The 144179-nt window shown below is 27.0% G+C and overlaps 12 protein-coding genes across 27 annotated transcripts in view; 5 read left to right on the top strand and 7 right to left on the bottom strand.

The window, feature by feature from the left end:
• Bm2577 (Uncharacterized protein) overlaps nt 1-2761 on the top strand; it is a gene marked incomplete at both ends in the record, with an annotated part of 6013 nt that extends 3252 nt beyond the window's left edge. Inside the window, 3 exons of the mRNA XM_043075542.1 lie at nt 131-308; nt 2131-2190; nt 2618-2761. Coding sequence (XP_042931476.1) covers nt 131-308; nt 2131-2190; nt 2618-2761 — 382 coding nt within the window. The remainder of the gene's footprint in view (nt 1-130; nt 309-2130; nt 2191-2617) is intronic.
• A 3982-nt stretch (nt 2762-6743) lies between these two features.
• Bma-dyf-6 (Uncharacterized protein) lies at nt 6744-11093 on the top strand (the record flags this gene model as incomplete). The annotated part of the gene is made up of 9 exons (XM_043075541.1): nt 6744-6753; nt 7079-7138; nt 7476-7522; nt 7769-7820; nt 8508-8636; nt 8977-9149; nt 9881-10075; nt 10245-10361; nt 10854-11093. The coding sequence occupies 9 exons, from the start codon at nt 6744-6746 to the stop codon at nt 11091-11093; spliced, it is 1023 nt and encodes a 340-aa protein (XP_042931475.1).
• A 2257-nt stretch (nt 11094-13350) lies between these two features.
• Nucleotides 13351-17372, top strand: Bm1791 (Uncharacterized protein; the record flags this gene model as incomplete). Of its 2 annotated transcripts, XM_043075539.1 has the most annotated exons (6): nt 13351-13384; nt 13761-14023; nt 14971-15197; nt 15662-15845; nt 16638-16814; nt 17280-17372. In XM_043075539.1, the coding sequence occupies 6 exons, from the start codon at nt 13351-13353 to the stop codon at nt 17370-17372; spliced, it is 978 nt and encodes a 325-aa protein (XP_042931473.1). The 2 variants fall into 2 exon arrangements, with proteins under 2 accessions (XP_042931473.1, XP_042931474.1); XM_043075540.1 differs by lacking the exons at nt 13351-13384; nt 13761-14023.
• A 2294-nt stretch (nt 17373-19666) lies between these two features.
• Bma-ptr-24 (Uncharacterized protein) lies at nt 19667-29409 on the bottom strand (the record flags this gene model as incomplete). 2 transcript variants are annotated; one of them, XM_043075537.1, is made up of 18 exons in its annotated part: nt 19667-19861; nt 20339-20529; nt 20800-20906; nt 21218-21403; nt 21835-21928; nt 22187-22355; nt 22748-22831; nt 23123-23298; nt 24598-24727; nt 24974-25130; nt 25260-25338; nt 26386-26604; nt 26940-27061; nt 27423-27525; nt 28088-28190; nt 28414-28611; nt 29051-29147; nt 29288-29409. In XM_043075537.1, the coding sequence occupies 18 exons, from the start codon at nt 29407-29409 to the stop codon at nt 19667-19669; spliced, it is 2532 nt and encodes an 843-aa protein (XP_042931471.1). The 2 variants fall into 2 exon arrangements, with proteins under 2 accessions (XP_042931471.1, XP_042931472.1); XM_043075538.1 differs by having other exon boundaries at nt 26392-26604.
• Nucleotides 29410-35091: 5682 nt separating this feature from the next.
• On the bottom strand, nt 35092-38524 carry Bma-col-164 (Nematode cuticle collagen N-terminal domain containing protein; the record flags this gene model as incomplete). Its single annotated transcript, XM_001896658.2, has 10 exons — nt 35092-35169; nt 35267-35313; nt 36100-36300; nt 36376-36465; nt 36541-36666; nt 36859-36939; nt 37174-37347; nt 37571-37750; nt 37904-38151; nt 38517-38524. 10 exons carry the CDS (start codon nt 38522-38524, stop codon nt 35092-35094), a joined length of 1233 nt encoding a protein of 410 aa, XP_001896693.2.
• A 2698-nt stretch (nt 38525-41222) lies between these two features.
• On the bottom strand, nt 41223-42776 carry Bm2706 (Uncharacterized protein; the record flags this gene model as incomplete). Of its 2 annotated transcripts, XM_043075535.1 has the most annotated exons (4): nt 41223-41448; nt 41734-41846; nt 42121-42232; nt 42679-42776. In XM_043075535.1, 4 exons carry the CDS (start codon nt 42774-42776, stop codon nt 41223-41225), a joined length of 549 nt encoding a protein of 182 aa, XP_042931469.1. The 2 variants fall into 2 exon arrangements, with proteins under 2 accessions (XP_042931469.1, XP_042931470.1); XM_043075536.1 differs by lacking the exon at nt 42679-42776 and having other exon boundaries at nt 42121-42180.
• A 1542-nt stretch (nt 42777-44318) lies between these two features.
• Nucleotides 44319-56781, bottom strand: Bma-pkn-1 (Hr1 repeat family protein; the record flags this gene model as incomplete). 4 transcript variants are annotated; one of them, XM_043075531.1, is made up of 25 exons in its annotated part: nt 44319-44459; nt 44613-44678; nt 44994-45074; nt 45487-45594; nt 45782-45862; nt 46158-46296; nt 46519-46730; nt 46978-47097; nt 47389-47589; nt 47798-48012; nt 48230-48394; nt 48810-48882; nt 49065-49211; nt 49444-49579; nt 50555-50608; nt 51627-51776; nt 52005-52102; nt 52652-52796; nt 53098-53211; nt 53283-53382; nt 53583-53769; nt 54211-54353; nt 55429-55552; nt 56162-56330; nt 56708-56781. In XM_043075531.1, 25 exons carry the CDS (start codon nt 56779-56781, stop codon nt 44319-44321), a joined length of 3243 nt encoding a protein of 1080 aa, XP_042931465.1. The 4 variants fall into 4 exon arrangements, with proteins under 4 accessions (XP_042931465.1, XP_042931466.1, XP_042931467.1 ...); XM_043075532.1 differs by lacking the exon at nt 56708-56781 and having other exon boundaries at nt 56162-56194; XM_043075533.1 differs by lacking the exons at nt 50555-50608; nt 56708-56781 and having other exon boundaries at nt 56162-56194.
• Nucleotides 56782-66179: 9398 nt separating this feature from the next.
• On the top strand, nt 66180-67469 carry Bm7957 (Uncharacterized protein; the record flags this gene model as incomplete). The annotated part of the gene is made up of 2 exons (XM_001896661.1): nt 66180-66476; nt 67254-67469. The coding sequence occupies 2 exons, from the start codon at nt 66180-66182 to the stop codon at nt 67467-67469; spliced, it is 513 nt and encodes a 170-aa protein (XP_001896696.1).
• Nucleotides 67470-69835: 2366 nt separating this feature from the next.
• On the bottom strand, nt 69836-96197 carry Bm2 (the record flags this gene model as incomplete). 10 transcript variants are annotated; one of them, XM_043075523.1, is made up of 65 exons in its annotated part: nt 69836-69992; nt 70142-70268; nt 70412-70586; nt 70760-70966; nt 71302-71379; nt 71599-71729; nt 72223-72334; nt 72873-72993; nt 73162-73259; nt 73389-73544; nt 73735-73913; nt 74095-74179; nt 74492-74633; nt 74809-74886; nt 75020-75106; nt 75579-75660; nt 75875-76007; nt 76357-76479; nt 76847-76994; nt 77074-77161; nt 77264-77317; nt 77555-77732; nt 77846-77987; nt 78267-78440; nt 78514-78638; nt 78718-78801; nt 79175-79299; nt 79502-79693; nt 79866-79986; nt 80185-80331; nt 80532-80622; nt 80904-81068; nt 81266-81396; nt 81538-81768; nt 82076-82159; nt 82283-82438; nt 82623-82800; nt 82893-83054; nt 83221-83471; nt 83786-83859; nt 84008-84040; nt 84494-84611; nt 84814-84913; nt 85104-85252; nt 85547-85698; nt 85935-86067; nt 86167-86316; nt 86448-86544; nt 87010-87097; nt 87382-87562; nt 87903-87995; nt 88198-88381; nt 88487-88593; nt 88822-88912; nt 89214-89401; nt 89849-90049; nt 90415-90523; nt 91031-91203; nt 91892-92004; nt 92359-92432; nt 92718-92952; nt 93963-94380; nt 95026-95125; nt 95549-95684; nt 96098-96197. In XM_043075523.1, the coding sequence occupies 65 exons, from the start codon at nt 96195-96197 to the stop codon at nt 69836-69838; spliced, it is 8895 nt and encodes a 2964-aa protein (XP_042931457.1). The 10 variants fall into 10 exon arrangements, with proteins under 10 accessions (XP_042931457.1, XP_042931458.1, XP_042931456.1 ...); XM_043075524.1 differs by having other exon boundaries at nt 73735-73907; XM_043075522.1 differs by having other exon boundaries at nt 91073-91203.
• Nucleotides 96198-98266: 2069 nt separating this feature from the next.
• Bm7959 (proteolipid protein M6-1, putative) lies at nt 98267-102647 on the bottom strand (the record flags this gene model as incomplete). Its single annotated transcript, XM_043075520.1, has 6 exons — nt 98267-98366; nt 98657-98811; nt 99144-99301; nt 99599-99712; nt 101585-101705; nt 102525-102647. The coding sequence occupies 6 exons, from the start codon at nt 102645-102647 to the stop codon at nt 98267-98269; spliced, it is 771 nt and encodes a 256-aa protein (XP_042931454.1).
• A 10717-nt stretch (nt 102648-113364) lies between these two features.
• Nucleotides 113365-114761, top strand: Bm1115 (Uncharacterized protein; the record flags this gene model as incomplete). Its single annotated transcript, XM_043075519.1, has 4 exons — nt 113365-113511; nt 113704-113817; nt 114244-114408; nt 114666-114761. The coding sequence occupies 4 exons, from the start codon at nt 113365-113367 to the stop codon at nt 114759-114761; spliced, it is 522 nt and encodes a 173-aa protein (XP_042931453.1).
• A 1433-nt stretch (nt 114762-116194) lies between these two features.
• Bma-sox-4 (HMG box family protein) lies at nt 116195-120213 on the bottom strand (the record flags this gene model as incomplete). The annotated part of the gene is made up of 6 exons (XM_043075518.1): nt 116195-116368; nt 116773-116962; nt 117979-118160; nt 118691-118822; nt 119349-119461; nt 119925-120213. The coding sequence occupies 6 exons, from the start codon at nt 120211-120213 to the stop codon at nt 116195-116197; spliced, it is 1080 nt and encodes a 359-aa protein (XP_042931452.1).
• Between the last annotated feature and the right edge of the window lie 23966 nt (nt 120214-144179).

Genomic DNA, 144179 nt, shown 5'->3' with positions numbered 1-144179 from the left:
ATCAAATAAGTTTGGTTGAAATAGTGAAAAATTTTCAAACTTCTAGAAACAAAATTAAAGAATGAAAAGCATCGTTTACTTAAAATTACTGTTTTAGCAATAATTACATGTTCATCTTGTTTCATTACAGTGTTTACTGTGATATATGCAAAAGTATGGGTGGTGCATTTAAAAATTTTGTACAAATCCTTGAAAAAGATCAAGCGGCAAAGTGTGATGAAGATGGTATAGCGCCTGGTAAATATAAAAATTTGTCATTGCGTGTATGCTTGCCAACCAAAGATGAATTACTTCCATTCTTAGATCAGGTAATTAATAATAATTTATTTTTTAATTTATTATATTAGCTGGTTAATTTACACTCGATATTTTACTATTACTGTGATGTTATATTTATTTTGTTTGTTTAGATTCAAATGATAAACACAAAAGAGAAGTTAAAAGAAAAATTTGTGAAGCGTTATTTAAACTTTAGCGCAGTAATTTTTGCTACATAAAAAAAAACCGGTAGCGTATTTTGCAATAAAATGCCACAACTCTGTGTACATAAACACGGGTCAAACGTAAAAGAACAAAGAGAATACTAGTTCTTGAAGTATTACATCAATATTCAAAAAAGAAAAGCATTATTAGTTATAATTAACGCGACTAATTATTAATAACAACAAATTAGTCTATTATGGCTATACTTCACTTAAGCTTTTATTATTATTAATATTATTATTTATTATTACTGTTGTTATTATTATTAATACTAATTATTTATTATTAGCATTGCTAGTACTAATAATAAATTATTAATTGTTAACATTGTTTTTATTAATGATAATAAGTGCTGTAATGTGCTCTTCGCCAATTTTCAAGACTATATTTTTTAATTAATCTGTCGTGACCGATTTATGGGATGAAAATTTTGAGACAAAATTACGATTGATTTATGTAATTTCGCAGTTTGATGGAAATTTTTCATACTTAAATCAGCGGAAATGAGTCATGAACATTTCTCATAGAAAACTTCGAATTTTGTTATTGAATTTTCTAATCATTTTTGTTTTATATCATTGGTTACCACTAAAAAGAGGGACTGGGTTAATTTTTTTCTTTTCGTCTTTGAGAATTTTGTTTCAATAAGATGAAGAGGAAGATAAAGAGAGATAGAGAGAGCGAATGATTGTGTGATATAGAAAAAAGTATTTTTGTTGAATATTAGTCACTGATAAGTTTAACGAAATATTTCGTCTTGGAAAAATCGCTAATAATAATTCTAATTAAGAGTAAAATAAGGTTAGGTGGATGATGAATAACTGTTAATAATATTTTGCTTTTTCGATAGCATAAAAATCGTAAAAATGTGGAAGCGATAAGAAAGAACAGAGTTGTAGTGTTATAATTGAATTTAATAGGTTTCAAATAAATTAAACCCATACTAGTATTATTACAAGTTCAATGATAAAGCAGAGTTTTCAGTTCTCTTTCCAACTAGTTTAAAAAATTCTTTTTTAAATCATTTTGCTTCTCACTTTATCCTTAATTCACATGATATTAAATTAATAACAGTAAAAAGTTTTTGACCGATTTAAATGTAGGCACATAATAATAGATGTGTTAAATTTAATATCGTGCTAAATCTTGCAGTTCGACATTTTAGTAAATTTATAAGTAATTTGGATTTGCAAATATAATGAAAAATTCATGAATAATCTAATCTTAAATATAATATGAAGACGTACGGTTTTTCACTGATATTTTGACACAAATAACAATATCTCTCGGTGTTAAAAACTCAAAAGATAAAAAAATATGTCAGTTTATGATATTACATATTCTTTGTCACCTCTGTCACAATCTTCTTGCAATCCATCAAATTTTTCTTTTTTTTTTTGAAGTTCACATAAGTATTACTTTCTGCAAGTTGTGTGAAAAGCGAAAGGACAAAATAATTTATGCAGGAAAAAAGTGACTTTCATGGAGTGACTAAAAAGAAAAAGAAATTTCTTTGTTCGATGTTGTGAAGGATAATACTTTTATAAAAAATAGATTTAGCGGAACCATTTTTTTATTTCTTCCCTTTTGCTTAACTTGTTCTTTTCAACCCTTTTTGCTATATTTAATCATTATTTTTGTTTGCAGAATAAAAGCCGTGCGGAACAACTTTGGAACTTGTTTGTAACAAGCCGTGCACGTGCTGGAGTAATGTTTATTCTTTATTTATTATTTATTTACCTTTCACTTTAAAATTCTGCATTATCAAAAAAAAAAATAATAATAATAATTCATTATTATTATTATCTCTGTCTTTTATTATTATCTTACTTTTTCATTGATGTTATAGCTTTTTATCCGCTACTTTTTTCTCTTTATTTTTTCTTTCGAAATACTAAAAATTTTTGTATTTAAAACTTTACAAAAGTTGTGCATCTGAAATACATTAAACAATTTTTGTTAGCGCTAATACATATTAAATGTTCATATTGATATTCAAATGAGCAAATATATTCATATTATAAGATTAACATTAAAACTGAGTTAAAAATATGTGATAATGTTAGATGCCTTTTTTCTTTTGAAATTATTCATACATTTTTCTTAAAAAAAAAGTTATATCACTTATTTTCAGAGAATTCCATTAGTTATAACAGCTCGATTATTCGACCATCCAATTAATAATCTATCAAAAAAGGAACTCATCGAATTGGTTCGTGATACTAAAACGGGTATGATCGCTTGTCATCAAATTTATGCGACAGCATCGCAAAGATAATTTAAAGATAAAAGAGAAAAAAGATCGTCAAATGGCAATGGAATTAATAAAGTTTTTAATAACGATGAATATAGCAGCGTATTATAATAACAAACAGTAAAAACAGCAGCAACAACAACAACAACTGTAACAGAAGAAACAGTAAACAACAACGATAATAACCTGTGCGATTAAAACAAATTATAATACTTGCTAAAGTACACAAAAATTTTAATACGAATATTTTTTTTTTTTTTTTTTTTATGCTGTTGTTTAATAGTAATTGTAATCATCTTTCAACTTGGTTTCTTTCGAAAATTGAAACTGTTCAAAATTTGTTTTCTTGATTTTTTAGGAGAGGAAAACGATTATTAAGCTGTTGCAACAAAATGACTCTTTTTAAAATGAATATTATTTTTTTTTACGATAAAAAATTTTTTTTCTCTTCTATTTATACCTAAAAAAATATCTAAAATTTAATTATGGAAATATTTCACCATCTAAAATATGAATCCATTTTTTTCTTTTCTTGTGGTTAAATAAAGTAAATCTCAAATTTCTGATTGAAATTTGAGATTTAAAATAGTGATTACAAATGGAGTATTTGCATTTCATTATACAATTTTGTTGATAATATAAATAATCAGTACTAATTGTTGTTCATTATAACTTTGTGACAATTATTCTTTCCAAATAAATTTATCATCATAAATAATTTGTTTACATTACGTATAGCATAACAGAATATTCTTTTAAAAAAGACAACCGGTTTCGATCCGGTTACTTCTCCGGTCATTTTTTCAGCACATACTATTTTGATTCAAGGATAATTCCTGTATTATTTCCAATAAATATATCTTACTATTTCATGCTTTTTTACTCTTGTCTGCTTATTCCTTGTATCAAAATATTTCGATCATTTATTTAGCATCAAAAAATCGAATTTTTTTTTTTTTTTATATTTGCAAATCTTTCAGTAATCTGTTCTGTTTGATGATTGTTGAGAATGATGATGTAAATTTAATAATTTAAATATTTCTGCATAGTTCTTTTTAACTGGATAACTGTATTTCAGGAATAGATTAAGCATTTAATATGAGTAATATCTAAAATAGCGCAGTTATATTTTTACATCATTATTATTAAGTTTTGCTTACACTTTCCTTTTTTTTTTTTAATATGTTAAATATTATATCAGCATTAATCAATTTTATGCGAATTTATCTTTGCTATCACTGCCGGAATAATTTTTTGCCGTTGTTGCTGTTCAGTGTGAAAACTGTTCTATTTATAATGTTAATTTCTGTTTCTTTTTTTTTTTTTTTTTTCGCCATTTTTATTTTATTTCTATTACTCAATAATTAGTCATTTACTTTTCTATCAATATTTCTTTCATTTTGAAAGAAAATTACTAATTGATTGCCTTTTTATTTTGATATTACTCATAACGGATTTTCTCATATCAGTTTCAAGCAACATAATTTAAAAGATAAACTAATTTAATCCTAGTTTTTCCATATTTAAAAAAAAGAGATCAGACGCTGTTATGATCAAAAGTTGGTAATCTAATCGATGATTTTACAAGCAAAGGTTGATCATTCAACTGATTATGAATCAAATAAAATCAGCTGATATGTTGAGTTTTCTTGCCGAAAATTAATAGTGTATGCGAAAATTAATAGTACGGTATTAATTTAAAATATTTAAGCCAAATCATTTAAAATATTTAAACCTAATAATCATAATTTCGTAGTTCGTGTTTAGCATAATAGTCAATAACTACAACTATTGGCTTTATTTCATTTTCCATTAACTGACACTATTTATCAATAACTAATTTTAATGAACAAGAATGGATAGTCTTTCGATTCTCTGATTGACATTTTTATTAATCTACTTGGCTTTATTACTATTAGATGAATGTTGGCCAAGAAAAAGTACTTATTGGATAAATATTAGCCAAGAAAAGTACTCTTTAAATGGATTGGTTGTTAATAGCAACGAGGAATAAATACATTATCGAATTATCGGATAACAATTTCAGTTAGACGAATTATTCAGCTTATTTATAGCATTTCTGCAGATTTGTAAATCCGTTCATTCCAAATCATAGTTTTGTGATTTTTCTTTTGTACAACAATTTATTAATTTCAATATTATTTCATTTTTTAATTAATTTCATTATTTCATTTAGGGAATTATTTGGCTTATTTATTGCATTTTTGCAGTTTTATAGACCAATTGATTCCAAAACATTAATTTAATCAATAAATGAATAAAATGAAGCAATAGAAGCGGTTAAAAATCCTTCTTTTTTTACCTGATTCATTTTAAAGATTGCTAAAATAGACACAAATTATTTGATAGTATAACTTTTTTTTGCTTTTATGCACTTGTATTCTCTCTGCTAATATTAAAGGACGAAAATCACTCAAAAAAAAAGGCAAAAAATGGACATTTAAATGCTTTTCGATTTTATTTTCTTTTTTTCTTTTTTTTTTTTTGGAAAGGAGAACAGAACAATTTCTAATTTTCAAATTTCTTATTTTATGCAATATATCTAGTATATTATAAAGGAATTGCCATTACACTTCAATCAATTTCATCATTTCATTTCAAATAACATATTTATCGCATTAATCAATCATACATTGATATGATTCATTCCTTGTATTGTTATCATCTTTACGAAAATTTCCAAACAATAAATTCTTTGTTTATTGTTAAAATTTTGTTGTTTATTTTATTTTATTCCATTGGAAATTTGCTGACATTTTCTGGACAGACATGCCTTCTCTTTCTCTTTCTTTATCTCTTTCTCTTTGTTTTGCCTCCCTGTCTTCCTTTCTTTCTTAACATATCTTTTCCCTCAAATAATCATTGCTTTATCACACCTGATGAGTGCTATGTAAAATTTCAAAACAAATAGGGGGAAAATTAAAATTACAAAGGTGGCAAGGATAAGATTAAAATTTCAAGTTTTATTTGAGTATAAGTTTGAAATAAAATAAATAACCCTAATTATCTCTTTGCCATTATTAATATAGTTAAAGTAGCACTCTCCGAATTATTGGACTTGTAAAATGTGAAAATTGTCATTTCTTCTGCGACATGTAATCAGCGCTGGAAAGCAATTAAAATTAGCAGTCTGATTTTCAGTATTAAATTTATTATTTGCAGGAATTAAATTGAAATATTTGGGGAAAATAATTTCTATATTTATTTCGTTAAGATAACCAAAGTATTGTTTCATTTTATAAAACTAAACAATTAAGGAATGAAAAATGAAAAAAGGCCTGATAATTTCAGTGTCTGGTAAATGGACTGAAGCATGTCCCATTACAAGCAAGCAAAGTGCTAGGACTTGTCTCATCACAGGAAAACAAAACACTAAGGCCTGTCTCACTCATATGCAAGCACAGCAAGCTTATCATCAATGTGTAATACAATAAGGTTTCAGTTTGATTCACCACAAACAGAGTTCCTTTTCGACAAAACGAACAATGACATATTAATTTGATTAGTCACATAAATGATTGATCGATGTGATAAGCCATAAAACAATGAAGTTTGTCACAGAATCTTCTATCAGTTTTCTTTACTTACTTAAATTGCTAATCAATTCAATCAAAATTTCAAGTATTCAATTTCATACAATAGTTCCTGAGTTCACTCTTAACATTTCCACCTATTCATTCATTTATTAAGAAATTGGAAAAGTACCACTTCAAATTCTTTAGCAGCAAAATAATAGTGTATTATTCATAAATCTAATTAATTAAGCTACATTTGCTTAAAGTGCGAACTACAACAAATTCGATGAAAAATGTTGGAGTAAACGACAAATTGTGTTACAAAATTGAATTATTTACAAGAAAAAAAAAGTTTGCCTTCTTTTAAGACGAAATTATATTGTAATTAAGAAATTGTAAGGAAACGGAAAATCGGAAATTGATTGTATACATTTGATTTTTAATAAGCAACGAAAGAAAGAAAGATAACAATGAACAAAAGTAAGTTTAATTTCAATTATTTTCCCATTTGGAAAGGAAAAAAATAATTAGGCGATTTTGTTTCAATTATTGTTAGATATATTGATGGATTCAATTAAGTAAACTTACAAATTTTGAAGATTTCACTGTTCCATCTCATATGAAATGAATGAATTTAGAAATTCTTTTTTTGAGACGATATGATATTTTTAAGATTTAATTAATTCATGTATTAATCATAAATAATTATTTGTCAAGTATGTTGTCTTTCACTTCATATTTTGTAATTTAATTGCATTATCATTTTAAATTATTCCATGTTTTATTACGTGACGAAGTTTTTTAGAAATAGCAGTGAGCGAAGAATCAAAATCAACCGATGAATCTGAAATCGATTTATCATTAAGTAATGTTTGATATGAAAAATAAACTTCTCGATAGACTGGCTGAAAAGTTTAATTTTATGCTCTTTTTAACGCTTTTCTCTCTTTTTTGAACCAAATAATTTTTTTTTTCTTTTTGGTAAAAAGTTTTTCCTTTTAATTTTTAAAAATAATAGCTTATGACAAACAATGGAGATAATTAGCAAACTTTATGCAGTATTTCATATAAGTAATAGGTTCTTCATGATATGAAGATTGTAAAATAATGTCAACTAACTTATGCAACTCGAGAAAAAAAAATATTATTTGGATTGTTTCGCAGAATAATCAAATGTAATTTAATAAATTTTCTATTTCAAGGTGCAAGCCAAAAAGTTTCACATTCAGCACAAAATCAACAAGTTCAGGTATTGTTTGAAATTTAAATAATTGTTTGGCAAACATTAAATTAAAACCATAGTTATTAAATATCTGCTTAAATTACTAGCAATTATGAAGTTTTTCTGGAAGGAAATTACCCATTTTGAATAGTTTTTTTTGTTTGATTTTGAATTTAATGAAATAAAATTTAATAACATAAGTAATTTAATAAAATTTAATAAAATTTAATAATATAAGTTATTCGTCTAGATGTATTAGGTGTATTGTTTCAGTTTGCTAAAGAAAATGCACTTGCATCAGATGGCGAAAGTAATTTTGTCGCAGGTATCACAATTTCCATTCATTATTTTGTAACAAGAAGTAAAAAAGTTATTTTGCAATTCACACTTTGGAATGAAAAATACAAGGAATAACGATTATATATGAATATAAAATGATAACTATATGAATATGATTAAATATAATTATAATTAAACAAATAGGTGTAATTAAATAAATACATTATGTCTAATTGTAATTAAATAAATAATTTATGTGTTTTTTGTGTAAATTTTTGCAAAAATTTCATCTTGTTAATGTACTTTTTGTGTTGAATGAGAGAGAGCTGGAAGAGGGCAAAAAAAATAAATAAATAAATAATGGAAATTTGTTGATCATAAAAATGATTTAATTTTTTGATAAATTCTTAATATTTAATTTTTTTTTTATTTCTTAATTATAATAATTATTAAAGTATTTGAAATTTTTGAAGAAAAAATAAAAAAATAGGTCAATGGAAGATTTGACAGAATCATTGCCAGCTTATCCTATCGATGAAGATAGTTCGAAAAAGAAATTATCATTTTCAAGTGATAAAAAATGAAGTACTTTCAGTTCAGTAAATGTCAAAACATGAAAATATTAGTAAAGTACTATTGAATTAAGGGAAAAAATTATGGTACACTTAAATAGTGTAACGCTCAATTAGGATGTATGTCTATTATAATTGACGGTCATTTTAAAATATTGAAGATACGAGCGCTATTGGTGCAATGATTCATGGTGCCAATGATTTGGCGGCAATGACCACTGTTGCAACTGCAAATGCTACTAGTGATATTACAACACCAGAAAATGATGTTAAGAAATTTCAGTCCTTTTGTGAATGGAAAATTAAACGTCAAAGCTTGTTTTCTAATCATTTTTGAAAAAGGAAAAAAGCCAATAATAAATGCTATCGTAGTAATAAATAAATTTGCGATCAAATCAGTTATGCTAATTTTTTCACACTCAATGTTTTTGATAATTTTTTCATTTTTCATTTTTTTTTTTTCATTAAAAAATTCAAAATGTTTTAATGGAAAAAGGACGAAAAAGTTATCTTACTTTTGATATAAATTTCTTTTAAACTTTTGTTTTTTTTTTTTTTTCTGTATTAAAAAGTTAAATTTTCAATTAAAAAAAAAAATGAATAAAAAAAAAAAAAAACCAATAATTTTAGGTGCAAATTTACTTACATATTTTGGCACTGATGAAGAAGAATTATTGTCATACATCGATTCATATAATGCAAAAATGATACATATTGAGCCAATTTTAAAACCATTTCTTGTGGATTATATACCAGCTGTTGGTGACGTTGATGCATTTATAAAAATACCACGACCAGATGAGGTCAAATTTTCATTTTCTATTTTTTTTTCTTTTTTATTTTCTATTTCATTTTCTTTTTTCTACTTTTCAATTAATTTTTTTTTTTTTTTTTTGTTGACTCATCTCTTGCTTGCTATTTCATAGTTTTAGAAATCGTGAAAAAATTTATATAATTTTTATATAATTAACGGCATTGTTGAATCTTTATTGTTATTTTTAATTCATTTTAACAATAATTATAATTAATTTTCGGTATTATTGGAATTTTAGATACTTTTTACACTTTAATAATTCTGTATTTTTTTTTTTTTTATAATTTAAATTATGAGTGCACCGAATAATAGCTTAAAAATAAGTTATAATTTAATAAGCCCTTTTTAAAAACAATGAATTTATTCTTCCTTTGCAAACTTTATAAATTTTGATAAATTTTTGTAAGTAAACTATTTAATTTTTCTTTATTCAAATCAATACATATTGCAGTAGATTGTTAATTAGCATTGAAAATTTATTCATATGCTATTTAGATGTTTAATTAATAACTTACTTTTGGAATTAGCAACCTCTGTTTGTAAGTTTCATAAACTTTTGCCATTTTTTTTTTTTTTTAATTAAAGTAATTTTTTTCTCTAATGTTAATAGAAATGATAACATAAACTGTAGAATTTACAATCATTTAAATCAGAAATGATGTCCTTGAGAAAAAATTTTCTTAATAAGCTTTTATGATTAGAAGTTGATTTATTGTACAGATGGAAGATGATTTGGGTTTGGTAGTGTTGGATGAGCCAGCACTGGAACAAAGCGATCCCATTATTTTAAATTTGAAAATACGTAACGAATTAAAACATTGTACAAATACACTAGCAAAGGATATACCGGTGAAAAAATTGGAACGAGCTGATGAAAATATTGAAGAAATTGAACATTGGATAAGTAGTATTAAGGTTTTTTAGTACTATAATTTTTTAGTTATAAATGTAATCTTGATTCATTTTTTTTAAAAAATATTTTCAATCAAAGTCTAAATTGAAAGAAAAGGAAAAAAGGAATTAATTTAGATTATTAAACTAAAATTAATAAAATTATAAATTTTTTCTTGCTTTTTCCTTTTAGGAAATACATCGAACTAAACCAGCTGATATTGTAATATATACCAAACCGATGCCAAATGTTGAACATTTAATGCAAGAATGGCCAACTGAAGTGGAGAATTTGCTAAAAAATGAACAGGTGGTTATAACATTTGGTTAATTGTTGTTAGACTATCGGAATGATAATCTGATAAAAGTCATTTGATCTATTGGTAACTGAATAAATAAATGCTTCAGCTCTAAATGGTTAAGAAAATAAGCTCAAATTTAGAAGCTAGACCATATTATTGCTATTATATTCCGAAATAAGCCATATTATTGCCGTTGTTATTGTTTTTGTTGTTTTTGTCCCAGCATTTTTTCTTTTTTGTTTCCTTGTTTACTCATTCTAGCATTGTCACTAAAGATGGATTTTCATTTTCCCTGAAAGTATATCATTTTACTGCTTTTGTTATCCTAACAGATTCTGTAATGTTAACGTTATAACACTTTTATTTTAATTATATAATTTTATTTAATTCATTAGAAATTTTTGGAACTTTTAAATTAATTTTTATTTCGTATGCATAATATTATATAAAATAACAATAAGATGAAATGAATTTAACCAATATTATTTATTATTTTGCAGTTACCAAGCGCAGCATTGGATGTTTCACTGGAAGATTATGTTGATATTTGTTTGGCATTATTAGACATACCTGTGCAAAAATCTCGAATTCAATCACTTCATGTACTTTTTACATTGTTTGCCGAATTCCGCAATTCACAACATTTCCGAAAGTTGACTAAAAATAATTTCATGAATAACAGTAATGATGTATTTAATGGACGTAATAATCATAATGAACCGGAACGGCTTGAACTGTAATCATGCAAATTTTCGGTTTTGTTTTTCCGTATTTGATAAAATAAGCATTTTGTTAATTTAATATTTAAAAATTCACAAAATAAATTGAACAGCAAAATGATGACATTTCATAAATGGTTAAGGACATTTTATTAGAAAAGAAAAAATTTTCTGGTCAATAGGTATGTTCAATGCAGCTATTAACATTATTAATTTCATGGCCAAATCTTTGTTACTCTCTTTTTTAACCAATAAACAAATTTACTTTTTATTCGTCGCAATTTAATCACTTCTGATTTCACATTTTACTTCCACACATTTTAATACACATTCCAATATTGCGAATTCTTTTGCAGTATTTCAGTAATAAAATAAAATATTCAAGTACTAATACAAAATCTATAACTGCTAAATGTGAATCCTTTATTTAAGAAGAGTTGAAAGTTTTGCTATTTGTAAAATTAGTTTTCAAAAGTTAAAAATAATCACTTATATATAAAGTATTCAGCTAAATCATATACCTTCAGTATTCACATTGGAAATGAACGATTCGATTATCAATTCAATTAGTATATTTATTTTATCTTAAATTGTGCCTTTTCAAATCAGTTAAATATTACTTACTACTACTAATCATCGCTCATTATCACTTCGTTTGTACGCTAACTTTTTATTACTTCATTATAAGTCACAGAAAGCAGTTAAGTTTTAAATTAATTAAGTACAAAGTTAATTAAAAAAGTTAATTGATCAAAAATGAATCAAATAATAAATAATTTGATTCATTTTTGATTACCTCCCACCTACGTCTTCCAATATTACAACTTTTTTTCTCCTTTTTTGTTTTAATAAATTTTTCCCTTTTTATTTTTTCATTCATTCTTGAAAATAAAAACGAATGAAAAAGAAAAACAAATGAAAATGGGAAAAACAGTTACTGTAAGCAATAAATGGTTATCAAATTAAAAAGAAAAAATTTTTATTGTTGTTATTTCTGCACATACAAGGAGGATCAATGCTCAATAATAAATTAATAATGAAATGAAAAAGAATAGTATTCGCTTAAATATTCTCATGTATTAAAAAGTGCTACGAAAAGCGCTTCAATTATCACACAAATTAAGGATGAAGTAATTTATTTAGTTACTATTATTGTTATTATTATTATTATCACTATCATTATCATTATTATTCGCTATTATTATTATCAAAATTATTATTTGTTACTATTGCTACTACTATTATTTATTATAACATCCAATGGATATTTGCAAAATAATTATGATATATAGCAATTTTTTTGCCTTATTATGTAGAAAAATTTAACATGATATTGACATTTGATTACTTCAAAATTCCGAATATCTCCTCCTCCTCTTTCTTCTTTCTCCTCTTCCGCCTTTTCATTTTAACTTTTTTTTCCTTTCTTTTTATTCTTTTACCATCTTATTCGTTGCTCTCGCATTATTTGATGGAAAGTCGTTTAATGTACAAGAAATTTTTTGTTATTTGCTTATTTTTGTTTTTCCTATGTTTGTTTATTTTTTTTTATAACTCATTTGTGAGCAGTATTTTATTTTGCATTTTTTTTTTTTTTTGTTTTTGTTTTTGTTTTTGTTTTTTGCATAACTCTTTTAATCACAAGGAATCAAATCATTTTTATATTTGATAAATAATATATTTGTTTTCTGTACATTTTAAGCATATTGAATTTTTTTAAAATAGTAATTGTAGCAATGTTGGTGATGATAATAATGTTAATAATATTATTATTGATATTTATAGTAATAATAATAGTTCTAATAATAATAGATGTAATGATAATAACGATCCACCGTTCCATCCATTTCACTATTTTATTTCATATTTATTCAATTTAGTCCAAACATTTCAACCATTCAGGGATTGAAAATTATTTATATTATGAATCTTTTTCCTAAAAATATGTCCTTTTGTCATTTTATATGTTTTAAATCTTACTAAATTTTTTTAACTGATTTCCTTCCTACTGTTTTGCTAGAATCGTAATTGAGCATAATTATGCTTCAAATATATTTAAACATTTCTCACTGTAGTGAAACAAAAAAAAAAAAAAAAAAAAAAAAGGAAAAAAATCCGTAAGATGCAAAGTATTAACATCACAATGCTGCAATAAATAATTGGTCAATATCTCCAAGTAATACTAATTACTTCTTTGTAATTTACTTTTCTTATCCAACCAATCGTTTGAATTTGTCAAATTTCACTTAAATATTTAGAAAGAAAACATTGGGTAACGATGGAATTGAATTTTGTAACAACTATATCTGCTGGTTTGTTTTTTCTTTTGTTTTTGCTAAATAATGAGTATATATTTTGTATATATTTTTTCTCATTTCAAAATGTTATCTTTAAAATGACACTGCAATCTTGTTGATTGCAAAATGGAAAGGAAAACACAAATTATAAATATAATAAGTAACTTAAACTGTTTCAGATGATGAATGGATGATTGAATGACGCAGAATATTTAGTAATTTAATATTTTAGTCGAAATTTCGCAAAAGATTAATAAATATTTTAATCATAAGCAAGCAAAAGAACAATTTCTAATAGATAAATAATTAGATAAGAATGGAAAATGCCAGAAAATTTGAATTTATTTTGAAACTTGAAAAATTTATAAGTTTATTAATCATTTATTTGTAGTGCTAGCATCAATAACGGCATATGTCAATGAAAATTCAACAATACAACAATGCTGCAATTTGCATTTAACAGGAAATATTCACCAAAATGGTGATTATCTGAAAAGGATTGTTGATAATAATAGTGGTAGTGATAGTAGTGATAACAATGATAATGATAATGATAATAGCAATAACACTAGTAGCATTCGCCGTGGTACAAGTGAGCACGAGTTAACCAAATGTAAGGCTCAATGTGATGCACAATGGAAAAGTGATTTTCATGTTAGTTTTATTTATAAATTATTGCATTGCTGCTCAATTGAAGGCAAAAAAAAAAGAACTCGAATATAAGTTGTGAAGTTGCACAAAAACTTTTTTCAAAAGAAAAAAGACCAAATTTTTTTATTTGATCTAATTTTGGTATAACAAATATATGCAATATTAAATGGAAAAGATCAGAATTAAGAAAATTAAAACTTGAATTTGCGAAGTTTTGTGCTGTAACTGAATTATTTATGGAACATGAAAATTAAATCATTCACTGTTTGTCATCTCATCATATGAGTAATCATTTATGCGCTAAAATGAATTTATTTACTATTTTCACTGTTTTAAATTGAATTTGTTAGAATAAAATGCTTCTGTCCATATCCAAAATATTTAAAAAAAAAAAAAAAAAAAAAAACGAAAAATTTTCCATTTTTTCTTAGCTAAAACTTTAATTTCCTCAAAATGCAATAAGATATGTGGTAAACATTAAAAATGATTAAATTTTTTTCTTAAAAAAAAGCAATTTTTTAGTCAATAATATTAGACCAAGAATGTTGTCTTTTGCAACAAACAATAATTTCCTAATTTATGCCATAAATTTTCTCCTAAATTCTGCTTCAAAAACTTTTGACTTTTTTTATTTGCTCTATCCTCTTATTTTTTTTTTCTTTTAAATCTATTGCTTTTATTTGTAAACCATCACTTGTAATCACTAAGCGCAAAGAAAGCAAATCGATTACTTAGCATTTTAGCCAATCAATCATTTCCATCACTGACCCATTCATTAGATTTGATTTAAAAAAACATAGAACCATTTTTAAATTCTATTTATTTCTTATTACTTTCTATTTGATCTACATTAAACTGTACGGTTCCATTCATTCATCCTTCCACTCCTCATTTTTTTTCCTTCTTTTTTCTTTTTTTTCTCCTAATTTAAATTCAAAGTTTCTTTACAGATGCATTTCCAAAAGAATTATGATGAAGAATTTTATGAATTTCCATTAGATGAATTAATCACCGCATCATTTGATAATTTTTATACATTTTGCAATATAACGGAACACAAATTAGCATGTTGGAATATGCAATGTAAAATGAATCATAAACAAATATCGTGGAGCAGTGATTTACATATTTGCACCTTTAAAAGATTGCAATTTGAAAATGCACTTAATTGTTTGAAGTAAGTTTGTCTCCTTTTTTTCTCACTCTTTCTTATCTAATAAATTTCATCTTATGAAATTTTCAAACATTTTTTTTTAACTTTTTAAAAAATTTATAAAATTTCAAGTAAGAAAAATGCATTCATTTACCTTATAAAATTACCTAAATCTTACACTTATTCACTTCCTTGTTGACCTATTTATAGAAAGGAAAGAAAAAATGGGGAAAAAAAGAAAATTCTTAATATTTTCAATTTGTTTTTCTCCAGAATGCAGTACAAAATGTTAATTTCACAAAATATATTTGATTGTTTCTGAAAATTGCAAATTGTCTATCATTTACGAGAATTTTCTAAATTTAAATATATATTTAATCATTTCGTCGTTTTCTTTCTTTTTCGGTATCTTTTTCCATGCTATTTACTGTTGTTAGAATATTAAAACAACATAATTTTCAAGTGATCAATTTACGAAATCTTTTCAGCTTAACTAGCACAGGTGCACATAACGAGTGTAATGAAATATGTCGTCATATTGCACGACGAAATCCAACAAAAGGGAATGAAAAATCATACCTTTATGAAGTAGCCGCTAATTTAGCTGAAATTTATCAATATTGGCAATTGAATAAACAATGCGCTTTTCAGATCTGTCATTTGGAGTGTCGAGTAAACTTTTTATGTTTCCTTTTTTATTCATTTGAATCCATGATAATAAAAATATAAAAATAATGGAAAATAGAACTGATATCAAAAAATGACATATTATTTTAAGCAACATAATAAAATTGAATAATTAAAATTTGTAAACTTAATGAAAAGTTTTAACCTTTTTATTCTTTTTATCTTTTTATCGATTAAAACGAAAAAGTTAAAAAAAAAAATTAGCACATAACTAATATAATTTCCTTATGTCGATTTTAATTTGCGCTTTGATTGTGCAATGACCATCCAATTTATGCTGCAAATATAAACAAATTATTTTTCATTGGTGTTTATTGATACAGCAAATGATGAAGTATTAGATTAACTGAAATTGCGCATCATTAAGTTTATATATGTTCTTTATTAATGGAACAATAATAGTAGTAACAGTGAAGTAAAAATGGTACTAACAATGATACTGACAATGATAATAGTAATAATAATTGATAATAATTAAATAATAAAATGATATTAGCAATAATAATAATAATTAAATAATTAAAATGTTAATAAATAATAATAATAATTTTGGTAGTGGTAGTGATAACAAACATCGGTAGTGATAATGATAGCATAATAGAATAATACTAAGTAAATCCATGATATTTGTTCATTACTAATCTTATCAAATTATTAAAAAATGTACTTAGATTAAATGTTAAGTTAGGATGATTAAAAAATAAATCGAAACAAAAACAAAAGAATTAAATTTTCTTTTTGAATTACACATGTGCTTGTATAGTTGATCACTTTCAGAAAGAATTAATACGAAATATGTGTGAACAAGATGAAACAATTAATGGATTGGATGTAATACAAAATTACTATCAGTATGATTTGCTTGATCAGTTGCGTTCATTAATTGATAGTTCTACCGAGCATTTATATCCATTGATGTGCCGATTTTATCTTCCAATACAGTATCACTCGGATGTAAATATTCTCATTCTATTACAAAAAATAAATAAATAAATACTGCAATTGGTAGTTTGTATATCATTCTGCATTTAATTCATATATATAAAGCAAAACATCGTAATAAAGTTTTTTCGTTAGCAAAGATACTTAAGTGTGGATCTCACACAGTACTGATTCATTTGTTATTGATATTTGAATATTTGAATCCATGACTTAATTAAAATAATTCTGAACTATATGAAATAAGTAATTATTTCAGTGAAATTTTTAACAAAATATAATTCATTAAGCCATTAAAATTTTTTTTCTCATTTACCTGTGTTTACTTGTTGTTACTTATAAAACTAAAAAACATAATCGTTCACAATATTTATTTCATGCGTCTATTTATTATATCCAGATGTTTTATTGTAATATTTATATTTCTCTGATATGAGACAAAAGTTAATTATGTTAAATTTTGATATTTGAAAATTTTAGCTAACGAACGAAATCAATAACGAAATCAAGGAATCAATCATTGCAATTAAACAAGCGGTAAATGATGTTGTTGAAATGGTCACCAAATTATGATTCTGTGTTTAACATATGAATTTACTGTAGTCAATCTATGAGCACGATTGCAACTACAGTAATCCGCCGTACATATACGGTATTGTCAACAATATTTCGAATCACTGATAACTGCTTAATAGAATATTTCAGTTCAGTTTTCAATTAAAAAACATTTATTTTTTTTTCCTCCCTTACTTGCATGTGCACATACATAGTTGAAATATATTTTTATAATTATTTGTGAAATGAAATGAATTGATTTACCGCATTGGGTAAAAAAAAAAAAGTTTCAGGAGAATTCTGGAAAAATTAGCCAACACCTATGACTTTACTTACCATACTCCACCAGCTTTATAATGAATGTAGCATTTCAGTTAAAATTTTTTTATCATTGCTTCCTTCTTGTTCATTGTTATTATGTTTGAAGAAATACAATAAAGTTTTTGATAGATGTTATAAAAACCGACATTTTATGAAACATTTCCTATTTTTATCCGATTTTTAAGTGAAAAAATGTCATAAAATTTTGTTATATGTTCAATTCATTTTCAAAAAAAATAAAGGTTTTAAGGCACTTTCGTCATGTATACAGCATAGCTAATTTCATTTAATATTAGAAAATTAGTAAATTATTTGAAGACTAATAATCATTGAGTTACTCCTCTTTTTTAATTCATTTCTAATTTAAAATATTCCGAATTTCATTTCAAAATATTTTAAGTTTGATACTAAATCAAATTAATTAGCAAAGGCATAAATTTTATCTAAGTTTCAAATTCAATTTTTTCATTTAGTCCTTAATTCTATTAATTTGATTAATACAGATAAGTTTAATTATTTCTGCTTAAATTCTTATTTTACTAAATTAGCATTATTGATATTTTTACATATTCATTATTTTTTTTAGATAGAATAACACTTTATTATAAAAAAATCAAACATCTGGTAATTCATTTCCTCCGAAAGAATAGGAAAAAATAATGTAACTGTTGAAAAAATTGCAAAAAATATTAGAAAGCAAAATCTTTTTACTCTTTCGGCGTTGAAAAATGTAACATTTGAGGATGCAAATTATTACCGATTTTCTTTCTTTTTTGTATGAACATAAGCAAATAAAGAGATAGACGAAAAGGAATAAAAATTTAGTGAAAATTATATTTGATATTATTTTAGAAAAAAAAAAAAATTAAAAAAAAAAAAAAAGCAAATCATTTATTTCATGAATTGCTATAGCAATGTTAACTTCCAATCTATCTGAATGGTCCAATAATACATGTAAATCACTGAATACACAATCAAAATTAGAATGATTAGAAAAATTGGCTCAGTGTAAAACAGGTTTTAGTCCTTGAATGTAGCAATTCGAATAATTATTTAATTTTTGAGTCAGATATATAAGTTTATGCAATTATTTTTTGCAAGTCTCCTTCATATAAGTTATTAAATAAGAAAGTGTAAAAGAAACGAACAAAATTAAATGCCAAAATTTCCTGAATTCAATCGAATCAATAAGCAAAATCAATAAATCAATAGCGCACATATATGTATACATATTTGAGCAGTGAATAAGTGTCATTTGTCACCAAAAAATGGTGAGATTTATAAAGAAAGCATTTCCATTGTCTTTCAGATATTTAAATGAGATGCAAAATTAAGACATTAAAAACAACGAAAGAAAATATATGGCACATTGGAAAACGATGAGAAAATTATAAAAAAGCAAAAAAAAAAAAAAAAAAAGAGAGGAATGAATAACATATACATTGATAATTAATCAATTAATTAATAACTCCATAATGGATGTTCAAAATATTAGATTATAATGATTGTGCGTTGCAAAGTAAAAAAGAAAGTAATGAATTTTTAAAAGAATAGGAAATAATTTGATATTAATACGAAAACCAAAATTATTGGATTTTTGCAGTTTTTTTTTTCGATAAATCCTATCAGTAAAATAATTGGAAATGCACATAATAACGTCAAGTAAAGTTTAAAATTACACTAAAAATATTGAAAAAGCGGATACGAAGAACAAAAAAAGATAAATCCAATTTACAAAATTGATTTTTGAAGATTTTCAAAAATATTTTTCAATAAAAAAAAGAAACTCTATACAATATTGTAATCAACAAAAATAAAGGAATTCATATTTTTAGTAAAGAAATTAATTATTTTTTTAAAAGAGCGATATTAAATCCCTAGTTTTATCTGTTTTTAAAATAAATGACTAAAATATGATAAATAGAATCCTGCATATTGTCATTATTTATAGGAATGTTTAACAAACATATTGGAAATGAAATGACAAGCAATTAATGTTTGATGCAGCAATTAGGCAAACACTTAGCAAAACAATTAGGCAGGGCAGTAAGCAATACAGGAACAATAAATAAACCATGCAGTAAACCAAATATTACTGTAAGTATGATTGCTTTCGATATTACAGCATAAATTCCTATAGGAGCAAATAATACCGGGAACATGATAAGAAATGTTGATATACCAGCCTGAAATTTCCATTTTTTTTTTTCTTTATTTCTTATTGGAAAAAAATAAAAGTTATTTAAAATTCTATATCTCAACCAAAGTGTTATTAACATGAAAAACAATAGATATAGATTTTATAAAATCAGAAATTAGACATAACCTTAGCAAGTACACTTTAAATGTATAAATAATTTGCTGAGATATTTTTATTCGATCTTTATTAAATTAAACTATAATGATTTTACATAAATAAATTAGTTGCGCAGAACATTAAATGCAATTAATTCGAAATGCATTCGATCATATTTTTTAAAATTATATTACTTTATCCTAATCAAACAATCAATCAGTCAATCAACGTGAAATAAACATGTAATTTTGATCTTTATCAGCTTAAAAATTTTTGAGAAAAAGAAAAAGCCAAATAGAAATATAAAATTAGAAAAAAATTTTAGCGAAAAAAAAGTTAAAATCAAATCATCTTGGCAGTTAATTACTTGTAACATTGATAAGGCACAGGCTTCAAGCGAAGTGTTAATTCGTTGAACATTATCAGTGTAATCATTTATCACATAATGGAAAATGATATGTACGGTATAATCAATACTTAAGCCAGCTGTTATTAATATAGCTACCATTAATATTGGATCCAAAAAGCAATTCCAATATTGCAAGAAACCAATAACACCTTAAAATAAAATGGTAGCATTTACTGAAAAAAACTGAAATCATTCACTTTCAAGTATTTAGTTTATGAATTTGGTGATATATACAATCAATTTGTATTGGAATTGAAATAAGTAAGCAAAGAAAAAAAATTTGTTTATTAAAGATGACAATCTATAATAGGAGATTACAATTTTGGTGCCGACTTAAACGTTTGCAATAGCTTTTTTCTTAATTTGCAACATACAAGAACATGTATATTTGAAAATAACTTTAGTAAAAAATAATTTACCTGTACTGATTGACACAACTGATAAGATAGCAAGAATAGACGCTCCAATATTGAAGGAAAAAATAAAGCATACTACACCTATTGCGCCAAACGTAAAAAATACCGTACTGAAAAAGTTATTTTCATTAAAGTTTAACGATATTAGCAAAAAAAAAAAAAAAAAAAAAAAAAAAAAAAAAAAACTACCCTTCACTAATATTATGTCTTAATAAATGTTTTTATTTAGTATTAATTTTCTTCAGGATAAATTTTTTTAAGTTTTTTTGTTATTTCAGATATTTTTTTTCTTCCCTTTTTGCTTTTAAAGCTTTTTAAATAGCAATTAATTTCATACTATTCGGAATACAATTACAATTAAATGTTTAGTATTTCGTCATATGCACGGATAATAATAAAAGATAAGAAATTAAGAATTTACTTAATAGTAGTTGAAGGTACAGCTAATATAACATCAACTAATTCCGCATCTGTATCAAATGGTATCATATCATATTGCGCATAACGTGTACATATTTCACGGCATGAACGTAATAATTTTGCTTTATCAGATAATGATGATGTACCATTATAACCCATTATCAGTAGCATCGATGTTATCACAATCCTTTAACAGCGAAAAAGACAATTTATCAAATGTTGTTATATGCTTCCATCCTTTTATAAAAAAATAAAAAATTAGAAGTGTTTGTTTAAAAAAAAGAAAGAAAATATTTATTACTTTTTATATCTGTAATAAAAATGATGATAGAAGATTAAGAAATATTACTATCGCTATCATTCCTATCATGATCATGATTTCTTATCATCATTCATTGTATTCATGTTATGCATGCTAATACTAATCAATGATATTAGAAGAAAAGGTAAATGATAATGATTATTGCTAGCTTGAAAATGAAAAAAAAAAAAAAAAAAAAAAAATGAAAAACTCAAAACAGTTTACGTTGCTTATTCGCTTACTGCATTTGATTAAATATGTATTTCAATTTTTAATCGTCAAATTCTATTCGCATTAAACAGTTTTCGAATTCCAACCTATTTTGTGTATCTCTCATGTATCGAGTGCCTAATTTCCATGCTGTGTATGGTTCGGTATTGATGAAAAAATCAAACTGTGACATATCCAAACCTAAAAAACAAAAAAAAAAAATTTTTTTTTTTTCATTTCACTAATAAAATGAAATAAAAAGTCCAACAAATAAATGGATCACTTCGTATGCAAAATGAATTTAATTTTAATTGTTTAATTTGGTGATATAATATTGAACCAGTTAATTAGTTAGCAAGTTAATCAGCAGCTAAATATAATAATATTCTTTAATAAAAGAAACTCAATATCAAAATAAATATATTTCTTTTTTTGATTTAAAAGAAATAAATAATGAACCATTTTCCATATAAGCTGTTCCATTAGCTTCTACACCAGAAATTCCAAAGAAAACGTCAAGTTTGGTAGCATGCGGATTAGCAAGATATCGTAAATAATCTTTTACCCAATGCATTGTTGCAGCTGAACCTAATGAATTTTTTGATTTCTCCATTTCTTTAACCATTAGCTAAAAAATTATTAAAAATTAAACCATCAAAATTTCAAAGAAAAATTAAAATAGTTTTTTTGGTTCAATTTAAGAAAAGTTAGTTTGGAACACTTGAGTCCAGTTTACCTTCTTCATAATTTAATTTCATTCTTTAATTAATCTAATCTTTTCAGTTCAATTCAGTTTTTTTTTTTTTTTTTTTTTTTTAAATTCGCTTCCACTAATCTAAATTCGATACAACATTAGTCAATTTTTAACTGCAGTATAAGTTGTGATTTTCTATTCAATTGCTAAAAACAAAAAATTAAGAAGAATTAAATGTTTTGGAACTAAGTTTAAGTTATTTTATTAAAAAGTTATCCAACACTTTGAATACTTTTCTTCAAAAAAATGTCAAAAAATTTGTTTACCGTAAAGTTGCGAAATTCAGTAGGATTAGAGAAATTTGGTGGATTCCGCATAATATAATTGATACTCAAATAATCTGGCCAAATCTGTAGTACATTTCCTGTTTTTGCATCTTTAAAATTTTAAAAATGATTACATTGAAACTTACAATGAAAGAAAAAATTAAAAATTCATGCATAATTTCGTATCTAATAAAACAATACAATGCAATTTTAATTATCAACTAGCAAGTTAGAAATTATTTTAACGCCACAATTCGATAAAGCAAAGATAAAGCAAGAGAAAATTAGGACAAAAACACAATTAGACAAAAAAGAGATAAGAAATTTCTACGTATATTTCAAATATTTGAATTGCAAAAATTAATTTCAACTAACAATTTCATCCATTATTCGAATTCCATCAACACTCTGCGAATCTGGTGGCAAAAGCATTTTGCCATCAACGTTTGCATCCATTGCCTGCATGCCGGTTATTGCAAAATAATAATATGCAATTAATAATGCAATAGTAATAAATGTTGCCCAAACTGATGCAATGAATTCACTGTAATCTAAATAGTGAAAAGAATAGAATGAAAATTCACTTTTGGGTACAGTAATGAAATTGTCAAGGAATAAAGAAGACTGACAAATAATTAATTACTTCATTAATTGCCTTTTCGTATCGTAAATAATGAGAGAAAAAAAAAATGTGCTAAACAATCTTACAAATAAATGATTGAAGTTTCGTAAAGAGAGATGAAATATAACAGAGAGAAGAGAGAAAGACTGAAATATAAGACTATCACATGGTTTGATTACTTCCACAAATACATTACATATTATATACTATATTACATTATATTATATATTATATTATATTATATTATATTATATTATATTATATTATATTATATTATATTATATTATATTATATTATATTATATTATACTATTGTGTTACATATTATATTGTTATTACATTACAATTATATTGCAATTATGTTATACTCTGTTATATTGTATTGTGTTACAATTATATCGTGTAACATATTAATATTTATTAAACTAATATTTTTCTCACATTATTTTCTTCATAACTTCCCATTCATTTTATATTAAATAATAATACGATTATATCGATAATCTGTAATGAATAAAGAATTGTTCATATATGTCATATATGCTATGTTTATCAAATTCACATTAAACATACTGTTATCATAAGTAAGATTCAAAAACTGTAATAGCATTTGCAATATTTTTTATTAACGATTTCCTTTTTATCATTCGTCTGTTCTTTAATCTATCATTGATCAATTTCATTTCCACTATTCTTTTCTATTTTATCTTATCAATCTTATTTATGAATAATATCTGTAATTCTTCTATTTAGCGTCGATAAATTTTCCAAAATGTTCATTTGAACTTCTCGTTTCTAATTCATGTTGATTCAGTTAATTTCAGATTAATTGATTTTATTACACAGCTGAAATACTTGTCAATTTTATGCTTATGAAGGTAATTAATGTGAGTATATTAAGGTAAATATATTAAAGTTTTATTAAAACGATTAAACTGTTGGATGAATGGATATTGTTCATTAATATTGATATGATATAGCTTTACTTTGATAAAGTTATTAGATTATTTAGCACTTTTTTCCGCATGGATTTTTTCTGCAATACAAATAGGTAAACAAATGTGCAGAATTTATTTCTTTTGTTCAGAAAATTGGCAAATTATTGGTACTTAATGAAAACAGCATAAAATATAAATAAAAAAGAAAATTTGTTGAAAAAATATGAGTGACTTGCAATGAATGGAGAACAAATTACTTTTAGTTGAAAATTTTAAATTAAACTTTCTTACATTTACAAAGCGAAGTAACATTTTGCTTCATTCGTTCAAATAATGTTGGTTGATCTCGCTTAATTTGTTTGTAGACGATTTTAGGTTCATCATGAGATAATATTACTTGAAGCGGCGAATAGAAGAAAAGCTTAAAAGTCATAATCGTAAATTAATAAATCATGAAATTCGAGAAAATTTTTGATGGATCATATTTTTATAATCACTGAAAAAAAAAAAAAAAAAACGAAGTGTTGGAGTTTAATATGTACGTATTTTTTTTTTTTTTTATTCTGCATATTTTGCTGTTGAAATTAAATTTGAAAGCACAATTAATATTTATTTTAGATTTTTTTTCTTATTTCGGAATATTTTTAATTTCAAAAAATCTACTCACTTGGAATAACAAATCAAGAAACATGGAAAGTGATACTGTGGCGCAAAAAATTTGCATTTCAGGTGCTGGTGCTATACAACCCAATGCAAATCCAAGAGAATTTGTTAATGAAGTAACCGTTATGCCTATTCCAACCTTTTCCAAGACTAACTGCAACCTGAAATACTTTTTTGCAGTAGTGCTATTTAAAAAAAGAAATTTTCCTATTAGCCTAAAATTTAATTGAAAAAAAGAGGCTAAAATATTTAGTGTAAAAAATTGAAAATTTTAAATTTCATCAAATCACCTTTCAGCAGTTGTCAGTGCATGCGGCATTGCTGTTGATTTGAGCCATGTATTTGTTAATAGAAATGCATCATCGACACCTTAAAATTAATTCTTGAAATTTAAACTTTAAACGTCCGATAATATATAAATATGTAAAAGGCTTTTTTGTAAATATGTAAAAGCAAAAAAAGAAAAAAGAAAAAAAAAGAAGGCTTTTTATATAACTGTGTAAAAAAAAGGCTTCTTTTGTACACGAATGCAAAAGTTTAGGAAATAAAAAAGAGGGTTTCTATTGAAAAATTGATAATGCTAATATGTTCAAGCATTGGATTGAAATTAGCATAAAATTTGGAGAGGTGAGACATGATAATAAAGCAAAATAATAAGCAATATAGGATTAGTCCCAAAATAAAAACTAAAACAAGCATAAGAATTGGTTAGAAATAAAAAAAAAAAGCAAAGGAGACAAATTGATAGATTAAAAGAATAGTTAAGATAAATTAAATATTACATTACATTTTCCAATTATAAATACCCGGAACATGCAGCAATTAGTTGTAAAACAAACAAACAATTAATTGATTAGTTCAAATTATTGCTGAATACTGAATAATTATTATTAACGTTAATAATTCTGATGAATATAGAACAGAAGTAAAAAATATATTAACATTAATACTATAATAAATATAAAACAGAAATAAAAAATGAAGTACATTTGTTTTAATCTCTGTTAAATCCATGTAAAAAATATGTAAATAAATAAAAAAGAAGACGATTAAAAGAGAGCGATTAAATTTAGGATAGCGAATAAGAAATAATGTTAATACTACTAAGTAAACTAAATAATTTATCGTTAGTACTACTAAATAAACTTAATAATTACAGTTATATATATATATTTCAATAAATAAATCAGTGGAAATTCATTAAATTAATAAAATCTTGCTTGTCTTTCTTGTCACAATATTCAAATTTATGCTTTTAAATGAAAAACAAAAAAAGAGCGAAAAAAAAGTTTTATACAATTTCGTTTGCATTTACTTATAATGCTTATTTTTCTTTTGATCTATAATTTGACTACTAATTGTAAATGACTAAATTTGGCAAAGCATAGGAAAAGCAAAGCGTACAATATGGCTTACCTATACCTGTGGCTAATGTTAGAAATGGTGATATGAGAATAAGCATATTGATATGATAACCAGCTAAAAGTATTAAACCAATGGCTGATATAGCTGCTAGAATTGGTGAAATAATTGCTGCGAATGGTAAAATAAGTTGTAAATGTCGCATTGGAAATGAATGACATAATGATGCCAAAACTAAACTTATAACAACAAATGCGATTAATAATACAGCTCCTGAAAAGATAAGGAAAGATTGTTTTGATAACAAAATCACTCGATAATCTTATTTAAATCACATCTGTCCAGTGATATCACTACCAACTACCTACTTAAAGTGTAATCAAATCATCTAGTGATATCATTATCTATTTGAGTTATAACTGAATTTTTTAATGATATCAATTTCTGTTTAAATTTGATTTATCTAATAGTATCATCATCCAATTCAAATCATTACAGAATTCAATACTTACTTCTTCTTGAAAAAAAAAAAAAAAAAGGTTAATCCTTAAAACCAAATTCTTTTCTCATTATCTATCGGTGAGAAAAGAAAAAAGTTAAAAAAATACCTGTAAAATAATAAGGAAGCACTAATTGTATGCCTCGGCGTATTTCACCGCTTACTGTATGCGCTCCATGTAAGATTAATGTTATTGTACTATTTGGATTGGCATTGTGATTGTATACTTCTCTGAAATATTCATCTTTCCTTTTTTTTTTTTCCAATCCAATTTTATCAGATTTTTGATAGAAGTTCAAATTTTTGCATTTATTGCGATAAATATGTTTACTACTTTCTTATCTTATCACAAACTGAAACGGAGACAAATATTTGCAACTAAAAATTTAACGGAAGTATGAATTGATAATTAAAATTACAACCAGTCATCTGTTGGTTTTTTATGATTTTGATAAATTTAGAATTTTAATTTCGCAAATGATAAACAAAAGTAGAATGTGTAACTAATTTATTTATTCTGTTTTTCATTAGAAAAAAAACAAAAAAAAAACAAATAACTGTAGTTACCACAAAAAGGAAAGAAAAAAAAGACCTTAAAACTTGTTCTTCAAAGACATCCAACTGTTTTTGCTTAATGCTGTCAGTGATAAATGTTGTAAAATATATTGCAACAGTGCCAACACCAATTACAATACCTATAAATGTTAAATTAAATTGAAAAAAAAAAAAAAACAAGAAAAGAAAATAATTAGTAATTATTTTATCTCAAAAATAAACGAATTATTAAATAATTATGCTTAATTAAATTATCAGTTATAAGCGTATTAAAAGTCTACAAATTTTCATTCATCAAAACTGGGCAAAAATATATTCCCATATATTCCCACAATCAGTTTCTTTATATTTTAACTGATGGCATTTATCAGTTAAATGAGATTTTTAAAGTATTTATGTGACAATAAAAAATTAATTGTGAAATGTTGTTAAATATATATAAAAATTTATCACATTATTATTAAATGACAGGACAAAGAAATGAAAGGAAATGAATTCAAGAATTCATTACTTAATACGTATAGATATAGCTTGTTAGCAGTAAATACTGAAAATTGAATGAAACGTTCGATAATTCAATATCAATATTATCGTTAAAAAATCTTTTATAGTTCAAAATTTCATTTATCAGTTCATTTCAATCGCCATTAATTCACTTCAAATTTTAGAAATTTATTGAAAAAAAAAAAAAAAAAAATTAACCTTGTTCGTTAATGGTACGATTAAAGAGATATCTACCAATATTTACTTTATACGGTCCAGCTATTGATAATGGATAAATGATTTTAAAAAATGATTGATAATTCTGCAATAATACTGTAACTTTTAACAAAAAAAAAAAAAAAAAAAAAAGAATCAAATTGCAAACATTTATCCTTAGATTAAAGATCAAAGTGTATTAATTATTTTGTTTTATCTTTCCGTTCTTGCTTCTCTATTCATCAGTTATACAATTGAAATTAAGTAAATAGTAAATAAAATAATTGTTCCTAGTAATAAAAAAAAGAACAGAAAGTAAATTAAAATACCAAAAGATTCCAAAGTTGTGAATTAAAATTACAAAATGGTTCACACAAATCATTTTGATAATGTACGGTTGATTTGTTAACATTCACTGGCATTGTCTGAGTAATATATTTATAAAATGTTGTTAATTCATCAGTTCTCCGTGTTTCTAAGATAGATCCATTAGTTGTTGCAAATAGCGCCATGTACCATGGGTCACCCTATAATTTTAATAAATATTTTAATCAAAATAAAACATCATTTCATTTCACCTGAGTTAAATTGATTGCAGTTTGTGATATTAGATTTGATAAATTCATCTACGAGTAATAAATCAATGTTCTGATCATTGATATCTTTATTTATCATATTTATATATTCGCTTCATTTATCATACTTACATTAATTGTGCTACTATAGTTTGTTAAGTTAAATAGTTTTATTTTTACTTCTTATAGACTTTTTTTTTTGAGATATAATAAAATAATAATAATAAATACTGTTATCTTTACCTGTAATTGCTTTACACTTTTATGATTTTTATTAGTAAAATGAAATATAAATAACTAAAATTGAATTATTCTTTCCATATTTTAAGTCAGTTAATAACTCAATTATAATGCACTATTACTGAAAAAAGTAAAAAAAAAAACAATGTACCGTATTATTGAAAAACTGTTTATGAGCATTAATTTCTTCTACTGAAGCAGTGTTATCACGATTAAAACCTGATTTAATATCCACTCTTATATCCAATCTGTAAAAAAAAAGAAAAAAAAAAGAAAAAAAAACAGTGAGAAAAAGGACAAATAAATTACTTCCGATTTTTCAAAAAAAAAATTATTAGATTAAAAGAAAAAAATTTCTTATTAATATTACTTAATTTTTGCAAAAAACCTCAGCAATGGTCCAAGAAGTGACACAGTGAAAAGTGAGAGTGATAAAACTATAAATAGAATAGGATGTGATCCAATTGTATGTCCAAGTAATCCAAATACATTGTTAATTGTTAATGACATAATCTGTAATTGAATTCTATATTACATAATTGTATATGGATTTTTTTTCAGATTAATTAACAAATTACTCTCCAATAATTGCGAAAATTTTCTTCAAATAATACAATATTAATTAGCTAATTGTTTTCATTTTAGGCAACTTTTCCAAAAATATATAGTTTCGATAAATTTTGTGAAAGAATGGAAAAAAAAAATTAACAGTGCAATTCATTTCTGATACCTATAAAAGAAAAATATGATAAAAAAATGGTGAATTAACCTAAGTACAATTTCAGCTATTGCAAATATTCAAAGTGTTTTTTAATATTAATCAATTGTACATAGATACATTATATTATCACATAAATATATTCAAATAGCCGCAAACTATTTGTCTGTCATATGGAAATAAAGTGCGGAGAGCGCGGGAGTAGGATGAAATAAATATAATTGGAATATAATCGAAATGATATTTCGTAAGGAATCAGTTTTGGGAAAGAGATGACATTTTAGCAATTTAGTGATGATCGATGGAGGCCAAGGTTAACATCGGAGATTATTTACATTTTACAATTGGTCCAAAAGTCAATATGAAATGGAATGTTAGTGCAATTATACATTTAGTGCACTTGAATTATTTGAAATAAATTAATATATTTCAATTAGTTGAAATAAACTCACAAAAGTACATTTTTGATAAAAAAGAATTGTTTTTTGATAGGATAGGAATTTTTATTTGATATAAATGTGTTGTGATACATTAACAATAATAATTTGATATTTATAAGTAATAATCTTTGATCGCAAAATTTGTAAACAATGACAGAAGTAGAAATTGTGTTGAAATTGTGTTGAAAAAGTATTTCCTTCAAACTAGTCGAAATTTTTATGAAATAATGTAAATTGTGACAAATTTCATAATGTAGACCAATGATATATTAAACTGAAATATTAATATGAATTTAATATAAGATAATATGGAATATGTTTTAAATTTATGCAATAGAATATAGAATTCAAAAGTAATATGATATTTGTAACATACCTGAAATTATTTTCATTAATTTAAAAATTTTCAACTTTGTCTTATAGGGGAAGAAACAAAACTATTTGTTTAATAAATATTACATACAATTTACTTCCTAAGACTATTATTAAATTAGAAAGTAAGAAATTGAAGTCAAAAATATTTTAAAGTATTAAAATTATGAATTATAATGACATAAATATTGTTAGTAATTATATGCATACGTTAATTAAGAAACATATTTGTCATTTAAATTGATTGCATACAAACAAGTAAATCATATAATATTAATGATGAGAGCAATATTAAATGATTATTAAAATTAAAAGGTACAAAGATCAGTAGTGCTAAATAGTTGATCAATCAAGTATATCAAATTTTGATAAATTTTAGTGCAAATAATCTTTCAATATAATTTTATTTATATGATAATAACAAGGAAGTGAAATAAATATCAACAATTAATGCGAATAAGAGAGCATGAATAAACATAAAAAAAGAAAAGAGAGATGAAAAAATCATCGGAAACAGTTGTTTCACTTACCTTTCCTCAGACTCTTCAAATTCTCTATCTTTCCTTTCAACCTTTCTCCGACTTCCCGCATCTTTTATCACCTTACCACCTCATTCTTCCGCTTTAACTTTCTTTACATAATAATAAGCACAACAATTTAAACAAAAAAAAAACTGTTGAAGTTTTAAATAATAAATAATAATAAATGAAAACTAGGAACAAAATAAAAAAATCAGATAGCAATAATAAAAAAGTGATGGTAATAATACTGGCGAGAACAATAATGTTGATTTTAGTAATAATATAATAGTAATTATAATTGTAACAACAATAATGATAAGAAATAACAGTAATAATAATAACAATAATTATAACAGTAAAAATATTAATAATTAGTAATTTGGAAGAAAATTTGGTAGCAAAGATGAAAACATTTTTCAGGATTGGTGCAAAAACTTCAATGAAAGTTAGCAAGCTAAAAAAAATTTTTGTGATGCATACACAGCAATTGGATAATTTATGTATTTCAAATGTTAAACTTAAAATTAAAATTCCTTCCTTTTTCTTTCTTATTTTTCTCTTTTCTTTCTATTCAACTCTCTCGCCCCCTTCAACTTTCTTTTTTCAATCTATTTCCTTCCTTATCCTGTTTATTTCATTTGATAGTTCAATAATAGTACTAGAAATTTGCATCAATGACTCATAAAATATTTAAGCTTTAAATCTTAAATTGTCGAAAAAAATTGCTCGTCATTTTGAAATTTACTTTTTCCTTCTTTCTTTTTTTGTTTCTGCCATTTTTTCTTTCGTTGACATTTCGTTTTGCATATTTTCCGGCAAAACGAATAGAATGATAAGAAAGAAAAAACAACAAATTGTTATTGATTAGTTATGGTAGGGTTTACTTAGCTATTAATTAGTTAATTAATTACTTAGTGTAATCATTCCTCATTTTATATTCAACTTCTTTTTTCTGTTCAAATTCAGTAATTTTTTCCCTAACTTTCTTTTCCTTTTTATTTTAACACATAAAGATCATTAAAAAATATATATATATATATATATAAATTACGAATTCCATTTAATTAGACATGAAAGAAAAACCTAAAATGAATATAACTCAATGAAATAATTTGAACTCGGAAATTTGAAAATAACACTACTCGATAAAATCACTATAGAAATGTAGGCCAGAAATTAAGACTGTTTGTGAAGGAACTGAATACCGTTTGGTTGAAAATAACATTTCTCTTTTCTATTAAATTCTGTAAACAAATTAATGCTATAATTACATTCCTTCCACGATGGATAATAATTTCCACTTTTTTCTATCTTTTTAATTCATTTTACTTTTCTTAATCCAAATTATGCAACAAAAAAAAAAAAAAAACAGCAAAATTATTAATTAAAATATCCTTCCTAATTAGAACACAGTTGTTAAATAATTTATTATAGTTAATTAAAATACTTCCATAATATAAATTTCTGGTTTTAGCATATAATAAAATATTACTGTTGCTATTATCACTATTATTATTATTATTAATATCGTTATTATTATTGTTTAGAAAATAATATTTTTTAGAATTTTATTGCATGTAAAACCAAAAAAAAGAAATGAAATAATGGATGAAAGTAGAAAGTAAACATGAAGAAATCTTTAGACAATGAATGATAAATTTCCTTATCAGTCGTGTTATCACTCTTTCAATCCTTTTACTGCTATGATCATCGGTATTACTGTACACATCTGTGTCTTTTATTTTTTAAATACTTTCTTTTTTCATCTCAGTTTTTTCCTTTTTTCTTTTCAGATCACATGCATTTTCTTTTGTGCCATAAATATTATTTTTTAAAAAATTCAATGATTTTTTAACTTCAAAGTCATTGGTTCTTTTTAGCAAAACATTAATTTAATTTTATTAAAAACAAAAAAAAAGAAACGAAATTTATAAATTAAATTAAGTTTAATAGCACCATTATGCGTTTACTGAGATTAATTAGAAAATGAATAACAATTCTGAAAAAATGGAACAAGCTGCTAGTTAGTGGAAAAAAAAAGTGAAATGAGTAAATTTTCTTTGCGAACAGTATTCATAAATGTTCAAATACTTGGAAAAGACGTTCGTAAAATTTCAGTCGATTAAATTAATAAATTAATTAGCTGATTGAAAGAAAATGAAATGAATTAGCATTGCTGAAATTCAAACGTATTAAATAATTAAATCAATAAAGCATTTCTGAACTTCAAATGAATTAATCATGCCGGCAAACCATTTCTGAAATTCAAATGAATCAGCCAATATATATCCTTAAATTTATTTGCAAAAAATATTAGAGATAACAATGAAATAACCAAAATTTGCATTTATGGTTTTTATTTTAGTTTAATATAAATAATTAAACAAATGGAAAGAAAAAAATTCATATATTAATATTTGTCATTATAGTCGATAGATACACTACAATTATGAATCACTGTAGTAGCAAATAACTATGATTTCATAGTTTAAAATGCTTTTGAGAATCAAAGCTTCTGTTTTTCGCAATCATCCATTGATCTGCTGATAATGATGATGGTGATTAAAAATGATGCGAAACTGGGAAAAAGAGGATTGTAAATTAATTTGTCAGTTAAAATATTTTTTTTCTTTACAACACTTATTGTTTATTCATTTTAATTTCATCCAAGTTAATATCGATTTATTTTCATGGCTTTAAACAGAATACTTATTTTTCAGAGAAAAAAAAACGAAAGACCTTTTTTAAAGATAAAAAAAATCGAAAAAAAGAGTGCAAAAAAAATGTATGGTAAACTTTTTTTTATTGTTTACCAATGTCAACAATTTTTTATTTATAACATATATAAAATCATTTCAAAAATTGAAATTTGTTATATGAAATTACATAAAAAAAAATTTTTCTAGGAAAAAATTATCAACAAGTGAAACAATATGCTCTTTCTTGGCATTATTATGATTTAAATATTTTTATTTCAATTATCTACCATTAAATTTGCAAACAATTTCGAAAACTAATTACCAAAATACTTTTTAATCTGACAGATGAGAGAGAAAAGAATTAATTATTTACTTAATTTTACAAAGAGCTTAAAATGCTTCTTTTGATTGTGCCTAAATAGCTGTTTGATAGGATGGACTTTGCACTTCGTGTTTTTATCAAAAAATAAACCAAATGTTCGATAAATGCTGTAAACTTTTCGATTATCAATCATTTATTCAACAATTTGCATATTATAGCAAATCGAATTTGATAAATTGATATTAAGGAAATCAGTTCACCACCATTTTTGCAATTCTTTTTTTTATAATTTTCGGCATAATTAAAATAAGCTTACTGCAGCGTATCTTAATAGTATTCAAAGCATATTTACTAAGATTTGAATCTAATCCTTCTAACTGATAATTGAATAAGACAATTAATGAGAGATATTTCATTACTTACAAATCCTGCTGAATTACTTAATGATCTTCGATAGAATTACCTTCAATAACGAAATTACCTCCAATGATGCAATATTTTGATTGCCTTACAGATGGCATAAAAAATCACGAAGAATACAATTTTTAATTTATGCTTGATTAAATTTATATCAGAAAAGGAAACAAATATTTATTTATAATTTTTTTTTTTTTTGCTTATTTGTTTCAATTGTTTAAGAGCACTTGAAAATTTGCACAAACTTGAAGAAAAAAATTAAAATTTTGCTTCATTTTAAATTTTAGATGTTCGAAAAAGATTGGTTAGAAATTTCAACGAATTTTTTTTGATAATTTTAATATAAATATATATGTACATAATTTCTGATAAATTGTTAATATAGCTATTGATATTATCAAATATTTCGTTTTTTTTTTTTGTTTACTCATGAAAAAGTAGTAAATAAAAATTATGTCGCATTAAATTAGTATTAATGAAGCTTAAAATTTAATTTAATCAAGATACAGCAAAAAATATCAACCATGCTATTTGATTCATATGGCATTAATGTAGAATATTGTGTTCAGTTATACAACATCAGTAAAGTTTATTGAAGTTAAAATATTTTCATATTAAAAATTTCCGTTTCAAACGTTACTTCGACTTTTTTTTCAATACCTAACAAACATTGAAGAGCTTACAAAAAAGAAAAAAAATTTCTTCAATGTCGACGTCGTAAACTTGTTGCCAATGCAAGTTTCTTGTAAGGTTGCATCGTTTGTGCTTCGTCCAATTTTTCCTATAATTATTGAATTTCACATTCCTTACTTTTATTTTTTCTTTAAAAACAAGAGATTTGACACAATTTTTAATGTGCTAACATTTATTAGTCCTACCTTAGTGACAGGAAAAGTGTCGTCTTCCATTGCTTCACCTTCTTCACCTAAAAAACGAAGGCTAATAATTAAGGTGCGAATGAAAAAAAAAAAAAAAAAAAACAAAATTCTACTCTGTCCGAATGTTATAGTAAAAATTACAGTTTAAAACATGAATTCGAAAATAATTTTAACTTGATATTTTTCATTAATCTAAATGAATCCTTCTGAATTTGTTTCTTTGTGAATAATAATTACCAATTGCAAAGTGAAAATTTTTAGTTGAACAACGGTTAAATAATTCTTCTTTTTTAATTTCAAATTTAGCTAACTTTACTGGTTATTCCTTATTTATACGATATTTCATTTCAGCTCTAATAATAAATCAATTTGGATCAAAAAATATAAATTTGTGGAATTTGTAAAAATGAATAAAAAAGTTTGGTAAATAATTTAACAAGAAATTTTACACGTATATCAATGTAGAAAGGTTAATATAAATACTGATAATAATAAACCTTATACTATAAACTTTCAGATAATTAATTCAAGTAACTTGTAAAATTTTTTCAATTAATTTAATTTATTAAAACAAATGATTTTCATTCCGAAAAATATATGATGCATCCGTTATAACTCTTTATGTATTAATGGATATAATTCATGCCTTATTTTGGTTAACCAAATGCTTTAATTAATTAAAATGAATTAGTTAAAATAAAAATCAAAAGAATGTTTAAAGTAATTAAAATTTTTAAAATTTTCTGAAGCATAAAGAGATGAATCTTCATTTATTTATCTCGCAATACAGGAAATTTACAGTTATTCATTGATATATTTGAATAATTATTTACCACTTTGTGGACGTATTGCTGGTGGATTATCGGTAATTTTTGTCAACTCTTGGGAATTTTTTTCTGGCTGAATTTTCCCGTAAATACCTGCCGGTCTTTTACCGTCTTTTTCAACTTTATCCGATGGCTGCTTGAAATCATATCCGGCATCATTTCCCTTACCATTTCGTACCGGACAAGGACAATATTCAGCATCGGCACCTAAGAAATTGCGAGTCAATTGAAAAGAAATACGATATTCATATAGTCACATGATTGAAATCTGAAATAACATACCCATTCTTCCCCGTTCTCCGACTGGCCCAGGAATGCCCATTGGTCCTTCTACTCCTGTTGGTCCAGGACGACCAGGTTCTCCAGCCAATCCTTAATGAAGTGACATTTTTCAAAGTGTTTTTGATCGATTAAAATTCTTCTAAAAATTAACAAATTTATAATTACCTATTTCGCCTTCATCACCTCGTTCGCCAGGTGGACCTTGATCTCCTTCTGGTCCTCTTGGTCCAGCATCGCCTTTTTTTCCAGGTGGGCCGCGAGCATATATATAACCATCTTGCCCGGGTTCACCTGGAACAAAATACGATTTTACTGAATAAGAAAACTGAACAAAAAGTCCGAAATTAATCAAAATTTCATTCCAATAAATTAACCTTTTTCATCAAAAATTCATTAAAATAATTTATAATACGCATATAGAATCAATGTCGAAAAAAACAAGAAATGTAGCATGTAAAAAAATCTGCTCTACTTTCAACTTACCATTTTCACCAGGAGGTCCTTGTGGCCCAGCTTGGCCAACATCACCTTCAGGTCCTTCTTCGCCTGCCTCTCCATCACGTCCTTAAAATTCAAAAATCCAAAATTATTTTTAATAATTTGGCACAAAAATCCTTTTTGGAATCATCAAACTCCTATAAATAGAAATTGCCCGTTACAGTACTCAAAGAAAAACGGTTAGCTACAGTGGTAGAAAGGTAATAGGCTCCTGAAATGGTTCACTATAATAGCTGGAAAAAATAAATCATTCCGTGAAATGAATTTTAGGTTTTTCTAAGAAGTGGAAAATTTGTTTACCAGGCTTTCCAGGCTCTCCTTTTTTGCCAAATGGTCCACGTGGTCCTCTTCTTCCCTTATAGCCTGGTAAACCAGGTCGTCCTGGTGGACACTGTGCACATGGGCCTTCTTTCGGACTTTCATACATGCCTGCAACACCTTCCTTGCCCGGTAAACCGTCCATGCCATTCTCTCCTGAAATGTTGTCGTTAGCTGCTACATAATTATTGATAGATTTTTTGACTTCTTAACAAATTTAATATAATTTTTTTAAGATTTACGCTTCATCTTTTTTTCTTTTTTCTTTTTTTTTTTTTTTTTCAATAACACTTTTTATCTGTTTACCAGTTTTTTCGTCTTAATAACTTACACTTTTATCCGTTTACCAGAAAGGTATAATAATTGGACATTTTATAACCTCTTTCACCCGGTTCACCAGGTGGCCCAGTTGGTCCACGTGGACAGCCATTTTGACCTTTCACACCGTTTGGTATCTTTTTACTCTCAGGTCCATTCCTTCCACCATTTCCTTCCTCTCCATATCCATCTCTGCCTTCTTCTATACCTTTTTTATCACCATTTTCTTCCCCACCACCATCTATAAAAAATTTATAAATTGATCAAAATTCAAAATTAATTTTATTAGGAAAAAGATAGATGGATTTGACTGAATGATTTAATTCGATAATAATAAATCTCAAATTATAATAAGTAAAAGGATGATCAGGAAATTTTGCATTTGTTAACTTACATTGTGATCTATTTCGTCGTACCGAACGAGTTAATCGTAACTGATCACTTTCTTGCATCAAATAATACCAAATTGTATTAGATAAAGTTTGATATTGATCACGATGTAAAGTCAATTCTTCTTCCATTTGTGCTATATCATTCAGGATTACCGGAAATATTATAATCAGAGCAATGAATGCTATTCCGCATACGGAGGCTGCAACAGTAGCAGGACCATGTAAACGATACTGTTGCATTTTTTTTTTCCTGCAAAAATGAAAGAAAATAGAATAGGATAGAAAAATTTGAAAAACTAGTTTAATATATTTAATTTTTCCAATATTTTAATTTAAGATACATTTGAATAAGAAATTTGAAAGCATGTCAGTACAATATGACACTTAAAAATTCTGTTTAAATGACGGTTTAAGAATTGAAGTGTAGAATCTGTAAATTAATATTGAGTTTAAATACTAAATTGGATCAGCAATTGAATCCGGTTACATTATCGTTCTTTTTTTTTAAAAAATCTTTTTACCTCCTCTTTTGCTCTTTGCCCTCGTTCTTTCCTATTTTTCGCAAAAACTGAATTTAAGTACTAAATTAGTTCAATGATTAATGTTTAATGATACATATACATATCACCGGTTTCATCGTTTTTTTTCTTTTTTTCTGGCCTTCTTTTCTATCACTTTTGTTGTTTTAACTTCCTTCATTTTTTCATTTTTTCTGAAATCCAATTTCTCCTGAAATGACACAAAAATAACAATAAACGAGTGAGAAATAATAAATAAATAAATGACATTAAAAATCAAGAAAACGAAATACAAAAGAAAATTTTTGGTTTCAGAAATAATTTTTCCTACAGCAGAAAAAAAAGCGGAAAACAACCAATTAAATTGTCAAATGTTTGATAAAACTGATTGTTAAAGTTGTTGTCAAAATTTAAAAAGGTGAGATAAGGTTTCCATATCTTTCTCTTCTTTCAACTTCACTAAGAAAAAAAGGAAAGACTTAAAAAAAAAAATGAATGGAAAGGGATTTCTCCATTTTGATTTAAATGAGAACCGAAACGAACAACTGTCACTTATTTCCGTTTTCGTTTTCTTTTTCTCTCTTTTCTTTTTTCATTTTTTTTTTTTTCAGTAAGAAATGAAATGGATCTATCCGTATTATTGACAAATTGACAAAAAGGAAACAATAAACAAACGAAAAAATGAAAATATTTTTAAAAAGTACACATTTTTCAAAAAAAAATTCCTAAAATAGGTCAATAGATTCGAATTTCATCCAATTCCGTACCCAAACAAATCGTTTAAGGTTCTTTTCTTTTTTCTTGATACAAAATAAAACGAAATATAAGTGGAAAAAGGAATACGAATACTATGGTATATTTATTCGCTACAATAAGATTACAAAATAACTGTAAAAAACTCATAACAATTATAAATTGATTTCTCTTCGATCTTTTGTTAATTTAAAAGTCTCCAAATTATTTTTTATTAATTTCTAGTTTTTTTTTTTCTCCAAATTTAATTCCTTTTTTTCTATTTCTGTGTTTCATTAATGCATTTCTTCTTTTCATAAAAAATCCTTAAATAAAATTAATAAAGAAATAAAACTACGGGAGTTATTTCATGTCGATGAGCTAATGTAAGGTTTAAAGTTAACAGTGAAGTTACAATCTGATTTCAAACAAGAAAAGAAGTACAAAGAGAGATGCTGAATGGCAAGAAGAGATTCTGAACAATAAAAGGATGGATTCTGGGTACAAAAAAAGATTTTAAATAGCCAAATGAAATATCAGAGAAATTTTTGTTGCTTGAGAACCCACTTCATTCATTTACAATACATACGCGATAAGTGAGGATTTATGATAGTATACCGTCGTACACGTGGAATGGACAATTGCTGTTGCAAAAGAGTCAGAATGATCAGGCGTATTTCAAAAGTTTTGCAGCAATAACGGAAATGTTAATTGGATTTATTGAAACTATTTTTCATTTTGCTACCTTTCAAAAATATCATCACTTATTGAAAATATTAACAAGCACTAGTGTAGATGATAGGAGTCAATACCATATCACTTATTATTATTTAACTAATTTATTTATTCATTTACTTGTTTATTTATTATTATTGTCATTTATTAATAATATTATTTAACATCACTAATTATAATAGTAATAATAATTATTATTATTAATATTGCTAATATTTTATTATTATTACTATTGTTGTTGTTATTATTATTCGTTAGAATTATTATTGATTATTATCATCATAACATAATGTAAAAGTAAAAAATTGTCTATGACATAATTAAAATCCATTTCTGATACAAACGTAAAACTTACAGACGAGTGTTGACCAAGAAAATAATCCATCATTCTTTAAAAATATTATCAATTATTTTATCATTTTCAAAATATTTATCAATCAGTAATTTGGTTTTGTAATGAGAATTAGGCAAAACGGCATTTTGAAAGCAGAAATCGAATATAAAATGCTATTTGGATGAAATTTTTTCAGCTTATAATGAATAATCCTTCCTCATTCAAACGTTCTTATCGTTTAATCTAGTATCGCTCAAGCATAAATCCCAGAAATATTTATTATTTGAGCAAATAATCGCAATTCATAACTCACATTTGAATTCATGACTGATCACAAATCTTACCTGATCTTCGCTTTCAGAATTAAAATAATTGTTAGCGAGCAAAATTGATGGCAAATAAAGTCTGAATAATTTTGCATTGCGCTTTATTACTAATAATGCTTGCAATACTTCATTTGGTCCATAATAACGATTAAAAATATTAGGATGATCAGAATTTTAAAGATAAATTTCGGTAAGCCTAAATCTAGAAATTTTCTAAATGCGTCCTTTGGGTTTGCCCATACAATGAACTATTAGGTAAGATTTTCAACGAGGTAAAATCTATAATCGTCTAACATACTGTTTGTTAGAATTCCTATATACTTAATTTTATTCTGATGGTTTGTTAACAAACACGTTTCGTTTAAAATTTAAGACCTATACATCATGATTATTTGTTCTATGTTAGCTCGTATGTTTTATTCAAAAAATTATTCCCGAAAGAAATTAATTAATAATTAACAAAAGAACAAGAAAACACTGAAACAGTTTGAGCCATAGAATTGTTTCACATAACCATTTTTGTTTAGATAATCTTGATATGGTCAAAATTTTATTCGAAAGAGACTTAGTCTTCACTTTTTAAAAGAATGAAAGATATGACACCATGCAAAAGCGTCAAAAATCAGGCACAAAGATATTATTTTGCGATTACTTCGCAGAAATATTGAAACAACAACTAGCTAGCTTCCTGTTTGTTTTCCGTATCATAATTATAAAATCGTTCGATTTCTTTCCGTAAGGGTTCATAATAATCCCAATCATATTTCGGCCTCCTGGAAATTAATATTTCCGGCAAACCACGTGCTCTGATTCCTTCCGCTTCTTTCCATATTTTATAATCCTTTTCTGTATCCAGGATATTTGTTATAATACAAAATGGAATTGATATCAAACCAGCAAGTCTATAATAATGAATCCTATTTAAATTACTTCACTTACGTCCCATATTCATAATTCCTCCTTTTTTGATCATCTTCATTTTATGAAAAATTTTATATTCTACAGAAATTTTCTTAATATATGTATATAAAATCATTAAAGTACTGCAATGATTAACAGAAGGACGACGCAAAAATTATGACAATTTAGAAAATTTTTGAAGGAATTAAAACTAAGGAATTAAAAATGATTTAAAATAAAACACCAAATTTCCATCTTTTTCTAATATAAAAATGCTCAATGCTTACATGCTAGTACGTGGATTTCCTGTAACACCATAAAAGAACACACTTGACAGGGTAAAGTTAACTGCTGTTGACACAACTGTAAGTGGAAATCCGGGATCAGCTTGAAGTTTTTCCTGGACTATGCAAAAAATAAAAAAGGAAAACTTAAATGCTAATTTAAAAGAGAAGTAAACAAAGGGATGGAAACTTGAGAAGGAAAAATAAATAAGATAGCATTTTAAGGTTGTAGAATACTGGTCACGTAACAAGTTCAACGTAACTATCAAATTGAGATTTGATCGATTCCATTATCATAATTTTTTGTTCCTTTGTCCTACATTACCTGCTATTCCATTGAAATAAATAACTATACATTAAAGTCCCAAAGTTCTTTTAATAACATTTAACCTTTAAACCAATTTTACGTAAAGGCCGAACTTCCTTGATAGATTCATCTTCTGTAGACATCCTTGAAAACACTTCACAAAAAATAACAATCTGAGAAAGAAGCTCGAAAAACCTAAAAATTTAATTTTTTGTATCAATGTAAACAGTAATTGATGCAAAACATATGTATGAGAATTGATAAGCACTGTACTTAGCGCCATATTTAAAGATACTTTTGTTCTCCTTGTCTGAATGGCTGCTAAAAATTTATAGCACAGAATACTTACCACTGAGAAAATAATTGTGGTACTACAAATATTTTATTCTGAATACTTTTGGTGAATGTTTTGCAATTCTGATAAATTAAAATAGTACGTCTCTTGAGATAAAATTGTTATACCTAAATTTTAACTAACGAAAACAAAATACAAAAGTTTTGCTTGCGCAATTATATGTTACAGAAGTTCCCACCTAGTATAACATAAATACTTTATAGTGTAGAAGTCCTTCTCAAATCTTATTGTAATAAAGAACTTATGTACAACGTGTTACACACAAAGCTCACGTACAGTAGCTTACGTATATAACTCTTCCAAAGTGTTGATGAATCGATTCTCAGTTGTGATTGCATCTACAATGTCAGTATACTTTCGTGCTGTTAACGAACAGACAATCATTCTGAACTAATACAAATCTTTTATTTCATTAGTTAATAGAATAGGGAAATACATTAGTCAATTAAAACAAACAATTTATTATTCCCGAATAATAGTAAAACATATCAATATGGTATTTTTCATGAAATACTGCCTTATCCCTCGATTAATTAACTAAAATACTGAAAATTTCTCAATCAAAATCAATGATAAAGGAAAAGGCCAATAGAGGAATGAATATCCTTAACTATTTCACTCATTTTGACATTTTACTATTACTGTAATGTAGAGAAAAAAACGTCAATAGAGGGACAAATTATAATTGTTGAAAAATAATTTGAAATGCAAAATCATTTCCTAGTTTGGCAACCAGCACTGTATAATTCTGAAGAGTGAAACCTATAATGAAGAGAGTTTTGGACGTAACTGACCGGATTAAGACAACAGTTTAGAGTATTTTCAGAATATGAAATAAGTAACCAACACATGTTGCATTATCTCAGTCTCGAAAAGTGTAAAATCACTATTACTTTAAATATGTGAAAGAAAAAGGTACGTTTTCTTTTCTTAATTGTAACCAGAGCTAGTTTTTTGTGATAATTTAAAAACATCATAAAAGAACAGTAAACAGAAAGGCATTGAAGGGAATAGGATTAAGACTTATAATCTTGTCTCTCTTTTCTCCGAAAAAAAGCTATGTTCGGCCAATATATTATCACAGGCCTGGATAACATAGGAAACAAGAATTGCAAGCAACAGGCAACTTAAGCGATTAGAAAACAATCTTTTGAAGTGATACATTATTATATAGAAATAAAACCAGCGGAAAAAAACTAAATCATAATTTTTCCCTCACAATAAGACATAAAGTTTCTATCAACATTTTCGTCCAAGAAAACTTCGTAGAAAAAATATATCAAGAAATAAAACTGAAACATAGTTAACAAGGACAAAATTTCTAAGCCTTTCCTAGAGTATTGGCATCTGAAGACTAAGTTTATGGCAAAAACAATAACTGAAGAAATAATTTAATGATTGAGAAAATTCTAAAACAAGAAACTGCCACTGCACTAAAATCTAAAAGAACAGATAAACAGCAAAAAACGAGTGTAATAACAGTCATTGAATGCAAAAACACATGAAGAAAAATGGTGAAATCAAGCAAAAAACTACTTAAACACAATTTTAAAATATCGCCTTCAAATCACTTCGCGTTTTTTTTTTGGAATTGTTTCGAAAATTTTAGATTTCAGCTTTTAGTAACAGGTCAAATATAGTACTAGCCTGTTATATTAGATAGTTATCCTTAACTCTTGAAATTTTAGTCATCAAATTTATAAGAAAGTATATGCAATAAACTAATCAAAAAAAGAAGTGCTTGATCTTTACAGGAAATGAATCATTATTTTTTTGAAATTACACAACAAACAAATCTTTTTGTTGATTAGATACGCATTCTTTTTTCTTATCATTACAAGAAAAATAAGAAGGATAAAGAAGAAAAGGCACTCTTTGCTAGTTCCTATATAAAAATATGAAACCGAGGAAAAAAAGAATTTCTAATTAACCAATCAAAGAAAAATCAAAATCTCTGAAGAGCATCTGATCGGCATCAGTAATGGGTCGCTTATTCTTTGCTGACGAAAAACGCGGTGTTTCTTTTGTAAATTCTTCATCAAAATTACTCACATCCTCCAGATTTTTCTGAAAATATATTTATTTCTTTTTAAAAAACCACAAAACTGAGTTGATGTTCCTGAGCAACAGAACTGCTCAGACAAGTTAAAAGAAACAAGGTATCCCTCATAAAATGGTTGAAAAAGCTGCAAAAAAAAAGAAGAAAAAAGATCGACGTACGATTTGTGGAATAAATTTCGGTTTGATTTCTTTGTTCAACAACTTATCCCAATCCCAATTCACATGCTAAAAATGGTCAAGATGCAATTTCTTTTAAATTACTTTTGACAGTATTGAAATGTAAAGCACATCCGCAAATTATTAAAGGTAACAAACATAAACAATAAAATTCAAGGTGTGATGGAATAAAGTAAAGTCAGATATCACATAAATGTTTGCTCTATTTAGCGCATAAAAAAGAAAAAGTTACGTTGCACTTTTTTGTGGAAAATAATCATAAAAAAAAGGACTTTTGAAAATTAACTGAAACAAATTTTGGCATTATGCTAAACGTGACGAATTACTATATTCAAAAAAAAAAAAAAAAACTTCAACTGCAACCTTGAAAAATCGTTGTTGCTTTACGTCGAGTGCATCATTCTGCCCAGAACCTAATCGTTTTTCAGGATTCTTTCGCATAAGCTGAAATAAAACAAAACTAAACATTCTATATGAATATGCTGTAAAAAAACTCGTGCTTAAAAAAATCACAGTAGAAAAAAACACTAGTATCTGAACCACATTAAAATTGTACATTTGACACCTTTTTTCTGATACATCGATATGTTTGAAGCAGAGAGTATTAACATCAAGAAACTAACAATAACTTTGTAGTATTCTTATCGATATCCTTATGCTGATGCAAAAAAAATAAAAAGTAAAATATATTTTAAAAAAAATCTTTTTTTTCTAGACATTTAATGATACTTAATATTATATTATTAATCTCTAATGATGTAACTATGAAATACATATATTTTTTTTTGGGATTTTATTCTTTAACACAAACGTACGTATATCAATCATGAAAATTCTAAAAAGATGAAAGACTTACCCTTCTCATGATTGAAATACTTTCAATGGAAAGGAAACGTGGGTAGCGTACATCATCATTTACAATAGAATCAAATATCTCTTCCTCATCTTCACCCGAAAACGGTGGCTATAATTACGTCGTTGTGTGTATTTGTAATGATAAATGATTAACAATAAAACTGCTGAAATTGAAATATAAAGATGTTCATTTTCTTTTTAATTTTAAAACTTCAGAAGTTTCTTATTTTATATATTGCCAATTTGCTGCAATAAATATTTAGAGTTAACGAAAAGAAATCGTAGACCACACTTACCTCGCCCACCAACATTTCAAAAATTAGCACGCCAAGTCCCCACCAATCAATTGCGCGAGTATAGCTATTCTCAGTTAATACCTAAATAATGGTAAAGATTTTTAGATACAGCACATTTTATCTGCATATATATGAATTCATAAAAAAAAAAATCGTTATACATGCATGCAATCCTCACAGTCGGGTGCTACACTAAATGATTACCGTAAATGTACGAAAATGATCAGCATCAACACTATGCAATCGCACATTTACAAAAGATAATTCCATATATGAATTCATTAAAACTTTTCCAGGCTGATCACCTGCGGTTATACGTGCATGTAATCTTGTAAGCCTATAAAAGTCTATAAAGAACTAATGAAAATGAATAAACCTCAGGTGCAAGGAATTCTGGAGTACCACAAAACGTTGAAGTCCTATCGGTTGGTCCCATACCTTCCTTACATAAACCAAAATCAGCTAATTTCACATAACCTTCTCGATCCAGCAACAGATTATCTAGTTTGAGATCCCTAGAAGAAAAGCTCATGCGTTAAGAAATTAGATTAATATTCTTTCCAGAGGACTCATGCTGATTTTGCGCTTGTTATAAATTCACTCAAGATAGCCTTAGCTTTTTATTTTCTTATTCACTTCGCGCCTAGAAGCCTACTTCAATTTATCACCAATAAATGAACTACATTAATCGCAATAAAATTTAAACGAAATATTTTTACCATTTTAAATTTGCTTACCTATAAATGATGTTATTAGCATGCAAAAATTCAAGTCCTAACAAAACACAAGCCGCATAAAAGCAGCTTCGCTCTTCAGTGAAAATATCATCGTGTATGTGTCGCATTAGATCACCACCCATCGAATATTCCATAACAAAGAAAACATGCTCCTTTGATTGTATACAAGCAAAAAGATTCACAAGAAAAGGGTGACGATGAGATGTTGCAATCTGAAATGATGTGACCTATTAAAAGCTCAGAACCTAAATCACAAAAAAAAAAAAAAAAAAAAAAAAAACTATATTTGTAAAATTTTATTAACATTACTTCAAAAACATCTTGTTTCCTTTGATCTAGAATTATAATTTCAATTACAAGTATCAATAAAACTCTGAATCACTTAATGCATAGCGATAAATAGCCGTTACTGAAACAATTAAAACACTAAAAAATTAAACTGCAAGCGGTGATGCAAACCTCAAAAATCCTTTTCTCAACCATCAATGATTCCACTTCATCACGACCAAGTACATCACCTTTTTTAAGCACTTTCAGTGCATAATATTCTCCATTTCCTTTATACTGAGCAAGAATAACCTATATAATTCAAATTTTTTAAATTGAAATGGTTCCTTTAGTATATGTGACATGCAAAAAAAAAAAAAAAAAAAAAAAAAAAAGATATAAAACAAAAGGTAACAAAACTTTAAAGATAACATTAAGTTCTACTTTCTAAGAAACAGTAAACTCGCATCAAGTATTTTTCCCTTCTTGCCGCTATTCAAAACTATCACTGTTTCCTATCTTACCAATGTTTAAATATTAACAGATCATATGCAAATTTTACTACAATTATCATGAAACGAATTTTGTACATTAAAAACAAACTTTTCCAAAGTGTCCTCTTCCTAAAACGGAAATAAGGTGAAATTTGTCGACTGTAAGAGTAGACGCAGGTGAAGTGAATCGTGAAGTTTTTTTATGTGTTAGAGGCGGTGGTTTGGATGTTGGCAGGGGTGGTGGAGATTCGATGTGAGATGCTGCAGTTTGAGTTTTCGGAGATGGTCGAGCTGGTATTGCTGGTGGTATCTAAAAATAGCTCTTTTTTTAGATCAAACGTTCTTTAAATTCCGATCAATTTTGAATTTCGATGATCCTGATTGTTTATTCATTAGATGCATTCCAGAGCGAATACATACAAAGTTTGTTTCTTGAAAGTCCACTGTTTTCTTCAAATTGAAAACTGAGTACTTGATTAAAGCGTATTCCGAATCGATGAGGTAGAAGAAATCAATACCTTTGGTTGTTCATGGATTCGTTGGTTTTGTTTTGGTTTTGATATTTCTGAAATGTCTCCAAAACGTATAGAACTAGGAGCAAGAGGGGGACGTGTTGGACGCATATGACTATTTTCTGGTGGAAACAATCCAGAAGTTGGTGAAATCAGAGCTCGATCTGCAGCCAGACGTGATGGCAATGTGTGAGCAGTTTTTGATATTGGTGGTAAAGAAGCTATAAATAAAAAAATTTTGATATTAACTAAAATGATTATCTTTAGATTATTCCAGAAGTGAAAGTCTATGGTAGTGTAAAGATAACTATCTTCAAGAGAGGCAATATATCGTTTAAGACTATAAGTAGAAATGCTTCTAAACACAGAAATAATGTCCACCTTTGCGAATTAATAAAATCTAAGCTAATAAAATTTGTCCAAAACAACAGCAGTTACCAGTGGTAATAGTATTATTAATAGCAGCAGTATATAAACCACCGTATGTAGGACTTAAAATTGGCTCGATACTTTCATTTGACTGTGAACCACCGAACTGCTTCATTAAGCGGCTCCATGCAGCAACACCAAGCTGCTTCTTCGCACTCGCTATTTCTTTCCTTTCTGAAAGATGAAAAAACAATAAATCATTTTTTAAATATGATGTATTCCTCGTTCTCTACTAAAACCTATTCATCTAAAAGACTTGCAATGAAAAGAAAGACAACAGAATGAATAACGTGAAAATACCGTGAGAATTTTCGAAAAATTTAAGTAAACCAAAAAAGTGCTGTCATTAGTTTGACCATCTAATTTAGCTGCACAAACTACTCGTAAAGATGAAACAAAATGCTTTTAGTATTCTGAGTAAATCGATACGATTGAAAAGTATAATCGCAAAAATTACATATTTTTAGGATTGTACTATAGCAGAAATGTGCTAGATTTTTATTTTAGATGATATACAATTGAAAACACACTTGTATAAGCTTAGTAAAAAGGGACATTTTCAATAAAAATTTAAGAGCTTTTAAAATACCTTTCACTCTAAAAAGGCGCTTTTGTCGCTCAAGCTTAGGCTTTCTACTAACAACTGGATTCAAATATTTGAACTGAAACATCATACGTAAACTGTAATATAAACTGCACAGACTAAATTAAAAATCCTTTTATGCAATGCTTTATTCATTCCGATACCAGTATTATCTAATAAAAAATAAAATAAAATTGGGCTTACAATAGCTAAGGAAAGACTATTTTATAAAACAAAAAAAGAAAACTAATTCGTACAAACCTCAGCAAACAGATCCCCTTGAGGTTCAAGGTTCAGCACCATGCCAGCTCGTTCTGATGGTTCAACTATATCACCTAATTTGACAATAGTAAATGCACAAATTGAGCGCCAGTCACGATATCGAATTTCAATTTCTAGCTCTTTTGACTGAAAATGCATCAACGTGGAAGAGCAAATTATTAGCAAGATAGCTGTGCAATTTTAAAAACATAAAAAAAAAACTATATATTTAATTACAAATCCTATATATTTGACTACGCTCTTAACAAAAACTTCACTCTAATCTCCATTTTTCAGCCTTTGTTTTGAACCTTTTATTTCGAATTTCAGGGTCAAATTTCAAATATTCTAATTCAAGCCATTTCAGAAACCAACAAACCCTATCTAAATCGATACTAAAATGTTGATCCCATGCTTGCTGTGAAACAGGTCGTGAATCGGTGCAAGCTACTTCACGACTATCCAGTAAGAGTGTTGCCGTAACTTCATCATTTGGTGAGAGTTTTGCTGTTGCACTAAAATATAATTTGATCGTTCCATTCGCATAATTTCATTTGCTCGAATATTAAATACAACATATGGAACAATACGACAGACATTGAAGCTCAACAGAATTGTTACAGATATTATACGAAATGAACAGACGAATCATTAAATAAATATGCAACATATTTGAAAAATCTATCATCACTTTGAGAACTTTTAAAATATATTTTTAGCCAGTCAATTTCCATTTTAAAATTAATTGACTTTTAAAATGATAATTTTCTTACACCATCTTCTCTTTAGAATTTTTCAAGTGCAAAATAAATCCATATAACAATTTGTAGGAAATCGTCGTTGCAAAATTTCTATATTAAATGTAAGATAACAACTAACAAATGATATGCTCTAATTAAATGAACAAGATAATTAGGAATCCCAGCAATAATATGATTCGAAACTTGCAGAGTGATTTTGCAGAGGATGCAATGTAAGAGTATAATGACGTGCAGTGATTATTTCTGATAAATAATATTTCTGATAATTGCAGTAACTGTTGGTGCCAGCGGCTTTTCATCAGCGCATGAATTCAAATTTTCAAATTCAAAACATTAAAAAAAGGTGTAAATTTGTACTTGTAACACCTAGCCTAAGAAATGCAATGAATAAATGGAAATAGCGATAATGTCTTTATCATACAGATAAAATTGTCCCATTCTTGATGAAAATGTTATGATAAATAAAAACGGATAATTCAAGCCTCCCTGCTCAAGTAAGTCATTTGAAATTCATCATCAGTTGCATAGCATATATACGTCTATCTTCTTTCAAAAGAAGCCACAAAATGGTCATGATAATTGGGCATTACATGAATACATGATGTTCGTATATAGACTATTTAGATTCAATGAGATAATTAACAGAAATAATCATAACACTTATGGCAATAACTTGCTAATACATGAAAGTTAAAAATGTGAAAATGAAAAGTGGTGACAAAAACGTACACTGCATCGGTGGTTGAGGCGTACGAAGAACACCAAACTGATGAAGATCTTGTCCTAAAACATATATCTGTGCTTGCAATACGATAAGGTTAGTAAATTCTGCACAAAAACTCAATTAACTAATAAAAAACAAAAAAAAAGAAAGTTAAGAAAAAAAAAACTAATAATCAAAAACTGGTGATAACTGAAAAAGTCAGTAATAGCTTAAAACAGAAAGATCTAGCAGAATTTTTTGCATGAGAAATTGCAGTACGCAATAATAGAATCATCTGCTCACCGATCTAGAAATGCTGACAAAGTTATGTGAAGAAATTTGTTTCATCATATTTTAAAGCTTTGTTGTTAGAATTTATCTTCCCAATTTCGTTTTTAAATAGGTTAGCATTGTAAGCAGATAATTCTCTGTGAAGAAATACTTTCATTTTAGCGTTTTTTTTTTTTTGATACTATAAAAAATGTAAAAATAAATTCGTTACGATATGCCTCTATGCAACTTGTAAGTAATATTACAAGCTCATAAATATGATGGATGAACATGATATGAAGCAAAAAAATGAGTGCCACTTATTTTAAGGAAAGTAATGTAAAGTCTTTTTTTTCGTTCAACATTTTTCATAATTTTTATTCAGACTCATAATTACTATTGGGACTATTTAGAACTTCAATACTTTTAATTTGATTAAAACAATTAGCGCTAGTATTTCTGACAACATAAAGAAACCTTGGCTAAAATTAACCGAAGTTTTCATTTTTGAGTCAAAATTTGTGAAGTGTAAAACAAAAATACTCATGAAAGATAAAATTTCAGCAGATTCACGATTATTTTTATTAGCAAAATTGCCGTATAAGAAACAATACCGATTTTTTTTTTTGTTTTCTACCATAATTACCTGGTAAGCTAAACGTCATGGATTAATACTAATAAAGAACGCAACAAAAGCCAACTTTAAGTTCGTATCTAATTTCATACGCATTTCAAACATGGATATGTATATTAGAAACCGAAATAGCAAAAAAAAAAAAAAAAAAAAAAAAAAAGGCAAAAAAGTAAAAAGAAAGAAAACAAACGTACCTTGACGCTCGTTGGCCAGATCCGCGTGTGCTACGTGCTTTTTGTGTGAAACTAGACAGACCATCACCACCAATTGCTATCACTGATGAAACTTCTGTTCGTGGTAAACGACGAGGTATGTCGGCCATTAAGTTTTGACAACCAATTAATCTAAAAACAATTGAAGTTTTAAAAATAAATATTGTATTATATATATATATATATAGAAAGAAAGAAAAATTTACCCGCTTTCGTTTTTCTATTAATTAGCAACAATAAATTGTTTAAATGATTTGCTTTCCATCAAAACTACGCACAACCTAGTTTTCGCTATTTCCGCTACTATCTTCTCTCTATATAAAAGTTACAAATTATGGTTATCTTAGAAGTATGTTTTACCTCACTTCCAGACGTCCGCTAACAGCTAATGATGGCAATGTACAGAGTCGTTTCAGTGAAAGCGCTAAACGTGGTAGACTTGCAGATTTTGAATCATCCTGCAAAAGAATAAACTAATACACTAGACAGGTGCAGGACTAGCATGTATAATGAATATTATGTTATGAATCAGTATTATGAATAACTTCAGCATTCCAGGCTAGATCAAGTTTTAGTGCTCAAATAGATATAAAGCGTTATGTATTAGATTGTCTAGGTTGCTCTATAGATTGTTAGAGAGAAATCTCGGACAATCTAACACATAATACAAAGAGCTCAATGATTACCTGACCTAATAAAGAAAGCAGCTTCATGAATGAACCATTTTAAACATTTATTTAAAATTTATCCACTATTCCGAGATGTGAAAACTAATATCTATGTAAAAAACTTGGCATAACAATTTAATTTTAATTTTTAAAAGTGTCACATTAAGAATGAATTTCTGTAGTTCATACACGCATACAACATATATTATACACACGTACACACATGCACACAACGAATATCTAAAATTATCTGCAAAGAAAAATTACAGTAAGAGAGAGCTAAAGTAGAAAAGATATTACAACAGGAGAAAATTAGTGACTGCGGAAGCTGTATCAAACCTGTGATGGACTTCCAGGAGCAGAGATCGGTGGACTGAATGTTCCATCACGGCGATCACGATGACCCGTGAGAGGTAAACGTTCCGATTCCAAAATGGCGTCACGAATTTCATTTTTTTTCGATGAATCATTTGGTAAACGTGCACTAAAAATTTAAAAAAAAATATTGTAAATGGTACTAAATAAAACGTAGAAGAAAGTTCCACATCCACAATCATACATTCAACCTGCAGTGCTCAATACAACCAGCAAGAAACTATAAAATGCCAATATGTTAAATTCTAATTTATATTTCAAATCATCAGTGTAACATCGAAAAGTAAGGCAAGGGAAGATATTTATGCTTGACAAAAAAAAAAAAAAGAAACATTGTCAAGAAATAAGACAAAAACAAAAAAAAACACTTAGCACTTTTAATGCAGTAAACTTAAAGAATAATTAGTTACCTGTACTTAGCTAATGCTAATCGTATAAGATCAAGTTTTTCCTCAGATTGCATCTGGTTGTCGAAAGCTTGCGAAAGACTTTTTCCATCACTCTTTCTTTGACTGCTTAGTATTCTGAAATGAAAATTATTTTATAAAGAAACACTAATCTTCTAAATTGCCAATAAACTCCTTTTCAAATCTACCTGATCATATTCCGAGCTCCTTCAGCAATTGCAGCTTCTTTGCGAAGTCTAAATAGAAGATCATCAACGATCATTTCTGCCTTTGTTGGTATCGTTTTACCTGAAAAAAAAAAAAAAAAAAAAAATAAATATCGTGAATTGTAATAACTTCTAAGCTTTTTAATAACCAACCTTTAAAAACGTCAATAACTTTTCATTTTTTTAATGATACGAGCATATGTTTCTCTTAAGTTAATTATTCAAAAATGTAGAGAAAGAGTAAATTAAAAACTTGTAGAAATATTTTAGTATGATACACACCGGACAAGCCAGCACCAACTTGCTCCTGTCGTTGCATTTTTTCGATTTGCATTCGAAGTAGTGCAATTTTCGCTTTCGAGTCGAACAACATGCTCTTTGATTCGTCTTGTAATTTACGACTCGTTTGACCAATTGCAAGGAAACGTTCGAGACCATCTTTAACTTTCATCTCTTTGTCTAGTTCTTTCTAAAAATACAGAATTGCAATTAGCGAAGAAAAAAACAATCTTTTTCTCGTTTTTTTAGCCCTTGTTTTCAATTCTTTTTCACCCAGTCCTCTGGATATTATTTGGTAATGTTCCAATAATCGCTCCTAAATAGATAATATTTTGTTACGAAAAAATTTTTATAATCATTCTCTTTAAAATTTCTGCTTCGCTAGCATCAGTGAAATTGACACGCCTGTTTTGATGCGCTACACCGATATCCACGATAAAACAACCATCTGTTTAAACTGAGCTTAATTCCTAAGATTCTGTCCCCGAACCAGCCACAGAAATTGGCAATTAGAAGTACTGGTTATTAACATCACTGAAGATGATTTTAATAGTTTTCCTTCACTTTATATTCACATAAATAAATGGTGGTAAAAGATAAACAGTTAACATATAAAAAGAAGAAGTAGAACCTGTAAGCTCGCAAGTCTGCTATTTGTCACAGTTTCCGTATTGTCGGTATTTATTTCGAGAGCCGCACCATCAGATGAACCATCTGCTGCTAAAGCCTCTTCAGAAGGAGAATTTGGTATGCCATTTACGTCATCACCATCATCTACAGGAAAAAATATGAATGTAAAAACAGGAAGTTAATTTCTCTGTTCTCGACACTGGCGTTATGCTATAATTTCTGCTTGATCATACTATATTCGAAATTCCAAAATCTTTCTTCAAAAAATCCTAATAAGCGAAAATCATTATTTGCTATCCTGTGCAACCAATTTATAATGGTGCTACTTCCCTGTTTATGACCTTTTTATTAATTACCCAGCTTATTTTTTGCGAATAATAGAAAAAGTTCTCAGAAACTTGCACAGCTCATCAAAACTTCACTTCCGCAAAAGAATTCACTATGAATTGTTTAAAGAGTCCATAAAATTATATCAAATCTCATTATTCTTGATGCCAACCAAACTTCTGAATTAAATAAGCAAAATATTCCTCTTAAACAACTTTTCGCGATATTTGAAAGTTGTGGTACACTTCATTATGGTAGTCTCTGTGTGTTTAAAAAATATCCGTTATCCTCGTTTCATAAGATAATTTAAAGTCAGAATCGTTCAGTATATATTTAACATAAATTATGCTCATTTATTACGATTTTTATCACTTCGGAATGAAAATTTTGCAATGCCACCCTTTTTCTCTGATTTTATCCATTCATTAAATTTTAGATCGCTGATACACAAAAAATGGAGCACACATGTCAGTAAAAAAAAAGTAGAGAAAAAAGCCTGACATAAATAATCTATATGCACATTCGGGACTAATCAAAAATATCCACAAATCTATAAAATCTCAGCATTTAAACTCCAACAGTGCTACAATCTTCTGTTTTGCCATAATTTTCCTTTCATTTATTTTTTTCTCTTAAAAAAAAAATAAAATGAGACATTAAAACCGCATAAAATTCACGAGTTATTGGACTTATGGCACCATTTGTTTGAAATTTAGTGTGATTAAATAATCGCTCTGTCTTTTAAGCATTAGAAAGATAGATTAATTCGTACAACTTTCTATACCTTAGGGGAATGAGAACAAAACTTAACTGCTCATCCTCTTCCACTTGACATATTTAAAACCACTGCATAATGAGGCAATAAAAAAGAAAGACGATGGACGAAACTTACCAAATGCACCACTATCATACATGTCCAATGTTTGTAAATCATCTTTCATATCACTGATCTGATCACTCAAATCTCGGATTTCTTTTTTCAGAAAATCTGATTGTTTTCTTTCTTTTGTCACTTTCTACAAACATCAAATAGACATAACATACTTCTGCATATTTTATTACATATTTCAAGCACACTTTGTTCAGAAATTTTATCAACACCTATGTTCTTATTCAAAACTTTAAGGCCTTCCTAGCATATAATGAGAGACAGCACAGATAGAGAGAGAAAAAAAGATTACTGTTATGGAATCGTTATAGTAAAATGCCTTAATTGCATAATGTTTCCGGTTTCGGATCTAATAGTTTATCTTAGCTTGAGATAGATTTCGAAATCGAATAAAAATTTAACAACAACGAACAAACATTTAACGTTAATTGGACAATAAACTTTATATGCCAATTACGTCAATAGTGATGTCCAAGTATGAAAATTTTATCTGCCCAACTTCACCTTATGACATAAATGGTATATGGTACTTCTATGTAAAACAGAATATATCAAGAGGAAAAAACGGTTGAAAGAAGTTAACAACACTGTTTTAAGAAGGCAGGACCTTATTCCAAACCTATTCTTATCACTTTTCGTGGATACAAGTAACCAGCTTATGTGATATGAAGTCAATTTATTGAGTAAATAAAGTATTGAATTTGAATAATTAAGAGATCCCAAAAATCAAATTCACCTGCATTTGTACATATCCTTGCTTGATACGCATTTGTTTGTTACATGAGACGCGTATCTTTTTCTTTAGCTTAATCACATCTTTCTGAAGTGACTTCTGCTCACCAAAATTGAATGTATACTTATCGGCAAGAAGAGCAAGTTCTTCCGGTACTGATGTATCATTCGAGCTGCAAAGTAGGATGCCATAAAGCAGTAAGAAAATATTCAATCCTAATACTAAAACGAAAAGCAAGCAGTGCAATGTAAGACTTTAATAATGAGTAACATTTTACAATTGAAAAATTTTTCGATAGTACTAAAATATGACATTTTTTTTTCCGACACTAAACTAAAATGTATTACAGCTAACTAGAAGAAATATTAATAATGGTGAAGCATTTGAAATTATAAAATTTTCGATAATACTAAAATTTATTATAGCTAAATAGAAGTAATGTTAAAAATATGACAAGCATCTGAAATTGTAAATTTTTTTGGCAAAATTAAAATTCATGACAGCTTAAAAACATAGAGTTATCTAATTTTAAACACCGGAAATTCATACCTGCAAGGATCTCCTTCATTCGATTCCACAGGATGTTGCCATGAGATTGGATCCGGCCGAGCAACATCAGCCATAATGCTATAGTGACAGTAAAAAAAAAAAAAATAAAAGTAAACGGTTTGAACAAAATGATGAAGTACAAAAAAGAAAATACAAATGAATGGATGAACTGACTAGAAAAGAAGAAAGTAAAATTTGTGATACGAGTGGAACAGAAAAAAGACGTAGAATAAACAGGAAAAAAAAGTATCTGAACCTAGCATTAACAACCGAATAGGTTAAACGCCTTTAAAATTTGATCTGCTCGAGTAAATCAGTAAGGAATTAGAAAAGCAGAATAATAATAGCAGTGGCAGCACTAGAACAGGACGGAAATCTCACCATCCACTCCTTTTAATGTGGTGCAGTTTAGAACACCCACAAATCCACACACCAATGCAACTTTTTGCTTTTCTGGACTGGAATAAAACTCTGAAACGAACAGAAAACTATCTAAAACATCTCAACTAATCGAAAATGACAAATCATCAAATGACGCTGCATAACGAACGGAAGGATGATATATAAGGTAGAGAATAAAAAAAAGAAAAAAAAAAAATCGTCCGACATATAAAATTATCTCTCAATCGTTCAACTTTATCAGGTGAACTTTGAACTTTGGTTAAATAATGTCAATTTCAATTAATCACTCATTTTTTTTCAAACAATGAAGATAGATGAATGATTTTTGTATTAAATACATCAATAAATAAAGTATTATAATGACCAAAAATGACTCAATTTTCGTAAATTTAGTAACGGTAACAGTATAACTTTGTGTTATCACCACAACTCGAATGATATCTTTGAAGAAGCTTGCAATGTCAGCTGTCAAAACATATAAATACAGTAGTTTAACTTTTGAGAAAAGAGAAATAGAGTGAAAGAAGCAAAAAAAAAAAAAATGCTGGATGAACCAGATGAAAAAAAAAAAAAAAAATCAGGCAGAATTCAAGAAGTTAAAGAATAGATATAGGAAAATATATATTAAGTGGTAACAAAAAAAAAATTGGCAAAAAGAAATAAACCAAACAGAAAAAAAAAATCAAACCAATTTTTAATCAGTAAAAATATTAAAAATTAAAATGTTTAACAATATATCATATAACATAAAATATCAGACTCAATCATAATCAGTGATAACTTTTCAACGAACCATCGGTCTCCTCGTGTTGTAAATTTAGTTATGAAGATGTAATGAATGCATATATATTTTGTATGTATGAATGTATATCTGCATGTGTATGCGTACAGCTATATGTATGTGTGCATGTGTTTGTATGCATATATGTCTGTGCATACGTATGTGTGTGTGTGTATAGGTGTATGTATGTAGGTGTGCTTTTTTTTGCCTTTCAATCAAAGTTGCCGTATAGAAAAAATGTTATTTTCTTTCTGTCATCACATCGTCAATTGCTTTCGAAACAATTTTTGAAATAAAAACATATTTTTAACAATTAAATAAAATTTTTGGAAGGAAAAAAAAAGGAAAAAACGACTGACTGGTTGTAACCGATGAGGTTTCTTTATTGTATATATTTAATATATCAAATTAGTCGATAATCGATTCTTTTCACATTCTTTTACAAAATAATTAATACCGTAAGTTATCTTATTGAAAATAGAATAAATTGGAGAAAATAACTATCAGGGAATGGGAAAAAAGATTAAAAGATTAGCGAAATAAAATACAAAACTACTTAGAATACACAAGTAATTAAATTTAATAAATTTAGTTTTAAAAAATTTAATTTAATAAATTTAAAATTTAATTAAAAAAGAGCAAATCAATTAAGAAATCAATAAGTTAGAAAAATTAACAGTCAAACATAAATATATAATTAATTAGTAAAGCAAGGAAAATGATCCAATAACATTCAACTAATCATCTCTTCAACGAATTTTTTGCGTCTTATCTTTGTTTCTTCATACCACATCAACCAATCGATAAAATGATCGATTCATTAGACTTTTGAAAATTTTTCTAAAAAGAAAAAAGAGAAAGAAAAATGAAGCCGTCATTTGCAAAATGACAATCATCTATCCCATCTACCACGCATCAATTCACCTGCCTATCAATGTATCTTCCCCCTTCCCTCCCTCTTTTTCAAAAAAAAAAAGGAAAAGAAATTTACACCCTACTAATAAGAAGCAAACAAAAAAAAAATGAAACTGAACCACTAAAAACATTTAGCATGAAATTTTAAAATTTCAAGGATTACTTCCCAGAATAACGAAAAAAAAATGGAAAGAAACTTGGCATTACTTAGCAACAAAAATACTTTGAAAGAAGCTAAAGTAAAGTCCCCTTTAAAAGAACTACTAATATTAAATTAAACGATGTTTACTTTTTATCTATTTGTTTATATCAATCTTATTGGTAAGAAAGCTATCGTAACAGATACAAAAAACAGAAATATGGGCTCACAAAAAAACAAAAGAGAAGGGGTTGTCGTACGAAAAAATTCAAAGGATTATCCAGCGGTCTGATGGGTTAAAGCCTAAAATTAGCATTTTGTTTACCAGCTTCTTTGTCTTTGATTAAATAACTAGCCCATACCATGCTGATATCTGAAAACTTGAAATCAAAATTACTAATTGAAATTAAACATTCAACAAAACTGAAAGCTGAAATGAAATCCACAGAATGTATAATATTCAAGTTATAACTTTCCTCTAATACTTGTATAATTTCAATGTTCATTATCAATTTGGAACGTTAACTGTAAAAGACGAATATGAATGATTGAAATACACTTCACAGTAGTGGTAAATGACAGTTGTTATCAATGATGCAATTAAAACACAAATTGATAAATAAAGGACGTTCATCGTTTTATCTCCTTTTCCGCAAATTGAAAAAAAAAAAAAAAAAAAAAAAAAAAAAACTTACATCAGTAATGAATTTGCATGCTACATTTGAGACATATTTTTAAAATTTAATGTAATCAGCACATTACGATTATTTTATAACCAAATTATTATATATTCAACAAATTTATTTAACATTTATATACAAATTTATTAATACAGCTCTCTTAATCCTTCCGTTATAAACTTATTAGAAAAAGCATAATATCCATAACAATTTATACTGAAATACATTTCATGAAGACTACTTTTCTTCAGGAAGAGAAAATAGATGAGAACAGCATTTTGTCTTAGAAATTTATTCATACTTTTTCATGTTGCTAGGGAATTTATAAACTGCGTTAATACAAATACCTTTTCCTGATATTGAATAAATCCATACAATTCATTCCAATAATCATTAAAACTTATACTTCAGTTAGCACTATTTCCTAAAAAAAATAGTAAACAATCCAGAATCTGGATATAATTAATCAAAAAACAGCTAACAAATGAAAAACCACAAAGCCTTCCATCAACATGATATCACCGAAAAACAGACCCATAAGCAACTAATTTGGAAGATAAAAACCAAAATAAATCATGAGTAGCATCCAATAATTACACATAAAGCCTAAATCTAACCATATGTAAACAAATGAAAGAAAACTTGAAATCAGAGCCCACAAAAAAATTCCAAATTATTTTATTTCTTAAAAAGCAAAAATGAAAAAAGAAAGATTATTCATCACTTTCTTAGTTTTTCAACATCGTCAAAATATGCCGCACATATATTATTGCTTCGCATAAAAACACATAGAAGAATGAAGGAAAAAAGTTTGCAAACGTTAAAATTAATCATTAAAGATATTATAACGCAAAAGAGAGCGAGAAGAAAAGTGAGAATACATTTAAGATCATAAAAAAAGTGTCATCAATAGTAATAACAAAAATTTGATGATAATTAATAATAATAAACTACAATTAATAACAAACATGGTCAGTATTCCAGCTAACAACAATTATATGTACGGGTATAGTGATCCCACCAAAAAGAGATTATTTTGTCAAAATCTTTCCTTTTAAAGTCCAAAATGTTTACATTCATTTCGTTTTTGAATTAATTGGATTAGCTAATGTCGTTAGTTTATCTAAATTTCATAATAGAATGATCAATAATATGATCAAAAAAACGAATTAAATAGAGCTTTATAAATTAATATCTTGTAACTCTCATTTTCTTTTACACAAAGGTCAATATTTATTGCCCATCTAACATGAAATGTCGCATCTAACTGAATGATTTTTATTGCCTTAGCAACATATAAATATTTGTCACACAAAAAATAGTGATAAAAATGGATGTTTTGAAAGTTAAAATAAAATCATGAAGATCTTAAAAAGTACATCTATTTTTTGCCTTAAAAAATTAAGGTCACATGACCTAAAACGATTACCTTCCCAAAGAAACATGATGCAGTGCTGGGCTAACACTTTAAGAAATGAATAGACGAATAGGCTGACAATGAACAGAAAAGAAAGGAAAAAATAACAACTCAAAGCCTAGTACTAGTGAACCACTTGTACACTGAGAAAAATAAAATAATGATTTACTCCTATAGATGACAAGTTGTATTGAAGCATATATCAGACAAAACTTACTGTTCTCGTACTTGTTGACACGCATGTCTGCATAAAAAATAATTTAACTCATTCAAATCGTCTATTCATAATGAAATGAAGCTTAAACGAGTTATCCTCAAAATGAAGCATCATAAATTATCACTGTAGTTTAGTGGAGCTAAATGATGAAGAAAGAAATGTCAAAATTAAATTATGTATGTGCAATATTTCCTACACTTGCAAAATATCAGCATTATCAATGCATGACTAGAAAATTATGAATTGTTGTGGAAATTCATGAATTGCATATAATTAGAATTCAAAATTATAAGCACAAACAACCAAACCAAGGAAATAAGCTAAACTTTGATCAAGAAAAAAAAGAAAAAGGGAGGAAAAGAATCAAAGCATGAGCGCTAAAAATATCTAACAATGTGTAAAAATGTGAAATAAAATTTAAAAATTTCAACGTCCAAATGGGCAGAATGCAACCTAACATTTCCCTTTTCTTGAAATGTGAAATACGACTCCTCCTTTCAACCTATACCTTAGTGCCACTGTAGATTCAGCCTTCTTCACACTCGAATAAAGTTCCGTGTCTTAATTTTACTTTACCTTTTAACCTCATGCATGAACTTTTATAAATCCTTCTAACTGAAATCATTTAATTCAACAAAAAAGAAAGAAAAATTGAATAAAAAAAGGAATCGATCGACATCTTATTACATGTATCAAAAATATATAATGTTATCTCCAATAAAATATAACTTAAAGATTACGTCAAGCAACTTTGTTCAGTAATATGAAGAAATTGTGAAAGTACATAAGCTGACAAAAATAAAGATTTTACAGAAAAAAAGTGAATAGGCTTGGCGAATATTGAGCCGAATTATATCAGTAGAAGCTTGAGATGATCTAGAACAACTGCTATAACAAACGAAGAAATAACATCGAACATAAATGCTAACAAGGTATAAAATAGAATTCGGGAACGTAAAAGTATGACGAAGTATAAAATTGAATTCAAGTAATAAAAGATCAATCCAAAATCCGGTCAATTTCATAGATGAGGACTTATGTAAAGCCAGAAGTTTACCAAAAATAATACAGTAGTTAAAATTATGTACCATTAACGTATGATACGGTTTTATAACGTAAACGATATACAGCAATGCTGTCTATCGATAAAACATACATAGCTAAATATAAAAACACTTACTCTATATTTAACAATTTGTTCTGTTATTATGTGAATTCAAAAATACTACATTCCGAGTAGATAGTATAACTGAGAAAAAGTAAACAACTTGGAAAATGTCAAAATAACGATATTAGCACTAATTGCTTATTATACATAGTATTTCCATGTTCAATTTCATACCCTTAGTCTATCGATATATCCCAGAGAAACAACAATGTCCATAGCTTAAAACAACAGTTAACTCACCGAATCAAGAACACCCACCGAGACACCCCGAAACAATATTAGCTCGAATTAGCGACCGCTTTTTGGAGAATGTCCATGTAAAGTTCGAACAAACGATGCGCGAAATATCTTCATCCCTTTGTTTTATGAAACTGTAAATGAAGTTGAATGACTGATAGGGGATCGGAGGTCTGGTGATAGGTCTAGCCTAGGATTTGTGGTAGGCCTTATAAGTGAGTGTTATTTGTATGCTAGGCTGTAATTAAATGATCGTTTGGTAGAGATTATTTCACATAGATTATATAAAGTATAATAGTATTACTTTATGTCATATAAATGAGATATCACATAATGCATATTGCAATTAAATTATGCCATATAAATTACTTTATTGAAATGAAATGAAACTTTGATGTAAAACAAGTAAATATGACGTTTTATTCTGTTTTATATAATATTTGATGAACCAAATTTCTTGAAGCATTTAATCAAATTTTTCTTTTATTTAATAAAACTTCAATCGTTTCAAATTTTTTGATTAGAAAAATAATTACAAGAAAAAAGTTTGCCAAAATGTTGGATTAAACTGAAATTATGGATGAGAATTTTGGACAATCACTTCAACTTTTTAGTGAATTAATTATTACAACAATTAAAGCGAATAATTTCATCGTATTTTCTTTTTTTTTTTTTTTTTTTTTAAATTTGATATAATGCTTTTTGTTAACATTTATCTCAAATTTCAGGCAGTTTTTTAATTCGAAAGGAAAGAAAAAAAGACTGTTTCAATTTAGAAATCCTGATCATAATTTTAAGATTGAGTTAACCGTTAATGAATAATAAAATTTTATAACTCCATTTTTTTTTTTTTGGATGTCTTCAGTTTAATGTTTTACCTCTTTTACATGAATGTTAATATATTAAAATTGTGTCTATAGTAAGTTTAATTCCAGGACTGCGGCTTTTTTTCATTTCTTTAATTTTGTTTAAGGTTCCTTTTATTCAGAGTAGTGCAAAATACAAAATCATATACTTTTGAGTTTCACTTCAAAATAAGAATTGCAATATTGCTTTTATCTTGCAATTTTCATCTTCATGATTTTATTTCGAAAGAATTAAATTATGGAACGATATTTTTGGAAAAGAATGCACCTTAATTCTGAGATTTCTAATAATTTCAATAGTAATTCGTCGGATACAGAAGTATAAGATTGAAAATTCAGACATCGGGGCGAAAGATCGAAAATTCTAATATAATCTGATAAAATACCGAAGAAGAAGCCAAACAACCATTTTCATACTAAACTAAACTGGGTTGTTGATATTATTATCAGACATTTAACTTTTGATCACTCGTTTAACTCAATAAAGTTTCAAAATTCATTGCAATCAGATACAATTATCATTTAGTGATGAAATTGTAAAATTTTGCATTCTATTGAATTTGATTTAATACTTCTTTTTTTGTTGTTATTGAACGTATCATTTTGTAATTCAAAGCTTGGAACGAGCCATGATATTGGAAAGATTGGATGTTTTAGAAATGAGTAACGAACATTCTTAACAGCTATAAATTTCATCATAATATGATCAAATTTCCAGTACGACATACTATGATAAAAAGTTAAAAATATTCAATTTTCATTTTATCACATTACATTATTTGTAAATTGACAAAAATTTAAAACAGAAACATTTCGGAAATGATATGAAAAATTTTCAAAAAAAAAAAATTGCATGTATTATTTTAGGTTGCAAAAACGGTAGGCGGTTGATTTATTTATTCAACTTTTTTTTTTTGGCAAACAATATTGATAGTGAAAACTCTTTTTTTTTTTTTTTTTTTTCGAATTCCTGCAAAATTTAAACATCTGACGTTAAAATGATGTAAAGATTGTTTACTCATCTGTGATAATAAAATATTGAGTTTTTATTGGTTGATCGACTTCTCACCTAAATCCTACGTGTATTGAGGACTATGAAATCAAATTTCAGGACGTTAGTTAGTGTTCATTATTTAAGAGATAGTTTCAACCCAGTACATCAGACATAGTTACTTTAAACAATCTTACTTTAAGATTGCTATTACATAAAGTTTACCGCTTAGTAATAATATTTTTTAATGAGACAAGAAATACTAATTTAGTTTTCATCTATATGTATATATATATATATATATATATATATATATATATATATATATATATATATATATATATGCATGTAGAGAGAGAGGGGAAAAAAAGGGAGGGAGAGTAATTCTTCCTTTTCTAATCTATTTAAGTCAATAATTATAATGTGAAATAATTTATTTAAACTGTGAAAGTTTTTATATTACAGTAGTACTAGTTAAATCTTATGTCAGTTGTGATAATGATAATAATTAAAATTAAAAAATATGTATAATATTAATAAGAAATAAAAAGAACTAATCCTGTATATTTGTTACTACATTTAATCTTTAATTGACATGTGAAACTCTTTTAATAAAAAAAAAAACAAGTTTAAAGCTAAAAGATCGGCAAATATTTTTTTTCATTTTTTTTTTTTTTTTTACTACTATTTGTATTCTAGAAAAAAAAATCCAGTAATATCTTCAAATTATTAAAAAATGCATTTGTATTTTATTATTGATAGTTCGCGAAATTATAATTACTCCACAATAATTAGAAACAGTTAAATACAATAATAGTAATATATAGCTTTTACTACTGCAGCAGATTTTGTTATTTAGAATCTAATAATTTGAAATAGACCGTAATATTTTTCATCATAGCATACTTTGAAAAAACAAATATATTTGTAATTAATACTATACGATTGTAATCAGTCCGACCGTCTTATCATTTCATCATATATAACAATTAACTTTAGTGCAATCAACTGATAATAAAATCAAAATCAGGGTGAGAAAAAATCTTAATCTTTGAAGTTAAAATTTAATGGTTAAATGTGTAAAATAAATTATTAATTGCTGAAAAAAAAAAGGAAAAGTAGAAAAATTTTTCGTAATTTATGCAAATTTCTGAAAATTAGACATTCGTCATAATACTAATAAAATATAATAATAAAATACTCGAACAGGGAAAATAATTCGATTAATACATATTGCAAAATATGGTATTTTATTTATCAAACATTATCATTTATTATCTAACCATTTCCATTTTATCAAGTATGCCATTTTTATCATGTTTGTAAGACTTTTTTTTCATGCTAAGACATTAATCAAAATAATTGTTCTTTTTCCTTTAAATCTCGCTTACGCTTACGTTTTCATAAATGGTTGACTAATTAGTAATTAATAAATTATACTAATATTTTTGCCAATTACTGTTTTTTTTTTTTTTTTTTTTAAATTCATAATCAAATAATATTTCATTATTATTACGGAAAAAACTCTCTGATACATTATCCAATACAAGAAGGAAGAAAACATTTTTTTAATTACAATAAAAAGTTTGATCTGTAAATTTTTTTTCTGTATTCAAAAATTTTACAGTGCCAAAAATATTTCATTAATTTTATTTAGTGATGCTATTTTTTGCGCCTTTAATTATCTTGCAAATGGAATGTGCTAGTCAAAAGAAGCAAATGTATAAAATAACAAATTCGATGCGTAGCTCTGCATTACCAGTGCTTCAAGAATCACCACGACCACAACCACAATCACTGCAACCACCACCACAACCAGAAGCACCACAACTACCACCAGTAGCACCAATTTATGCGAAACACTCATTAGCTACATCAAATCAAGAAACACAAACACCTATCGCTACGATTCCAATTGAATGTTCACCATCCGCCGAGTTAAGAGCTGATAATAAGGTAATCGTTAATCTCTAATGTTATTGTTTTGTATTTTGAATAATTTGCAGTTCTTTTTTCTTTTATAGGAAAAAAGGAAAAAGATGATCAAAAACTTTTGTCAAATTTATAATTGAAAAAAAAGAATTTAACAGATATTGAAATTGGGATATTTGTGTTATTAGTGGTATGCAACTTTACATTGTAGTTATGGAATACAATATTTCAAAATAAGAATCAGTAATGGATAGAAGTGAAATCAGGAACAATAGTAGTATAAGGAATAGAAATAGAATCAAAAGTTGTCAAATACGTAAAAATTAATGAATCAATATAAAATATATACAGGTAATTAAGAAACTGACTGAAATCAAATAACTGAAACAGAAAATTCAATGAATAAATAAATTTCCTGTTATTCGTGAAACCAAATTTTGCTATTGTTGCAACATGTTTGAATTGTTTTCCTTTTTCTTTTTTTTTTTTTTTTTTTTTTTTTTTTTTGCTATGGTTTTTTCATCTAAGGCAAAGTAAAAAATTTTGAAATTAAAATCAATTAACATTGTGTATAGAATGATAGACTACTTATTATTCCATCATATATTTCCCATTGCTAATTCATTCACTGAACCTATTTAATTTATGCTTTTCCTATTATTCATTAATTACTACTTGAATTCACATCATTTCCAATCTATTTATGCCACAAATCTTAAACTAATCAATAATTCGATCCTCATCTTATTTGAAATCTTTGAATTCAAACGTTCATTTTAAATCCTACTTCTGTAACTTTAGAAAAGTATTTCGAAGGAGAGTATAGAACCAGAACAGTCACCAGAAAAGGAAAAAGATGCTGGTACTACAAATGGAAAAGGAGGAGGAGAAGGAAGAGAGGGAGGTAATAGTACTGTCGGTATTGATGAAAAAGGAGGGAGGAAAGATGATGGATTCGACGAATGTCCCGATCTAACTCCCGATATTCTCAAAAATATCATCAATGATAATTGTTAAGGCGATGAGGGTTTATTCTAACCTTTCTGTATTATATATTCTATGTGATGAATCATCCGTTTTTCGGGTTCTCTCGATCAGTGTTCCAAATAAATAAATCTATACTATTTGTTATTTGTTAAAGTAAAGAATATTTCTAACTTCTTTAAACAAAGCAATAAATGCCACCTTCTCAAATTTATTACACCGATCCATAATTCTCTCAAATCTGTCCTTTTTTTTTTTCATTAATTTCAATTTTTATTAATCTCACGCATTTACTGACCATATAATTAATTTAACTTAATCACTTGATTACTTTATCAAGTCTGAATAAATTGATTTCAATAAACGGTAAAAACTGAAAAATGAAAACCACCTATAGTTTCCCATAGTTGTGCAATCAGTTTTTTCATCCTTATCTCACATTACCTTTTTCCCTTAAAAACGCTTGTTGTCTCGTAACCGTTCTGAAAATCTCGCAAGTATTTTGAAAACCACTTTCAAATATTCACCATTTCCAGGTTGGAAAATGAATTAATATTTTTACGAGAGGAAATAATGAATTAAAAGTAAAAAAAAAAAACCCCACGTGACCCCCGATCAGAAATGCACGCTCCTATAACCTCCTGTTTCGTTAATTAAAACTTCGTTAACTAAAAGAAATTTATAAAATACCAAATGATAAATCCATACAATTCGACAGATGAACTCTATGCGTTGCGCAACAGAACAAACTGCTCACAATCCAATATACCAGTAATAGAAAGAAGTGAAGCCTTCAAAATCTCATACTCCTCAATCGTTATAAATCGTATGTGCCTATGGAAATATTTCCGTTTATAAAATACATTTCATTTATACACATACATAGGACGAGGAGAAGAAAGCTTTTCATTTCGCAATTTCAAACTTCAAAACAAAAAAGAAACAACGAATAATAGTACATAAGATAATGAAGATGAAATGGCAAATGAGAACGGTTTGCATAATTCAAAAAAAGGAAAGAAATGCAACTTTTCACAGAAAGGAAAAAATCGAATTTTCCCGTTTTCATGGTCTGAAATTATAGCAACATAAAAATCCAAAACTTCATTAATAAATTTATAATTACACTTGAAAGATGAACTAACAGTACTGATAAAATCTATGGGTAGCTAACATACCAGAATAAAGTTCGTTTGTTTTTTTCCTTAAGAAAATAGCGGGTCACTTTCGTTTCAATGTAATATCTTCTCTACTGTTTTATTGTTAATTTGATGAGTTTTTAAACCTCATTAAGCCCACAATAAAAAAAAAAAAAATCGCACCACAGCTTTGCACTGACAGGAACCGAATTCACAGGAATATTTTTTTAAACTGTATACACTTACGGCTACATTTAATGTTGTACTACGGGAACTTACACTAAACAGTAACAAAATAGTCTCAACTGCTGAAAGTTTGCGGAATTATCATCATGACCATCATTATATTCAAAGTAGTTGTGGACATTCAATAAAAATTACATAAGCTAAGAAAGAAGTAACAAGAAGCAGGAAAAGAAATAGTAATATTACAAGGACCACCAACAACAATGATGGTAGTAGCAGAAGTAGCAAACGTAGTATAACAGCATTAGTAAACTAATACTATTAATACAAAAAAGACCATTAATTACCTGTCAATTCCTAAAAATTAAAATTTGTGGTAACTTTTACCGTAGCAAATAAAATAATTCAGACGAAAAACACGCAAAGATTAAAATTTGATAAAATAAAGTCCTGGAGAGAATGAAAGGAGTAAAAAAGTGAAGATAACATAAATGGATAAATTTATGCAAAAAAGATTATGATCATAAGGTAAAAAATTTTGCGCAAAGAAATCTAAGGACAAACAATGATGAAATTAACCAAGAAAACAAAGAAAAGAAAAAAAAAAGCATAAAATTGGAGCAACAACAAATTCATTTGTAAAAGATGAACCACAAATACCTCGAAAATCTCAGGAATGCTTGCTCTCATTAACCGACTGTACACAGCTAATACTAACTTTGCACACATGTTTCATATATGGTTTTTTTTTTTTTTTTTTTTTTTTTTTGTTCAGAAACTGAAGAAAGAAATATGCTTAGATTACACCTCAGTGAATTAGCTAAAAGGTTGCAATGAAAAAAAAAAAAAAAAAAAAAAAAACAAAAACAAAAAAACAAAAAAAGAGATTTCGAATCATAAGAAAACAATTAAAATTCTCTCAAATATAATTAGTCCTACTCGACTCAATCCAATGAAAAAAGATAACAGCAAGACATAAAAGATATTTTGTTCATAGGATAAATGAAACCTCTCATGCAATAACCAAATCTACTGAAGTAAGTAAATTTTATACCGTTCCTACTTAACTGACACTTATTCATATGGTGGTGGTACATCTTCCATTTCAACACCCGTCGACGTGGATTCAATTGATGAATCATCTTCGGGACGATTTATCTCACTGGTTAGTGAAATTTGCCAGGAATGTGGTGTACCCAGAGACGACACTGATTGTTGAACACGTGGATATCTGCAAAATATTGTCAGAATTCCAGCGGTAAATAACTATCACCATCAATCTTTCGATACTAGATAACTACATTTTCACGAAAGAAATCCTACATTTCCTAAAAAAAAACTGATAAATAGATAAATTTAAAAGAAAAAAAAAAGACTTACTGTTGTGAAATTACATCAGTTGAATCATGTTCTGAATAAGGCGGTGGAGGTGGTAGACCGACATTAGCTAAAAGCCTCTCGCTGAGTGACATGGATGTGCCCAGAGTTAAAGCTTCATCAGAAGTTCCTTCAAATTTTTTTTTTTTTTTGAAAATGACAAAAACTGCACGTTTTACTTATGTCAAATGTATTCACATTTCTTCAGAGCACCTCAGTTATAGATACTCCATTCCTAAACGAATTAGTATTTGACATAACTTTTAAATAAACCTGTTTTCAAGGATAGCCTGGATTTCATCGGCGAGGTAATACTTTTAGGTGAATCAATTACTGAGGATACTTCAGCCCTACCACAGTGTGCTGAAGCATGCTCCGCTGATCGCGGATGTTCTTCGGAAAATCGGCGTCTATCACTCGAAATTCTCGGGACGTTCCTCTGCATATCCTGAAGATTTCTTGTTTCAAACTATACATCGATTGTAAGTTCAGATAAATCTGAATCTTATAAATAAGCATACGTCGTTAATCTACCAGAGCTATAATGCACTGCTAATTTTTGTAAAAAAGAAAATAATGCCTGAATATTCGGGTCTTTTTTTCTCAATAAATTATACTTACTCCGAAAAAAGTGTCCACAATGAAATTATCACCATCGCTCGAAGAACTACTGCCACTCAAAACAATTGACGATGGAACATTCAGTTTCGAAAGGAAATCATCAAATTTTTCATAGACTTCAATAAAACTATCCATTCCTTCAGTCTCAGTTGATTTATCCAAATCATCACGACGACAGTCATAATCATAAATATCCGATTTAGCCGACTGAAAATAACTTAAATGAGCAAAGACAATTTGTCAAACTTTTCAACAAAATTTGATCTTTCATAGGTTCTTCTAGTACTGAAAAAAAAATGCCGCAACGGATCAATAATGTCTGTTTTTGGAATTATGAATTAATATCAATGAAAGTCACAAGTTCTTCAAAATAGCGAAACTCATATTATGTCGTATCCGTTACTGAAAGTAGGTATTTTATGTAACAAATGAACTAGACACCAAATTAAATTTGGTATTTCTACCTCATTACCACTGTTGGCATAAATATTCCTGAACTTCAATTTTAGAGGAAAGCTTTATAGATAAAGTTTGTGACTTACCTCGGCAGTAAGTTGCAATTTAAACCAATCCTTCAATCTGTACAAACTGTTACGAGCTTGTTCATTTTCCGCAAGAACCTTAATCATGTGTTAAATGAAGCTGTAAAAGGAATAAAAAACTTTTCTCTTTTACACTCATAAGGCTTACAATACTGAAGTTCAAATTAAATGCTTCTACATATGTCGTCAAATTCTATGACAATCTGCTCTGGTAATGAAACTGTAAACCAAAAGATAAGTTTATCAAAATTTAGGTAATACAATAATGAACTGTCATTATGGCATCTAAAAACGAACCTTAATAATCTCTTCATTATCAAAAGCAATATCGATTAACGTTCGCAATAAATGATATGCTTTCCATGAGTAGATATCTCTCTGACCGAACATTATTGCAATAAAGCCTTTGTACTTCTGAGGTCCATTGTCTGAAGAGGTTGAATAATTACTGAAATTTATGCAATCAAATCAGACCACTGCTTAATCAAATCTCAAGCTGAAATGAGACCAAATTTGAAATTAAATTTGAACAAAACATCTAACCAAAAATCTTTTTTCCATTCCTAAATTATCATCTAGAAGTTTTCTTTTAATAAAGGTTTAAATTCATAAACATGTTCCTTTCTTTAATAATGCTTCCTAATCAAGAATTTTTCCATTAACCTAAATGCAACACAAAAAAAAAAAGAAAAAAAAACATCACAGAAATGAAACATGCACAAAAAAATCGAAAGAACAAAAATTTTATTATATGATCAGCACGAATATTATCAACAATTGAGTAAAAAGATAGAGATTTAAGAAACCTTTTGATAATAGTTATTAGTTGCTTGATTTCTCAAAAATTTATTTAAAGTCAATTTAGCAGATAAAAACAATTGTGTTGCTGTAAAAAGCATAAAATGAGACATTGTAACTTACCAAAACCTAAAAGTATCAGACGCTGACGCTCCCTTTGTACCGAATCATTGATTTCAAAAATGTTTTCAATGATCGCTGTCGCGTTTTTCACTTCATTCGGTGTAAACAGACACTTAAAACGGAGTGATAGAGAGGATATAAATCAAGTAAGGATACAATTTACGGATAAAATTAAAAATTGGAATTATTTCATAATTTTATTTCTTCTATTCTATAAGGTCTAATAAAATTAAGTGTAAAAATTCGTTCTATACAAAACAGTCAGAAATATATATAATTAAGCACCTAACTGCAACGCATTGCTTTATTCATAATGGCTCTTTTATTTTCATTACTCTATCTGCGTTTAACATGTTCTTTTCCTTGGTTCAAGTAAGCTCCTCACTTGGCCAAGTAAGAAAAAAAAAACCATTCCCAAATGTTTAATGACATCATTAAACACCGGAGACAGAAAGAAAATCATCCTTCTGCAACGTCCCAACCATTTTTTAGAAAGTACAAAACGAAATTTATGCTTTAAACTATGCCAAAACAATAGAATCTTGAGAGAACCTTTGGCGATAAAAAGTAAGGACTCCTGCTTCTTTTGATATCCTTGTAATAACAAAAGATACTAGTTACTACTAATTGAAGTAGCACTAATTAAATACCTCAAACGAAAAGTGATAGAGAAGAATTTTCGTAAATTGAAGATTTTCCCAGCACAAATACAATATCATATCTAGTGCAACTGCGCGGTCGGTAGGTAATTCGATCAGCTGCTTCAATAATCTAAAGTTTGCCACATGTTTTAGCCCCGCATCACATCACGAATTAAAACAAAACTTCATTAGCTAACATTATTACCCATCCATAAATATATTCGAAATATTACATATAAGAAATTATTACCTATTGCTTTAATTAAGCAGATTGGAAAATCTATGTAAAACAAAGTACCTATTAACAAAAAGTGATTCAGCCATCCACTCAGCAACTTCCTGAGGTGCTTGAACAAGCCCACCGATTGTAATAGCATATGGATTCAAATCGGCATTCTCCAAAAGAAGCAAAAACATTATTTTTACATTAAAGTTTATTTGAAAACGTATGTTCTGTAATTTTAGAAAGGAATAGAAAAGACTCGCTAAAACATAAATTAGCTTTATGTTCTAATTTGTCCTCACCTCTCCTTGCCATTCAAATTTGCAAGTCCTGAGAAGTAATGAAATAACTTCATACAATTTTGAACTATCTTGGTAAATCACTTTGATATGATAATCCTCCCGTGAAATGAGCATCAACAACGCATGCAAGGCACCTTTTCGTACTAATTGCCTTTTCTGAAAAACTCTCTCCTTAAAGTAAGCAATGAAATTACTCACTGGAACTTTATAAAAGGCTGCTGGATTAAATTTAGACATGAAATTGCTGACGGCTATTCAGTTGATCAGGATGCACTTTCATATCATAAATTTTTTTAAAAAAAAAACTGGGCGCATAGGGATGGAAAATATAAAAACACATAGATACCTGCTCCAAACCTGAGAGAGCATAAAGATTGAACAAAGTTATATACTGGGTAGGGTAAGTGCTAAATTCGGTGAAATAATTGCGAGGGATGATAAGTAACAAAGTGATAAACATATCAGATAACGTATCACCCGCCTTATAAACAGCATCAATTTTGAAATCAGGGCAATCTCCTGCAACTGAAACGTTAGTACTGTTAAAATTTATGTCTCCGAAACTGCCACCTGAACAATAATACAAAATATTTCATGATAATTTTTGTCGAATTGGCAAACAATATAAAGGTGACAAAAGTCCGAAATATTAATAGTTCAGAATATTTTCATTCCAATAGGAATCACTACCCAGCGCTAAACTTACGCATATACGGTCGAATAACATCAAAATAATCGTGTGCAGTTGCATTCAAAAGTGTTACAAATATATTTGTGAAAAAATATCGCACCTGAAAGTAATCATGAAATTCATCATGGAATCATGAAATTCTAGAATGTAAAAACAATGTTCCCAGCTTGCAAAACCAATCTCTAATTATATACTTCCAAGAATCAAAGCTACTTAAGTTGGCTACTCGCTTAAACTGGCTAAGTCTGTGACTGACAATGAATGCGACACCTACTATGTCATCTAAATTAAATTTTCTAGGGTTCGCACTGAAAAAAATCTACTCCCTTATTACCTATCATACCATAAACATACATTTATTTGTTTTCTTAAATTTTCAAACTACCAATCCTCAAAAATTCGGCCTGCTTACATCGGTCGAAGGCGCGGTAAGAAGATATAAAACAACCATTTTCGACTGAAATATAATATTACAGATAAACCATCCACGAGAAGGTTTTGATGATGTAAACAATATTTCGTAAGTTTTCTGCCATTCTGTTACATTGCCCGAACTGCAATATACCTGTTTATTTCCCTCGAAAAGTAAAAGAACTAGAAGCAATATTCAGCACACAAATTTTTGCCAAATTTACATTCAAAGGATGAGAAAACGTAGTGAGCATAGACAAAACGTATGAGTAGATAAAATATCTAACACTTCTGCACTGTTTGGTTAAAACCACTTACCGCAACGTTTTCTTTGCTCGTAAACCAGTAGAAAATAGAAACTTGCTTAGCAGTTTGGTCGTTAATAAATAATAATCGCTGCAAAATAATGAATGATTTAAGAACTTATTTCTGTGCATAGCAACTATTCCGTGCAACATATCAATCGAAAATTCGGATTTGGAACACATGAAAAGATTCATCGGAAAAATACTAATTCATAAAGCCTTACTCTTGAAGTTCGAGATTCATCCGAGTGATCATTCGAACCGCTCGTGAGCATATATCCCGAATGAATTGAAAGTAATTCGAAGTGTACCTGAAAATTTGTTATAACGAAAGTCAACGGTTTAATCTCAAAGTTCCAATTCTAGCATCTTATATAAATAAAAGATGTATGAAACATCATATTAGCCATTGTAGACAAAATTTTCAACTCGAAGACAATTTATCCTCAAAATCATATAAATATTTCTACAGGACAATCTTAGTTCGCCAGTTTACCATGACTAGTGGACCAATAATATTTCCAGATTTGAATCTATGTAATTTCGAATCCCTAATAGACTTTCAAACATTCAAACGATATCCCGAATATTTATATTGTATTTATTGATATGTAAAAAGTGCTTACAATATTATCAAGCATATTAGAATATAACATAGAATTCAATTCATTGTTAGCTGATTATTAAATAATTTCAGATACATCAGGAGTTACTAACTGTGAAAAATTAGCACTCCACTGCACGAATATTTAAAATTCAACCCATTAAGACATTTCAACTTACTGCGATCGTTCATGCATAGCGCAAGTGTTTTTGCCTCGAACCAGAGCTTCCAGTTTCGGAGGCATCTGTCGAATACGAGTACCTGAAATATGTATGCCTTCTCCAATCATTCATTTGCAAGCATATTAAAGGTAGTAGTAAAGAGATATAGGATTAATAAAAGACGTTCAATAACTGCCTAACGATTCCAGCCAATAGCAAAACTTGTTGATCCTGATTCAGCGAATGGTTCCAACCTTAAGTTAATATCTCATTTTATATAAATTAGATGAAATCATGAAAAAAAGGGAACTTACTAATAGACATGGCACCTATTTTTTTATCCAAACTGAGCGGACTGTTGGAAGACGAATGTGATGGCTGTGTGGAAGAGCAAGAAGTTGTTAGTTCCACTGATGATGATACCACGGAAGCACCAGTAGCTGATATCTATAAAACGACTGATTGAAATAAGTTTTGAGGATGAGCACCCTAAAGATGATCCTAGCATTAAAGCACAGCATGATGCACAACTCGGAGCACGAAGAAGTACGAAAGGGCTCAGCCAGTGGTAAGAAGATAAGTTAGACATATCGGACCATGTTTAATGAGCTGTTCAAGTAATTTGTCAGCTGACAAAGGTATAATTATTATACATACCAAAAGAAAGCTAATTTCACTGAAACCAGCGTAAATTAATATTGGCAAAATATCAAGATTTTAATTGGACGGGAATGAATTCGTATGCAGGAATATGCCACACTTTTACAAAAATATATAATAAAAATTTGATGAAAACCTTTTCGTAAATGAGCAAATAAGCGTTCCACCAGCGCTTCTGTCGCTTTTTTTGATAATGGCTGCTGCTATTCTCGAACGTTTCCGTAATGTATTCACCACCAAACCACATACTTTGCATTTCCTCAAAATGTAAAAATTCAAAAAGACCAATTTTCCATGCATACAAAAAACTTGAGGTCACATCGTAAAAAACCAAACACTGAACAAATATTATCATTCGCAGTTTTTAAATTTTCAATCAAATATTTGATCTTCTATCGACTCATAAGATTTGCTTATCCTTAAAGAGCTGGAGATTTTTGTAAAAGATGCAACAAATGGCATCTACGTGACCGTTAATTTAAGGACTTAAAGATATGATAATCTAAATATCCAGTAAACAAATGACAAAAAAATAAAGCATTGAATAAATGACATAACAATTTCCAGATACACATTAATTTTTAACTGAAATAATGAAAGCCTTCTCCTATTACATCAAAGTTTACCTCTTTGTTTAAATGCCATTCAGTTACGTCAACATCATCGAATTTGAACCAACGACCACTGTCTTCTTCGGAACGAATGAATGAATAATAATGGCCACCATTAGCTTGTCCCGAATGTACAATCACTCCACGTAAACAATATTTCGTACTAAATCACCTTTATTGAATTTAGCATAATTGATATCCAAAATTATTTACTAAACATTGCAAAAATAGAAACGACGAACTCATTATCAACCAGTTTAACTTCTGATGTCGACGTGCCAGCAACACCATAAATATCGTTTGCTTCCGGTGATGCTCTTTCAGATGTGCCTGCAATTAAATAAAAGTAAATCCCAATATCAAACGAAAGAAATAAGTGTAACTGTTGGTTAAGTGTAGCTATGAATATATATATATATATATAAAAAACACCTCGACCGCTATCGGTTACCGAGGAGTGTGTCAATTCTTCTTTCGAAACTTCTCCTGCAAATAAACTAATTGAATCAGTAGGAATGTCATTTGGAGATTGTAAATGAAAATTAAGAACAATGATAACCGACTGCGAAGAATAAGTAACAATCACTGAGTTAAACAACGAAAACGTCTCCTAAATTCGTCTGCCATGCCGAATTAATATGAACAGAACGAAGTTCCGTTTTGACCAAAAATATAACGAATCTAGCTATTTGCTATATCATACATAGAAAGATAAAAAAATACCTTCTGCTTGAGCTAATCCATGAACAGTAAACGGCATCATGTCAAGATCAATCGGAAATTCGAAATAATCGTTGTATTTTTGTGGTGAATCACGTTCCCAATCAAAATCAAATCTTTTTAGCTGTATCGTCAAATATGGAGGTAATCTGGCAACACATAAGCGTTTCACTGCTGTCACCTATAAAACACATTTATTTTTTGTTTGGTAATCTTTCTTCATTTTTCACTATTTAAAATTCGAAGTTATGAGCTACATTTGAAATTCTATTTGAAATGGCGCCAAAAACTTACCTTCTTATTGCATTCTTCACACAAATATGCGTTGTCGTTGTTCAACAAATCCCCTTTCACATATTCTTTAAGGGAATCAAGAAGGTTGTTATGAGACCGGACATCAACCGAAATTGATGTAAATGGTTCTTCGCGTTGATATCTGAATGTTTTCACCATGAAATAAATTCAGACAAAAATAAAAAAATAAGGAGGAAAAAATTGAATGGTTTTTTTTTTTTTTTTTTTCATTAAACGTCAGACATTAATGCTGTTCGATTGGCAAGATAAAAAAAAAAACACTAAAGCTCGAACTTCGATCTACATTTTTTATGGAACTAGAATATAAGAAGGATGATTATGAATGTATAATGCACAAATAGTGGTTGCTGTATCAATATTCTTTTCAAATCTAATTTAAAAAATGAACAAGCTATAATACCTATGTGGACAGTCTTTGCAAATCTTCTGATCAGCAAATGTTCCACCAAATAAATTCTCACAAATAGGTGGTTCACCCAGCTTTTTAAGTCCTTCATCTATAGAATCAAAGAGAGCGTTGTAAAATTCCAAAGCATCCTGCTGTTCTCGCACATTTACTGCTTGACCACAGAACCTAAAATACGTCGTTTTTCTAATTCAAGTAAATCCTGAAAGTCCTTGAAAACATAAACGGTTTTCTGACTAACCGAAAATGTTTCCAGAAAAACTTTGGTGAATAGAATTGCATCTCAGAGCCAAGAAGATGTGCAAAAATTGATTGTACAGCTTTCAAAATTATTGCATGGTAGTGTTCCTCCGAAACATTATACTCCTGAAAATAAAAAAAAAATACTGAATTGAAAGACTGATTATTAACAGGGACAAATTTCTTGCAATGAAAATGAGCTTACATTTAGAACCATTTCTTCGACGCTTATATCATCCGTAAAGTTGGCATTGATAACGGCGTTCCGCAGCGGTTCAATCATGAATATCTACAAAAAGATTTTGTTTCACAGTATGCTTAACTGGGCAGATCGATCATAAAACAATGGCACAACCATTCAAAGATGTTCCTAATAGCTTGACATGATTCTAAAAACTCAAGTTTTACTTAGTAATGCAATGAAGTGTTAAGAACAAGCAGTCTAAATTCTTAACAACTTTTCATATAGACAGGCATTAGCCTTTTTTTTTTTGGCTGTTTTAATAATAGTTTTGATAGGATTAGGAAACATAGTATGCTGGGTTATTAATAATTTTAGTAGCCACATTATATTACTTTTGAATTAGATTTACTACACTGGAATTACCTGAATAAGCCAAAATTTGGTCACCTGTTAGAAATCAAAGTAAGAAGGAACGTACCTGCTGAAATACAGAATTCATGTAACAAGTAGCTCCACCATTCTTTAGTCCTACGTAACTGTTCGGTGAACGAACGGAATATCCAGGCATATATTCCCATTCAATATTCATAGTAGGAACTGGCTCTGTAAATTCACTTACTCAAATCGAAAATGGATCACGTGACATACACCACTGTTCTCAATCAGCTCGTAAAACAATGTTGCTTCAACGAAAACTATAAAAATAAAGCTCTTGATTTTGCAAATTTCTCACCATCGAGCGAAAGACAAGGATATCTCTAAATCTCTTCCCCTCACCTCTAACATATAAGAAAGAATTACGAACCTGAGTAAAAAAGTTCAAGAAGACTTTCAACTATGCATCGGTAATTAAGCGGTGTTGTGTCACAAAGTGCAACAATCAAATTGTATGCAGCTTTGGCACTTTCACTGGTACCACATACTGGAATAGAACGAGAAGAAAGCAATGGCCCCATTGTTTCTGAACGTGGCATGGTCTTATCTGACTCATCTATACCTGAAAAGTATCGAATTGACTGTTAATATTCCTGTAGACTTCGCTAATTCGTAGAGGCATTAGAGACACTGCCATATTCTTAACCGTAAAACATACATCGTTACCATCTTTCATGTATAAATTAGCTGAATTATTCGCTAATATCATTTTAGCGCACCAAACAATTTACCACCTCTCGAAATTGCTGAATGTGTCATTGAACGCTGTATGTGAATATCGCTATCGCTTTCTTTTTGCCGTATCAAATCAACATATGTTCGAGAAGATGGCAAAATAAACTCGTCTAGCAACTGCTGCAAATCAGAACAAAAAAATGAATATAACAAATGGACCATAGAAAATTACATATAAAATTAAAATAATCACTTTAGAAGAATTTTAAGAAATCATAAAATCTTTCAACATTCGAACCAATCGCAACTTTTAACATAGAGAAAGTTCTTAACCTATGAACCACATGAAATACTGATTTAGATCCTTCAAGCAATTACCTTAATAAGCTGAGTACCATTAGCTTCCGAACCAATTGCAGTTTTCTCATCCTTTGTAAGAAATCCCAGCAAACCACGACACACATCAAGCCGCCCAATTAGTGATTTGTCATCAGGGTAACTTTCCTGATTTGCAATAGTATGCTGCTGAAACTCTTACGATGTAAAAAATGTTTTGCAAAAATATCCAAAAATTGCGAATTAAGTACTAATTTACTAGGAGTTTCTACCGCAGTGCCTCTAAGTATCCAACACACTTTATCTGATACACCAATATTTTTGTGTAAACTATTCCAAACTATTGCCAACAATATTCAACAGAAATTCAGAAGTTTCAAATGAGTTACCTTTGCACGATCTAACCAGTCCAAAACCTTTTCCGTTCGCTGCATTACATCGTCAACATAAATTTGATTATTTTTACAGTGATCCAACAAGCTTAAAAATTCTTACACTAACTGATAAATTTAAAACGATAAGTTACAGTAAAAAATGTCTGAAACAGGTTAAGATGAAGTTTGATATTATTATGTCATAGAAATGATTTTGCTAAGAACTGACTGCTTCAAATTACCAAAAACAGTTAAATTATAACCGCAGTACAGTCATTTACAAAAGTTCAATAATCCTTTTACCTAACTTCCATGAATCTGTCGACAATTTTTCTACGAAGCTCTTAAGTTACACCATAATCCAATCAACGAACAAAACTAAAATACCTGCATAATAAAACAAAAAATTCCGCATTCTTCACTAGCTTTTCATCGCTCTCTTCCAATTTGTTAAAAAGTAACTGCAACAATGCTGATGCAAGTTGTCGCTCCGCTGCACCTCTACGACAAACCATCCGCCGAACTAAAGCTGAGAAATAGCGCCGGATCACACTGAAAACAATGGGAATTTTCCGATAGAGGAGCGCTAAATCCCACATATTTTACATATTCACAATTTTACCAAGGTCGTTCTGTGAAAGTTTTAGTCGGGTTGACGAAATCTCCACCCGTCTAGAACTACGATTTTTATATAACATGAGAATGAGATTCATTATCAGAAACTTTTTTCTAAACTCAATAAAACGTACGAGCTTTTGCAGAACAATAAATCAGACACGAGAAGATTCCACAGATGGATGATTTTGAGAACTTCTGATGTTGAATCTCCATTAACGACCTCTATCGCAAATGCATCCAACAAGCATTCTATGGGTTCTTCCTGTATAAAAGTGTTATTTATTCACAATTATACTCCTACAAACACTCGGCACATCGGATGCATTATTTATGGAATCTGGAGTAAAGAATAAAAACTGCGACTCTTCCTTGGGTAATAAAGTAGTATCGGGTAATAAATTACCAGCATAAAAGTTGCAAGTTCTGATTGGCGAATTGTTTCAATAGATGAATCTTTCGCTAAGCCACCTGAGATAAGACGCAATGGTATATTTCGTGAACCAACTGCCCACGCCAGCCGTAGAAGACATTCAAGTCGATTATTGTCTGCGTTAAACAATTGAAAAATTGTTTCAATGATTTCGGGATTCTCTTCGATGCGATTGTTGAGATCACGTGCAACTACACAACATAGCTATAAAAATAGTGGAATGCTAATTTGCCTAGAAAACTTTCCTTCATTTTCTTTTTTTTTTTAAAGAAAAATTTCGTTTAGTAATAATACACCATAATATTATTATAAAGAAAAACCCAATCTGGCTAGAAACTTCTACTCTACTAGTTGCTTACTTTTTCACACATCCCCACAAATACAGTGAAACAATTTCTGCGAGCTTCGGAATTTATCACAATATGTTGAATTGCGACACTATTTCAAAATTACAACACTTTTCACTAGCAACAAGAGTTTAGATACTACTGTTGTATATAAGAATGATAACCTCTTTAAAAACTGTTTGTTCACGATCAATAATCCGACCCGTTTCAAAACATCCACTCCCATCCACATCGGTGGTCCTCAAGTACTAAAAAAATCCTCCTTGTTCTAAACAATCTTGGAACAGCAAGGGAAAAGTGGCGGATGACATGTCATAAGTCATTATGATTATCCTGCAGAGTAATACAGAAATGTGAACAAATATGCATACTTTGAGGCGTGCGGCTACAAAGAGAATAAATTTCGCTATATTTGCCAACCACCAAACAATTGTGCTACAGACATATTCATCCCATCGACATAAAATTTGAGGATCTTCCAGGAATGAAAACACCGCCAAACAACTTGGTGACGTAAGAAAAAAGATCTAAATTAACATTTATGAACATTAAGTTCCAGTCACCAAGCTCAAAGCTATAAACGTTAACTCTAAGTTACAAAATCATATTGGTAGGTATTAAAAAGGTTTGTCTTCGAATTCACAATACGTGGATCCAGGAAGGCAACGGAAACTCTCAGAGAATAAAAGTCTAAAACACTAGGAAAAAGACCTGGAATTCCGTAGCTTCAATCATGAAATGTCCATTACACGGCAAAAGCAAGGAATGTAAAACGCGCAAAAGATGCAAAACGTAGTTAGATGATTCGGATGGTAACAGATTAAATAACTGTCCTGATTCCACCAATACCTTTAGCATCGTCACTGACATTGTATCTGGTGGTATTTGACTGAAATTTTTTAGTTCAAAAAGCAAGTAAACTTGGTTAGAAAGCCAAAAAAAACGTAGCAAAAGTTTGAACGAATATAAAGTAAAACCTACTTCAAAACATCGCTAGCAGATTTTCTCAAATAATTATTCCCATATGCATAACCAATGTCGGCTAAAGTATAAAGGAATCGAACATGATCAGAGTTTTCGGCTATTACGGCGCCCGGTAAAATACGTTCATTTTCTTCATTACCACGCTCATTTTCTTCATTACTGAAATACAGAAGCTCATTTTCTTCATTACTGAAATACAGAACGTTGCTTCTTAATCTACCCTTTTCAGAAGCTTGCATTCAGTTATTAAACTTCTTCTTTACGCCACACCACTTAAAGCATAGCTTTGAACAAATGATACATTTTTCAAAATGAAAATTCAAACCACGAAGTAAGTGTTTGATCAGGGCTCGAATCGCTACTAGCTAACCGACTATTCCATGTGCATGAATGACTTTGAAAATTAATTATAATATGTGAATTGGCATCAATTCCTAATTCATCAAGTGTTTTACGACGATCAGACGAATGCAATATTCTCGTTTCCGGCGCATTAAGAGACTGAACGGTTAACTGTACTGGTACAAGCACTCCACCGATATTGCAACCATCCATATATCGTAACTGGTCATCAATCTGGAACTGGTCATTTTGAAAAGTCAAAAACTTTTCTTTTGTAAACCATATCCATCTAAAACACCTATTTAAACATCCAAAGGAGCTTAACAATTCTGGATGTTGAATCACCATGTCCATATCATAACTTGGTTGTGATTTTTTTTTGCACACAAAAAATAAATGTTCAGTATTCTCCCAATATATTTGAAACTCCTGATAACTTTTCTGCAGTTCAGAATTACTATTCTTGAACAGACTAAAACTTGCAACAACTTTTATGTAAAACTTGACATCTGATGTATACTTTCATTAAAAAAAAAGCCGTTACAAACCTTCAGTTTCAATGCTGAAAGTGACATAGTGGAGTGAACCGGAATACCATGATCTTCGTCTTGCACTGCTAGTGCTGGAGTATGGATAATTTTTTGTCTCAAATAGAAAGACAAAAAGTGGGAAGACTGAATAACTGATTTGAAACCGGAATTGAAAATCCAAACTTAGTAAAAACAAATAAATTCCACAAAAACTTAGGCATTAAATGAATGCAAACTCACAGTTCGTGTCGACGCTACTCGGTAGCTTCTCATCTGAAAAAAAAAAAAAAATAAAATAAAATGAAAACTTTTTTGAACAAATTTTGCATGCAGATTTCAAGCATATATGTTTAAAAGCATATAAAGATGTAAATCACACACATACAAAAAAAAAAAAACTTTTATTTGCCAAAACAATCGTTAACTATGTACACCTCGTCCAGTATTTGGTTAAACAACAAAGAAACTTTTAATATAATCAAATATCCAGTATTCCTTCTAATTATACTATTTGTTCCCGTATATTCTATGTATTAAGTTTTTTAGATGAAACAAGATTGAACGAAACATCAATTTAAAAAAAATTCTTTGTAAAAAAAATCATGAAATAAAGTTAAAAAAATTCAGGTTATGGAAAAAGAAAGAAAGAAGAAAATATGTAAATTAAATCTTTCATTATTACAGTTTGTTAGCCCAAATGCAAAATGTATATTTAAAAAAGAAAACCTGGGAAAACGACCGGTAATACAAAACACCGTCCTAAACCTGCCTTGCGAAGTGGCTGCTGAGATCTTTCGGGAATGTAATAATCATCATCAAATGCACAGATATAAGAATTGAGAGCCTGAATTAAAGTAAATTTTTTAATAAATTAATCTGAACATGAAGATTTCTGGCACAGTATGCATGAAAAAAATATAATATATACATTTTATTTGAAAAATCCTAAAACAAAACAAAACAAAAAATAAGAAAAGAAAAAATAACAAAAATCAGATCACAACTAAAAAACTGTGATCTGAAAAATATTGTAAACGAAAATTTACCGTTAATATTCTACCCATTCGATCAAGCATTTTCATTTTTTTCTCATCACTATTATTGCCTTTTATGAGGTCATCGTGTTTCGTTTTCAACATTATGAAACTGAAAGAAAAACAGTTCACTTTCTCAAATTAAAACATATATGAGCACTCAAAGCTACGATCTCCTTTCTCCTTCTGTGACTCAGTCTAGAGTAAGAACATATGAAACGGCAAATAATTAATGAGCAGAGCAACCATTTTTCATCTAATAGCTAATTAGAAGCTATCAAATATTTTAAAGTACACTTAACCATTTATTAACAACAGTTTGAATCAAATTAGCAAAATCAGAGATCACTGCAGTATGAGGATTTGCCAAAATCCCGACCCATAGAGAAATAGCCAAATGTGATACTTCAGCACGAGCTTGCAGCATTATTTCCCATAAATAATCCATTCCCTGAAAATAAAGAAAACGATAAAAACTCCGAAACTCGAGGAAATGTGAAGTACGTGTATGCTCGATGAATGATAATGGATCTGCTTAAAATTGCAACAATGAGATGTGGAACTGAAGTTGTCAATAAAAGAAAAAAAATAAAGTGCTAACCCATCTCCCTAAGTTTTTCTCTCCCTAAACCCTTTAATTTCTCATGTGACATAATTGCTGCTTATAACAAAGTCCGAATCACCTGATGAGTTGCAGAACTTGAAATACAAACAATACCGTATTTTATTTCACATGTTCCTTTACCTCAAGATCAAAGTCACACATCAAATAATGCGACATTCCTTCAGTGGGTTGGAAAAGTTTACTATGCCTTTTGTTTATTGCAATCCAAAAGGTTTTGAAACATGAAAAGCCTTCCTCGTTCAACAATTCAACTGGAAGTTTTAGGATCCGAGCTGAAATTAAAACTTTTGATATTTAAGAAAAAAAGAAAATCTCGGTGTTTATATTCTCACAGTAATTAACAACCACAATTAAAATAACGGATTTAAAGAATCATGCAAGACCCTTCTACTATGGTGTTGAATTTGAATAGCAGAAAATGCTATAGGCCTATGTACACCTCTTAAAAGAAACCTTAAAATTTCAACATGTAAAAAGAACTTAAAAAGACTTAAACAACAAAGTTTACATGTAAAAAGTTGGTCAAGTGCTTTTGGATCAATATCTTGTTGATCTTGCATTGTACCAAATAGTTGAAAGCCATATGTACGCTCATATTCAAATACTGATTGAACGATAAGAGCATCCCATAACTCATTCGCCTGTAACTTTATGTTTCAGTGATAGTTATCATTCAGCTATTTCAAACTTTAAAGGTAACAACGAATAAGAAAAGCAGAAAAAAATAAAATAAAATGAACCTGCGGTGTCATAAGCCAAAGTTGTCCATCAGAGAGAAGGAAATGCAGAAAACCCAGTCGAATTTGTAAATTATCGCTATGAGTGTAGCGGCCAACAAGCACTAAAACACTTGCATCTTCCACAGCAACATAAACATGAGGTTGGTCGTTCTGAAAATTATCGACATAATAAAAAAATTTTATTAGCTGTTAGACATCCAGTGTAAACTAAATGAAGTTCTATATTTTTTTAAATAATTCGATATAATAGGTAATGTTTATTATTATTGTTAGATGTATACCACAGCATTTCGGACTTTTTCCATGTAGAGAGCAACGTTTTTCGACAATCTTGAGCACAGTTCCGTATCTTGCTGTACAGTAGCGATATATTCCGCCCTTAAAAAAAAAAAAGAAAAAAAAAATTAATTCCAAAAAAAAAGGAAAAAAAAATTAGATATTAAGAATCTTGAAACAATGAAAAACATAAACAACAAAACATATCATTTTTTTCTCGAATTCACTGTTGATAATTTTCATTACTATTACTATCCCATGTATCCTCCTTTTCTCCTTTTATCTTATATTTCTTTTACATCATATGTCTTTCAAAACTGCTCAACTTAATCCACTTATTTAAATTCAGATATGTTAATTTGATTCGTGCCAGCATATAGAATGAAAAAGACAATAAAATGCATCCTAATGCTGAAAGTAAAATACAAAGCTGAAAGAAAATATCAGTTAAAGACCACTTTTGTTTGCACAACTTCCTTAGCAAAATGATGTCAGTTTTAAAAAAGAATTTAAGATGCACATGGATTAAAGGTTAAGAATGCTTTCGTTATCTGAAAATGAACTAACCGTGTTACTTTTCTGCCTGTACTATAATCACATTCTGGCATTAACATCATTAATCGCTGCATATGCTTTAATGCCGGAAGCACGAATACTGAAAAAAAAGTGAAACAATATTGTGTCTTTATCGTCTCTGATCAAAAAAGAAATCATCTAAATCCAGGAAACTAAAAAAATTAAAAAATAGGAATTTAAGAAACTGAGTCGAAAATTGCATGGCGTTATAATTTTACTAATTTAAAGTCAACTAATACTGCATATTCCAAATATAGCTCATTTCCAGGATAAATGAAAGTTTTGTACGATTTGCTTCTGTTGTGCCTCATGGCTTTATTATGAAAACCACTATCAGTTACTTAATGATTTTGAATGAATTACCCGAATCCAGAAGTAGTTCATCAATACAACGTTCAATGTAATGTCGCCGTAGTTCTTCAGCAGGTACTGCACTTTCTAGTACATTGAAATGTGCTTCTAGGGCAGCATCAATCATTTCTACAGGTAGCCGCTCATCATGAAATAAATCCCACAGCAGCGAAAGAGATTTTATAGTTAATTCCTGGAAATTTTGGTCATGTTAGTAATGAAAAATGAGATCATTGAAGCAATCCATCTCTTGATAGCAGCATAACCATCGTCAAATGCAGCCAAGATTTTGGAATCTCGAAAGAGGTTCACATATCGAATCATATCATGTGACTGTTGTCCAAAACTACCCTTGCGCAGTCATAACTTCTTATATACTTAAAAAATGAGGGCTATAACTTCTTATGGTTTCTATATTATGCAATTATTACTACTCTTAGACTTCGATTGGTAGAAATTATTTACAGAGCACTACATGCCACTACTGATCGCAAGGTCAATTATTTTAAGCAATAGAAAATGATTAGAGTCACCTTTTCAGTAAGACTACTGAAGTCAACGCCAATTCGACGTATGAGATCAAGCAGAAGTGTTCGTTGTCTTGCAGATGACTTTGTCCAACTCTCCTTAATATAAATAATTCCCAACATTTCTGATTAGTATTTTGATTTTCAAATTCTAATTTCAGTTCTTTAAATTTATGAATCAAAAAAAAAAAAAAACAGGGACAGCTACATATTGAAAAAAAAAAAAAAAATAGTGTGTACTGAATTTATAAAATCTTTATAAATCAAAAAAACCCTAAAATTGAGAATTAAAAACTCTCACCTTCATTCGTTCAAATAAGTGCTTCTGCAATGTGTTGTTCAGTCCGTTAACTAGCTTAGCTATTAGATCATGAACATTTCGTTGGATGACGTCATGCTTTTCATGTTGTACATTCCACAGGATATCCAAATCATCAATTGTTATAGCATTTCTTTCTAGTAGCACTCGAAACACTCTCTCTAACCTGCAAATATCAATTTGATAACAAGACAATCAATATAATTATTAAATAAAATTTACCTGCCTAAATCTTTTAGTGAAGCTCATTTTTAATGAAAAAATGCAAAACCTTTCACAATATGACGGATGGTGCAAATTATCGCGAACTAATATTTCGATAAGGTGTTGCTTCCTCAACCATTCAGTTAAATCATTCATTGAAATTACTAATTCTTGCTGAAAGAATGATAATATCATGAATATGAAGAAAAATACTGGTTTCACTTTTTGCTTCAAACGTTATGATTTTATATTTCTCATATTTCTCTAAAGAAATACGTGTTAATTATGGAAATACTATACTGAAACAAAGCGAAAAATGATGGAAGAACGGTATAAAAATATAAAATGCAGTTGTCAAAGTTATTTCTGTTAAAGCTTAGGAATGTTATGGTGACAGCACACCTGCCGAAATTCTGACGCCGCATTATGCAGAACCATATGTAATTCTTCCAAAGCTGCTATACGTCCAGCAAAAGGTGCTACTTGAAGTACTCTGAAATTTCTTCCTGCTATTAATCTACTCTTTGAAGAAAAGTAACAACTTGAAATGATTTCTAATGATACCGCTTTTGCCTCTGAAATATACATAAACTCAATTCGGTGCCTACAAGTCCCCTGTATGTTTTTTCCTATTTTTTTAGATTTAGATTTTTTAAATCATTATCGAGAATTCTTAATTTTTAGATTCTTGCATGTTGGGAACAGAATCGTAAACCAATTAATTTTTATGCAAGGAATTTAGGAACAGATCTATTAAAAAAATGGAAAAGCAATTATTTCTTAATATTTTATACCGCAAAATGTATCGTAGTGAGAAAAACGGCATTTGTCGTCCTAGGTGGATCATCTCTGGATTAATCAACAGCAGACTTTGTAATACTTTTGCTAATTCAACGTATGGTGATTCGTTCAAATCACCTTTCACCGTTTCGCATTTCAGTTCCTTATCGTCCATGTGTTCCAATCGTGCCACTGCTATTTGCTAAATTTTAGATGTCAATATCTCCGAAAAAATGATTAGCATATTCATTCCTCACAGTTGTTTACACAATTATCTGAATTAATTACTTTCATCCACAATCACAAACCCATCTTCACCTCTTACACCATGACAAAAATGATGACGAAATAATGTCGACCAGTTTTTTGGCCAGTCAGATGATGAGGAAGTCGTATTTAGAAATTCGACACTAAATATTTACAAAAATGAATTCTCCTTCTCCCTCTAACTTTTCCCGAAATCGAAAAAGCTTAATTTGCTATGAAATATTCGAGACTCATTTTTTCATTACTGATTAGTATTACTGAAACATCAAGCAACATAAATTATTACTCCACACTTTTTATTCGCCTAACCTTTCTCCGTTCCAGTTCGTTCATGTTCATTACTTTATTATGAAGATTACGTAGTGATAAAAGCAACACTTACAATAGTCGGACCGAAAGTTTCTATAATGATTGATGGTTTTAACAGGAGTGAACAAGAAGCAAATGGTCGAAGCCAATCGATAAAATCAGTAATTTTTGTTGTTTCATTAACATTTCTCTCTAAGAAATTCTTCATCAATGTGAAGCCGCCAATCTTTCCGAAATATGTCAGTAATAGCAAAAGCCATAATTGCAAAACTCTCTGAAACTCAAGACGATTGGAAAATGATAAATGAAATAAAAAAGTAAGGAAGCAAATAATAATGCAGGATTCGTGTGGATAATAATAAAGGCTTTTTCAAGAGTACAACTCTTTTACAATGTTCAATTTTCATTTTTGCTGTGCACGACAGCAAAAATAGCACCTTCAAAGCAAGTATGCAAACAACTGTTTTAAAAAATGCAAATACTGGAACGACAGAATTCAAACAAGAACAGTGAGAATATACTGCTGAGAAATCAGAACACTCTAGATTCGGATAAGAGAGAATAAGACCACCATCAGCTGAAGAGAAAGTTTCGTAAACTTTATCGCTAACAACATAAGTTAGATTAAAGTTTGCCAACCTGATACACTTCTTCAACGGTATTAATCGAGGTGTAACGCATCAGTTCACTTGGATCAAATTCCATCTCCAAGAAATCCGCTTTACGTCCATAATTTTGCATATGAAAACTGAAAGTATAATGTGTATGACAATTACATCGGTGTGATCATTCTATTACTAGTACAAAGAAAAATATCTCCATCCCATTATATATATATATATATATATATATATATATATATATATATATATATATATATATATATATATATAAACAACAGACAAAACAAAAAAAAAAGCACTGCAAAAAAAAAAAAAAATTTTTTTCTCAAAATTAGTTTATCATTTCCAAATTTACAGGCAAAAAAATTAACACCAATTAGATTGCTTTTTTCTATCTTATCTTATTTCTTCTAACCTTGTTTTGTGTACATTTTCGCCTTCATTTGCTTCTCCCAAAATTTGAAAATTATTTCTAGACTTATTTAAAAAGACAGGGTACTGGGATTCTTATTATTCTGTATTTTAAAGAAATAAAATTAAAGAGTAGCTCATCAAAAGTGAACGGCAAAAAATTATAACATGTCATCAGATCAAAGCATAAAAAAGAAGAAAAAAGCAAACAAATAACATACTTCACAGAACTGAACAAAAAACTCGGCAGCTTTAAAGCATACCGACTATTGCTGGACATGACGTATTGCAGTATTTTCCAGTATGAATGATGAAAATCTTCTGCTACAAGTGTTTGCCGCATTTTTTCCGTGAACATTATGAGGAATCGTGCAACACTTAGCCAAATAAATCGCTGCAATCCAATTTTTCAAATCTTTTAACATGAAAGAAAATTTATTCTCAGCCATTTCATGCGTTAAACTACTTTCATTTCCTTCATTAACAACAGCAGAAACAGAAGGGCTACAATCCTCAGATTTTTAAAGAAACAAGGCATTCCCAATAAATACTAAATGAAAAACGACCGCTTAATTTGCAAATCACGGTTGCAAATCAATTCGGTAAAAAGGCATTCCCAATAAATACTAAATGAAAAACGACCGCTTAATTTGCAAATCACGGTTGCAAATCAATTCGGTTTTCATAGATAATACATAAATATCCCCGAAATGCACTGAAATTGTGTACGGGTGACAGGAAGCGGTATATTCATTTCTATCTTAAAGTATTTATCTTGTTTACATTTTCCCTCTAAAGCATCGCTGCAATTCTATCTTTTTTCCCACAGCCAATTATGATAACATTACGTAAAAACTTTTCCATAATTTAATTTCAAAACATTCTCAATACACAAAAAGATTATGAAAAAAAATCCGAAAAAAAATGGATTAGGTGGATCTGTATTGTCTATGAATCACAGTTATATTCAAAACAAAACAAAAAAAAAAGGTAGTTAAAATCCGGTATTAAACAAATATATATAACTTAAATCCAGCTATAAAACTATGATAATGAAGAAAATCCGATTTATGAGAAATTACATGGATTTCGATCTTCCAGTCTTTCATCGCCTCATCATTCATCAACTTATCGAAAGCAACTTCTAGTCCTTTTTCGAGAAAACCTTCGAAAAATTTCGACGTCTTATCGGTTCCTGCAATGCTGCTAAATGTCAATCACTGCTATTCCCTAGCACAGCATCTCAGTATCAACTATGTTCCCGATATTACTAGTACAATAACGTTTAACAGAATTAAATCCCAGTACTCTACAATTAACTTCATATTCTTCAGTTTTATTATCAACAAATACGCAAGCATCCATCAACATAGTTGTTTATCTGTTCCCTCCTTCTTGAAAAGCAGGAGTTGATTGATACAGCTGATAATTAGTTCAAATATGCACATGTCTTATCTTCCTCTTTCCAACGCTACAATTACAGTTTTAAAATTATGGTGAAAAACCTTGTCATTGACTTAGCATTAGTATTTAATACCAAAGTGAATACCTCGTTTTATTAGCACAATTGCAACTTCCATCAGTCCTTCTAGCTCTTGCTTCGGTAAGACTGGTACCACCCATCTGTAAAACATACCAAGATTAAGCAGATGAAAAACGTAAACAATTCATGAATTTTCAAATTATGTCCTTGATTTTGGCAAATTTGAAAAAATTCAACTATTTAATTCTTTAATTGTGTGGCAACCTCATCCCACAACTCATCATATTACACACATTCTCAAATATTTGTTTTTCCTCCTAATATTTCCTATTAATAAAATGCTTCTCGATCCTTTGCCTTTTTTCCATTTTTGGAAAATTTTATATTACGATTAAAATCTCAACCACTTCATAAAAGAAAACAACCTTGCACGATGTAACTGATCAAATAAACGAGTCAACATCCCGGATGGTAATTCAGTGAAATCCTCCCATTCTTTTGGCCTCTCACTTGCAACTGAATTTAACTCGGCATGTGCTGATGGTGATGTTTTAACATCAAATGTATTTGGCCGCTGCAAAGGATCACACATATTTGAAGATGACGACCCAATGGTGGATGCTGGAGCCGAGCTTGACATTGCTCTACCAGTTGGACTTTCTGAAATGTTGCGATGAATCTCACGCTCTTATTCCACCGTTATTTTTTGACAAAATTTCCATCCCTGTTAAGTAACATGCTACCTTTTTCCCAGGTTGGGGTGACGTGTCTGCAACTTATCTTTTCTTCCCTAAATTCATACTAGTAGTATCTTGGAGAACATTGTAACTGTTAAACAAACGGTAGTAGCCAATTCAATCTCGCTTAACTGTTAATTGGGAATCAAATGAAAATTGAAAAGAAACGACAGATTTTTTTACTGTAAATTAACAACTATCAAAAAAAATTTAGATTGTGAAATTTGGAAAAATAATTTGAACAGTACTATTCGATCATGAAGATTTGCAATGCTGAATATTTGAAAGAAATTAAAGGGATTGAAGGAACAGAATAAAAATAACCATAAAGTACACACGACTTTTGAGAAAGTATGAATTAGCAATTGAAGAACGCTAAAAACGTTTAGTGCAAAAACAGTAACAGGGAGAGCTCATTACTTGCAAACTTTAAGAGGAGACTACAGTTAGAATTCGTGAGAATAAAGAATAATATAGAACGCTGCATAACATTTTTGCTCTACAAATAAGCACTCTGGAATATTCCATATATTCCCATTACTAGAAATGAGATATAAAAAGGGAAACAAATCGAGTTTTTTCATAGCATATTATTTAAGCAATATATTTCTAAACAAATTAATATTTCCTTAGTCAATCAGTTAAAAACTGTTCACTATCATTATGTATAAGTAGTATTACACATGACTGGAGACTTCAATTAAACAAAGTAATCATGATTTGATGTACAAATAGGATTGCTTCTAACTAACTGAATAAGATATGGGCAGTAATCCTACAGAAAATATACTTGAAACAATCCAAAATATTTTAGTTTGTAACAATATTTCTGGAAGCTGCATACATGTATTTATCAAAAAATTCCACTCCTTATGTGCTTTGTTTAGAATGTATTAAAATTCGACTTAATAAATCAGTAAATGTGCAACATACTGTGAAAAACTGATGGTAGTAGTACTTCTGGAACACTGGAGAAATCAAGATTTTCTTGGAAATAATCCACATTTTGCCGTTTCGATGGTGTCGACGGATACGGTGTCTGCCCGTCATCTTCATTCAAATCGAATTTACTTTGTGGACTTTCCACACTTTCCACCACATCTTCTAGCTCACTTTTGGAACTCATCGATTCAGCAAAGCCATCTACCGCATTTTCTGCAGGTGCAACCACACCGACTGCATTTATCTTCGCTTTTCGGCCAGTTAGAGTGTGCATCACTCCAACCACAGCAGCAGAGCCCGCCATGTCATATTTCATTGACTCCATATCACGTGAAGGTTTGGACGATGCTCCACCACTATCAAACGTTACACCCGATTTAGCAAAAGCAGGACTCACTGATGTTCGAATCTGCAATTTCTTTTTTTCTTTTTACTAACAGATTTTTGATATCCCTTATTCATTATAATTAGCGGGACCTCCAACCTCTGATTACTCGTTCATTCGATGAGTGACTTCTTTTATCTGATCGCCCTGGAAACGGCCACAAATAGTTTTAAGAAGCGTATGACATTTGCCGTTAAATTTCCGTTAACATAATTAATAACCAGACTGTGTGAATCAAGAAATAACTCTTCGCTAGTCTATGTAAAAATTTGTGCTTTGTTCAGAAACCTCAGAAATTAGATTTTAATCCTAACATAATTTTTTTTGGCTTTTTAATGTTTCAGTAATGATACAAACTAGAACCTGATTTGCCACTTAAATAAACGACACCCTAAATCCCAAGTAAAAATATAAATGAAAATAAATCAAGTTCAAATTGGACAAGTTTAAAAGAACATGTAAGGGGTGAATTGTCTGACGTCATTATTATCCAGCATGATTCCATTAACCTCACAACAAAAAAATCAAAAAATGATGCCAGCCTATTAACTCCCGATAAAAAAAAGCTGCAAAAATAAGTGAAACATGAAATATAGATTTTCCAGGATAGAAAAAAGAACTTTAGGGTTGCAGTAAAGATTAACGCGTTGTTAGAAAAAATAAAACTACCAGTAAAGGTGAGTCATTTTCCTCATCTCGTACCGGCATTTCATCAAAATGCATCCACCAGTCTCCATTTTCATCTTCTGATTTCGTCGGCAAATTATCACTACAAAAAGAAAAACCATTCAGAAAATTTGGTAGTATAATCTATCTATGCGCATGACTTCACAAAAGACTTGTGATGTAAAGACACCTAGTGGGTATCTGCTTTCATCCCATTGTAGAAGTGCGTATTACTGGCATCTTCATCTCTAAGGAAATCCAATACTTTAATTAGTACTCAAAATGTCTGCTTTGGCTATCATTAGTAACGATAAAAAGTATATTGGTTGGCTCTGCGAAGGCGAGTTCTTGCAATGCCCATTCGGAGTTTCAATCAGTGGAACAAATAACATATGCTTACTTATTATGTAAGCTATTATACAATTTTCAACAAGCCCTCACTTAATATTACTTTGCATGAAATCTTGTCACATAAATTTCCTGCAATGAATCAGAAAAAAATCCAGAAATGAAGGAAAAGTTCAACTTTTTGCATCGGCTGTATGTCTGAATTGCGTCATTCAATTCGCCAGAACTGAAATCAGTGGGAACTGAAGCGTCAACCGGGCTTGAATGTGGCGATGACGACGGCGCAGAACAATGTGAATCATTGACAAGAAAAGCTGAAAAAGGAATAAAATATCATATCTCATTACTGTGTTGAGCTGCTGTAAAATGTTACTTTTTTTATATCTCTTCAATAAACGTCATGTTAATTCCCACTCTAATGATTTAATATAATTCCCAATTTTCAAGTTTTTATCCCATGTATGTATATATCCAATCCTATGATTTCCTAACTTGAAACCATGGATGGTTCCAAAAAATAACTAAATAGTAAGTTTAGCATTCGATAGTTCTATTGGCTCTCTCTGTTTTTGTCGCCATATTTTCTGTTTGTTGATGCTAAATCGCATTTTCAAGTATGACTAAAAGTTACTATTCGATCACGATCGAATAAGTGAACATGGAATCGTTTTAGTAAGTTCCCAATATTACTCAAAAAAATAAAAGAAACGTAAAAAGAAATGCATACCACGTTTTGTAGCATATCGTCTTTTCTTGCTATTATCAGAATCTGATTTCAGTTCTATCGAATCATCATCCCGCATCTGTTGATCGTACTGATCATCCATAACAATGCTATGTACGTTAAATAATGTGGAATATGTATATAAATATATATATATATATATATGTTTATATATGTACAGTAACAATCCTTCACGATTCCCGTATAAACGTCTAGTTTTCGTCGTTGGAACCAAAACCAATCCTTTTTAACATATGTTTGAATCCTTAAGTAAAGTCATAAAATATCAAAGCTGTTCAAAATCGATCTTCGCATACCAATGTATTGAACTATACCGGAAGTTAACTACAGCAATAGCGACCATAAACTATCACATTCGAGATCTGATTATTATCAGTAACATTGTGACAACGGCAGTGAAATCATAACTGAGTACAAGGAAACCATTTCTGCTTTCAGTATGATCATGGAAAGTAACAGTGATTATTAAATGAGATAGCTAAAAAATGAAGATTGTGAAGGAGAAACGTTGTCTACTGAAAATTTTTCATGTCGTGATTATAGGCATGAATACCACAAGAAAATTCTGTCCTTAACTATGCTGACGAAAGTAATGCAACAACAGAAAGTCAGAATTTAGTTACCCAATTACTATTACGATTTAACTATGATTGGTGGCACAGTAATCATAATTTGATTAAAACTAAACCAAATCCAACGATTTCATAAAGAAAAAATAAATTTAAATACGAAAATAATATATTTCCGACATAAAGATGATCACAAGGATGCAGAACTTTAACTAAGTGACAAAAAATAATAATTTCAAATAAGATAGCAAAAAATAATTTATGATTATCTTATCTTTATTACTAAATCAGAAATTAACGTTAATTCGTCCTTGATCAAACGAAATTTATTATAAACACATTCGAAATTAAGCACTAAGTCTCAAGATTAAATTCAAATCTATATATAAAAAAGAAAACGTCAGCGTTTAACCAACGAATATCAGACAGTAAGTTACGATCACTTTTAATCACTTCGAAAATTATTTCCAGAAATCTGGAAGAAGAGAGGAGATCTTGCAAAGTTATTAATAATACTGAAATGATATAGAGTTAGTTCATAGAGCAACAAAATTCCATTCAATCATATAAAATTTTTAATCAATATACGATGAAAAATCACGCGCTCATCTGTGCTATCGATTCACAGAAGTCATATTCCAGTGTACTTTCAAACAAATAGCACGTGCATATCGCATAAACGTCTAAACGCTCCTTCACACAAACAAAACCCCTCCCCGCGCAAATATTAAAGGCCCGAAAGGCAAAGTCACGTACGAACACCACCGACGCATCCTCACGTCCTCCCACATTCAATCGGCGAAGCCGACACTCAGCCGGCAAAAAAATTTCAAATGGCCAGTAATTCCGTCTTAGACACATATCGAAAGATGCAGCGCAATTGTCTCTATAATGTGTTATTACTGGGAGGTTTCCGCGATGAAATGCGTTGGGTAGAATCATTTCACTGGGAATTTCCACAAAAGTATGCATAGAGTGAGATGCACGTAACTTGGAAAACGTAAGCTGACAGTGACTTAAGATACGTGAAACGCTTCTGTTGTTTTTTTATGATACGGTCACGTAGCTTGACTTATTTGACGTCACATAATCTGACATATGTTAGCTCAGTTAATATATCATTTTGCATGATATATTGTTATGATAGATGAGATTTATCAATAACTGTAGCATTCTGTGGATTATCTTTTATCTCAACAACAATATATTATGATAATATATCAGCCTTCTATCATAGTGCATTCTGTATCTGATTTTTTCCAGATTTTCTTGTATTTCCCGGATTATGCAAACGATTTATCGGTCTTCTCGAATAGGCTTCTCTCATTTCTTTACATATAATGGTTTTGTATATCAGTATAAAGTCATTATCATAAAACATAGAGTAATATCATTATTTTCCATAGAAATATTAAATTCTATCATTGATATCTTCCTGTTTCATATGAAATGTGTAACTTTGAGAACAAGAATCCTTTTATGAAAAAAAATTTGATCATAAAAACAATAATCATCAATTAATAAGCTATTATCACATTTGTATAAATGATAACTGTAAGCTGTTATCACAATTATTAATCCTTTATTTGCCCATATTTGTAAGAATGAATGAATTAGAATCAACGGTACCCTGATTCATCGCATAATGCTCACCTTTACGTGCCCGTCTTTCAGAACGAATCCTAAAATTTTTTTTTTTCATTCTTTTAGTTTTTCAGAATTTTACAAAGCTATTTTTAATTAACTTCCAACGATTTCTTTGATATGATGTAAAAAATGAAACATTGCAAATCAATTGTATCATTTCTATATTGAAATTGGATTATTAAAATTTTCACTTTTGATTTATTTTGATCAAATTCACCTATACGTCATTAAAATTAAGTATGAGGAAAAAAACAAGTATAGCATAAATTCTGTAATTAAGTTACAAAATAACGAATTTTCTTTTATTTGAAATTAACGAACAAACCTTGTGTAATTAGCACTCATACACATTAGAAAATATACTAATCCTGCAAGAGTAAGAAAGCAAAATGATAAAGCACCAATAAATGGCCAAATTTGATTATTCTCCGCCGCGCATAACGCTTCCTTTTTGTCTTTGCAAAATTTCAAATCCACTTTCTATAATTTAACTAAGGTTTTCCTTTTTTTTTTTTTTCGAAAAGGAAAGAATCGATTCAATGATACTTTGGTATATAACAATATAATTTCTGAACTAATTAACTGATGTTGCCAATTAATATTTTTAAAATGTCAGCATAATGAGATGAGTTGTTTTCCCTCATATTAATTAATCCTAATGATTTATTAAATATTACAAAAGATGTGAAAAATAAGATGAAGAAAACTTGTAACGAATGTAAAATCTTATTACATATATTATAAATGATGTACTGTTTAAAATTTTTCAGCACTATAGCAGTTTAAAAAATTGAAATAATAAATATACATACCTTATTGTTAATTCGATTAACAATAGCAGGTAGTAAAACGGTGAAATCAAAGCACTGATTATCAACCATATTACAAAATGAGTATATAGCAGTAATAAATACAATGTAAAATGACGCAAATACGGCATTAATTGATACAATTGCGCACCAGAATATTACTACAAATGTAATATATATTTTTTTAAATTATTTGATTATTATAATTCCACAATTATTATTTAATGTCTTACTAAAATTCTCTTTTATGTGTAATTTTATGTTACATATTTACATGATAAGGATATAATATCTACAAAATATTTTCATATAATTGCGATTATTTGAGATACATTTCTGAAAAAAAAAAAAAGAAAAGGAAACATGGATTAATTATCAATTAACAATGAATACAAAAGAAAAATCAAACCATTTAAATTTAAATTATCTAAGTTAAATGATATCAGAAAGAAATGCACCTAAAGTACTAAGTACCAATGATAATAAGCCAAGAATACACGGTGATGTGCTGACTCGAATAAGAAATGATCGTTCATCAGGTATATCTGCTTTCGTGTGAAAACGAACTGATACTGAAATTTAAAAATTTTTTTTTTTTTTTTTCATCTTTCATTTTTTATTATGCTTAACAATAAGGAATTTTTTTTTTTCAATTTCATAATTGTTGATAGTTTCATACCAACAATTATGAATCAATAATAATTTATATTAAGAGTTAAATAAACCAAAATTTGCAGAAGTTTTTTTGATCTTTTCTTAAGTTGTTAAAACTTGTTGGTTTCTATATGCTTTCCATTTTTTGCTATATTTGATTAATTACTGTAGATGAAATTTTTTTTCAGAAGAAAATTGTCTTTTTTATGAAAAAAAAGTTATCACGAAATTTGAAATAAGTCTTGCGAACCTCCAAATAACGTACAAATTATATCAAATAAAATTGTATTACCCCCATAAAACTAAAGATTGACTTATTTCTTACTTGGTTTCCTGGCATTTATCTTATATACTGACAGCTCTTTGTTAGATTGATCTCTTTTCTGTATATATGAACTGCCTTATACTTTGTGTCTATTGGCTATATGAGGAGGTCAGAGGTCGCTTGTATTCAACAATGCATAGTTTTGTGTTTAGTTTTTTTTTTTTCCTTTCTTTTATATTTTTTTACTGATTGTATTCTTCATCTCATATTCGTAGGTAAATACAGCGAACGCATATTCGCGGCGTTAATTTATTTGTATTATTGGTTACTAGCGAATAATATTTTCACGATAAAAGTTGGATTTGAATTATTGTTAATTTCCTCAAAATTTACGATTTTATATAATTTATCAGAACTACTAACATACATTAGTAATAGTATACTTGATGACAAACTAACAATTATCAAAAATTTAGCAATAATCAATTAAATTATTAAAATTGCTCATTCGATAAAATTTCTAGCACAAAAAATTGTAAGGAAAAGAAAATGAAATAATTTTTAAATGTTGAAATCATTGATATCTTAATACTTCAAAGAATTTCCAAAAGAGAAAAAAAAAAAAATGAAAAAGTTGACAAATGATTTAATACTTTGTAATTAATTATCAAAAAGTGTTTTTTTTTGTATTAACGTAGTAGTGTTAGTCAAATAATTTCTTATTGACCTCTGTGACATATGACAAGAAGATAAATCGATCATATCGAATAATCAGTATGGAAAAGATTATTATTATTATTACTATTTATTATTATTATTGATTATTATTATTAATTATTATTATTATTTATTATTATCATTATTGTTAGTATTCAGTTTGACCAAATATGTTGCATTAAAATGTGTCACAAATTTTAAATTGTTTGAAACCACTGGAAGGTCAATGCTGTCATTATTTCAGATTAATTCTAACTTTCTCACACTTAACAAAAGTAATTACATTACAATTTATAGTTGTGAGAAAACTGTAATGCGCAATTTAATATTGGTCAGAAGAAAAAGCATAATTCCTTATGATAATTTAAGCATTAGATTACAAAATTTCGTTACAGCAATTATATTCCATTTAATTTCCATTAAATTTAGTTTCAAATTTTTCTTCAACCTCTTTTTTATTTTACCGCCTCTTTTTACTTTATCAACTAATAAAATGAAAAAAAAAAAGTTCTTTCAAAAACTTTGCTAAATTTTCAAATAATAATTTTTGTATGACTAACAAAATAAAGATAAATTTAATAGAAAAAAAATCGGAAAGAAAAGGAATGATGAAATAATTGAATTTCAATCTTCTTTTGATCGAAAAAAAGGAAAAAATAAAATGATTGATTACAATTATTCTCATCAATAAAAGTGTGCTTATAATTAATTATATAATTAAAATTTCATAAGTTTATTGTCATTTCTTCTTCTGCATCTGTTAGATAAATTTTTGCTACATTTCAAATTTATTAATGAAATTAATTACCGGTTGTAGCGGCTGCTCCAACAAACAGGAAACCAATAACTGCAATGATAAGAAGCAATGTAATAGCGATAAAAAGCCATCGAAATTTCGAAAATGTACCCACCGGTACTAATACATTAAGCTGTAAAATAATTTTAACATATTCATTAATGATTGTTGTAAATATTTCATCCAATTTATTTACATATATTTTAGATAAGAAAAAATTTTTAAGTTATATAAATCAGATTATAATCCATTTTACAAAGTATAAATTAAAAATACATCTTATGTTAGGGTTATACAACTGAAATTCAAATCTTCCTTGTTGACAAACAAGTTGAAATGAATCATACCACGGAATTTAACCTGTTTACATGTTTTAAATTAAAAGTAAATTCTATCTTAGGTTATATAAATTGATTTTTTAACATATTTACACATTTCAATTTAAAAGTAAATTTGGAAACTCAGATCGTGCCCTAAGTTATTTGTTTTAAATTCAGCATCTGTTTGCATAGTTCAATCTAAAATTCAGTAATTCTCCAAGTTATTTGTCTTATAAACTAATTTATATTAATGTCATTCTCTTTTACCCACATATTAATGTATGCATATAATGGAGATCGTTTATTTTTGACAGATCGAAGGTCATCGGCTATTTATCAATTAATGGAAAAAGTAAGTGTTGACAAAAATTAATAAATATTTGAAATGCTCAGTTATTTATTTCATTCAGAACAACTATAAGAAATCATGAATTGTAAATTAAAGACGAAAAATATAGGGAAAAATTTTTAGAAGTACTGAAAAAAAATTTGAAAAAAAAAATTTTAATTTTGAGGGAAATTTTTGATAAACTGTTATTAAACCACTTAGAAATTTGCTTGTATTAATTTGAATTTTTAAAATTAAATAAAAAGGAATGATTTTTAAATTTTTAGACAGAAGAAATGAAAACCTGTTCAGAAAAGCCTTGTAATGCACCATCAAAAAGGATGATAAACATGATAGAGCCAATAACAGAAATGATAAGGGCAAAAAGTGAAGCCCATGGGACGTAGTGAAAATATTTCACACACATATTATGATGATTTCATTTCCTAAAATTCAATAAATCAATATTTCACTTCAAATATTTTCAGAATTATTCGCATAACCTTAATGTTATATTTGAGTTAATTAATCATTTATCATATTTATCACACATACATTAGTCATACATTATCGCTGAAACTTGATAATATTTGACTGAAATGAAAAAATTAATTTTTATTTTCACTATATTTAAATCACATTCAATTTTTAATCATTTCATAATGGAAATGAATAAATAGATAAAACCAGCAAAAATGAAACTGATGCATAAGCATTATTATATTAAATATAAATTACAACATTTTGCATTAAAAAAAAAATCAATAAAAACCTGAAATTACAATTGAATGTGAAATGCTGACGTAATAACAACGTATAAATCTTAAGTTAATATACGTGAAAATTTTAAATATTTTACTGCAATAAAGTGTAATTATCGGAAATCATTTTCAACCATCTTTAACGATTTGATATGAATAATTCAAATAATGTGGTTGCTGCTTTTTGGATCAGATTTTTTTATCCCTTCCAAATGCTAAAATTTTTTAATGTGCACGAACATTTTTTAAAGATAATCAATTAATTAGATATTTAAATATATTTATATAACAAAAGGAAAAAGTGGAGAAATAAACTTTTGAAAATTATTGCAAAGTTACAATTTAATTAATGGTTGAAACAAAATTTCGTTTATTTCTAGTATGTAATTATTCATCATAAAGTTTGAAAAACATTGAACAAATCATAAAATAATTGTTACTAAGATCTAATCTATTATTAATTTTATATATATTAAATAAATTCTTTTGTATAATTGTGTTCGTATATAGCATTAATTATTACACACCAAACAATCAAATGAAAAATTAATACATTTTAATGAAGCCAATAAAAAAATTGTATCTAATTTAATTAATTGACATACAGTCATATATAATCAAAACTATTAAATTCAGATATTTGTTTTTATGCATTTTTGATGACTCAATTTTTTCTTTTTTTTTTCTTTAGTCATTCATACAATATATTTATTCTGGGATTTATCTTTTATATATTTGAAAGTAGTGAAAAAAATTTTTTTTAAAGAAAGAAAAATGAGACGAAGTAAAATGAATTCATTTTTGAAATTTATTCCCCAATGAATAAGTTTCTTGTTTCTGCATCAGTAATATTAGAAATATTCTATCGAAAAGTAGATAATAAATTGAAATGATTAACAGTACTTAGTAATTAAATTATCATAAGACTGATTTAAATGATAATCATTTTTGTGAGCGAATTCAATAGCCAAACGCGAAACAACCGGTTTTAATGTTTCCCGAAGGAATGATAAATTCATTGAGATGAATTTATCATTAGCAAATGAAAAAGAAAAATGTTGGAATGGTGGAAAATAATGTATAAAAAGGAGAAAAAGTTAATGAGGAAAGAAAAATTAATCACTTCTCCTTGGGAACATATTAATTAATTAAGCATTTGCTCATTAGTTTCCCAAATTATTCCGGATTATTCATCAATATTATTCAAAATTTTTATGGGTTAAAATTTCCGATTGCATTCTCAATCTTTTATTTTTTACTTTCCTTACAAGATTCTTAATATTTTTTTTTACTTTCCTTTTTTACTTTCTTTATTTTTTACTTTCCTTTTTATATCACTATGTTTAGTATCAGTGAATATAACAGAAGTTATGGAACATTTTAATCTTACGACAATTCATCGAAAAGTATTTTGCATTTTAAAATTTCACAAAATTTTGAAAAATTTTCTTTCTTTTTCTTTCGTTTCAAAGTCTGATGAAACTGCAACAAAAGTCTTTGGAAAAAAAATTAAAAAGTAAAGGAGGGAAGGAGAGGAAAAAAACTGAGACAATTTTAATACATATAATTTAGTACATTTAAATAATTGCTATATAAACCTGTATTATTAATTTAATGTAAAATAACTATAATTTCATAATTGAAAATTAAGTCGAAAATTTTAGCTAAAATAACTTCTGTTAATTTATGCAAAAAAAAAAAAAAAACTTTCAAAAGAAGGAAAATGATAAAAAAAAAGAGAAGGAAATGATAAAAAAGAAAAAAAAGGAAAATGATAAAAAATTATTTATTTAGAAAAAATGACAAATGAGCAAAAATTAATTTCAACAATTAACATAACTATTATACTAATAGCAAAAAAAAAAAATTATAAATAAAAAAAACTACAAGAAGTCTTTTTTTTTAACTTTTGCAAATAATGGCATATAGATTAGCTTTGTTCATAAATACAATATTGTAAGAATTTTGAGATTGAATTGTTGTTGTCAAAGTTGGGTGAAGCGAGAAAAGATTTGATTTTAATGCAAAAGATGAGAGGGGCGGGAAATGAAAGTATGAGCGGGTAAGAGGCGGGCAAATATATGTACTGAAGTATTAGCGGGTAAGAGACGGGTGAGCAAGTGAGGAGCAAAGAGAAGTGGTTGACATTTGAAGTATATTAAATGCAAAGTAAAGGATAATGGATGACAACAATATGAAAGGGATTAAATCGATAATGTAAAGTGGGAGAAAGTTAAATTTGAAAAAATTTATTGACAAAAATTTTTAATGAATTATAAAAGAAATAATAATAAACGATTAATTTCTCTTTCATTTGCATTTTCTCTCTCTCTCTCTCTCTCTGTCCTTCCCCCTTTCTGTTTCTCTTTCCTCCTTTTCCCTGTCTTTCTTTCTTGCTTCATTAATTATTATTTTATAATGATGAAAATGCACTGTTCATTTCTGTTTTTTGCTCATTTTTATAAAAAAAAATAAATAACAAATATAAATATTTCGCTTTTCTCATTATTTTTCAATTATAAAATTTTACTAATAATTTTAATTAATAAAAAATATTTTTTAAATTTCCAATTGTTTTTTTTTTTTTTTAAATAATATTTGTGATTAGAATGAATAAAATTGGAATGAAGAAAGGAAGGTGTGTGTGAGAGAGAGAGAGAGAGAAAGAAAGAAAAAATCATTCCAATATGATTTATTGCTTTTTCTGAAATATTTATAAAAAATTTGAATAATCGATACACATTTGCAAGCAAATAAATAAAAAAAAGTTTTTTTTTTTTTTTTAAAAAAAGAAAAAATATTGTAATTATAAGTTTAACGAAATGAAAAATTGAAGGATTTAAATGCTACGAAAATTTGGGAATATCACTATTTTGCCAAATGCATGCAAATTCTGCAGACAGTAAAAATTAAATAGTATTTAATCTTTAATTGACTGAAATTAAATTTTGATAATCAATGCGTGTAAAGTTGGTTAATAATAAATTATTGGCTGGCATTAAGCTGTTAGCTAACATTAGGCCATTTTAACATATTTTTAAATATTGTTCGAATAAATTTTAGAGAAAAGAAAAATTTTGTTCTTAAAAAAGATGCAATCAAATAAAATGACAAGAACACAAAATAATAAGACACAAAAAATAATTAAAATTAAAAGAAAAATTAAGAAAATTTTAACAAATCTGATTTGAAGCAAAAGAAGAACAAAGCAAAAATTTTTCTTTTAGTTTGTAGAAAGTTAAAAACTAATTTCTAACAAATAATCAAGCAATAAATAAGAAAAAATGCTTTTAGTTCAACAATTTATTTTGTAATTAAAATTCTCAGTAATTCCATCCTGTATAAACAGACCTGACTTCTCATTGTCTTTTTTTTTTTTTTTTTTTAATTGAAAACTTTTCTCCATTTTAACTATTTCTTGCAAATATTATTTTCTGGTTAATGACTCGTTCCATAAATATTTCTAGCGGATGACAATTATTCATCACTCTAAAAAGTCCTCATATCTTTTTGACCTGAAAATCAAATTTCCTGTTTCCTGTTTCCGCTAAAAAAAAAGTCTAAAATACATTTTTTTTTTTTTTAAAAAAAAGTTAAAATGATTTATTTGCATGTATCGTCATATAAATAATGCTAAATAAACTGTACAAACTTTTCTAACAGATCAATAAGTAGCTTTCCGGATATGGTACTTATAAATCCTGAAAATCGTATTTCGATAGGTTGGTAAATATTTTTCTGAAAATTTCTTTATTACTATCACTATTATTAAATATACAATTAAATTATGATCTAATTTTTTTGCGTGTTACGGGAAAAGTCTGATTCATTCCGAAATCAAAAATGAGCTAATTTAATTTTCATCTCATTCTTTTTTCTTCTATAGAATTGATTGTGACATGTCCTTTGAATGACTATCACCCACTAACTTTAATTTAATACCTATATTTAAATCTAATTAATACTATCGAATAGTGTCAAATCAATAATATCAAACATTAATTTATATAGCAATATTTTAAGCAACAAGAAACAAAATTTTTTCACTATAAATCATTATAATAGTTAACTTGTCGTTGGGAAAAAAAAAAAAAGTAAATGTGGACAACTTGTTTCTTGCTCTCACTAAAATGTATTCATTTGTTAATTGGATTACATACAATTAGTATAACAGTAATTATAAAATTGAAAATTTATCAAACAGTAAATGAAAAAGAAAATCAATATTTGAATGAAATGAAAAATTGAAAATAATTTAAGAAATGCCGTAAAAATTCTTCTTTTTTATGCTTGCAATATAAAATTTCTGATTTAAGTATGCAAATTATGCATATTTTAATAATGAGTTATGAATGAAATCTCACGAAAAATGAAAAATTTATAATTTAATAGCAAATCAGAAAACATTGAAATATTCTCTGTTAAATTTGTGCTTTTTTTTTCTTTTTAATCAAAACTAATATACAAGGATGAAGCATTTATTTATTTATCTTCATGACAAATTTTATTCAAGTTCAAAAATATTAAAAAAATTCTTAATTTTGTTTTTTTTTTTTTTGAAACTAACATTTATAAAAAGGTATTATTAACACTGACCAAAAATTGTCAAAAAAAAGCAAATTTTGCAGTTTTTTTTTTCTTTTCTTTGAAAAAAGCAAAGACGATTTGCAACAGAATGAAAATGAATGAGCCTAAAATGACTACTAAACTTCGTAAAAAAAATTACTTTTTAAAAATTGCTTTCTAAAAAGCTAATTTTTGTTTTTTTAACAGAAATTAAAAGGCTGACAATAATTTTAGATTAATAATTAAGCGTAAGTACCGATATATTAAAACAATGTTTTCTTTTTATAAATATTTTTAGTAATTTTTTAATCTTGTTTTTACACTTTTCATTTTTTCTGATTATTTCAACTGCAATTTTAAATGTTAAACGAACCTATGGAATATAGTTATGGGTAAAATTTGAAGAATTTGATGAGAAAGGGCAAATAATAGATTACATATGTATGTGTAATCAGATAAGGTTAAAGAAGTTCACATATTTTAATTAGTAAATTTTTTGCTAATTAAAATTTTAACTTCTTACTCAATAAATCTTTCATGCATTATTTAATTATTATAGTAAAATGTTTGATATTATACAATGTAAGAGGTAATTGCATGAAAATTTACGAATAATTATCCTTCATTATTAAGGAATCATAAACCTTTATTGACATTATTCAATTAATTAATCAATGGAAAAACAAAAATAAAAACGACTTAATTTGAAGACGAGAAAAAAGAAAAACGATCAGCACTTTTTGAAATGTTTTTGTTTATGCTTGGAAACAGTCGTATTATTTTAATTAATTAATTATTTAAAGTAAAAGCATAACAAATAAAACAATTAGGACAAGCACAAATGAATGTAAAATTAATAAGTAACTAAATGAGAGCATAATAAATGGACAGGAAAATAAGTAAATGTATATAACAAATTAAAAACTGTGTGGTTAGCTAATAAACAATGAAATAGTAAACAAATGAGAGAGTAACATATAAACAAATAAATAAAAAATGTATTAAATGTAGAAAAGATAGAAAAGAATGAATGAAAAGGATGAAATATCAATGGATTAGAATAATTGAATTGCTGCAAAATAATTTAAAAGAAGGATGAAAAAGTGTAAAGTAGCTGAAATGCATCTTTCACTCATTGCCAACAACAATAACAAAACTATGCATTTATTCACTCATTCATTCATTTATTCTACTCAATAATAGTTACTTTAATTTAAAATGAAATTGGATATATATTGAGTAAACAATTAGGCAGTAAGTGAGTAAGTCAATGCTTGGCAAATAAACAGTTAACCAACAGATGGGTAAAAGGATGCAAGAAAAAATAAACAATTAAGCAACTAATGAGTAAGTGAATATATGGTAAATAAGCGGTTAAGTAATAACCAAAACTAATTCTGGAATTATTTTAGTTACAATTTTTACTTCCCATTATAAATTATTTATTTGATATCATAAAAATTAACTCATTCTTTTATCAAATTGATAATTGACTAATTAAATCGAATTACAAATTTTTCTCGCAATTTAGCTTATAAATATCAATATGAAAAAAGAACGTTGCTGAAATATATATATTTGAGTTACTTATACTGAAAACAACAAAAGAAAAAAGAAAACAAAAAAACAAAAAACGAAAAATAAAAAAAAAAAAAAAGAAAAGGAAGGGAATGATTGACGCATAAAACTTTTAGCAGTTATAAATAATGCACATTATTTGCATACGTTTAACTAAGTATTAAATTAAAGTACAAAGCTTTTAACATTTAGAGCTTCATATCATCTTGCATAAATTTTATAAAATTAATTACACAAAAATGAATTATATTTGATCCATTTTGAGTTGGAATAAATTAAAAACAAATCAATGCATTAATTAATTCAGTATGAAACGAATACATTTATTTGTAATTTTAATAATTATATATATACAATACAAAAATATATTACGATATGAACATTTAAACATGCAATTTACGATTCAGCAATAATTTCGTTTTATTTGTTAGAGTAATAAAATGGCACAGAAAATATCGTCCTTGACCAATGTATGATGAATGTAAATAGAAATATGATAATAAACCAGTTGACCTTGTAACATTCATTATAATAATATTTATTGTAATATTAATAAATATTATAAGAATTATAATATTATTTCTTATAATAATATTTAATATTCATTTATTATAATATTTATTTAATTTTGGTAAATTTAGCCATGTGTACTATGCATGTAAAAATGACATTTATTAGAGATATGTATGATTTTTTGATGAGCAATCTTTAATTTGTGCAATAAATATAGGAAATATGGATAATCCATATATGATCTAATACATAATGCAATATTTAAATACATGAATATATTGGAAATCATAATTGTAATAACATTATCGATTCGAATAATAAAGGTTTTTTATAAATATTTCTCGAGTTGAAAAAATTTAACACCTTATGAAATTTTAAAATACAACGTATGTATTAATTCGTTTTACCATTTTAAAATAAAATATTTATGCTCTCTTAAGTACTGCTATTTGTTTAATTAATGAATCGTAATTGTTAATATAAAATTTAAAATTTAAAACTTAAAATTTAGTTTTTTAAATTTAAAGTTAAAATTTATTAAAATTTAAAATTAGGCATCGCTAAGAAATGATCGAATGAACCAATAACTGTATATGTTTTTGAATCACATGATTTGCTAAATTATTGCATCAAATTCAATATTTAATTTAATTTCTATCAGAAATATACAAAGTTAAAATTTTAGAAATTTGTTAAATTCGAATTTTTAGAACAAATTAAACAATTTTTACTTATTCTATTCTTTTCCATTTGTCATCATAGAAACTGCTAAGCTAATAATTGATTAAAGTATTTTCAAATAATCGATAATTTTCCACAAATTTGTTAATTCTTTTATCATTTAAGACTGATTGTTTTGAAAAAAAAAAAAAAAAATGAATAGGTTTAAATGAAGCAAAATGCTAAATTATTTTTATATTGAAATTTTTTTACATTGATGAATGAAAAAGAAAAATGCATAAAATTGATTCATTTTTTTTCAATTCGAAAATTTACAAATATTTTGGAAATAAATAAATGCATTTTTGGGTGAAATTTCAACTTCTTAGCAAAAGTAATGAAATTATTGGAGTTTTTTAAATCATTTCAATTTCATCAATTCTTTTTTTTATATGTGTGACTAACTTAGTAAGAAAATAAATATCGAATTTCCAAAATAAATTCAGCTTCAGATTACATTAAATTAATCAAAAGAAATAATGTGCTAAAAAAGGGATATTTAAAAGAAATTTTAAATACTTATTTAAGTATGCAAATAAGTAAATAAATGTATATATTCTTTTTACCCTTGAAATTCGCAGTTGTCCCATTTCTTTTTTTTTTTTTTTCTGATCTTTTAAATAACAATCAAATTTTTATTTTTTACTATTGTGAATGTATTTTTTACTAAAAAATTCAATCCATTAACAACAAAAAAAAATTTTTTTTCCAAAAAATAAAACTTCGAATGCATTGTTCAACTTATTCGGCTTTTTTCCTTTTTATGGAAAATAATTTTTTAAAAGAAAACTTTTTTACAGAAATTATTATTTTATTGAATTTATTTGAATCAATTTCGACATATGCCGAAAAATTTGATATTTTATTATTATTTCTGTATTTTTTTTTTGCTCAAAATTTTGCAATTTCCTTTTCCTTTTTTCAGGAAAAACCAAATTAATTTTGAACGTATTAAAATTGAAAAATAAGTAAATAAAATATAAGAAATTTTTTCTTCTTTCTGTTTATTTCATTTTCATTTCAGAATATTTGCATTCAACAAAATTCCAATAAAAATGGTAGAAAAAAATGCGGCAAAAAACATTGGTTAGGTAATAATTATCGTAAAATAAACATAGTTAATTATTTATAACACATTATCCGATGATATTAACACAAATATTTTCATTTGCTTCATTTTTGCTAAATATTTGTGCTTAAATTTCTAATTTTGTATTACATTTTTTCTTATAATTTTTTGTTTTACATTATTTTTCACTTAGTATTATTAAAATTTAAAAATTTCATATGTTTTGAAAATTTTAACTAAGATTTTAAATGCATTATTTAATTTTAGTTCTATCTAATTGTTTACCTTTTTCGTTTTTTAAATAGAAGCTATAATAATTTAAAGCCGAAGAAAAATGAAATTTGTTTTTTCATAATTATTTATTCATTTATACTTCGTTTATGTTTCAGTTTTACATTGCATATAAATAGTTTTTTAAGCTGTTGTAATGTTTTATTTTTCTTGTTTCATTTTATGTCCAAACATCTATCAAATATGTCCTGCTATTTTAGTTAAAAATTTTTTAAGTTTTAAATGTGGAATTCAAAAAGTTTAAAATCCACGTTTTAAAATTAAATGGTTGTAATGTTTGCATTTCTCAAAATCTTTCCGCCTGCTTGCATAATGCAACAGAAATTCGTGCTATTTATCATGCAGTTAGCGTTTTGCACAAAATATTTCATTCTGTATAATAAAAGTGAAAATCCTATTTCATTTTTTTCTTCAATAAGAAGAAATTTCGAAGTTTAAAAATGAAATACTAAAGGTCGTAGTATTTTTTTCTTTTTTTAAATTAACCAATCATTTGTTACAACTTTTCATTCTGCTTTGATTTTAAGTCTAAATTACAATTTTTTTTTCAAAATTTTTAACATTAATTTTAATTGTAATATCTCCATCTTTTTCCAGTTTCTTTTATTGATCTTCAAATCATAAATTCAGTAATATTCTTTTCAGCGCTTTTTTTTTAAAAAATTTCTTGAAAACACTTGTTTATTTGAATATTTACCTAAAAAAAATATAACTGAACTTAAAAAAAAAAAAGAAAATCAATTTTTAATTTGGCCATAAACTTTCAGAAGATGGTATGAAGGACAGCTATAAAACGACGCTTCAGCTAAAAGGGTTTTGCATCTATGTATACGGTCATACATTACACTTAAGCATACTGTATTGTTCATAACATTTCGTACTTCGATTAAAGTTATATAACCGTTACAGTAGTATAATTGATGGGATTGCATCGTAGTATACTGTACAACGCCCATATAATGCATCCTGTACATAAAGTAACACCCCTTACGTAGTATTTCATACATATTACTTGTAGTATTTGTAGTAAGATTTGCATTAAAATATTTTATTAAATTGTACTACATTACATTAAATCATACTATATTTGTTATACTTTTTTAAAAAAAAAAAAAATTCCACACGGTGTTTTGTTTTTTTCATTTTTAATTATTGCAAAGAAGCTTATCGGTCAACTGATATCATCAAGGTATTTGGAGCAATATTTTGAGCATTTTTAAGTATATTGAGGTTTTTGATCTCATTTCCATAGATAATATAAGTAGTTACTGAATGGTTCTAAATTTGATGACTGATATAATTATTGGCTTACTATGATAATGACCTCATTAAGTTGATAATTGTCAACGGATTTAGATTTACACATGTTTGTAATGACGAGTAACGATTGATACTTCCCTATCAATAAAATTGATAATAACGCAATAAAACTAATAACTGATAGAAATAGCTGTTAATTATCAAAAAACTGATTATAATGCGTAATGCAGGACTAATAACATATTAAATAACTAATAATTATACTTCGAGCATTTTAGTAAATAATTTAATAATAATAATAATAAACGATAATTTAAAACTAATCCTAAAACTACTTGAGTAACCGACAACTGCGAATAAATTTCCTCCGAATTTAACTTTATAGAATGTTTTCCAAAATGAACCAAAATCTGCAACTGCTAAAATGCCCGGTTGTTCCAAGTGAGAGTTCATATGAAATTATATCAGAAGGACCCATATCAATATGGTATTACGGGAAAAGAGAGAAGAAAACTGATTATTATGCATTTCAGGTTACTACTTAATGATATTATATGCGAGTATTATTTCTTATCCATTTAAATGCTTCCCAATATGCATATATATATGCATGCTATTTTAGTACTCTGAAATTTATTCCTTCTTGTAAATTTTTTATTTTAAATTAAATATGAAAATATTTTGATTTGAGTAAAAATTTCAGGAATATTTTTAACTAATTTAAGGTAATTCGAGAAGTGGTACCAATGCTCTTTATTACATTTAATCATCAAACATCAATTATCGCACAATCTTCCTTACCCATTTACATTCCTATCAATATAAACATTATTATCGATGTAATTATCCGACAAAAAGTTTAAATTTAAAATTCAAGCTTGAATCTTAAAATTTTTAAATTAATCAACAATATTTAAGCAAAAATATTCGTAGAAAGAAGTAATCGAAAGCTCTTAAACACGGATGAATCGTAATCACAATAGTTCAAAACTGATTTACCCGATTAGATCATCATTGTCAATATTGTACTGCTACTCCTAACTTTGTTTTATCTCTTCGAAGTGATTTGGTGATAATTTTATCACATATCACTAGATATCATCAATGAGCAATGTCAGAATTACGCTAGTATCAAAGTCGATTTCCATTGCATTATTACTAAATATCAAAATCATGCTAACAAAATTTGACGCTAGCTCTTATCAAAATACCGCATAAACGATTTTCTTGTCAGCATATTCAATGACTAGTATTAATATATTAAGGGTAAAAAAGTACAATTATATGTTGGCGAAGGTTGTCAAATAACTAATAAAGAAAACCAGAAAAGATATTTGACGATTTCGAATGCAGAATTCGAAATTCCAAAATCGCGTATTATTGTCCTACATTGTGCCAATGTGAAACAACAATTTCGGGATGTCATACAGGTGAGGTAAAAAATGCTAACATTAGTTAGAAAATAGATAAAGAATTGATTTTAATAAATCATATCAATTAAATTATCAAGTAAATAAAATCCATACTTTAATTGGCACTCTTTCATGCTAACATAAATGAATCTCCCGATAATATTTTAAATCAATCATGTCTTCAACCAATTTTTCTCACTAAATAGAAATTATTAAACACCAGCCACTGAAATAACACCAATGAATTATACAAAATAATTGACAAAAATTTCTAGGTGATCATCACAGATGGAATGATTGCTTATTGTGGTGGCAAAAATCATATACGACTAAATGCCTCTGATACAAAAATTATCGTCCTAAAGCAATAAAGAGTTAAATAAACTTAAAATATAAAATTTAATAAATTAATTACAATAATATTTCTTTTTTATATAACTTACTTGGATTAATCGTTTCAACTTTCCTTAGCGCTAAGAAGTTCAAAAATAACAAAGCATGTGAAATAAACAGAACTAAATAGAATAGTAAACTTGTTGAATCTAGTCAAACCAATATTAATGAATGCTGAAGTGCGGAAGCGATAAATTCATATTATTTTTATATTTGATAAATAATCAGCAAAAATCCTTAACAACATAATCACTTTTGCACAAAGAAATATCAAAAAAAAAAAAAAAAAAAAGCAAAGAAGCAAAAATTGTATTAAAAATATCAAAGGTTTTGGTGAAACAATGTTTTCAAGCGAGAAATACGATCGTTTCATCTTTTGTTACGATTTTCAAAATGTTAGCAATTAATTCAGTCATCAAAATTAATGTTTCACCTTATAATTACCCGTTAAAAAAATACTTTTACAGTATCAGATATAATCTTCAGTTAGTTTTATCAATCCTATAGTATCAAATATAAACTTCATACTATCTACATATTACGGAAAGTGCAAAAAAAAAAACTTATCATTGGTAGTAAAATTAAAAAGAAATTCTTCTTTATACTTTTCCCTCTCCCTACATATCAACTATAGACTATTCCTACAGCATCAAACAAATAAACTATCCATTACAATATAAACTATAATATTCCTCTAAATTTAAGAAAAATTTGTTGAAACAAAATTCTTTATTATCTGCAAATTTAAATGCAAATTTTAATTATAATTTTTTCATATGCTATCATTTAAGAATCCGAAATAATATGAATTCAATTTCTAATATGAAGCAAAATACGTCACAATAATAATGCAAAATATTTTAATAAACATAAAGGAGAAAAAAATACAAAAAGCTAATGGTCAAGTGTATTTTTCCTTTTATATACGTGCACGACATATATTGTACATACATATATAACGTATGTCTATTATACATCATAATCATTTACTGTTACAATTATTGCTATTAATATTTAATCCTATAAGTATTATTCATATTTGTCAAAAAAAAAAAATTAATACAGAATTAAAAAATAACAATGTAATATGAATTATTTCATTTTGAATAATTCATAAAAATAATAATATATGCTTAATAGGCTAATATTATTAATTAAATGCTAGCCTTTTATTCACTACAATGTAAGAGAGAAAAAAAGAAAGCAAAATTCAGAATGTAAACAAACAAATAAACAAAAATAGAACATACAATGAGAATATACATACAACAATAAATACACTTGACCCTAAACAATATAATAAAACTTCCTTAGCTTTTCCTTTTCTTTTTCTTCCTTTTTACCGTCGTTTTTTATTTTACAATTAATGGAGAGGTTAGAAAAATACCCTGTTAATTAAGGAAGAAATTAATTAACTAAATAAAAATGGATTAAACTGTGAACCAAGTAATGGACTAATCGGATTGTATGGTGACTGTAACATGGACAACGATGAAATCGGATTAAATTGTTCGGTTGTCATTGATATGCCACTACTAGCAGTACTATTACCCGTTGTAATATTTCCCATTGCTGATTGTAATTTCTGCAATGAATGAAAAATTTGCACTAAAATTTAACAAAACCTTAAACTAATTAAAATATTTGTGTAAAAAGAGAGAAAAAAAGTTGCTAATAAGCGATCAATGTATTAATTTGTTTAACAAATATATAATCACAAAAAAAATATAAATATATAATTGTTATCAATTTTCTTTCAACAAATATTTTGAAAAAATTTCTTGGTAATGGTAATTTATTAAAGAAAGAAATTGACAGTTATGATAATAAGTATTAGACAGAAAATATCAAAGTGATCTGTAATTAATTCATTTTAAATTTAAAAGAAAAAACATATAAATTCAGTTGTGAGCTTTAGAAAAAGGAGCAAAAACTGAAATACAAACTAAAAAAAGTGAAAAAAGAAAAAAAGGTGAATTTCATATTAACCTCTTGATCAACACAATCCAAAGTAGCAGAATCTTTTAAAGGTGCAGCAGCGGTGGTATTTGTAGCAGCTGCAAGTAAATGATTACGATATGCAGCTAATAACATATTGTTTTGCTGTTCCTGCATTACCCGAGCTATAAAAAATCGTCTAATATCATGAGCTGTTGGAATTGATGATAACGAATGCGATCTGCAAAATAGTAAATCATACTTCTCTTAAAAAAAGAAGATGAAACAGGCAACAGTAACGATAATATAATGACAAATTATGCGAAGATTAATAAAAAAAACATTACATTTGAAATAGTAACAATAAAAATATTAATAATTTAATTAAGTTGATTAATACTTAAACTATATTTTAGTTGATCGAAATTTACATTTGTAAAGATTATATTATTACACCTAATTCAATAATTATTTATATCGCATATGCGGTAAATGAAATGACAAAAGTAACATTTCATCAAATGATACGAAAATATTTCCGAAAACTTTTCATAATCAAAAAATTATTTAATAAAGGTTTCCAAGCAAAAGAAGCGATATAACAAAAAAAAAAGCAAATTATAAGAACAGAAGGAGATGGAAGAGAATGTTATTAAAATTCAAATAAATCTATTAGAAATCGACATCGAAGAATTGTCTAGAGAAAACAACAACTATATATAAAAGAACAGACTGATTAACCTGGACTTTTTACTAATTAATAATGAATGAGTTAGAAGCTTTCATAATCAATCCCATCTCGCTGATTTGACCTACTTCAAAATTGATTAAAATGGATGATAATTTGCGAAATGCAACTAGTATTGTATCAATTAACTTTAATTAAGCACATTGTAACAAATTGCATTTCTCTTCTTTTTTATTACATCAATCAAACAAATTATCAAAAAAGAGAAAAAAAGAAAACATGAAAAGCAAGAGTTGCAGTAATGGAAATGGTAAAGAATTCCGATCAAAATGAAACAACAACAATAACAGCAAAGTACGTACAAAAGTTTTCATTAATTTTAATAATTCTTTTTTTTTATTAATTTTTTGAAATGAAATTTTACAAAGTAGACGGCCAAAAACAATAATCAGATAATGATAAAACATCTGATACCAAATTTTGATAACATAATTATTTCATAACATTAATGCATAGGAAATATTTAAAAACAAATTGCATGAAAAAAAAAGTGCAAAATGAAATGGTACCTTTGTTCAAATGACGATGGTAGCATTGACGGACCAGTTGTTGCTGCTGCTGTTGTTGTTGTCGGAAGTATCATTGCACATGTTTTGGTCAACAAATTCTTTGTCGCACCATGTGAACGACGTTTTGGACGATAAACATAATTTGGATGACGACGCATTAATTCTTCCCGTAATTCTTTAGCCTAACAAAAAAGATAAATAAAATATATAAACGAAAGGTAAAAAAAATAACAAAGAAAAAAGAAATAAATGAACGGTTGCTTCCATTAACAGTGAGTAATAAACAGTAATTGGTAATTAATAATTAGTACTAATATTAACTAATGGTTAACAATAATAAATGATAGACAATAAGTAAATAAATAAACAAATAAGCAAATATATAAATACACAAGTAAATAAACAAAAAAGTAAATAAATAATAATAAACAATAGCAAACAATAAATAATAATAGTAAACAATAGTAAAACAATAAATGAAGAAATAAACAAATAAAAATAATTTTTGAGAAAAAAGAACTTGAAGAAAAATTTTAAATTATTTCTTCTTTTTTATTCAAAATAAATTAAATTTTTGAGAGAAAGAAGGATTTGAATTCAAAAAAGAAAAATAAAATTAGCTGATGAAATTTCTCTTTTTTCATTTCTTCTCCAGCTATTTCAATTTTTTTTTTATTAAATATTAAACAACAAAAGAAGAAAGAGAACAAACCCGTTTAACATATGGTGCTTTTTCTTCAGCGCTCATTTCCCTCCATTCAGCACCCAATTCTTTGCTAATCTGTGAATTATGCATTTTTACATCTGTGCTAGCAATTTGTGCTCGACGCATTTGAGACCATACCTTTAAAAAAAAGTATGTCAAAAATTTAAATTTTAAATGCCTGTCGGAATGATTCATTAAAAAGTTACAATTATTTCATTATTATTATTATCATTAATTACTGATTATTATTACAATTATTATTATTATAGTTATTATTGTTATTATTATTATTATTATTATTATTACTATTATTATTATTATCATCACTATTGCTAAATGATGATTTAAACTATTCAAATATAATGTACAAAATTTAATATTATTCAAGAAATAGTTTGTAAAAATTAACAAATTAATTATATATTCAGTACATTTATCTATTCATAATTATTTATACTCACTAGCATCTTAACTATTATTTTTATTTGTTTATATTTTATTTTCATTTTTCATGTTTTTTGCAATCCTCGAAAAGACAAAAAATAACTTTCAGACACATTTATATTTACGTGAAATTTATTACAATAAGTGATGGGCTTTTATCATTATGTTAAAAATTACATGCAAAATTTTTTATAAGAAATGATTATTTGAAAGAAGAAACCATGAAAGCATTCATCGGTCTTTTGATCCGTTTCTGTACATCATACTCATTTATTTCACCACGATGATCTTCATCAATCGACCTTTTTGCATTCAAAGGTATGTTAGGTGAACCTATCACAAAATATAACCTTTTAAGGTAATTAAAATTTCAAATAAAAAAATTTAATTACGATAATAATGGCTTTGATGTTTATCAAAGATATGGCAATAGCTTGTACAAAAATTATCAAAATTTAAAAATGCTGATAATTTTGAGCTATCAAGTAGTTCTGTTTTAATCAAGTCGTACAATGTACAATTCATTTCGGCTACTGTATTATAGTTCATTAAACTTACTCTATTATTTGTTTATTGTATTTACTTATTTTACATATTGCTCATTTATGAATAATTTAATCAATCGTAATATTTCATACTACATAAGTAAATCGTATTTGATATGTAAACAATATAGCAAAAAGAATTATTTTTCTTCAATATAGGATGATTTTAAAATTTGTAAATTTTTAAGAGAGTTAAAAAAAATTTTTTAATTTAAAGCTTGAGACAAAAAAAAAAAAAAAGAACAACATACTTGATTCACAACATTCTGTGACACCATGGAGATCAGCAACGGATGGAAACGAAGAGGATGAAGGCTCGCCAACTGCTCCTGATGAATTCATTATGACCGACTGATGTTGTTGCTGTGCCGCCTGTTGTTGTTGTTGTTGTTGCTGTTGTTGTTGTTGTTGTTGTTGTTGCTGTTGTTGTTGTTGCTGTTGTTGTTGTGATGATAATGTTGGTGGTGGCAAATTGATAGGGCAGATTGCCGATTCAATTGTTAGAGTTGGAACGGACAATAGCGATTGAAAATGATTCATCTAAATGCTATTTAGATTACATTTCCCGCAATAACAATAACCTATTTCATTTCATTTCAGTTTTTTTTTTTTTTTTTTTTCACATTTCAAAAATCCTATTGCTTTCGCTTATTTTACTCTTTCATCAAATACAGCAAATATCGCTGAATCAACACTATACTTTTGCAAAATAAAACACAAAAGGAACGATAAAAGAAGTTGGGGAAACAAGCAAGACGAGAGCGGGGAAAATGATAGGAAAGTGAAATAAAAAAAGGCAAATTTAATGTAAATAAAAAAGAAATATTATCTAACAAATGATTATAGTAATAATATTAACATCAGTTCGAATATTTGATACATTTGCATATTTGTAGAAAAAAAAAAGAAAAAAAAAAGAAAAAAACGACCAAATAAGAAATGTTTTTAGTTTAAAATAATAATAAATTTATACTATTTCCATTTTTCTTTCATTTTTCTCATCCTTTCATCATTTATTCCTTTTAAATGCAATATTTAAGTTAGTTATAAAATGCACAAACAACTATTTAATAAAGTACACGAATAAATGAAATGAATTAAAATGGACCAACAATAATATGTTATGCTTCTCCTTCCTTTTTTCTTTTCTTTTCTATTAAAAAAAATGAATCTGATTTGTTTACGTATTTCATTTTGTATTTTAGTAAACAATATATATATATATATATATATATTTATTTATTTTTTTTCTTACCCGTAATTAATGAATCAAAAAGGAAGAAAAAACAGTCCCCAGTTAGCAGAATGAATGGTCAGTGTTATGAGTTGTTTACTAACATAATGATGGTCATTTGAATAATATTTGCAAAAAGCTGTACATATATAAAGTAGCAAACAAATTATATCTCTAATTAATCAACTAAAAGAAGTGGTTAATTTCATTTCTCTCTCTTCCTCTCTCTCCCACTCTTTCTCTACCGAATGGTCAATAGCATTTGATTATGGAATAATGATGGTCATTTCAATATTATTTACCAAACATATAGAAGAACAAAGCAGTTATACCAGCAGATAATCATTCATGTTAACAAAGTGATTTAGTAACAGATAATATATATATTATTATAATATATTATATGATATATTATTATATATGGTCAATTTGACGAAGAAAAATGTCCGAAAAAAAATTGGTTGATAGGAAAGGAATAAAAGTAAACAGACATTTATATTTAAACTAAAGTAAACATTTTATTTGTCTTGTATTAAATGATTACTTTATTTTATTTGCTCTCTAATGGTCAAGCATTCATTGCTTTCATCATTTTCTCTTTTTTTCTAATTTAATCGATGATATCTCTCTCTCCTGCACTCTCTCTCTCTTTTCTTTTTTTTCTCGTTATTGAATTACTTCTTATCTTACTATCTTTGTCACCCATTCATTTATTCCTTATTTAGTTAGTTAAATTGTTAAAAGGAAAAAAGAAAAATGGACAATATGAGATTTGAAAGGAGCAAAAGAGAAAATGGAAATCGTTTTTCTTTTTTCCTTTTTTTTTTTTTTTTGCTTTCTTCATGGATAATTTATTATTATACTCAAAGATATTAACATCCTTTTAAGCGTTATAGCTCATATGAAATTCCAAATTAATTCAACATTTCGGCCTTTTTTAATTGAAAAACAGAGTGCTAATATAGTATTAATAAAAATAAACATAATATTGATAATAATAATTAATAATTTAACTTGTTCGCTTAAAAATAAAAATTTTAAATAATCCATTTAACAAGAAGAAATTTAGACAAATTTCTGAAAAAGCGAAAAAAAAAAAACAGGAAAGAGATGATATAACAAACTATTAACTGCTATGAAAAAATTTTTCAAAAAAAGCAGTGAAAATTTCCTATTTTCTTTTTTAAATATTTCGGAAATACTTCAAAGAAATTTTTTCAGTACAATGCTAAAAGAAACGCAACATTTAATCTCAAAAATAGAAGGGAGTGAGAAAAAGAGAAAGAGAAGGAGAGGGAGACAGAGTGAGAGAAATAAATGAATAGGTGAATGAATGAATGAATGGTAATTTTAGTGAGTTAATAATAATGACGATGATAAATTAAGATTGAAACTATGTAAACGAGAGAGAAATCCTTCCTACTTAACTTAAGGAACACAAAGTAAAAGAAAAGGGAAAAGAGAGGGAGAGAGAGAGAGAGATCACGTTGAGGAGTTGGGACAAAGAAGGAAGACAGGAAGGACAGAAAGGAAATGAATGGTAAACACATTGAAATGCGACGACTGTCATGAATTTTCATTTTGAAATTGCGAAATATTTCAACAAAATGGTATTTGTAAATGTAGGAACTGCTAATATTTGTGAAACGTTTGAAATTATAGAAATTAATATCGGAGTGTATTAAACTATAAAATTATGAAATTTACACAAATACTTCTGAATAATGAAAATTAAAATTTAGAAAAGCAAAAATTCAAAAACCTAAATAGAAAATGAAGATAAAAATTAATGAAATGTTTACAAAAATAGTCTTTACGTATGTATAAATAAGCATATATATGTATATATTTGCTTATTTATATATTTGTTTACCTTATTTATTTAATTTCGAGAAATTTCAAGAAAATAAAAGAATATTTAGATTTTTCACTGGTTCCGCACTTAATTTTACCCATTGTTTTTCCCATTCCTAATTGATTTTTCGAATTTTTATATCTAAATTGATCAAACATTTGTAAGATTTTCCTTCCATTCTTCTTTTTCTCTTTCTACTGCTCTTTTTATATCTTAAGACTAAAAAAAAGAATGTTTATTTTATTTGTCTATTTGTTTCGGGTGAAAATTTTAAAAGGTTTCAAAATATTTCAAATTTCATACTATTATATTTACAAAAAAAAAAAAGGAAAGACGGAAATTTTTTAATTTTTAAATGTTAAGCAAACAAAAATCTTTGAACTTTCTATTTTATATCAATCAAATGATGTAAATGTAAAATTACATTAGGCTCAATTATATATCAATCCATTATTCCAAGAATACTCAATGGATTCAATTTAACAAATTTATAGGTTCAAATAGAGAGATAAATATTTGTGTTATTTCCTCTTCCTATTAAATGCGATATATAGTAGCACAATCATTTGAGATAATTAATCTATTTATTTGTCCCTATCACGCACAGTGTAAAGTGCATCAGCCTCGCCATCTTCGATACATATAATCCGGAAATAATTCGGAAAACTGATTCATTCACCGCAATAACACCAAACTATTTGTCCTATTCTTCTCGCTTAAGCATGCTTAACTATATAACCTACATGCGTTATGAATATTATTTAACAAAAGTAATAATAGTAATAGTAGTATTAGAGTGAAGAAGATGAAAGAGCACGGAAGAGACGCGGTGATGACTGTGACAAGAAGTAGAAAGCGTAGAGGCGGTAGGAGGACGAGTAGAATGCGACGAGTACAGGGGATGACAGTGTTTCAGTGTCGATGGCGTGTCACATCTGTTACAGTGGCGCAAATAGCAAGAACATTTCGTAGCATTATTTAGAAATGCATTTGGAACTGTTTACAAAAATCACTTTTGTGACAATATGCCATTATAATACATTTACATAATGTATTTATCTGTCTTTATGTCTATATTGTCGGTAGATGACACATACACATACATAGATAAACACCTATAATTGTCGAAAGTTATTGACAGCAACATAAAGTAAGAATTTTGGAAAGATCAACTAGTAGCAACGAAAGCACACCTCCACACAACTGTGCACGCACGCCTACACGTACACGTACATACAACCTTATAAAACTCCTACCCGCACACTCACATCCTCCACATATGTACGTTGACGTATCAACGCACTTAGCTGCATGCATACTTGCACGCACGTACGTACGTATCTATATATACACACAAAAAACATAGAGAAAAAAAAAATGCATTAATATTACTACCTATTACAGACTTCAATGAAGAAATGATGAGCATATTATATCTAAAAGTTAATGTATCAAATTTCATTTCATTTTGAATTGATTTACAGCAAAAAGTATCGAAATAAATAAAATTTCAGCAAAATCAATGGGATCAATTTACATAACAGTTTAGCAAAATGTGAATGAAAATGTATGTTATAGTGTGTGTAAATGATGATGAGTGGATCAGTTTACATCGTACGGTTTAACTAACATTTGATAATACTTACTTATAACAAACAAAACAAAACAAACGAATAAAAATTATGTTTCAACATAAAAGTTTATAGCATATAAAAATAGTAAAGATAGCACGTTTAAAGTAAATTTCACTTTCATTTTTTTCTGTTTTCTTTTTGATTGAAATAAATGAAGTTAAAAATTCTTCAAAATCATTTTTTTTTTTTTTTTTTCTACTCAAAAGAAAAATAAAACACAAATTGTCACCAAAAATTTTTAAAGAACATTTTTTTACTCAAAAAAAAAAAAAAAAAAAAATAAATAAATAAAATAAATAGATAAATAAATAAATAGTAAGTGAATATGTCAAAATTGGAAAAGTTTCAAGTAATTTCTCATTTTTTTTTTATTCAAAAAAAATTAAAAAAAAATGGCAAAACGACAAAATGCTATTAACATTTAAACAGAATACTTTGGTTAAATTTTTCATTTTTTTAAAATTATTTTACAATGAATGATTAATTGAAGCATTTCCATCATTTCTTTTATTTGTTAGAAAATAAATGAAATAAAAGAAAAAGAGGAAAATAAACAAACTTTCTGAAAGAAAAGAAAGAAAAAAATCATTTTAATGGATGTTTTGGATTTTTTTTTTAGTAAACGAACATTTGGCTGATATTAAATGCATGCTATATTGAGTGAATAAAGAATAAAAATTTTAAAAAGAAATGAAACTTAGAAGCTCCAAGTACAAACAAAAAAAAGGAGAGAGGGGAGGGAGAAAGAAAAAAGGAAGCAGTGCAAAAATAAGAAAAAAGTTCATTTAAAATGTTACAAAAGCTTTCTTTTTTATTTTTCCAATCTTTTGAATCTTAAATTCCATCTGACGTCGTTATTACAATTAATGATTATTATATTATTTATTATTATTATTATTACTGTCATTATCATTAGCAATATTATTACCATTATCATTATTATTATTATAATTATATATCATGTCATTGCTATTACCATTGTTATTACTATAATAATAATTATTATTATTATCATTTCAAATCATTAAATGCATCAAAGTAAAATAGGACTCCAATAAAAGTAAAGGGAATTTTATGGTGGGAAAGATAAAAGAAAAATATTTATTCCCTTCTTTAGAGAAATTAAAAAAAGGAAATGAAAGGAAAATAAAAACAAAAAAAAAATGGTTTAAATATTAAGAAGCATTGGTGCATTTTCTTCTTCAAAATCATTTTTCTATTATTGTTTCCTCCTTTTATTTCGTGTGAAATTTATTTTTAGCAATCATTTTCTCCTATTCTAATAATTCATTAAAACGTCTAACAACAGTTAAAATTATTTAAATTCGATCAACTCTCCTTTATTAATAATTAATTCAAACATTCTAATAAATATTGAAATTCTTTGTGCACTAATAACATCTAATAATCATTGAAATTATTAGAAATTAACATTTGTTCATTCACAATTTAATACTTCTCTTTCAAAATATTTTTCAAGCAAAATTTAGTACCTTTATTTTATTTTAATTTCTATCTTATTTTTTAGCAACAAAAACAAAAAGCAGATAATTAAAAAAAGGAGATAAAGAAAGCGATATTATCAGCAACTTCAATTATTTAAACAATTAAAAAGAAAAACTCCTAAATCAAAAATTAAAAAGTAATATCCATTCAAGAAAAAAGAAATGATTTAAAAAAAAAAAGTTAAAAAGAAGGAAAGAAATAATTTAAAGCAGAAAAATTTAAGAAAAAAAAAATTCGACGCTTTTCTTCAAATAAAATTAACGCCCATTTTGTTTGTTACAAATGTGATAAATGTTAGGGAATAGGATGGGTTATATAGAGTGTATATAAATTTAAATTTATCATTGTATAACAAATGACAGTGATGATTATGATCTAATAATTCCGGAAAATAAACTTAACAACCAGTTTTTCTTTCATTTACAGAAACAAAACAAATATTAACAAACTAATTTTTCAGCCCTTTTTAAAAATAAATAAGATATATTTTGAAAAATTAAATGAAAAATTTAAGGAAAGAGGCAAAATTGAAGGAGAGAGAGAGACAGAGAAAGGAAAAGAAAAGGAGAGAAAAAAATAACACAGAAATGAAAAGAATGTTTGACAGCTAGCAATATGCCATTATATTGATATGAGTGGTCATTTTATACCTCCAATTTAAAATAAGGATGAATAAAAAAAGGGAAAACTGCAAGAAAAGGTAAAAGTGGTAAAGCGAGAGAGAGAATGAAAGCAAGAAAAAAGAATAGACAAGAAGAGATGCAATAAGAAAAAAAGCATGAATGGAAACTAACAATATAAACAATTTTTTTTTATATAAAATGTTTTACTCTGAAAAAAAAAAAAAACATATATATATATATATATGTATATCATCAAAAAAGAATTTTTTTCTTTTCAATAAGATCAATTATATGAAAGAGAAACAAAGAAAGCCGAAGAGAGAGGGTGATAAATTAAAATTGGACAATGGTGACAAATCGATATAAACGGACAGATGGACAAACCCGATAATTGTTAAAAAATACAAAAAAAAAATTATGTGTATATCTATTTATGTATAAAGGGAGGGAGAGAGAGAGGGAGGAGAGAGACGAGAATTAAGAGAAAGCAGGGTGGAGATATAGCAGGCTGACTTTGTCATAGAGATCATCTGATTAATCAAGTTTAATGGCTTTCTTTAAAGCACCGTCATTGTCCACTGTCACCCCATTCTGCTCTTTTCTTCTTTCCTTTTGTCCTACCTCTCTTCTATTCTTCTCTTATCCTAACTTTTTGACATTGATGACTTCTTTAGCAAAATATTCCTTCCACTGATGTGTCACATTGTCATAATTAATGAATCATAAATGATTTCATAAGAATTGAAATGAATGAGATTAAGTGTAATGTGAGAGAAAATTAAATCAAATCTAATCCTGTGTCGAAAAAGCTCAAATAATTTTGTATTAAATCAATAAAAGAAACTTGCAGACTAAAGATTATCTTATTTGAATATTCCTTAAACAAATACAAAACTTTCAATTTTATATCTGAAGTGCAAAATTATTTATCCAAAACATTCATCTTCCAATTACAGTTAAGCATATTATCTTCATTGTCTAAAATGCTATATTCTGTTAACAAACATTACTGCTTAATATGCTAAAAATTGCTCCCAAATTTGTCGTAAAATTTTTCAGCCAAAGTTATATTCAATTGTTAAAAATTGTTAAAAGGTTGTCATCTCCTTCCTTTGTTATAAGCCAAATCGACTTGCAATGTCGAAATACTACAGAGACAGCTACTCTTCTAAGCAATTAACGTTATGTTAAAACCAACTCTCACTGCTGACTGACCTCTTTGCTATAAGCCGATGCCCAAATATTAATGAATTAAAATCGTTATAGGTGCAGTTTCGGAACATTGCAGGCGTAGGTCTCTCAGTTCAATCTCGACAATTTGGCTAACACTTAGTGGACTATTGGTATTGCTTAGTATTTACTATCTTCTCCATTTCTTTCCTATTACTGTATAAGCGCGGTACTGTACGATATCGTAAAGGACAATAAAATTACTGCGAATGTTGTAAGGTTGTGACAACAACAAGAACGACATCAAAAAATTTTTTCGCCGACATTTTATATTTATTTAGTACATTTAAAAAATTACTGAAAATTTTTAGGAATTTGTTTAAGAGAAATGTTGTCATTATTGTCAGTGACAGTGATAATGGTGGTGATAATGATAGTGATGACAGTAACAATGGATGATAATGACAATGACAGTTATAATGAGTACAATGATTATGATTATGACAACAGTGATAATAATGGTGGTGAAAAAAGAGAAGGAAAGACGAAGATCAATATTGTGATGATAATGCGGGAAAGCGAAAGATGAAAATTATGATAAGATCAATTTGGTAAATAATGCTTTCAATTAGCACTTTAAATATTTGACTTTCTAAAGGAAATTATAGACAGCATTGAATTAATTAAAAGTAGTATACTCAGAAAATAGATTCATTACTCTTTCTCTTCCTCTCTCTCTCTCTCCCTCCCTCTCTTTTACTCTCTTGCTCCTTCATTTCTCTTCATTAATTATTATCCATTGATGAAATTTCGCAATTCATGCTAAATTTATATATTAAATTACGTCCGGCAAAATTTCTGGACCTTTTCATTAATAATAACTTCCCCAATGCTTTTTCTCCAATATATTTATTTCCCTCTCTTTTATTAAATAATATATTATTATAACATGATTTTAAGTTACACAAGAATGTTAATGGCATATGCGTAATATATAACCGTTACATGAATTGAATTTATTAATAATAAGCTTTACATACTGTTATAATATTGAAAAAGAAAAATGCGTATTACCTTACCTAACGTTATTTCTTATCAAATGCTTTCATGCAAAAACAAAAATTTTGATGGAATGACAAAACTTCTTGCCTGCTACGAACTAAGTGTGTAATTCTCCCGAGAATTCTAGAGATTCAAAAATGTTACGAGAAAATTACTCGGTAAAGTTTACATATTTAACAAAAATTTAAGATTGCGATTTGATAAGAAAATTTTAGGTTAAAGCTTGAAATCTGAACTAAATTTTTTACAATATGCTCGAAATATTAACAATGTTTTATTTTAAAAATATTTACAAGCAAATGATTGGCATGTTTATTGATTAGTTTCGATAAGTTAAGGAACTATCTAAGAGAATAGGATAGGATGGCATAAAGTTGTAAGTAAACAAAAGCTGGCAAAAATTCTTAAATTATGATATTAAGAAATCTATTATCAATCATTTTCGTATGAAGAAATTTGAAATAAGTTAACAATAATAACAAAAGAGGAAAAAAGAGAAAAGGAGGAGAATGAGAGAGAGAGAGAGAATGAATGAAACCAATACAATACAATCAAAGTGGTGAATCAACCTTGTTGAAATTTGCATTTAAATCTAATTAAAATGCATAAAATTGACAAGAAAAAAACACAAAGAAAGAAAGAGAAAGAGAGTCAATTAATAGCAAAGGATGAAACAAGAAAAAGGAAAAAAAAAAACAAAAATGAGGGAAAAAAAGAAAAAACGAGAGAAAATGAAATGGGGCAGAAAGCATTCATTGCCTATTTATTATCGCCGAGAATCAGTTAACTGAATGAATGAATGAATGAATGAATGAATGAATGAATGAATGAATGAATGAATGAATGAATAAATGAATGAATGAATGAATGAATGAATGAATGAATGAATGAATGAATGAATGAATGAATGAATGAATGAATGAATAAATGAATGAATGAATGAATGAATGAATGAATGAATGAATGAATGAATGAATGAATGAATAAATAAATAAATGCCTAAATGATTGAGTGATTGATTGAATGAATGAATGAATGAATAAATGGTATATAACCTTGAAAAACATATACAATGTACATAGATAAAGAGAATGATTACAAACTAACTGATTAAACTTGTCGGCCAATTTTTATGGTAATTGTTTGAAAAGACATTTGTGATTGAATTTGTAGAAACAGAAGAAGAAGAACCGGTCTCTTCTTTCCTTTCTTTTTTTTTTTTTTTTTTCAAATTCTGAACAATAGTATCTATCAATCTATCATTTACCAAACAACCACCACCACTATCACTACTAGCGTCACTGTCACCATCATCAGCATTATACCAATACCGCCTTATGACTTATTTGAATGGAAATGACGCGGGGTTTATATAAATATTGGCCAATATGATTTTCCTTCCCCTCTCCAAAAAAAAAAAAACGATTAAAATTCTTTAACTTTTAATTTTAATATTTTTCAAAAAAGAAAAGGAAAGGGAAATTTTTAATACTTAAATAAAATTGTTCTCATTTCCCTGCCAAGTCAATTTTAATTTTCCTTTCTTTTTTCGAGTAAATAACATATCTTTGTCTTTATACCCATATATATATATATATATATATATATATATATATATATATATATTTTTTTTTAAATATATAATATACATATATTTTGAAAGAAAAAATTCAACTTGTAATTAAATTTGATATGGTGTTTGTTACCTCAATTATTTATAACTTTCATCCTCCTTCTTTTTTGTCGATCTCTGTTTATGATTGTTAGATAATTCTAAAGCTGGACTCCAATTAATTAATTAAATGTGGCATTTTAAATTTGCAACCTTTACTTTTTTCTCCCATTCCTTTCTCATTTATTTCTTAACCCTCAATTCACTTATGACAGAGAGAGAGGGAGGGAGAAAGAAAAAAAAAAACAAAGAGGAAAAAAACACCGTTTGTTATTATTCATGTCATCTTGTTTATCTATTATAAAAATTTCAATTAATTTGTTTTCCTTTCATAGTCCATTTAGTCTGTTTGCTTCATATGAATCGTTAAAAATATAAATAAAAAGTTCGACGAGAAAGAAAAAAAAAATTAAAAAGAAAGTTAAATTTTTCAGGGAAACAATTTTAGAAAAGAAAAAGTGACGAAAAAAAATGAGAGAAAACAGAATGGAACATTTTGAAAAAGATGAAAAAGTAACCGGTAAAGTTACGAAACGATGGAAAAAGAAAAGTAACGAACATAACAAAGTTAAAGAGACGAAAAACAGCGATAATAATAACGAATGATAGAAATGAGTCATTTACTTTCGAACTAAATATTGAAAAAAAAAAAAACATATTAACAATTCCAACAATTTCTGAAATAATTAATTTCATTTCGTCGCATTCATATGCAAACATTTCGCAACAAAAATGAAATAAATGGGTAAAATTGGTAAGAAACGAAATGACTTTTCATTACACATACACACACACTTAATTTCTTTCTTTTTTTTTTTGTAAATTTGATGAATGCGATAAAAATTTCACAGCCTGTCAATTCGTTATTATTTTGATCCGACAGAAATAAAAGCGTCAAAAAATAACAAAAAAAACAAAACAAAACAAAATTGCTGGTGTTGTTGCTGTGGATATAAAGTGAAAAAAGCATTTCATGTTGTATCGTTCGCTTCCCTTTTTCATTTTTTCAATCTTTGATGTTTTTCCTATCTCTCTCCCTCTACCCTTCTCTCTCTCTCCCTCTGTTTCCTCCATTTCAATAAACTAAGCAGCAATTTATTTTGATTCGAATATATGTTAATATCAACCTTATCAACAAATTTTTAATAGAAACGGTAAACAATATTTGATTATTAAAAAATTTTTCTTTCATTTTAAATTTAAATTAAACCTAAATTTTCTTTTATCTATTTTACAAACCACTATTTAATTAATCATTCATCTCCTCATTCAATCATTTCATTTTTTATTTTAATTATAAATTTAGCTATAATAATTATAATACTATTGCTTTGCAATACATTTAGTGCTTTGATATTTTGACATCAATCAAATAAACAATTTTTTTTTCCTTTTTTTTTTGCTCTTTACCTTTTTTTTGATTTAAAATGAAAATTAATGACTGATTTCCGCGTTAAGAACAAGTTTTTGTAGCGTTATGAAAATAAGTACCAGAAATAATGAAAATAAGCGGAAATTGTTAACAATGACTTTTTTTTTTTTGAAAAAAAATTCAATCAAAAGTTTGTTAAAGAAAGCAGCTGTTCATTTGGTAAACAAAACTTTTCACACATTAATTTTGTGTAATCTTTAACAGAACTGATAAATTGATAACCTATAAAAACCGCTGAAAGAAAAAACGGAAAGGAAAATGATCACTGATTAACTTCAATGATAAAGAAATGCTTATTTATTATAGTCTTCTACGTTTAATTTAAATTGATATCATAAATCAATGCATTAATTCCACACAATTTTTGTAAAGTTTTCATAATTAATCAATAACAGTCATTTCTCACAAATGTTTTGAAAATCATTAAGATAAAGGTCATTCAAATAATAATTAATAATAATAATAATAATAACAATTTTCCTTTTATTTAAAAAAAATACAGGAATTGTTAAGTCGTGCAAGTACTGAGTAATTGTGAAAAGTTGGAAAAAATTTAATCAAAATATTTTTTGAAAAGATTAACTTTATTTTTTCATTAATAACTAATGGAATTTTCACTTAGCAAAAGTTTTTCTTCTCCAGTTACTACAATCTGATGAGAGATTTGACATATGATATCCTGCATTGATATCATCTTCTGAGCAGCAAACTTGTGATAAATGTTAAATATGATATTATGATAAGTTATGATATTATAACTATATACGTTTGCTTCTTATCATTCCTTTTAATCAATTCTTTTAAATTTCATTTTTTCCACTTTTTTTTTGCCTTTCAAATCACGAAGAGAGGATGCGAATGGAATGAAACGAAATAAAAGAAAATGAAATGAATGGAATGAAATCAGTAAGTAAATAAACAGATTAATGAAGAAAATAAATAACAAATGAATGCATCAAAAAATGAAAATTGAAAAAAAAAGCAAAATTTCACTTAATTTTTTCTATTAGTCAATTTTTTCTATTAGTTCACTTAATTTTTTCTATTAGTTTTTTCTATTAGTAGTTTTCTATTAGTCGACAGGAAGGAAAAAGAAACAAAGATAAGGCAAAACTTTGCTGAGCAAATATCCTGCATTTCAAAAATTAAACTTTCAAAATTTTGTACTTTTTAATCAAATCGGAAATTTTTTCAAATTATTACTTTTATTCTGAAGAAACCTCTTCAAATTAATATTTTTTAAAGATGAAATTTATTAGGTAATAATGTTATGTATTATAATTTGATCGTTTAGAAAGAATTAGAAAAGAAGGAAGAAATTGAAAACATAGATTGTTCGCTTGTGATAAATCAGTTGCTAACGAAATTTTCTCACGTTGTTGGTATGAAATTTTGAATATTATTTAATAATATTCTTTCAAGTATATTACCAAAATGCTATTTAGCTGATTAGTTTATAATAAGTAATTATTTAAGCCATATATTCGTTCAGGTAATAATTTTATTGGATTCCGATTTTTCTTTTTTTTTTTTTTTAATTGGAGAGAAATAGAGTCAATTAATCTGAAAAATCATACCTTAAATAATTTTCAAATATGATAAAGTCATTTTTAAGGTTATTTAACATTGCTTTCAAGATTTGGAAATTATAAAAATTATCATCTATTTATTCCTCTTAAATATCAAATTTTTTTATTATCTATATGTTTCTCCTAAACAACAAATTTTACTGGAGTAATTACGAAAATGAGTGAAAAAATTGTTGCTTAGAATAAAATCTTAAGTAATCAATTTATTATTTGCCAAAATGATTAATAAAGCAAAAGTATTTTCCAGGCAAATAATAATTTGGAATAGAAAATACATCGCAGATGGAAAAAAATTTCCCATACAATATAAGCCTAAAATGAAAAAGTTGACAAGAAAAATTTACTAGCTATTCTTAAACAAAGCTGAACTTATGAATATTAATTTCTTAGGCTGCTATGAATATTTCAGCAAGTAAAATTTTGAACATTAATTCAAATAGCTTTACTGAAAAATTCCTACCTTTGAGATTAAGCAATTCTATTATATATCCATTTCATTTTCATTCAATTTAAATTAATGAATAATTTTTGGAAAGAAAAGTCGATGTATTATTTAAAATTGTGCTAATTGATTCATTTTCAGTTATAGTATAAGATGCTCATTTCAAAATCCTAAACGAAATGAGAAGAAAAACGATTATTAATTTCTTTAATTATCATTCCAATGAATTGCTTTTGCAAAAATAAATAGTATTAATATGTTAAATATGACAATCATTTTAAAATGAAACAATAACCTCTATATTATTTACGGAAATATTCATTTCGAAATTTGAATAGAAAATAAATAACTATTTTAAATTATGGCGAAGAAATTTGAATGGAAAGTTATTTTTGTAATTATATTGCAGACTACAATCTTTTAAATGATGCGAATCAAAAAAAAGATTGAAAATAAAATATTGAAACAAAAAATAAATTAAAAGTAAACAAATAGGAAAAAAGTGAACAAATAAAATTGAGCAAAAAAAAAAAAATAATAATAATAATAATTCCATTTAATTTGAAGCCAATTATTGTTATAATATCAAAATAATAATTAATTTAATGGTAAAAAATAAACAAAGATTTGATTAAAATTCAAAAAAAAAAAGAAATTTTCAAGGACCATAAGAAAAATAAATTAGTACAAAATTTCCAATGTATTTGAATTAAATCAAATGATAACAATTATTTGGTAGTAATTGTGCTTCATTCTTTGATATTTATATTAAATTTATCATTAGTAATTGTTAAATACAAGCTATACAATAAAGAAAAAATTGTTCCATTACATACATTTTGCATAGATTATGTATTGGAAATAATAAATAAATGTGGAATGATATATATGAATTGAATAACTCGATAAAATCATATAAAAACGAATCATTCGTGGAAAAAAAATGGAAAAAGAAGGCTTGTTACTATGTAATCAAGTATTTAAATTAGCATTTTGTTATAGTATATGGTTACTATGTAATTAAATACTCAAATTAGCACTTGCTCTAATATAAATAAATAAATATGATGAAATCTTTTCCTTCCTTTTTTGTTTGTGTTTTTGAAATACCAAATTAACTTCTCCAAATGGGACAATGAAGAAATGATAAATTTTATTCCAGAAGAACCAAAAAATACTATTATTATTATTTATTATTATTATTACTTATTATTTATTATTATTATTTATTTATTATTATTATTATTTTCATTCTTACTATTATATGATTTCGAAAGCTAATATTTCATAGGTCAACAATTCAATTACAAAACACATTTTGTTTTCAAAACTGGAATACAAGCAACAAATTAATTTTGTTAAGTGTAATACTTAGTCAGACTTTTCCATTCTTGAAATTATTGTTCGTGCTGTTCTATTGTTTTATTGTTATTTCGACTGTTATTATTATTATTTCTAATTGTCCTACTTCAGACAATATATTAAATTTTTCATTTCTCATACTTGTAAAAAAATTTATTCCATTTCGAATATCTTTTATCTATGGATACATCTAATAGTTACTGAATTTAATTTCTACTTCTTTCTTTAAATGCATTATGCACAATTAATAATCAATTAAATATTAAATTAACAAAGTCTGAACATCATCAATAAAAAAGACAAAAAAAATAACAAAAGATTTAGATAAAAGAAAAAAAAAAACGTACAGGGATAGAATAAATGAATTTTGATTGTGCATTATTTCATTATTTGTGTGTAACCAAAAAATTTTCTTCATCAGCTCGAAATTTATCTCTTTAGTTTGTTTATTTACGATTTTTTTTTTTTTTTTTTTTAAATTTCAAAATGTTCTCTTTCCTTTTTAACAGCCCTTTTTCACTATCAGTAAAATTTAATTAACATTAAACAGGTATTTTGTAACAACCAAAATCAATAAACAACATTAACTGTCTTATTAAAGGAAAATCTATTCAAATTTGACATAGTACAATAGGATAGCGCGATTGAAAATAATAAATAATAGCTAAATTTACAAAATACATTGCAAAAAAAAAACCGAATAAACAGAACAATGTAAGAAATAAATGAAAAAACAATTGGTAGTTAGGCAACATATAAAAAATTTAAGACTAAATTCTAATTAAATTTTGTCCCAACTTGAAACCAATAAAAAATTAAAGTAAGAAAAAATTAGTAAAGGTAGATAATAAAAAAAGAAGCCTTTTCGCACTATAAAAATGATGTACTAAATGAAAATATCAAATCATTAATTAAATTATCATCTTTTACACTTTATTATATTTATTTTTGTTATAGTTTCGAAATAATTTGTTATACTTTTTTTTCGATATCGTAAATCTTATCATCAATATATTTTTGCCCAAATCAATAATTTATATATTATGTATATATGTATGCCATTAATTTAGTACGACATTTTATATGCAAGTGAAAATCAAATAAATATTCGTTGCATGCGCATGATAAGATTAAATGATATCATAAGATACGAGTAAACATTCATCATAAATAGATAAGAGGAAACACACTATAGAAATGATGCACTAAATTGAAAATATTAAATAATTTATTAAAATATCACATCTTATCTGACATATTTTATTATATTTTTCTTTTTTAATATCTTATAGGAAAATAAAAAATAAATGCGCAAAATAATTATTATTCAATTTATTGGATAAAATTTTTACATTACAATTATATATATATATATATATATATATATATATATATATATATAGTGCATGAACTAAAAAATTAGCTGTAAGCGTAATGCGCTTAACGTATTCCACGCAATTCACAAATATGAAACAACGAAAGAAACAACAATATTTTACGTGTAATATCAACTTAGCAATAAAAATGAAAAAAATGGATGACAGAAAGATGACTGATAAAAAATAGAGAATTTTTTTTAAATTACATTAAAAAAGACAACAAAAAAAGTGGAATTAAAAATGGAATAAAATTTTGATAAAACAAAAAAACAAAGAAAAAATGAAGAAAAATATTTTTAAAAAAAAAAAGAAATGTAACAAAAATTGCCATTATTACTTACTGATATTACCATTTTTGAATGAATGTTTGTTTTTCATTCATTTTCTTTTTTTTTTTTCTCTCTCTCTGATTATTTTTGTTTTCATCTTTCATTCTGAATGGTTGTACGATACGACAGGAAGAAAGATATAAGAGATATAATCCGATGATTGTTTTCTATCTTTCTTTAATCATTCATTCATTCAATCAATTCAATTCAATTCATTTCATTTATTTCAGTCAACAATTAATCTGTTTATTTTTGAATTCGAATGATTCTTATGAATTTTATTTCTTTTTTCTTTCTTTCTTTTGTTCATTAATTATGTGAAATATTTGTTCTTTCAGTTCCTTCATTTTTGCCTCTTTCTTTTCATTTCTTTTTTTATCCCCGCTTCATATCCTTCCTATCATCTCTTCTAGTGATTATTATCGATAAGCATCACATCTATTAACGATGAAATTAATCATAACTTCGATACGATAGCATCATAACTATTTCTTTACCCGAAAAAGTGTCACATGCAATTATTAGTCCCATCTTTTTACTTAAGCAAATATATTACCGATTCTAATCAGTGTATGGAAAAAAGAAAGGAAAAGATAATAATTACAGGAATTAGGAAAGAAGGTATTGTATATATCGTTCTGTTAATTTATCTATTTCACAATTTTTTTTTTTTTTTTTTTTTCTTTAAAAACAATGAAATTAAAATGTTACCATCGATTAGAAAATGATTAAAATGGAATTCGTGATAAAATCCTAGAATTTCCTTTTACAAATTCTTTATTGACAATATTAATTGATATTACTAAGATAATTTATATCATTCGGTTTGTAATTCTGTCCATTTTAGTAATTAAATGACTAAATTATTAATTGATCATTAAAATTTGATCAATTCCCAAGAGAATACTATTATAAGAAGAAGATATATGCATAAAAAATATATAGCATATTTTTACTTTTAAATATCTAAAAGATTAAAATAATAAGACAAAAAAAAAACCAAAAAAGTGGTACAAAAATAATCATAAAATATTGTGTGGTGGAGAATATCTAAGCAGAGAGTACTTACTGTATATGTTCAGAACACTATACAAATATAGCATGAAGTTTGTACTGTACAAGGATATTAATATACATTTGACCTGATATACCGTATCAGTTACCTCACCCAATATAATGTTTGTACTGTACACGGATAGTGCATATAACTAATCCAATAAAATTAATGCGGCTTAAAATAAATATAACTGTGCAGAAGTGATACTGTAAAAGATATTGTAGAAATGAAATCTGGTAAAATTTAATCGGAAGGTAAAAAAAGAGAAAAAATTTCCCCACAAGCTTATTTCTCCATTTTTTTTTTCTCCTTTACGCATGACTTGCACATAAGCAATTATCTCATCAAACGTAACGATAATTTATTTATTCATTCATCGCAATGCTTTCGTTATATTTTATGATGGAAGCATAGAAATGAATGCAGTGTGAATAGAAATTGATAACAATTAATGAAATGAATTGAAATGAAATGAATGCATTATTTATTTTCCAATAAACAGAATATGCCAAATAGCATATGACATTATCAGATTATATATATGACACATCACATAGAATTTATCAATTTAATTTCTTTTATGATATAAGAGAATAGGAAAATGAAATAAAACTATTCTTTTTTGTCTTTTTAAAACTTCATTGAAAAATTTTATGATTCAAATTAGAAGAAAAAAAAAAAAAAGAAAACGTAAAAATAGTTACTAACAACATAGTAACACAACTATTTTTTTTTTTTTTTTTTCTTTATCGTATTAGAGAAACTATTCCATTCGTTAAAAAATAGTGATAAATGTGAAAAATTTGTTTTGAAAAAAAAAAAAATGAAAAGAGAAAAAATGTGAATAAATAACCTTTTAACAAATATCTTTTTTAAAAACTAATTTATCTATTTGACTATCGTTCTTTTTATTTCACTTTTCTTTTTAGCAATAGCATAAGTTGTATTTTGTAGGGTGAATAATTAAGGAAAAGGGCAAAAAATAAAAATTTTGTTAAATAACAGAAATTAATATAAACACTCATAATATACCAGACTAAGGTAACTGTAATAAGAAGTAATATCACAAATTGTAATTGAAATTTATCACAATCATTGTTTAACTTTGTTTTCTTAATCTTCATCAAGTTAATTAATCATCTTTAAGAAGTTTATGCCGTTATAGATAGAGGGAAAAAGTTCATAGCATAAGGATGAGGAAAAACTAATGTAAACGATGAGTAACTAATAAATGAATTGATATAATTAAAGTTTATCATTATAAACTAATACCATTTAACTCCATTTTTTTTTTTTTTTTTTGATTATTAATGAAATTAATAAACAATAAAAAAATTGCACTGTTATAGAATAATAATAATTCAACAAGAAACTAAAATGAATCCTTTTATCTTAAGACATTATTATTACTATTTTTACATATTATTCCATACATATATGAATGTCTATACGGATATCTATAATATCTTTATTAATTGATCGATTAACATAACTAATTTAGTAATGTACTAATATATATTTGTTTACACATTTATATGAATAGTATGCAAACCAATTACTAAATATTATTCAAATTAATTCATTACTGAATATACATATATTGGTTTCTATATATTTATGTAAATTAGTGTATAAAAAATTATGTATAAAATGTATACTTTTATACATTATTACTACTTTCGGAATTTCTTTATGAATTTATCAATTGATCGATTAGCTTCATTAATTGATTAATCTACTGATTTATATTTGTCTATATATTTTATATGAATAGTGTGCACATAAATGTATGAACAAACATTTGCATTAAAAGCATTTCAAATGGAAATTGAAAAGTGAACAATTATTTGGAAGAGGCGATGATGAAGAAATGAAAATGAATGATAGATAGCCTTTTAAAGAAGTAATGTTTTTTCATCCTCTTTTTTCCTTACTTTTTGTTTCGTTCAATTTTTTTCTTCATACCTTCTTTTATTCTTTCCTCCTCTTCTTCTCTCTATCTCTTTCTCGCCCTTTTTTTTTTTGAAAGAGATATATCTCTCTGCGAACAAATTACAATCATCCACTTCTTTTTTTTTTTTTTTTTGATAATTGAGAAAAAAGCGAAACGGAATGAAATGAAAATAGAAAAGAAGAAAAATGAAAGTAAAATTTGTTTGAAAATACTTTTAAAAAATGTTAAACAAGCAGTTTAGAAAGAAAAAAATATTATATCGATTATGATCTTTCGATTTTTTTTTTTGATTCTATTATTCATACACATATATATTTTAATTCTTTGGCACATATACTTCATTACATTAATACTGTAATATAATAGAACTTTTTTCTCTTATTTGCGCTGCTATAGAACATCAATTTTGCACTTTGTTAAAAGAAGAGGAAAAACTTATCACATTTTTGTCATTATTATCATTTACAACAATCTTCATAGAAAAGAAAGGAGGAGAGAAAGGATGGAAAAAGAAAGGAAAGAATGGCTAATGAATTGTTAAAGTTGAATTTAATTGAAATTTCGAATGTATAAACATTTTCTTTCTCTTCTGCCACATCTCAACACAGAAGAACAAGAAATGTAGAGAATAATAAAAAATAAAAAAATAAATTATTGGTTTATGTTTAATATAAGTAAACATTTGTAAAAAAAGAGCAATCAGTTACTTAGTGATTATGTCAAAAAGTCACAATAATGAAAAAAAAAAAAAAAAAAATGACATATATATTTAAAAATAAATAGCATACGTATTATTCAGTAATTCCTGTTAATAGGAAAGGAAACAACAAAAATTTATATTTGAAATTAAATTGAAATTCATCAACAATAACAATACAAAATTAAAAACCAGACTGATTAATAGTTCAAATCTATGTCAATCATTATCAACAATAATAGCAACAATTAACATTTAAAGAAGAGATCAAAATCGATCAACAACAACAACAGTTCACATTTCAAGGTCAAATAGAAAATTGACTAATGGCATTAATAATAACAATATATTCACGCATTTTTTGACAAATAAAATGAAACAGGAATAATGGCATAGCATGTTTAGCTTGTCTAATTAAAGCAACATCAAAAGGATAGTTGCGCCCGGAAACAATAAAAGAATCCCTCATTTCATCCTCTTTTTGATGTACAAAAAAAAAAAAAGTGAAAAAAAGAAGGAATAAATATACACTTTCCTCTTTTATGTATCATTTCCTTCTTATTCATTTAACAACAATTATTCATTCATATTTCCATTTTTTTTTTCCTTCTTCTCTTTCTTTTTGTTATCTTTCTAACTAAAGAATGAAAAGAAATTGAAAGAAAGTGATGATGATAAATAAGAAAGAAAGAAAATGATGAAAAATTGCCTTCTTTGATGTTTTTGTTGTTTCTTTGATTAAAAAGATCCCGCATCACTATCTCTCTCTCTCTCTCATCTCTTTACTTTTTCATTTTATTCAATGTTTGAAATAAGTAAGTATCCATTGTCCATTATGAGAAACAATTAGCGCTTATATCGATTGCTAACTTGAATGAATGAGTGAATAAAAGCGATGTATATTGAAGAGGAGGAAAACAAAAAGTAAGGTAAAAAAAACAGGTGTGTATTTTATCTTTTCATTTCTATTCTCCTATTCATCACATTTTTTTTTCTGAAAAAAAAAAAAAAAAAAAAGGTTATTTACTCTTTTCCTCTTATACACATTTCTATATCATTTATTTTTATTTCAAATATTTTGAAATATAAAAAATTTTTTCATTTCTTTTCACATGTCATTCAAATATGATATTTTTCAATTATAAAATTTATTTTCCATTTTGATTTTTCCTTCTTCCTTCCTTTTTATTTCTATTTTAAATGAAATCATTCAATGAAAAATAACTCCAATCACTGATAATTAATTTAACTAAAAAAAAAAAAAAAAAATAGAAAATGAATAAAATGTAGACGTATAAATAGAAGGACTATAGAAATTGTTTTTTTAAATTGAAAATATTTGTCAAAAAGCGATTTAGCGGTCAAATCATTCATTCATTCATTCATTATAAATTACGAAAAATGAAATGGAAATAACAATTTAATAGAGGGAGATAAAGAGAGAGGGAGGGTAAGGAAGAGAGAAATAGTGGGAAAAAACATTTAAAAAAAAATTTTTTTAACTCAAACCGATGATATATTTTCTTTTTCACAATGCAAACATGTTGTTGCTTTTTTCCCTTTTTTTAAATTTATTTCCTATTTGTTTTTAAACACAATTTAAAAAAGAAAAACAAAATAAAGAAGGAAAAACGAACATTTGTTATAAAAGAAATAAATGAAAATTAAATACTTCTTTTCTTTAAATAAGCAATGGAAGGAAAATCAATAAGCAATATACTTGTCATAAAAATTATGACCTTAAAATTTCATCATTTATGTGACGAAAAATGAATAAAATAGAAAAATGGAAATAAGCCAGGAATGTTAATTTGACAATTGTAATAGACGGTAATAATGTTTTAATACCGATAATGCAATTATAATCATAACAAATAATAATAATAATAACAATAATAATAATAATAATAATAATAATAATAATAATAATAATAATAATGATGATAATAATAGTAATAAATACTATTAATATTAATAGCAATAACAACATTGGTAATAGTAATATAAACAAACGGAGTAGCAATAATAGTGATGAAAATAAGTTATAATATAACAACAATAACAATGAAAGCGCTGATAACAACAACAGTGATAACATCAGTGGCACTGGATGTATCAATGAAACAAATATTCGCTGGCTGAATTTGTTAGCAGTGAATGTTTAAAATGTTGGAATCTGTGCAACACAAAGTGATAACGATACCTTTCAATAACGATTTTGCAGCATTTCGAGAATTTACTATTTTTCTTTTTTTTTTTTTGTTTAATAAAATAAGATAATTACTTATCGTTCTGTAATAATTAATGGAATCGTATTTAATATCATATATTTTTTCAATTTATTGATAGATTGTAATAATGGATTGGGAACAAGAGAGATAGAAAATAAATGAAAAGGAGAAAAAGAATGATTACAATATAATTAGTAATATCGCAATTATAGTTAAATGCATATTATTTTGGCATTACCAAATCTTTGATGAAGGAATAATATATGTGCAATAAAATATATTTGACCAATTTTAAAGTTTAATTTAGTTTTTTAATAACCTATCATTCCAAAATAGTTAAAAGTAGAATTGAAGGAATATCAAGAAGGAAAAATCACAAAAGACAAGAATTTGATTCATTCATTGATTTAAAATCTTCACAGATTCATAGATTAATAATTGATAGTAAGAAAGATATTAATAACACTAAGCTTATGATTTGCAAAATAATTATATGCTTTTAGCGCTACATAATTCTTTCATTAATATGAATGTGACATTTGCATATTTCTATGCCATTTGAATTTGCTACTTAATATTGGTAATATTTTTTCTTCCTATTTATAATAAATTCTTTATTTTTTATTTTTTTTTTTTTGAATTTTTCTATAGTATTCAAATGTCTATGCTTGTTCGTATGTTAATTTTTTCCAGAGCCTTTTTACAAATGATATGATAATACTAAGATTTAAATTCAGCTTTTAATTATAATCATTTTGATTTTTTTAAATAAACATATGATGAAATACAAAATTTTTTTAAAAATTTAATACATTATAGAAGTGTAACATATTGGAATTTAAAATAAGAATTGTAATGTTTTAAAATTTGCAAATATGACAAAGTCTTGGAAATGAACACTTTCTTCCATCATTTAACGTTATTCCTAGCTTTTTCGTTTATGAAGCTAAATTTTTTTACATTTAGAAAAGGAAAAAGGAAGAAAAAAAATAATTAAATGAACAAGCATTGATATTTATGAAATCAATACAAATTTAAAATCATTAAATATTAAATACATTAAATATTGCAGATTTAGAAAACAGATATATAGTGCAAAAAATTGGACAAAATCTAATTAATAAAAAATGAAAAATTAAGTTATCTTAAGAAGAATTCGATTAATTAGAGTAATTTAATAATATACTGATTGCCTATATTCTATATTAATGATAAGATTATACTGAGTGATAAATAGGTATTATAGAATGATACGTCTAAGTTATAAAATTATACCTA

Source organism: Brugia malayi (genome assembly GCF_000002995.4).
Source record: "Brugia malayi strain FR3 genome assembly, contig: Bm_v4_ChrX_scaffold_001, whole genome shotgun sequence".
NCBI lineage: Eukaryota > Metazoa > Nematoda > Chromadorea > Rhabditida > Onchocercidae > Brugia > Brugia malayi.
The sequence above is the reverse complement of the archived record's forward strand: the minus strand, read 5'-3'. Positions and strand labels throughout refer to the sequence as shown.